Below are 121,896 nucleotides of genomic sequence, written 5' to 3'. Positions count from 1 at the left end.
ACAACCTTGGTCCTGGCATACAGCCACTACAGATGATACAAAATGCCACTGCCCGACTCATCTACAACCTTCCCTGCGATCACTCCACTGGCTACCAGTCGCTGCCAGGATCCGGTTCAAAGCCCTGACCCTTGCCTACACTGCAGCCAACAGGACAGCCCCTATCTACTTGCAGGACATGATTCAATACTATACGCCTGCTCGACCACTCCGCTCTGCAGCAGCAGGGCGCCTTGTACCCCCTCCCACCCGAACAAAGGGATCACAGAGCTTCTCCACCCTAGCTCCCCAGTGGTGGAATGAACTCCCTGTTGCCCTTCGAACCTCTCCCTCACTACCCATCTTCCACCGTGGTCTAAAGACTCATCTCTTCAGACTATACCTGGACTAACTACCACCACTCTGTATATTTCATTCTAAATCCACCCCCCTCCCCCTTTCATGACACTTGTTACATGTTCCCCCATCCCAGCACTTTTTGGTAATTTGTATTTGTCCTAATACTGTAGCTTGTTCTTCTGCCTAGTTGGCTTTGCAGAGGTTAGGGCAGAATAGTGCTCACTGTGTGAACTAAACTGTGTTCCTGGCTAGAAATAGCTGTACAAAATAAGTATTGTATCTTATTGAACCTGTGTTTTGTAGTTGTCCATGACCATGAAATGCACTTTTTGTACGTTGCTTTCGATAAAAGCGTCTGCCAAATAAATGTAATGTAATGTAAAGATCCAAGTGACTAGATGAAGTGAGTTAGCTGTTATCAACTGCTCTAATGTATTGAGTAACCAAAAAAAAAAACCCCAGCAGATTATGTGGCTCTCAGGACCAGGGTTGCAGACCCCTGCTTTAAACTGAGTGTGCCAGCACTGAAAATAAAGAATGCATTTCTCAGATAATAATATTAGATTTATTTAATGCACGTACAAGTACTGTACTTGACAATGTGCTGTGGACATGACTGCGGTCTTCAATGGAAAGCTGTAGCGTGACTTTACAGCGGCTTGGCGCGTGAACACAGTCCATGAGTGTCATTCATGGAGAGCAGAGGTTTGTCACTTCGCACCCTCTGGCAGGGAGCGGGATGTTAGAAAATGGCTCCCTGCCGCGGTGTTTGTTGCCAGCTGTCACGGTTGCCCATCATGCCTGCCATCTGCCGTGACCTGACACCGGGAGCTGGGGGATATTCTTAGATGATGGATAACACTCAGGCCACCTTTCTATGAGGGCTCACTCACAAGGGGCAGCGGACATCAAAAGCCAAGGTGTGTGTTTACAAACAGGCTTATTCTGCTGTACAAGGTTCATAGCAAACAGCCTGCCAATCAGGATTAAATATTACTGCATAGGCTGTGACATCATGCTCACACCATGCCCTATGTGTGCTAGTGTATCTGTTTTATTGAATTTTGATTTAAAATTGATCCAATTTGGTGGGAAATAAATATTAATGAAAAACTTATGATGCCTAAAGGGCCTGACAGATACAAAGCATCAGACGCTCGCGTCAACAAACGCACCCATTGTTCTCAACGGCTGTAGACAAACTGGAGGCGTCAAGTGGGCGTGTCAAAACCTGTTGACGCGCCTTTCAGAGCTCGGTTCTATTTTGGAGCGTCAACGCGGGGCACAGACCACCAAAATACAATGTGTATATAACAGCCCGGCATTGATGAGTGCTAAACTTGTAATTTACTAGTTTACTAGAATACGACGTTTGCCCAAACTAACCACTAATCTGATATCTTTGCTGTAACTCGTTTTTTTTTTCTTTTACGATAGCTAGTCAGTGAATGTTAGCTGATAGCTAGCTATAACGAACAACCGGGACTTCGGCTATGGCACCATGGTTAAACAACTGTATTTTATAGCTTGTAGCACACAGCAGGATTCTGCAGACCAAAAAAATATTAGAAAAAAGTGTAGGACAAAAGAATTCTGCATACATATCCATTGTGATCTTCTCTGTTGACACTTTGATGCTTCAAATTCTCCCGCCTTCGATGTGAACAAGTGGCCTCACTCGACGCGTGTCATTGACGTGAGCGTCATTGATGCTTTCTATCTGTCAGGCGCTTAAAATAAATTTTATAATTAGTTCAGTAAGGACAACTCACATATTTAGATTAGATATTTTAATGAGCATGTAAGTACATTTTTTGGTTTGACGCGGAATGTATCTGCTTCAGGTACTACTGTGCACGCACAAGTGTGCAGTACCCTATCTAACGAAGCATGATGCATCACCCCTACTAAACAGGAGGAATACCAGAACCCTCCCCAGTACCTAGAAACAGATCCAAACAACAGGTGGTAGCTGGTATGGTGGAGGGTGAGCACAATTCTGAGCAGTCGCAAGCAAAGCATGCAAAAGCAGTGCAGGCAATCCGCAGTGCTGGAGACTTGGTTTAAAAAATGTGCTCCATTTGTGGTGTGTGGATTGGATGGGTATGAGAAAATGTGTTGTGTGTGATTGGTTGATTGATTGAGGCCAACCAATGGCCGGCTGCAACGAGAGTTTCCTGACTGAGCTTGCTCTGCGCATTCCATGCGCATCGCTCATTTGAGTAATTAAAATCTTTGCAAAACATTCTATAGTCAGACATGAACTGTAGCAGCAGCTTACAACCTCTGTAAGCTGAGCAAACTGGTTAACAGTTCAGGTGGTTAAAGCTGCTTTGATGAACAATGAACCTAATTCGTTGAACACCAATATGAAATAGCCAATCATATTCATCAGCCACACTCATTGCTGCAGTTTCTGCTGTCAGTACAGGAGGGCACAGACCGGATCAGCAAGCAAACTGCGGGTGTTCAATTGACCAGCAAGGGTAGCTGGACAGCGATGAGACACGGTTATACCTCCCTCCCTCTCTCCCTCCTTCCCTGGGTGCTGCTATGGCCTGTTGTGCATCTGCTTAAGGAGCTGCTGGCCACAGTCAGCATGGCTCAGTTTGGAGTCAATACCAGTCACACTCTGACAGTTTCCCTCAGTACTGTTATTTTGTAGCTCAAGAAAAAAAAAAAAAAACGTATGAATTCTTTTAAGGTTCATAAATAAAATAACAATATTAAAGGGACTTGCACTTGTGTTCGACACATACTGTAAAAAAAAAAAAAAACATTTTTAAATCACAAGCTCTGGTCCTTTGCCTAACACAACAAAAAAAAGCATCTGATATATTTTCTCTCATACTTTTTTGTATTTAACACAATGTACTGTTTCTGTAGGTTCTAGAATGACAATTTCAAATACATAGAGCAAGTGCCTCAAGAATGTATCAGTAAATACCTCTAGGGGGCAGCATTGAGCTAGGGACTTTCATAAAAATTCAATACAAATATATCAGCTATACAGTAGGGTGTACATAACAGATTTTACAACCTTAAGGGTCTAAATTTCTGACTGAAGCCATGACATATATGTGTGGAAGTGTTAGTATAAATATGGGCAGGCAAGAGGTGTGTGTTGGCAGTGCTGTTGAAGACAGTCAGAGGGAACTTTTCATCAGCCATTTGTTTTAGCAGTCTTCTGGGAAATTAAATTACCACACAACTTTAGGGGAAACGGGCCTCACTATATCAAAGTTGTGATCACAAAGGAAACATCTTTCCACATGTAACCAATGGCTGTATCCCGCTAATGTTACAGCTGTATTTAGAGTAGTGGTGAGGGGCCCAAACCAATGGGCACATTTAGTGGCTTCAGTGACTTTGGTAAAAGGGTTGCTCCAGCATCGGTGTTCCTCCTCAGACTTTAGACAAATACAGGAAGTCCCAGCAAGGGCCAGTCTGCTTCAAGATTTCATGTAAACTTCTGCTTTTAACACAGCCAAGCTGGCCACTGGCTTAAACAGTATGGGGTCATTTGGGGCCATAGCCATGCATCATGGGCCAGCTCTGGCTCTTAATGATTAGCCCAATTAAGGACATGAGTAGCTATTTAACTGTGGTCCAATATACTAGTGAAACAGCACTGATCTATACAAATGTCTAAAAAATTCAGAAATGCTGGATTGAACAAAATCAGCAAACATACTGGCCTTCCAGTGGTTGTGTACCCCTGGACAAATGCATCTACATGAATCTGACAGTTGCTGCAGATAGCAGCTCCACACTCTTTGGTCCAATCTTTTATGGAAGAAGAAGGGGAACATGCACTTCGCCAATCTACCTTGAGCACTCAAGCACTCACTCAAGTAAATTAACAAACTGCTGAGAGAAGTTGTGGTATCAATGTGGGAGTTTGATTTTATGGCAATTTTCTAGCGACTAAGTGCCAATGTCAAACATGGTTGATTTATCCAGTATCTGAGCCACCTTAATTATAGTTGGAATAATAAAAATATGATTCAAAATGACCATTTCAAACTTTTGAAAATGAAAAGTTACTGTCTTTCTGTATTTTCTTTTCTTTCTTTTCTTTTTTCCTCTATTATTAGGGGTCCAAGCAGCGAAGCTGGTGGAACCCTATTGTATCTGTTAGGATTATTCTTATTATTAGGGGTCCAAGCAGCGAAGCTGGTGGAACCCTATTGTATCTGTTAGGATTATTCTTATTATTATTAGGGGTCCAAGCAGCGAAGCTGGTGGAACCCTATTGTATCTGTTAGGATTATTATTATTATTCTTATTTTTTTCCGCTAAAAGTGTCTGAGGCTCAGCAACCATAAGTCCTGGAGCAACCAAATTTGGCAGGTGGGTTCCTATGGCCCCCCACTACTCAGGCACTAAAAATCACGTATGTCAGCCAGATGGTGGCGCTATAACAAAGGGTAACGCGTACAAGGCCATAACTCCCACACCATAAGTTAGATCAACACAAAACTTCATCGACATATGTATCTGAACGTGCTCTACAACTTTGCCATTGGCCCCACCTATGTCCGCCATATTGTTTGCCCGCCATTTAGACTTTTTAGTTGGGGCGTGGCAGCTTTCTCCGCTAAAATGTCTGAGGCTCAGCAACCATAAGTTGTAGACCAACCAAATTTGGCAGGTGGGTTCCTATGGCCCCCCACTACTCAGGCACTAAAATTCACCTATGTTGGCCAGATGGTGGCGCTATAACACGAAGGTCATACTTTACAAGGCCATAACTCCCACACCGTAAGTCAGATCAACACAAAATTTCATCGACTGATGCATCTGAATGTGCTCTACAACTTTCCTATTGGGAGCACCTATGTCCGCCATATGGTTTGCACACCATTTGGACTTTTTCATTAGGTGGGGTGCGGAAAAGCTGGAGCTCCAAATCCAAACGATTACGACGTCGAGTAAACTTCTTTACGGCAAGCGACAACCATGGCGACGCAAGTAATCCGACACCGTAGGGTCTAGTTTTTATCAGTGAAAGGGCGGTCTTACACTGCCACCTAGCGTGCATGCTAGGATAGGCTACCAAAAGTAAAAGCTTTCTGAGAGGATGAATAATTACTTTTCTTTGGCATGGATCCATTTGAAGACAGTATCGGGTGAGTTCGTTAAGTCTTTGAGTCTGTCATTACGCTGAGAAACAGCTAAACCATTTTATTTATAGGTTCTGAGTTTCTGTGCAAACGCGCGAAAACACGCTGGTCTAATGAAACAATGACGGTAGCCTAATACATATATGGTCCGCTTCGTTCCGTTGCTACCATAACATAATGACCTACAGCTGCAGTTTCTCGCTGGATTTACTAATATTGAATATAAACAAAAGACGCAATTTATGCTGTAAATCGTGCTCTCAATTTAATCTCTAAATCGACTGTAAGCTTAGGGTTGTAACTACGTAGTTGTTTCGTAGATGACTTAACTTGTCTTAAATATTGCCGTAGGGTCTAGTTTTTATCAGTGAGGTGACGGTCTGACCGTCGGGAAGCATTGGAAGACAGGGTCGGGAGAGTTCGTTTAATTTTTAAATCTGTCATTATGCTGAGAAATAGCTAAACCATTTTATTGATAGGTTCTGAGTTTCTGTGCAAACGCGCGAAAACACGCTGGTATAATGCAACAATGACGGTAACCTCATAGTCCGCTTCGTTCCGTTGCTACCATAACATAACGACCCACAGCTGCAGTTTCTCGCTGCATTTACTAATATTGAATATAAACAAAAGACGCAATTCATGCTGTAAATCGTATCCTCAATTTAATCTCTAAATCGACTGTAAGCTTAGGGTTGTGGTATAATAAAACAATGACGGTAATACATATATAGTCCGCTTCGTTCCGTTGCTAACATAACGACATACAGCTGCAGTTTCTCGCTGCATTTACTAATATTGAATATAAACAAAAGACGCAATTCATGCTGTAAATCGTATCCTCAATTTAATCTCTAAATCGACTGTAAGCTTAGGGTTGTGGTATAATAAAACAATGACGGTAATACATATATAGTCCGCTTCGTTCCGTTGCTACCATAACATAACGACCTACAGCTGCAGTTTCTCGCTGCAATTACTAATATTGAATATAAACAAAAGACGCAATTTATGCTGTAGTCTGCCAGTGTCTAAATAAATAATACGGTCCATTTGAAGACAATATCGGGTGAGTTCGTTTAGTCTTTAAATCCGTCATTGTGCTGAGAGAAATCGTATTCTCAATTTAATCTCTACATTGACTGTAAGCTTAGGGTTGTAACTAGGTAGTTGTTCCGTAGGTGACTTAGTCTTAACTCGTCTTAACTATTGCCTGAATGTTTTCATAGACTGCGTTGTTGCTGTTCTTGTTTGTGTTAGCGTTAATCAGTTTTACCTACTGGGTCCAAGTTGAACTATGCGGTTGTTCCCTGCACTTGGAGCGGTATTTCTCTCTAGGGTTTTCGGCACACTTATTCCTGGTTATGGTTATACACTTTGTTGTACGTCGCTCTGGATAAGAGCGTCTGCCAAATGCCTGTAATGTAATGTAATGCAATATTCCGTAGCAACAAGATAAACCCGACATTAGCCCTAAAATATGCCAACACAGCAGTGAAAACGCTGCTCACTGAATAACGAAATAAACGAGACAATTTTGTTTTTTTCCCTTATACTATGTCATTCTAAAGTCAATATATGGGACTAAACATTTAATAAATATACAGTTTTACCATCGGTTTTACGCGTAGAGATGTCCTCTTTTTTGCTAATGAGAGGTCATATATTGTCTTGAACAATCCGTTCGCGAAATATACGCGCATTTTTGATCACTGGGTAGGCTACCTTCAAAAATAGCTGTGCGTAATACCACACCTGTTGCTTTGGCTTGATTGACAATTCATTTATTCAGTAGGTGAGATTATAAGCTTTCTAACGATGTATAACATGTCTGATTTAGCTTTTGAAATAGCGTTTTATAGTTCAGCGTAACCGAAAATTTTCTCATCTGCCAATGTCTACATAAATAAAACGGTAGGCTTCTTTGCCCGCAGCACGCAATTCGCGAGTTGATATTCAGTCTTTCTTCCGTTTTTTCTCAATGTCGTATTTATTATTTGAAATGTGCATTCATGTGTTATTATTCTATCTGTCTCTGTGGCGCTCTGAAATGTGCATTCTCTGCTAAGCTGAGCAATGGATTGGAATATGTGTCTGACGTAGTATTGCACGGTATACCAAAACTTCAGCACTTTCTCGGTACTTAAAAACATTTCAAAAAAATTAAAAATAAACGGTTCGGTATTAGAATATTCCGACGTTCGGTAGTTTTGAGTTAAATGTAAAAGCCACAGAAAATTGTCTCCCGCATTACTGATTGAGAGGATGAAAAGTGTAATTTGTCAGAATCTTCGCTAGATGGCAGTAGCAACTAAGGTTGCCAAGTGAGGTGACTTGTGCTTGTGCACTCAGCTCTTTGATTCAGCGCAAGCTTTGACTCAGTTCACTTCAGTAGCAATAGGTGTTCCAATTTGGAAATATTTTATTATAGATAGATGCTGTATTGTTATTAAAATATGCTGTTTTTAAATCTATTTAAAGGTGAAAGACCTGTTTTAAAGATTATTTAGTTTACAACTGTTCAATTTTTGAAATATATTTAACATGTTTTTCTATTGTTCAGTGTTGTAACACTATAGGCCTATGCATATTAATATGTTGAAGAGGCTTCAACTTAAAGGTTGTTAATAAACCATGAATTAGAAAATGAGGTCAACCCTTGTGGACATTACGTTTCTGATCTATTAAGGTAATTACAGTATCGTTAGGTACTGTATCGAATTAGCACCGTTTAAGTTTCAAGTATCATTTCAGTATTGAGTATCGTAATACTAAACCTGGTATCAGTATCAAAGTCAAAATTTCGGTATCGTGACAACACTAGTGTGACGCCTTTTTTAGTTGTGGCGCAGAAACACTGCAGCTGTGCATGCACACCGGACCATCTAAGTGTTATGACATGCCATCTAAGTGTTACGACATATTAAAGCCCTTGACGGGAAGCGGCCAGGACACATCCATGGCGACGTAACTAAGTCATCCGACAGCGTCTCTTAGCTCAAAATTGGCCGTGAGTCATCAATATATCATACGATCATCGTGACATTCAGTAGATATGTTGGGTGAAGGCGTATGATCATGAGGACAAAGCCATTTTAAAATCGCTCCATAGGGGGCGCGATGCTGCCACTGCTTGGACCCCTTCCAACGCCGCTTGCGGCTTTAATTATTATTATTATTTTTCTCCGCTAAAAGTGTCTGAGGCTCAGCACCCATAAGTCCTGGAGCAACCAAATTTGGCAGGTGGGTTTCTATGTGCCCCCACTACTCAGGCACTAAAAATCACGTGCGTCGGCCAGATGGTGGCGCTATAACAAATGGTTTTGCGTAAAATGCCATAACTCCCACACCATAAGTCAGATCAACACAAAACTTCATCAACATATGCATGTGAACGTGCTCTATACCTTTGCCATTGGGACCACCTGTGTCCACAATATTGTTTGGCCGCCATTTTGACTTTTTTGTTGGGGTGTGGCAGTTTTCTCCGCTAAAATGTCTGAGGCTCAGCAACCATAAGTTGTAGACCAACCAAATTTGGTAGGTGCGTTCCTGTGGCCCCCCACTACGCAGGCACTAAAAATCACCCATGTCGGCCAGATGGTGGCGCTATAACAAAGGATCATACTTTAAAAGGTCATAACTCCCACACCGTAAGTCAGATCAACACAAAACTTCATCGACTGATGCATCTGAATGTGCTCTACAACTTTCCTATTGGGAGCACCTATGTCCGCCTAATGGTTTGCACACCATTTGGCCTTTTTCATTAGGTGGGGTGCGGAAAAGCTGGATCTCCAAATCCAAACGATTACGACATCGAGTAAACTTCTTTACGGCAAGCGACAACCATGGCGACGCTAGTTTTTATCAGTGAAAGCACGGTCTGACACTGCCACCTAGCGTGCATGCTAGGAAAGGCGACCAAAAGTTTTTCAGTAAAAGCTTTCTGAGAGGATGAATAATTATTTTCTTTGGCATGGATCCATTTGAAGACAGTATCGGGTGAGTTCGTTTAGTCTTTGAATCTGTCATTATGCTGAGAAATAGTTAAACCATTTTATTGATAGGTTCTGAGTTTCTGTGCACACGCGCGAAAACACGCTGGTATAATAAAACAATGACGGTAATACATATATAGTCCGCTTCGTTCCGTTGCTACCACAACATAACAGACTATCTTATGTCTACAGCTGCAGTTCTCGCTGCAATTTCAAACATTGAATATTCACAAAAGACGCAATTTATGCTGTACTTTGCCAATGTCTAAATAAATAATACGCTCCGGTAAAGCTTTGAGAGGATGAATAATTACTTTTCTTTGGCATGGATCCATTTGAAGACAGTATCGGGTGAGTTCGTTAAGTCTTTAAATCTGTCATTATGCTGAGAAATAGCTAAACCATTTCATTGATAGGTTCCGAGTTTCTGTGCAAACGCGCGAAAACACGCTGGTATAATGAAACAATGACGGTAGCCTAATACATATATGGTCCGCTTCGTTCCGTTGCTACCATAACATAACGACCTACAGCTGCAGTTTCTCGCTGCAATTACTAATATTGAATATAAACAAAAGACGCATTTTACGCTGTAGTCTGCCAATGTATAAAATAATACGGTCCATTTGAAGACAACATCGGGTGAGTTCGTTTAGTCTTTAAATCCGTCATTGTGCTGAGAAATCGTATTCTCAATTTAATTTCTAAATTGACTGTAAGTTTAGGGTTGTAACTAGGTAGTTGTTCCGTAGGTGACTTAGTCTTAACTCGTCTTAACTATTGCTTGAATGTTCTCATAGACTGCGTTGTTGCTGTTCTTGTTTGTGTTAGCGTTAATTAGTTTAACCAACTGGATCCAAGTTGAACTATGCGGATGTTTCCTGCACTTGGAACGGTATTTCTTTCTAGGGTTTTCGGCACACTAATTCCTGGTTATGGTTATACATTTTGTTGTACGTCGCTCTGGATAAGAGCGTCTGCCAAATGCCTGTAATGATGTAATGTATTGTAATGCAATATTCCGTAGCAACAAGATAAACCCGACATTAGCCCTAAAATATGCCAATACAGCAGTGAAAAGGCTGCTCACTGAATAACGAAATAAACGAAAAAATTATACCATGTCATTCTACAGTCAATATCTGGGACTAAACATTTAATAAATATACAATCTTACCATCGGTTTTACGCGTAGAGATGTCCCTTTTGCGAATGAGTGGTTATATATTGTCTTGGATAATCCGTTTGTGAAATGTCGGATATTTTCAAAAATAGCTGTGCGTAATACCACACCTGTTGCTTACGGCGTTGTCGTTCTTCTTAGTTCAATTTGGCTTGATTGACAATTCATTTATTCAGTAGGTGAGAGTATAAGCTTTCTAACGATGTATAACATGTCTGATTTGGCTTTTGGAATAGCGTTTTATAGGTCAGCTTAACCGAAAATTTTCTGATCTGCCAATGTCTACATAAATAAACCGGTAGGCTGCTCTGCGGTCAGCACGCGGGTCGCGAGTTGATATTAAGTCCTTTTTTTAGTTTTTTCTCAATGTCGTCTTTATTATTTGAAATGTGCATTTAGTGTCATTATTCTATCTGTCTCTGTGGCGCTCTGAAATGTGCATTCTCTGCTAAACTGAGCAATGGATTGGAATATGTGTCTGACGTAGTGTTGCACGGTATGCCAAAACTTCAGCACTTTCTGGGTACTTAAAAAAAAAAAAAAAAAAACAGAAAAAAAAAACGGTTTCGTATTTGAATTTCCCGATGTTCGGTAGTTCTGTGTTAATGTAAAAGCCAGGGAAATGTGTCTCCCGCATTACTGATTTAGAGGATGAAAAGTGTAGTTTGTCAGAATCTTCGCTAGATGGCAGTAGCAACTAAGGTTGCCAAGTGAGGTGACCTGCGCTTGTGCATTCACTTCCCTGATACAGCGCAAGCTTTGACTCAGTTCACTTCAGTAGCAATAGGTGTTCCAATTTGGAAATATTTTATTATAGATAGATGCTTTATTGTTATTAAAATATGCTGTTTTACATCTATTTAAAGGTGAAAGACCTGTTTTAAAGATTATTTACTTTACAACTGTTTAATTTTTGAAATATATTTAACATATTTTTCTATTGTTCAGTGTTGTAACACTATAGGCCTATGCATATTAATATGTTGAAGAGACTTCAACTTACAGGTTGTTAATGAACCAGGTTGTTAATAAACCATGAATTAGAAAATGAGGTCAACCCTTGTGGACATTACGTTTCTGATCTATTAAGGTAATTTCAGTATCGTTAGGTACTGAGTATCGAATTAGCACCGTTTACGTTTCAAGTATCATTTCAGTATTGAGTATCGTAATACTAAACCTGGTATCAGTATCAAAGTCAAAATTTCGGTATCGTGACAACACTAGTGTGACACCTTTTTTAGTTGCGGCGCAGAAACACTGCAGCTGTGCATGCACACCGGACCATCTAAGTGTTATGACATGCCATCTAAGTGTTACGACATAGTAAACCCCTTGATGGGAAGCGGCCAGGACACATCCATGGCGACGTAACTAAGTCATCCGACAGCGTTTCTTAGCTCAAAATTGGCCATAAGTCATCAATATATCGTATGATCATCATGATATTCAGTAGATATGTTGGGTGAAGGCGTATGATCATGAGGACAAAGCCATTTTAAAATCGCTCCATAGGGGGCGCGATGCTGCCACTGCTTGGACCCCTTCCAACGCCGCTTGCGGCTTTAATTATTATTATTATTATTATTATTTTTCTCCGGTAAAAGTGTCTGAGGCTCAGCAACCATAAGTCCTGGAGCGACCAAATTTGACAGGTGGGTTCCTATGGGCCCCCACTACTCAGGCACTAAAAACCACGTACGTCGGCCAGATGGTGGCGCTATAACAAAGGGTTTTGCGTAAAAGGCCATAACTCCCACACCATAAGTCCGATCAACACAAAACTTCATCAACATATGTATGTGAACGTGCTCTATACCTTTGCCATTGGGACCACCTATGTCCGCCATATTGTTTGCCCGCCATTTTGACTTTTTAGTTGGGGCGTGGCAGTTTTCTCCGCTAAAATGTCTGAGGCTCAGCAACCATAAGTTGTAGACCAACCAAATTTGGTAGGTGCGTTCCTGTGGCCCCCCACTACTCAGGCACTAAAAATCACCTATGTCGGCCAGATGGTGGCGCTATAACAAAGGATCATACTTTAAAAGGTCATAACTCCCACACCGTAAGTCAGATCAACACAAAACTTCATCGACTGATGCATCTGAATGTGCTCTACAACTTTCCTTTTGGGAGCACCTATGTCCGCCATATGGTTTGCACACCATTTGGACTTTTTCATTAGGTGGGGTGCGGAAAAGCTGGAGCTCCAAATCCAAACGATTACGACATCGAGTAAACTTCTTTACGGCAAGCGACAACCATGGCGACGCTAGTTTTTATCAGTGAAAGCACGGTCTGACACTGCCACCTAGCGTGCATGCTAGGATAGGCGACCAAAAGTTTTTCAGTAAAAGCTTTCTGAGAGGATGAATAATTACTTTTCTTTGGCATGGATCCATTTGAAGACAGTATCGGGTGAGTTCGTTTAGTCTTTGAATCTGTCATTATGCTGAGAAAGAGTTAAACCATTTTATTGATAGGTTCTGAGTTTCTGTGCACACGCGCGAAAACACGCTGGTATAATAAAACAATGACGGTAATACATATATAGTCCGCTTCGTTCCGTTGCTACCATAACATAACAGACTATCCTATGTCTACAGCTGCAGTTCTCGCTGCAATTTCAAACATTGAATATTCACAAAAGACGCAATTTATGCTGTACTTTGCCAATGTCTAAATAAATAATACGCTACGGTAAAGCTTTGAGAGGATGAATCATTACTTTTCTTTGGCATGGATCCATTTGAAGACAATATCGGATGAGTTCGTTCAGTCTTTAAATCTGTCATTATGCTGAGAAATAGCTAAACCATTGTATTGATAGGTTCTGAGTTTCTGTGCACAAGCGCGAAAACACGCTGGTATAATGAAACAATGACGGTAGCCTAATACATATATGGCCCGCTTCGTTCCGTTGCTACCATAACATAACGACCTACAGCTGCAGTTTCTCGCTGCAATTACTAATATTGAATATTCACAAAAGACGCATTTTACGCTGTAGTCTGCCAATGTCTAAAATAATACGGTCCATTTGAAGACAACATCGGGTGAGTTCGTTTAGTCTTTAAATCCGTCATTGTGCTGAGAAATTTTATTCTCAATTTAATTTCTAAATTGACTGTAAGCTTAGGGTTGTAACTAGGTAGTTGTTCCGTAGGTGACTTAGTCTTAACTCGTCTTAACTATTGCTTGAATGTTCTCATAGACTGCGTTGTTGCTGTTCTTGTTTGTGTTAGCGTTAATCAGTTTAACCAACTGGGTCCAAGTTGAACTATGCGGATGTTTCCTGCACTTGGAACGGTATTTCTCTCTAGGGTTTTCGGCACACTAATTCCTGGTTATGGTTATACATTTTGTTGTACGTCGCTCTGGATAAGAGCGTCTGCCAAATGCCTGTAATGTAATGTAATGTAATGTAATGCAATATTCCGCAGCAACAAGATAAACCCGACATTAGCCCTAAAATATGCCAATACAGCAGTGAAAAGGCTGCTCACTGAATAACGAAATCAACGAGACAATTAAAAACAAAAATTATACCATGTCATTCTACAGTCAATATCTGGGACTAAACATTTAATAAATATACAATCTTACCATCGGTTTTACGCGTAGAGATGTCCCTTTTGCGAATGAGTGGTTATATATTGTCTTGGATAATCCGTTTGTGAAATGTCGGATATTTTCAAAAATAGCTGTGCGTAATACCACACCTGTTGCTTACGGCGTTGTCGTTCTTCTTAGTCCAATTTGGCTTGATTGACAATTCATTTATTCAGTAGGTGAGAGTATAAGCTTTCTAACGATGTATAACATGTCTGATTTGGCTTTTGGAATAGCGTTTTATAGGTCAGCTTAACCGAAAATTTTCTGATCTGCCAATGTCTACATAAATAAACCGGTAGGCTGCTCTGCGGTCAGCACGCGGGTCGCGAGTTGATATTAAGTCCTTTTTTTTAGTTTTTTCTCAATGTCGTCTTTATTATTTGAAATGTGCATTTAGTGTCATTATTCTATCTGTCTCTGTGGCGCTCTGAAATGTGCATTCTCTGCTAAACTGAGCAATGGATTGGAATATGTGTCTGACGTAGTGTTGCACGGTATGCCAAAACTTCAGCACTTTCTGGGTACTTAAAAAAAAAAAAAAAAACGGTTTCGTATTTGAATTTCCCGATGTTCGGTAGTTCTGTGTCAAATGTAAAAGCCAGGGAAATGTGTCTCCGGCATTACTGATTTAGAGGATGAAAAGTGTAGTTTGTCAGAATTTTCGCTAGATGGCAGTAGCAACTAAGGTTGCCAAGTGAGGTGACCTGCGCTTGTGCATTCACTTCCCTGATACTGCGCAAGCTTTGACTCAGTTCACTTCAGTAGCAATAGGTGTTCCAATTTGGAAATATTTTATTATAGATAGATGCTGTATTGTTATTAAAATATGCTGTTTTAAAATCTATTTAAAGGTGAAAGACCTGTTTTAAAGATTATTTACTTTACAACTGTTTAATTTTTGAAATATATTTAACATATTTTTCTATTGTTCAGTGTGTAACACTATAGGCCTATGCATATTAATATGTTGAAGAGACTTCAACTTACAGGTTGTTAATGAACCAGGTTGTAAATAAACCATGAATTAGAAAATGAGGTCAACCCTTGTGGACATTATGTTTCTGATCTATTAAGGTAATTTCAGTATCGTTAGGTACCGAGTATCGAATTAGCACCGTTTACGTTTCAAGTATCATTTCAGTATTGAGTATCGTAATACTAAACCTGGTATCAGTATCAAAGTCAAAATTTCGGTATCGTGACAACACTACTGTGACACCTTTTTTAGTTGCGGCGCAGAAACACTGCAGCTGTGCATGCACACCGGACCATCCAAGTGTTACGACATGCCATCTAAGCGTTACGACATAGTAAAGGCCTTGACGGGAAGCGGCCAGGACACATCCATGGCGACGTAACTAAGTCATCCGACAGCGTCTCTTAGCTCAAAATTGGCCATAAGTCATCAATATTTCATACGATCATCATGACATTCAGTAGATATGCTGGGTGAAGGCATATGATCATGAGGACAAAGCCATTTTAAAATCGCTCCATAGGGGGCGCGATGCTGCCAATGCTTGGACCCCTTCCAACGCCGCTTGCGGCTTTAATTGGATAATTATTTTTATAAATGTTCCTTTGATTTGGTTTACTATTCTATTTCTATTGTTCATTTGATTTGTTGTTCTATTCTTTCTGAAGCCAGTCATATAGTTATCTGGTGAAGGACCTGTATTATAACAATAGTTCAAAATTTGACTACTTTCCTATGAATAGCTTGTTCCTCGACTGTTGCTATAGTTACAGTGGTGAAAAAAGTTGCCATTGTATCAGGACTGAATATGATTTTAATATCCTTTCAAAGCTTTATGATTCCACTGATTAGTCCCAGCAAAATTCTTTGGATTAAGGCAGACATGATTTGTTGAATATTCCCCTGTCATTGCATGAGATAACAGGGTACCCAGTATTAGTAGCCTCAGGTGTTCGCCTTTTTGTCATTAAGGTGAGGCTTTGTGTGTTTCAATGCTGAGGTGATCTATTTAATAATCTGCCTATTTTAACTAAGTGATCTCATTTGTGCAGCATGCTTTCTGTCTTGATCATGTTTTTCAAGTCATGCACCATGCCTTGGTATTATGTCTATTTGAGTGTTATTACCTTATAGGATTCAGTCCATAATCGATCCATGACGATATAAATTCAAGTATGTATGTCAAAATGACTGACTTGCAGCAGCACGTTCCTAGAATGTGAAGCAGTTAGGAGCTTCAGCAGTAATAGGGCAAACTGAATCTCTTATTAATACTGCATTAGAGAAGTTAAGATTTGGTCTTAGATTTTAATTGAGGGCATAAAAGCATACTGTGATTCCAGTATTAAGAGTGATTAATATTTTTACAGCCTGAAGCCTGGGAACACTTTGTCTTGTTAACCATTGGGAGAAATGCTAGAGGACGAGAGAACTATCCTGCTGCTGAAGAAATTCTATATCTTGCAACAGCAAAATGTTCTAACTTTGTTAAAAAAATATGGTCAGACAAGCTCAGTTAACACAGAAAGCCCCTTGCTGGCATTGGGAGGATTTATTCAGGAGGATATGTGGTTAACTTTCCATGGAATATCACTTACAACAGACATTCTAGGAGCCAAGTGCATCAACGGAAACTGAAACCAAATGTTGATGTTACTTGTTAAATGCAGCAAATAGTGTGTGACCTACAGTTCCATTTTTTGTCAAAGGAAGTATTTCTTTTGCCTCAACTGTTGTGTCAAATGTTTGTGAGCTTTTTAATTGAATGCTTCTAAGAATGTTTGTAGCTCTGTTTGGAGTTCTGTTGTTTGGCTTTTTTTTTTTTTACTGTATTGCCATTCTGTTTGGGCTAGAAGTTGGTCTTGGTTTCCTTATCTGCCAAGCACAGAACCACGCCCCTCGCCCACATACACACAAACACGCTTTCATTTCTTGTCACCTATTAAAGCCATGATATGACAGTGTCGTATTTTCAGGGCTGTCAGAGGCCTTCATTTACTGTGCGCGTCAGATATCACCTCACCGACCGCTGGGCCACTTAACAGGGCAGGCTACCCGCATCAAACCCCACGCCTGCTTCAGTCCTGAAGCTTGGCCTATATATGGTCTTCTTCCTTGAGGCCTGCACGAGGAGCAGCGCGTAATGGAATTCCTCTCCCAGCTCACAGGATTAGGTGCTGTGGCAGATTTAATGATGAAAAATAGCTTTGCAGATAGTGTGAAGGATAGATCAGTCAAGGATAGTCATGGAGTGTTTCTCAATACCAAGAATGCAAAAAACGGACTTGTGTTCTTGGGGATAACGTTCTTGCTAGTCGTTCTTGGAAGAATGAACTCGGCAAGCTCACAAGGACAGAGAACGCTGTTATATGTATTTGAGATACTATGCGTGCTTGTGACGTGTGGTTACACTATCTGACAGTGTCCTCTGTGTATTCTAGTTTCTTTCAAAGGCTGCTTTACATTGTTTTGGGGTATAGTTTTATTTAAATTGTAAACTAGCGTTAATTGTAGGCTACTTAAAATATCAAAGTGAACAAAACGTCTCTTTTATCCTCTGTTCTCTAGCTAGTTAATACATGTCGGTTGCTTAATTCACAATTGCTTTCTATACCGACAAAAATCTACCTAGCACTTTCAGCAACAAGGGCAGGCTTGGATAAACCGAAGCAGCCAACTAAGCATCAACAAGTTAGCCGAGTCATTCCGATCATTTAAAATTGCTCTGTGTCAACAACTTCAAGTCAGCGTTTGCTACAGCACACAACTCCGCTTGCCTCTGTTGATACACCCCCTACAACAGAGGCTAGTACTGGCTACGAGCCGATACTTATTCACAGAAGCTGTATTTAAAATGAGTTAAAATGCAGCTATTTTAACAGCTATTTCTCGCCTCATTTTTGTTTGTGGAAAATTTTAGTCAGATTTATTAGTGAAATGAAAACTAAAAAAGTTTAATTAGGCTCGGTTAACACGTAATAGGCTACTATCCTCTGGCTATGAGTTAGTCTCTAAGGTAACAGATTAAACTGAATTAGAGCCGAATTAAATGTTTTTAGTTATATGTTGTATGGTTAAAATTAGCTGAAATTCAGTTATTATAACATATTTCTCGCATCATTTTCATTCTTAGAAGGATTTTCATAACATTTATTAGTGAGATGTGAGATATATTAGTGAGACAAAAAAGTGTGACCGTTCAGTGGTCTCATCTGCCATTGCGCAATGAATGCTGGGATATTTTTGTTGTCAAGTTAATACAAGTTACCAACCGATGCATCCTCGGTAAAATGGGTGTGTCAAGAACACTTCTGGTAATTTTAATCGTTCTTGGCGAAATGTGAACTTGAGTATTTGGACAGTACTTGGGCCGCAAAAGATGACATTTCACAAGGACACAAGAACACAAGTACAGACAAGAATGCGTATTGAGAAACAGCCATGATATCACCCATGTGCCTGAGTGTACCTCATGTGGTTAGCTCACATGCTAGCAGGGTCCTGTGGTGGCCTTCTTGGGTCACGCATGACACTGACTAAATCATTGTTTTAGGTTTCTCTCATCCAGGTAGTTAAATCTGTCATTTGATTCACTGTACTAGAAGTGATGAGAATACTCTTCTTATCCATATTTATTTCCTGTCCAGGAAAGTAAATGCTTGCAGACAACTTCTAGAAATGTTTAACTTGATGAATTCAATAGGTAATTAAAATATGTTAGAACAGTAAAGAATCTGATTAGGCATAGATGGAACATTGTACAAATGCAGTTGATATTTCTTGTATATGGTAGTTAACTTATGCAACGTAACTTGTATTCATTAATCATTGACTTCTTTAGTTTTTAATCATATGTTGAAGGAATAAACTGGAAGTGTTATTTAATAGAGCATGTGCAATGTTTATTCCCAGCAGCACATGTGTCTTATGCTGATGTTGGGATGAATAATACCATATGCATTGCAACTGTTACATTGTCTTGTTAATCTTCAGGTCAATGATGGAACAGCATTCCTGAAAATATATTTCTCTCAAGGATCAGGTGCTCAAATGAAAAATCTTAGCTACAGAGGAGAGAAGTATTCTGACTGATGCCACCAAAACCACCTGTGTGTAATGTCAATGCCCTTTCAAAATCTACAAGTGGGCAAATTCAAAGGATTTATTTTACTGTGGTAACATGGGGGGGGGGGGGGGCGTTAGTTCCAATCATGTCATGCTACAGTTGTATGTTTGAACGTATCCTACAGTAAAACTCAATCTGTACAAAATTTCATAAATGGGAGTTTCTGTTTTTAAAAACGTATGATTCTGAAGTCCCAACAGAATGGCCTGAGCAGAGAACATTTTATATGGTCAGAAAGAAAACATTAAATATTATATTTTGGTTGTATATACCAAATTATGAACAAATCTGGTTACAATTATGGAAAGTAAAAAATACTGCGAAATGTTATGCAGAGAATTGGCTGTTTCAGGAAATAGACATGACATTTTGCCATGATATGTTGAGGTTGGTCACTCCTGCCCAAGAATTCCAGCTGTATGAGAATGTGAGAGCATGGTGCTTCCTAGTTAGTCTCATCTGGAATCTCTGCAGCCAGGGACGCTCGGTGTGGAATAATTTTAACTTATTTCCGTGCTGCAGTGGAAAAATGGGACGTGCCAAAGCCACGAGACGGCTTCACATTCCGATGTGTTCCATGCAGCCAGGCCTCTTGTGTCACCCCGCACCCATCCCAGACTGACAATTTCAGGCCAGTGATTATTCCTGACTGGTTCTTGCCCTGGTTTGGCCCTTTTGACATCACACTTACTGCAGCTGAGTAAGGCAGACCTTTCTAGCTGAAAGCAAGGCAAATACAGTGCAAGCACAAAAGGATGTGTTCTAGTGTTTTCGGTGCATCTGATCATAGAAAAACCAAACAGCCTGTTTGATTACAGTTCAGCAAATGAAAAAAAAACCAGTACACTTGCAGTCAATGAGCGCCAGGTTTATTTCATAAATTAAGCAGGAATACATATATCCTAAGGTGCTCAGAAACATTAACATAAAACGAAATGCTGTGGTTGCTCCACTTTCTCAGAAAGATGGATCAGTGGTTGAACAACTGCAAGTTATGTCACCATTTTAGCTTCATGTGCTACATTACTCAAAGAACTAATTCTCTCAACGAGATCATGCCATCTCACTACTGGGGGTCCTATGACACACAAGAACACAAACTGCAATACGGCGTAGTGTGAATGAATGAACATGAATTAATTCCGATAAAATACTCTTCTGAAAGATCACGGTCGTCCTGCGTGAGCTTGCCCGGGATTCCCCAGTGACTTTGGCAGCCACTGTTGCCTAGGAAACTGCATCCTCGCTCATTTCTTCATATCTTCTTTGGTGACTTGAGCTACAATACAAAGTCCTGTTGTGTCATTTTATTCACTAACAAACCATCAGTGCATGCTAGAACAGAGATAAATAATGAAATCACATTATTTAATTACGTTACTTTCACAAATCAATAAACATTAAATGTTTGGGTCTTGCTGTTTTTCGGTACTCTTGTGTTGTCCGTCTTTTGAGTCTGTAAATTCTTGTTAGCAATTCCATCAGATTCCATTCCTTTTACCTTTAACTAATTAATTGTCCTTGTAAGTGAAGTAGCCAGTTGGATTGGCCATGAAATTCCTTGTTTACATGGTCACCAACCTCATTACTGTTTCTGGTAAGATACTATATTGAACTGTTTCTTTCAATGATGCTTAAAATAAAGCCATGGAGACCCAAGTATATTATACAAATGACTGTCCATTTGTTAGAAGGGAAATTTTTAAAATATACTTATGTTTTGGTGTAGTGCAAGAAGTAACCTCAAAGTTCACAAGTTACAGCATAAAGGCTAGTTTATAGTCCAACAACAGTGACATCCTCAGCATCCGTCGCAGCGACCCCAGGGTGACAGTTGCCGGGACTGCAACCAAATGTTGCTGCGACCTGCAACAGCCATTGAACATCTTCGGTTGCAGCGACACCCTGTCACTGGACTATAAATCAGCCATAAAACATATGACTGCAGGCATGATGGAGGAGTGAAGCAATAGCATGTGATTCCTGAAGCTCAACATTGTCTCTGTCCCTGCCTTGGCTGGGATGTGCTCTCCTACTGAATGTTGGTGATATGGGATGTTAAACAGTGGTGGGAATTACTGTAGTGCATCAGTATTGGATAAGTAATGAAAATGTTACCGGTAGCACATGAATGTCCATCTACAAAGGGTTACAGAAAATGCATTCTGTAAGAATACATAATTTCACAGGTATAAAACTTGTAAGCTCACACAGGAAGTTATATATTGTACCCAATGCTGATTTTAGCCATTTCAAAGCTAGGGACACCCAATAAAATAATACTGTATTACGCTTTGGGTAAAAGGAAGAGGGAATGTTTTTATTAAGTAATTTATAAAGTAAGGGGTGGAATAAAGGTATGCCTGTAAGGTTAATGAAGGTGAATGGGGGAGCTTACCTTTTGGTTATTCACACTTAAGGTCTGATTACAGAGGAGCTGGGAAAGAAGAGTAAAAAACGGCGGCACGTGGAACAGACAGCAGTGTTACACAGACACAACCACATTAGGAGTTACGGACCATTGACGAATTAGCATAGACTGTCTATATATTGGCCAGATGGACATCCCCGTTATTATTAACAATAAATGTTCTGTCTCTGCTTTGTAAAAGTGTTCTAATTTTCTGGCTTATAGAGTACGTTAATGACGATACAGCTGACAGCACCAAAAGCTTCTGCTGTCAAATAGAACCTTTTAGAATTAGACCATCTGGCTTGAAAATAGAATATCTATGGCATGATCCAGTCACCCTATTAACCGTAGAACAGAAACCCTGTGGAATATTAATATACACACAGGACTTAAACTGCTTCAAATATGCAGCATATGGCACGCATGCACATGATACCGTTTTGCATAGTAACAGTACATGGTGCAGTATGCAGCATTGCATGCAGGGGGAGGAGGGGGGGAGGGAAGATAATTTAATAGACAAATCACTTCATAACTACAGTTGTGTTCAGAGTTTGCTTTGAGTATTAAAAATATCATTATGGAAACATAGTCATCCATACAATAGCTCAGGATATACTCATCTGCTGCTGCAATCTGCCTACTATCCCTATCCACCAGGACTGGCATTAGCCAAGGTAGGACATTCCTATCAGTTATCCCAGAGAAATTACCCCAGGCTCCTTGTCCTGGCACCAGGTAGCGAGACACACTTACATCGGACTTCTAGTTTACACTCTACGATGTCTTCCCCAGAGTCGTTGATGGCTTTGCACGTGTACACGCCTCCGTCAAAGGGGCAGGGCTTCCGAATTTCCAGAGTCAGGACCCCCTGCTTGCTGAACATCCTATACTTGGCTTCATTGGAAATGTCCACTTTGTTCTTGTACCAGATCACTTTGGGCTGAGATTTTCGTAAAGGGGAAATCCTCAAATTTGTGAATCATTTATGACGTCATACTTTTTAATTTCATAATATAGGAGCACCTTACATGTATTATTACATTTATTGCATTCCATTTGCGTGCAAATAGCTATTTCCCTTAATTATGACCCCTCTGTAAACTAATGCTCATCTGCTTACATTTAATGCAAACTGAATTACAATGCTTGCAAAACTATTGCAAAATTAATTTAGACATGTCATTCAGGACTATTGTTCCACTGCGCAGTGCCTACAATACAGAACATATATAGTACACAGTTTGCAAATAGCACCCATGCGCTACTTATTATGGCCTGGTGCAGAAGCAGAGAGATTGCATTTACCTTTGGAATTCCCCTCACTGAGCAGCTCAAGGTGGCGTTGTACCCTGCTATCACTGAACGGTTCACCAATGGGTGAGTGAATTTTGGGGCCTCTGAGAAGTTGTGCTCTTTGTAGACCGGTGGCTTGTAAACTATTCCTGAGACACAAACAGCACTTACACTCAACAAGAGTGGACATGTATTTCTTTCATAAACACCAGAGAAAAACCGCATATGCAGAATAGATCCTAGGACAGATTATTTATATTTAACAGGAAATGGGCTGATGAATTGGATCGATTTACTGTTGTTTGGATTGATGGAATTCTGATATACTAGACTTTAAATTCATGTGCATTCATGACATTTTTAAGGAAACATGTTACTAACCAAAACATTCAGAAATTAAATACTGAATATTTCTGGATATATGTGAACAGATGATTCATTTAAATGAGCTTGTAATCTGCAGTATTTTAACCAGTGTATAGAGAGTTAAAGTATTTTAAATGAGCTATCTGACCTAGGTCTAACTTGGCCATGCCCCTGAAGGGAATATACCTGTCTTCTGGATGTAAGCGCTATCCTTGGAGAAGCAGGGCTCCGGACTCAGGCCCACCATGTTGGCGGCGTAGACACGGAAGACGTAGTCATTGCCCATAATGAGGTCAGACACCACGCAGTTAGTGCGTCGGTAATGCTCATACACATTGAACCACTCCTATGGATAGACATTTCAAATCAGCCGCACAACCAATACAAATATACCTGTGCTTAGTGAGTTACAGTCATTTTAATAAATAATTGCAATATGACAGTAAGGCTGTTGAATTATATCATTTCAGTGGTCTTTCATTTACAGCACATGAAAGTAGTGTTTTAACAATGTACATCTAAAATCCTCATAGTGGATTTGGCACCCACACCTCAGATCTCATGAACATCCTTGTAATTTCAATACTAAAACATTAAGACCAAAATTCCACATTCAAGCATGAACATCAGTGGACTCCATAGGACTTGAAATCTTAAAAACCATTTTAGAGAATATAAATTCTCACAATACCTGGTCTTAATGCAGAGTGATAATTCCCAGAATGCCATACAACAGCTAATCATAGCAGCAGCAACAGGAACTATATTTATCTGCAGGGTATCTGAAGTCTCTAATCGGCTCATTGTAATTTTAATTGTGATAGGCGCATAGCTATTTGGCATTCTTTGGACGGAAATGGGAATTAGAGCTAGTAGCGTGTTGCACTGCAACCAAATCAAAACGCCCCATGCCGTTCTCATAAAATGGGCAGAGATTATTAGCCGTTAACCTTGCTGCTTTAAAGTGGAATGAGAGTGCTCGGTGTGCTGAAGGCTCGTAAATCAGCCCAAGGCCGGGAGCTGAGATCGCAGGCTGCTCGCCTGTTGAAGGTCTTGGAGCCATGCCACAAAGGCCCAGCTGGAATGGCATCCACTCCCTCTACAAAGCGCATTGTTCAACAGGACGGGCCGAGAGCCCATGCAGTCACGAGGGAGATAAAGATATCCCTGGCTAACACATGGTGCATCCCATAGCATAGTGTACATAGTCCATTCAATTATAGATGCACGTTTTAGGGCTTTGCTGCTTTGCTTCAGTGTGGATGCCTTGCAGTAACGTGACGTTCCAACATCTCAGGTGCGAGCCAGGGAATTATTAACATGTTCCCTTGTGAGAATTAATGGAGGAAAGCGTGCTGTGAAATGGACATTGTTATGTTGGTGTTCTGTTCAAATGGAGATAGTTCTCTTGTTAACTGGTCTGCTATGTCAAAAAGTAATAGGCCTGCACTTAATTTACTTAATTTGGAAAATGGTAAATATGTTACGAGACTGAATTCAGACCACTGAGCTACACTAAAATACTGGAGAGTGCTTCATTGTGCGAGAAGCAATGCAACCACAGTGAGACTTCTTGCGAATACATAGTACAGTATACTTTGCTAGTAATGATTTAATGCAGATTTCTCTGTTTGCTGCTTAGTGCACATAATGCTCATAATGCTGCACTTTCACTTATGCCAGCATTTTCTATCAGTCTGTACTGAACTCACTGCAAACCTACTATGAATGAATCAATCTTTTGGGAGGGGGTTCGTATGAATTCTGTGATCCATATCTGGATCCACCAATGGGTAAGTGCTATATTGTCTTTCATTGAAGGAATGGAATGAATATTGCACTGCTATGAAAGAAAACACTCTGCAATGCCTGAAATAAAATTTGGCTTTACTAAAAGTTATCGTTGTGGTATTGTTATACTCAGTCAGCTAGCTAGCTATAGACAGCATGGTCAGCAAGCCAGCCGGCTGGCTAGATAGCCTAGCTAACTAACAAGCTAACTAAACAGGCTCGGATAGCTAGCTAGCTTGATCGGCCTGGCCGAACAGAAATATATTTCCACATCCAAAAAACCCAAACACAACTGTCTCCTACCCACTTTATTCTTTGTGACTAGATTTTGTTGTTGAAATGTTCATTAGCTTAATATTCATGCACCAGTGTGTCATGCTAGTAAAAGACATAGCTTACTTCTTGTACAGATGTTGTATAAAGTATTGATAGTGGATTTTCATGAAACATTATGCAAAACTCTGCCTATTTCTTTTAAAAACATCACCATTGATGAGCAGTATTGTACCATTCTCTCAGACAGAACTAACCACTGAAATCAGGCAAGGAAAGGGGTACTGGTGCATCTATATTAGTCATTACTTTGTTGTTAAATGAGAAAAAAAATTACATCCCGGGTATAAAGATAATTGTGAGTAATCAAAATTAATTCTAATATATAATATATATTTTTTGAAGGAAAAGGTCTGTGGTCAAATGACCACTGCCAGCCTTGAAAATTAGTTGAGATCAAGCATCCATACTTACCATGGTCTTTTTGTCAGCTTTCTGGATGGTGTAGCCAGTGATATCACAGTTCCCATTGTTTTTTGGTGGTTTCCACTCCAGAGCAACGTTGAAGCCCCACACATCCTGAATTTTTAGGTTCTGAGGTGGGCCTGGCAAGTCTGAGAAGTGCAGAGAAAATGAAGTTTATACCATGTTATTTTAGTATCTTTTTTAGTACATCATGATACTCTTCCAAAGGAAATAAAAGATTCATTTGTTGTTCATGGTTCATATTCAATAGCTTGCTTCTATACAGTTGTAAAAAAGGATTTGATTGTTGGAATACAATTTGCCAATTGAATGATTTTGTGTGGCCTATTAAGGTATTATGGACAGGCCTACTGGTTGTCTCGGCTTGCTTTCTCGTATTGTACTTCAATTCTCCTTCAGTTCCAGCTACAGGTCACGATAGCCTATTTGTCAAGCCCCTTGTTAAACAATGATCCCATTTGCATCACCTCAAAAATCTAAGTGGATAAAGTAAATGCCAATAATTAAGCACAGATGATGATTGACAGCGATGTTTACCAGCGACACACATTAAATTCAGTTCAATTACTTACTACCATAGACATGCTGCAGTTTAAAATGTTGTACAGGTAGCCTTTTTGTAAGATTTGGTGTGTGTTTATTATAAATGTCTGTGACTGACTTTCTTTTCCATGAATCACTTAGAGAATCTAGAAAAAGGCTATGTTAACACAGCAAGCAACTTAGCTGAAAACATTAAAAAGTGAACTAACTTGTCAAACATGTTGAAGAGTTCAATTAATTTATTTAATAAATATTAAACACTATTTAAAATACCTAAAGTCTCCACAAAAGGACACTACATGTAGATGGTTTTCAGCACCATCTAGCGTCCCTAATCTCCAAATCTGAAGCTTTTTCAATGACCTCCCTGGGTAACAACCCTCTCATTTTCTCTTCAGATGGCATTCTGTAAACTATAACAACAAAAAATCATGTTGTTTGTTATAGCCATAACATAACTGTAACAGCTGTTACATTTATATAGACAAGGACATGTTTTATTTGTTACTTAGCATCCAGCTTAACTAACTTTTCAAGAACAAATAACTTTTTAAATGATGCATGATTTGATTTATTGCAGATAAAAAGGCTTATATCTGAAAATGATTTCCGGAACAGTTTTTTACTTAGCTTGCTAAAAACCTGTTCTTTGGAAATATTTCTCGGAAAGGTTATCACATTGCCCGATCCTTTGGGAGGTGGTAGAGGACTGAATTGTGCATACAAACCTGAAATGGCTATGGTAGCCACATTATACATTAAGTTGTTGACTGTGTAACATGTATCAAGTGTTACATGTATGGCGACTCTTCCCTATGTTTGCAAAAGGAGAGAATCTTTTGAAATCTTAAGGAACTGTTGCATGTTAGAGAAGTAGAGAGACAGTGACTCTGGAGATGGTTGGCTATTGGGTATGGAATTGGAATTAAACAATTAAAATATTAAAACTGTTCTGATTTTCTTTACTAATGAGACAATAGAAGGTGTTAACATTAAAAGGTGACAGTGCCTATCCATTGCATCCATGGGTCCTGACATCTGTCCAAAACCTGACTTCACCAGAGATGGAGCAGTTCAACAATGTTGCTTTCCTGCCATGCGCAAGACACATCTTAAATACTGGCAGTGCATTTAAATTAACTCACTGCGGCTGTGCTCATTTGCATGAGCAGTCTTAGTAAATACCCTGCTGAATTGTAAACATGCAGCGATGCAGGGTTTTGCGGCAATAACAGTAATTTCAGGCATGCTTAGTACATATGTCCATTAGTGCTGGGCTAAAATGTAAAACCTGCAGCTTCACCAGCCGTTTTGGGATAAGATTGGACACCCCTGCTACATATGGATGAATTTTTCTTTTTAATGCAGTAATACTCAATCCTGGTCCTGGAGAGCCACAGATTCTGCTGTTTTTTTTAAAATTTATTTTTCTTTAAGATCAGCGACTGATTCAGACCCAAGAAACCAGGTGACCTCAATTAACTGTGTAATCATCGGCTTTAACTGATCAATTGCTGTACTATTCAAGTTCTGAGTAACAATGAAGGCCACCAGCCCATGCCCATGTTCACTTTCCTTCCTGATTCTCCCCATATTAGACTAACTAATTGTTTTTCTAATTGTTTGTCTCAATTAGAATTTAGACTTTGTGTCTTCGAAGTGCCTTTGAGGACACCTGGTGGATAACAAGAAATACAAGTTCAAATTCCTGCAGGTCACATAGCGGTGATAAACTGGTGGCCCTAATTATGAATTATGAATCTAGGAGCAGGTTAAAACAGAAAACATTGGTATGAAAAAATGGGCTAGCATGTCTTGGGCTATGTCATTAGATACCAGAACAAAATGCTTTTTCCAGCGTTGACTATGTGTATTTATTCAATTTAGAAATCCCAAGGCACCCTCTCCTATGAGCGATTAGAAATTTGCACAAATAAAATACCTTTTGTTTTACATTGACATCAACATTAAAAGGTATACTGTAAAACCTGGCAAATACGTGACCATTATCCTGAATGAAAATAAAAGCCAATGAAGGAAAATAAATAAAATTGTCTCACCCACGATCTGAATGGTGACATTGGCCTTGTCCTCCACATTTTCAATCTGCACATTCACTTCATACCCCCCTGTGTCTTTGTGGTCGGACGTGCGAATAAACAGGATGGAGTCTGTGTCGCTGTTCCGGATGCTGACCTTCTTAGGGTCCAGAGGCTCCCCATCTTTAGTCCAGGTAACCTTAGGCCGAGGTTTTCCCTGAGCAAGGGGACAAACAGGAAGTTTACTGTACTGACCTGGGTCCTGAGATCATATTGACAATGTCCAAATGAGGCAAGCCAATGGGGCCGATTAACCAATACAACTGTTTGCATGGCAGGCATGTAATTTTGCAACATGTTAAAATGGCAGTTTCAACTTTATTCAGATGGAAAGAAAGTCTAGGGGTAAATTGTATCACAAGAGGAGCCATTCAGACCGAACCTGATTTGAGTGTGTGAAAGAAAAGTTGTGGTTACTTTTACTTGTTTCCTCTTCAGAATTTTCTATGCTTATATGCAGCAGTTTAAAATAAAAGGTACTGAAACCCTTTAATAGTTGGCAACTGAGCTGAAACAATAATCAAAGAGGGAAGTGGGAATTGACAGATTTTGAAACATGAATAGAACCTGGATCTCTCCAACAAAGAAATATGTAAAATGTTTGTGCATGAATGCAAAATTATGATAACCTGTATTCACACTGAACTCCAACCAAAATGTTTGTCAAGGCATCAGTTTCAGTGGCTTGGAATTACATTACACAGACAGATTCTTACAGAGGTGGATCATGAGACCCTTTCCAATGATGCATTGCATGAAATGTGTCTTTGTTTCCCTACTTTCATCAATGAAGTGTTCCCATCTGACATCACATAGTCTGGGTAATGATGACATAACTACATAATGCCTGATTCAAGGCTGTGCCTACCTGGAAGGGGATCACTATATTTATTGTTTCTCCGACCTTCTTCACCAAAGTCTGACGCAGATTTCGAGGCACCCAGATTTTGGGGCGCTCTGAAAAAAAAAACAGTGGAACACCATAAGTGATCTGAAGTTGTTCAACACATAAAGCTCTCTGTAAAGACACATGCCTTTCAGAGCTTGATTTATGCAAACTCACGATTGTTCAATTTGTTTAGACTGGTAAAGGAAATTGGAGAGCTTTTCTATGGCTGCCATATGGGCTCTTAAAATTATATCAACTTGTCAACAGAAAAAAATATATGGGCTTGATTGTATTTTGAAGCCCTCGATATACCACTTCAAACTAATCTATGCTGAGAGTGCTGAAAATAGAAATATCCAGGACCTTGTTACGGTGAAAGCTACATTATGCAAACCCAAAGTAATCAAATGTATAAAAGTCACAGTTTTAATAATTAGTCCCTCTTATAATTTTGTACCATGTGCAAAATAATAAATTTAAGAATTAACAAATATGAACTACAGAAATCGTCTAGTCAATTTGGAATGTTCTCACTCACAGGCATCATATCTCATGTTCTTGTCTCATGTCATATGTATATTTGTTTTCCTGCCTATTTAACTGCTTTCAATACCAGCCAGCAACCTCTGTATTGGCCAATATATGCTTATTTAAAGAGAAAGCCCCACACAGTATGCATTAGAATGTCAAAGTCAATTATATTATTAGAAAAAATATATTCCAATATGCCACATCAAAAAAACCTTTCGCTTGATTATGTGCTTTGATGAGTATTAAGACTGGTGGAGCTTGTGTAAACATATTGGCTGTGAATGGCAGTACCTGCCCCATGCACCAGAGGAAAGCTCCTGCATGCCACTCAGCCATTGGCTGGGCAGGTCCTCCATGTTAGCGTGTGGGAGACAGTTTACCCTAATGAACTGAATGGCCCTCACCTTCTGTGCCAGCTGTCTGTGCCTCTGACGTTTTATGGAGCCGAATGGAATAGGTTCCATAGATGCCACTCTGTGACAGGTGGGCTGCCAGATGATGAACTGACACCGCCGCCACTGTAAGCTACCCTAGTCCTTGACTTTTGGTTCAGATATTGTCCTCCTTTGCTCTCCCCATTGAGAGAAAGGTATTTGCAATGAAGGCTGATAACAGAAGCCACAAGATCTAATTTTACCTTCCAACGGGGCATGTTGCCAGTCCTCCCCCAGCAAGGAATTACTTTACTATAATTGAATTAAAAAATTTTTACGTTCACAAAATTAATCTTATTATATTGCCTGGTTTACCCCCGTGTATGCATTACAAAATTATATGTTTACCCCAACCTGTCCAACACAAGCTGAAGGAATGCTAAATGTGTAAACTATAGGGTGATGTATTTACATTTCATTTGCCCAGAGTGATCTGATGGAACATTGTTTAATAAGCTGGTCTGAAGTCTTGTGTTATTAGTCAGTTATTGTAAGTTGTCAACATCAGAGATGTATTTCCCAGTGAGGTTTGCCAATGCTTGTCATGATATCTGTTGACAATGTATTATACTGTATCTCACAATGCCTGGGTGAGTGATAAATAGAAAATCTGAACATTTAATGTCTATGAGATGCCTTGATGAATGTATTGAGATTACTGAATGTTGAGGCTTTTGTTCTGAGGCTATTCCTAACAGTACATTCTGGTTCTTCAATTTGCATCTTGAAGAAAAGTTTTATGGAAGTGGACAGAAAATACTCTAGCCGAGTAATTGTACTCTACAGCAGAAGTTTACACCTTGTCCACATTAAAATCAAGTCTCTCAATCTCCATTTTATCAAGTAAATGAATGAGAACAGCAAACAAGAACTTACTTGTCTCATGAGTCAATAATTAACTCACTATATGTCACAAGTTAATAGATATTTCCTGTTCAACTGTGCACAAAACACAGAGATATTCATATGCCTTTGTTATCTGACCCTTACTCGGCAACCACATGGTACAAGTGTACATGGACACTCACGCATGATTTCCTGGATGGTGACAGCCTGAGCAAGAGTGGCAGGTTCACTGGGGCCAGCCAGGTTGTAGGCCCGCACGCGGAACTGCATCTTCTCACCCGTTGGGAGGTCGCGGATGATGACCGAGTTGCGATCTATCAAACCTTCGAAGGCCGGGACCCACTCATCCGCTGCAACCCAAGAGAATGTGAAATCATGTCAAAAGATCCTCAAGCCTGTTCTCTTGACTCTAATCCACCCCACTCCTTCAGTCCATCTCTGTGGACACCATTCCTTTCATCTCCTCTCTTATCACCACCTCTCAATCAACAAACACAGTCTTGAGAGGGCCCGTGTCACTACTCTCCTCATGAAACCCTCATTGAACCTAGCAGATGTGCATAACTACTGACCTGTATGACTCCGCTCATTTTTATTCAGAACGATTGAGCATGCAGTCTGTCTGCTTCACTGAGGCAGCTCTACTTGCAGTCACAGAGGCTCTTACCTTGGCAAGAGCTAACTCAATCAGCCCCATTCTCATTCTCCTTGACTTATCAGCTGAATTTGACACCGTCCTCCACCAGATCCCTCACTCATCCCTTGTAAAGATGGGTATCTCAGGCTCCATCCAACCTCCATACTTTGCTGATCAATCCTACCAGGTGGCCTGGAGCAGATTAAGCCCACAGGGCTTAATACCTGTCCTTTTCTCTTCTCTCTTTACACAAAATCATTTGGCCCAGTTCTTTGCACACAGCATGTAATATCATTTGCTATTCTGGTGACAGTCAACTCTTTCTCAATTTCTCTCTCTGACACACAAATTCAGGCTTGTATCTCCTGCCTAGCATTGCAACCTGGTTGTCCACCAGGCCTGTATATGATAGAGCTCTTGTTCCTCCAGGCAAAATATTACCACTGATTGATCTTTTAATCACTGTAAACATCTCATCAGTGTCTCTCACCTGCTCTAGGAACCTTAGTGTGACTCAAGATGGCCCAGCTGAGCTTCTTGGGATACATTGAGACAACCACCAGGTAATGCAAGCTGTTTCCTCACAACATCAGGAGATTCCACTTCCTCACCCAGGAGGCTAGACAGTTACTTCACAGATGCACTATTGCAAAGCCTTTCTGGCTGACTAACTTGCCTACGCCATCAGAATGCCACTGCCTGGCAGGTCTTCAATCTCCCTAAAATCACTCATGCCACACCTTTCACTAGCTTCTGGTAGCTGCCCACGTTCAAATCAAGTCACTCACACTGGCATCCCAAGCTGTGAATGTTACTGCCACGTCTTATCTTCAGATTACACCATGCATTCCAACCAAGCCTCTCTCTGTTCTGTCTCCTCTCGTCAGATTAGAGCATGCATTCCAACCAAGCCTCTCTGTGTAGACTCCTCTCGCCCGTTGACTGTCCCATTTCGACTGCTACTCCTCACAACCTCAGCTCTTCTCTGCTCTTGGTCCGCAATCGTGGAACAATCAGTCAAGAAGGCAGGCTCACTGACTGTTTCAGCTAACCGTTGAAACAAATGCCTTTTCAAGCTGCACCCTTTTAAATATTTCTAAAAGCCCTTCTCTCTCTTTATTACACAGATCTTGAAGCATGCACATTGAAGTACTTATTTCATAACCTTTACCTATCTCTAGCTCAAGTTGGATTAATTTACCATGTTAAATGCACTTTTGTATGATGCTTTCGCTAACTGATCAACCTATAAATTGTAAATTGATTCTCAAATCATTCTATATCTATTTAAGCAGTTTACTTACCAAAGCCATCTACTCAGTTGCCTTGGATCAATGTGTGTAGCTGCAGCTTTTGGTCTTGATGCTTGTTTCAGTGTGAAAGGTAATATATACTCATGTCCATTAGCTATGTAATATTAACTTAGTAGCAATAGATCACTGGCACAGGGAATGACATTCTGTAGGGTAATCTTGGACCTGAATTTTATTTTTGTTGATTAAGGTCCAGGTATTGCTAGCCCAGTCAATTTTACAAGACAAGAATTTGGCATGTTGCCACTTCTTACACATTTTTTATTTTCTATCAATTTGGAATATTCAGCTGCATTTGTAGTTCCATTCCATTGCTTCAACAGAACTGCAGACGTGCACATGTCTGCAACTGCTGCATCTTTTCACTCTTCAGCCCACCAGCTGAGTTGCACAGTCATTCTGCAGAAGGTCAGCACTACTTATGTCACTGGTGCAGGCAGACCACAGGTACTGGAAGAGTCATTCTTGCACAGTGAGGTGGTTTTTTTTAAAAGGGACTCTTTAAGAGCTTTTAAAAGAATTAAACAGCTGTTACATTAAAGGGATGCAACAACTGAGCTGCTGTAACAGACTGAAACTGCACCATGGAATTGTGCCAGTTTGTAATGCTGCATGGTGCTTCCTGTCAAGGTCATTCTACACACTGCTGAACTCCTGGGACATGGTGTTGGTGGTTCGGTAGGACTCAGTCCTGTTGTCTTCTCAAAAAAACACATGGCATTATAATAGTGAGATGGACACTGTGATGTAGGAGGGCATGCCATCTATGTTATTATGATAGTGAGAGGGACACTGTGTGTCTATTGAATGAATTCAATAGATATTAAATATTTTTAATCAACATGGAGACTCACTGCCTTCTTTGCAGTACTCAACCCCATAGCCATCGAAGGGAGCGGACCCCATACGCTCTGGGGCTCTCCACTTTAGGGAAATGGTGGTGTCACTGATGTCATCCACACTCAGGCCAGTGGGTTCGCTGGTAGGAGCTGGAAGCAGGGGGGACAAACAGAATGTTAGCCAGCAAGATTACAAGACAAAATGCAGGCAAATATGCAACATTCTCATCCCACCACAAACAACAAATATAATACTATATAAGCAGACAATTTTCCAGCAAAATTATTGTAAGATACTATACAGTAGCTTCGAAAGTCTAAGACACAAAAAACACAATTTAAGATTGGCAATCATCAATTAAATTTAATATCAGTACTCTCTAAGTACATTTCACACATTATTACAAATCCTGATGAGCTGAAAGAAATACTCAAAATATATACGCACTAAATCCGTTGTTCCATTTTGTGCCAGAACACTCACCACACATAAGCTGTAGTGGAGGCGGAGAGAGCAATAGTTTTCTAATTATACTCTGAAAACACTCATTTTCACTTGCATAATTGGCAAAAAATAGTTCTCTCCTCCTCCACTACAGCTTGTGTACTAAGTGTTCTGGCTCAAAATGGCTGCCGTGCATCCCCCAAGTGGGTGTTACACATTGGTGTCTGAGGTGAGTTTTCCCTTCGTGACTGTGAAAAGCGTTTTGAGTTTCACAAAAAGCGTCATATAAATGTAAGGAATTCTTCTTCTTCTTCTTCTTCTTATTATTATTATTATTATTACCCCTTGTAACTTACATTTGTAAAACTGAAATACAAAACAAACATGGGAAAAAGACAAGCAGGTGTATAAAAGCAATTTTGAGTTTTCGGTGCTTGCTATCTCCCATCGTCTCCCATTTTCAAGGAATGGTAGCTAATGTTAGTAAGCATTTGTGATGAACATATCAAAAGAAAGCTATGGAATGCCCATGGTAGAGTCTGTAATTTTCACCCAGGCCTGATAAAACCAGGTCAGTTCGGGTCCTAATTCTGTCATTTTATATTGGGCTCAGATCAGGTCGGGTTTACATTTTAAGCACAAAAAACCACACAGGATGGATGGAAATTATAGACAGGCTAGTCTAAACTAAATTATGCAAGTGACAGAAAAGTAAAATCCAAGGTCTGAACAAACTTTTACATGCTTTTGCAAATGTAAATTGGCTCCTGTGATACCCAGTTTTGCCAACTTTTGGGAGACAAATGCAACCTCACTGCCATATACAAGCTTGAATAAGTGTATAGAAATAGTAACAATAGTAGTACAATAGCAACCATGAATGTGAAAAAACTGGTCGCTCGTTACATTTCCAAATAAACAAAAAAGCCAATAAAAAACGTAGCCCAGGGCTTCCCATTTTGTCAAGCGAATTAGAAAAAAAAACAAGCCCATTATAAGCGGAATTCTGGAGATACCGTGCTTAAGTAGGGAAATGGGTTTGGACTATGTCTAAAAAGTGCTGTCAGTTCTACATGGTGAAACCAAAATGTATATACTGTAAATACCCTTTAATATAAACTGTGAAGTATAGAAGATTGTGGAGTATAGAGCTAGAAACCTTGCATAAATAATGGTCTTCCAAAGAAAGCACCTGTACAAGGACTGCTCCTTGTTTTCCTCAGACAAAATGCTGCCATGGATACTTTTAAACAGAGATTGAAGCTGTCAGCTTGTAAAACCATGACCTACTAAATGGAATGTCATACATGAATCTCAAAGAATGACTTGCATTTGACATGGAATGAGGTCTGACTGATGATGAGACTCTTATTCAAAGACTGCTGAGAGGCCCACTTTAAATGCCCTTCTGTCAAACGTTCTGTGTGCGACTGAGCTGGACATAACAAGATGCCTGAGAACATCTCTCAACAAGCAGCTTGTGGGTCTCACTGATCGACTGATCCACTCTATCAATCATAGAGACGAAACTAAAAGATAACCCATAGAAACAAGACCCACACTTACACTGGATTTGAACCACACTCATCCCTGTCACTGACAGCCCAAGGGATCTTACAGTATTTAAGGTATGGAATTTTGATGTGTGTGATGCCCTTCCTGAGCAAAGTCTATCAAAGACAGGAGGAGGGCATTGTCATCCCAGGGGTAGATTAAAAAAATGATACCCGCTAGGATTTACTGCCCCCAGGCGCTGCTATCCTGAAATCAAGTCTGCAATTCAGCCAACTACTGCAATGAAAGTTAAATGGAAACTACGTACCACCATATAAAGTCTCCTTGTATCCTTAAACTACTTACTTTTAGCCTTAATAACCCTGAGCAAGAATTTGCACAAAATTATATTTGAAATTTCATTTTGCAGGCTAGTACCTTCATTTACAAAGCCATAGCTTGTTATTGTTGTTGATATAGAAGGATATCAATAATGTTTTGCAATAGAGGGCTAGACCACTCTATTGAACAGTAAAACATACAATTGATCACTGTGCACAAAATCGCGTTTACTCCTAACTTATTTAAATGTTTAAAGTGACAATCTCGAAGATTTCAGTTTCGTTCTCTATGGCGGTGCCAATGGCGAGAAGCGGTAATTGCAGGTGTGTTTTTGGACCTCACTTCCCATAGATCCAACCGGATCCAACCAGTGTCGCCTGTGTGACGTCAGTCAGTTGGCACGCCACCTATAACACTTACTATTTACTGAATAAAAAACGGTTGTTATAAAAGTAACGTTATGTACATACTCATTCCTTGTCTAACATTAGGCTAACTCAAGATGTCTTTACACTGCCGAGCCAGGTTAAAATGCCGTAGCAAACCTGGGGTAGAATTAGTGATGATCAATTACTGCAAATGTTTTTTATCCACCTTTTGCCCGGCATGAACATCTTTACACTGCAGAGAAGAATTTGCGGGATTCGCTGTGGATCGTGGAATTATGTATCTCGTGCACAATAAGCAGTCTTTTTCGTGAATGATTGTTGTGTGGTATTTTTTAAATAACTGCCTTGCAAAATGTTACCCCTGGTGTTTCTGGTTTTGCTAGCTAGTTCAAGAATAAAGCTGAGCTGGGTGTTAAATAAGCAATCAGAACAAGAAGAATAAAACAAAAACATCAAAATTTCATCAAAGAGGGCATAAAGGCTGAAGGAACATATGAGGAAGCGTAATAAAATAATAACAATGCTAATCCATACTGCCGTATTCTTTTATTTAGTTTTCTCCTGCATGACGTCTTCAGAAATCAGATCCGGCTCTGCTCCACATACCCCGGCTTTATTCCGATCATTATAATATATTGATGAACTCGATGGCAATGTAGGCTAAATAACGGTAACGTTAAGGCCAGTTCAGATCAACGATTCGCAACGAGGCGAAACGGTTTTAGAATGTTGCAGAGAAAATTGCAGCGGTGTGAACTGGCTAGTAGCAGAGCCGTTGCCTGCCCTGAGGTTTTAAAAGACCATCCTTGTCAAATCGCCAAGTGCAGTTTTAGAACGTTTACAATCAGACGTCTTGGAATTTTGCAAGTTGCACCCAGTCTCGTTGCGAATCATTGATCTGAACTGGCCTTAAGTTAGCTACACTGCAACATTGCAACAAGGTAGCATTGCATTCGAGAGACGGTTTGCGAGGTCGGTACCGGTCGGTAGCGTTAGCTAGCGTTTTTTTTCTAATTGTTAGCCGACATTAGATTGTGTTAATTACATTAGCTAGCTAGCTAACACAACGTTACAAGATATGAGAGATGGATACTGTGCACAACGTTGTCTAAACTAATGTTGTCTTTCTTGACATGGTCCGGGAGCTAGCGTTAGCTGTGCAAATAGCTATGTAATTTAGTAAAGTTACATTGTCATTAAATGTAATACGAAATCTACATCAACAAATAATATGATCTCTCATGTTACACAAAAACTTTTTAGGGTTCCATAACTCCCCCAACCCCCCCTTTCTCTGTTATTATAACGCATACAGACACCGGAAAAAACAGTACGCCGCTCACACACAAGTGAGTTGAAGAGCGAGCCTGTTGCGTTAGTTCCGTCTACCCTCTCTGGCGGACCAACCACTGATGGGTGAAGAAAAACGCGTCACTAACTGTGCGCCGCTTGTGATTTTTTTTTCCCGGGAATGTCGTCACAGACTCCAAGTTTTTTAATCATGAATTATGATAATAATAATAGTATAAATTAATATAAAATAGGCTCAATCACCATTGTGTTACCCAATGCAGCGATAGATAGTGACTTAAAAGACATTTATTTTAATGAAAATCTTCGAGATTATTACTTTAACATCTTAGAATCAAGGAGGCTAAATGAGCCTAATGTTGCTTTTAAGTGACAAGAACAACATAACTAAAATTATTCAGATTTGCATTATACTATTGACAGAAAGTTACAAACATGGTTGGTGAAAGATTCCAGTCAAGGAGAAAATGTACCTTTGTCTAAGGAGATAAATAATTAAAAATAGAAAGAATGTAAGTGCTTTGGAATAAGATAATAAATTAGAGGAGAAAAAACAGTTTTCATTAAATTTAAATTAATCTAAATGGATACATATTTAATAGCCTAATTTACTTAAAAGATACAGAAATATGTAATCCATTGTATGATTTAATTTTCAAAGTGATTTTGTCATCATCCTTATGAATTTGACGATAACCATATAGCTACTTAATATATCCACAATCTAGCGGCACAAGAGAAAAAGCATTATACAGGTTTGTAGCACTGACAGCACTGATATAAAGACAGATGACAAACAAACATCGGGTAGATCCGAATATATTGTACAAAAACCTTTGTCTGTGTTAATATACCCACATATGTGAATATCATCATGAGCAAAGATATTTCTCTGATGACAACACAGGAATTTACCCTGGGACAAACAAACACTTAAAATGGAAGCCTACTGCCTATTGGCTCTGGTTCTGAGACGACCTCTGCCGGAGCAGGGGCCTCCGGAGCGAGGGCCTCCTCCCCAGGGACGGTGAGCTGTGAGATGGGGGCAGCCCCCTCTTCAGCTGGGGGTGCTGCATCCACAGCAAGGGGTGCAGCTTCAGCGACAGGGAGTGCGGCTTCCGTGGCAGGGCCTGCAATTTCAGCAACAGGGGGTGCGGAGTCCTTCAGAGGAGGGGTATCTTCTTGGATGGCCATTTTCTCTGCAGGAGGTAATGACACTTCCCCGTCGGGCCCCTTGGGACTCTTTCCCTGGGCCGCCTCGGGCTGCTCATGCTGGTCTTCTGGCTTCTCAGCTGCCGCCGGTTTTTTCTCGGCGGTTTTCGGAAGCTTGGGCTTCGTCATCTGCAAGCTGTTGTCGGACTTCACTGTATTTCACTGTCTCTTCTCCTGCCTTTGCTCCACGTCCCTCAATCTATCAGTTCCCCAGGGGCTTTCTGTCAACAGCAGTGGTGTCAGTGTCCTCCCGTAGCTCCAACAGTAGCCGCTATCCTCTCCCTCGCTGCAGCTGGTCCAAGCCTCTCTGCACACTAATATGCGATTATATATAGAGAGAAATGCTGGGGATAGTTTCCTAATCAGCTGCCAGTGTGACACCAGCGTCTTCCATATTAGAGACCAGCTAGTTTGGATGCTTCAGTATCCGCACCCATTGGGCCAGGAATCAGGGAGGGAGGGAGAGAGGGCGAGAGAGAGGAACCCCGACCACAAGACCACCCAGCTTGGTTTCTACTGAAGTCATCTCTCAGCTTACTGCTGTAAAGACAGCACACTGAAAAGAATCTTGAAAAGCTAAAAGGCTGATGTTTTGAACAGCATTTTCAGGCGAAAAGAGTTATGTTACAAATCTTCTGCGCTTACTGGCAGTAAAAATATTAAAAAAACATTATTACTGCCTGATTGTAAGAAATATGCAAACTGACAGGGGTTACTACAGGGCTGGAGAATACAACAAAACACATGTCAGGTTCTTCAAAATAAAAAACTAGCCAAGGCCCTATTTAACATCGACTATTGAACTGTGACCATTGAGTAGTTCTGTCTCAAATAAATCTGATACTGTTTTTAAAATGTTCATCTGAGCTACTAAGTAAGCTACTGTAAGCATACAGCCTTGCAAATTCCGAATACAGAATATTTTTACATTATTATACTGAATTTAATGACAATTATTACAAAATAGAAATAAAATTCATTTTATTAATAAAGTTGCTGTCCCAATAAATAGCAAAAATCAACAAATAATGTATAACTTGTTTCATAATTGTGTCAGTTTGTGCTGTGCTTAATGTCATTTTATTATTTTTTAATTATATGTACATTTTTGCTTTATTTTACATTATTGTTTCCTTTTTAAAAAACATTTAGCTTATAAGAGACCACAAGCTTGTGATCTCTTATAACTACATAACTGCATAATGCATAATGCACAATGCCATAGCAAGTTGAAACTCTGGATGTGTGATCCAGGTCTACCAGGTTTTTTGCTATCGCTGAGCTCACCATTGTTTTCTTGCTTCCTAACAATGTATCAGAAATATGATTTTTAACACACCCAATGTTTTGGCTTTGCCCTTGATCAATTTATTTTGATCTTCATGGCCTCAGGATGTTGTGCTTTACTAGTATTTATCTGACACTTCTTTGGTCCTCGTGAGATAACAGCAACAGATTCCAAAAGCAACTTCCACACCTATAATGAAATCTAGAACTTAGCTTTATTGTGCATGAACTAACAATATAAAGGCACACAGCTGGCCAAGAAACATCTGAGCTGCAAATTGCCCAATTACTTTCCCCCTAAAACAGGGGGAATATATATAAAAAGAGCTGTAATACTGTATCTACATGGATCACCCAATATGGATATACAAAATAACCTAAAATACCCTGGCAGTCTGCACTTTAACCTCAAATTCATTGTTGTTGTTTTAGCCTATAATGCTAAACTATAAGGTTAAAATATCATAAAATATTATAACTGGACAGTTTTCTAATCTTTCATGACTTCTCAATGACTGGAAAACTCTAAGGATTGGTATAATTTAGATTTTGCCAATACAATGCTACAGCAATACTTTTAAAATGGTGCTGATGTCTACTGGTCATCCTCCAGAAATTCACCTTTAACGTTACTGGTACCAACATTCAGTTCACCCCAATGTTGAGTGGGCTATGCTTTTAGGTCTTTGTTGCGACACTTTTGTGAAGATGAAGGGAGATCAGTGAAAAAGAAACTCACCAATTGGCACAAATGGCTGGGAGGCAGGACTGTGTCCAGACATGCCAATAGTATTCACTGCATAGACCCTCATCTCGTATTCCACGCCCTCAATCATCCTCTTGGCCTCATAGGTCAGCTCCTTGAATAAATCATAGTTCAGCCTCATCCAGCGATAGCTCTTCTTCTTCTTCCTCTCCAGAACATAGCCTAATTGAAAGAATGGTGTAAAATATACAAAAAAAAAAACATTTGTATGCTACCCCCTCCCCATTCATTTTCTCAGCAAATGGACAAAATAATGCATAAATTACATAAATGCTGTCAGATTATATTTTTCAATGTCAGGTATACTAACCCAGGACTGGTTGGCCACCATCAAACAGTGGGGGCTCCCATGTCACTACACAAGAATCCTCACCAACACTGAGGATTTTAGGCGCCTGGGGAGGATCAGGTACATCTGAAGAAACACAATAAAACAAGCAGTACACAATTAAAAGGGCTTGGTCAATATTGCAGAAATTAAGCTATGTTCCATTTGCTACTTTGTAGTCTATATTCTGTGAACCTTCAGTTTTGTTCTATAAATTAGATTATTTCATCACTTGAAGCATCAGACATCACACGTGGCTTGAAATTTAACATATCAGTTGAATAATTAATAATTTTGTGAAAATATGGATGACAATATGGACCAGTTTGAAGGTCATGAGGTGATTTTTTTTCCCAAAGGAACCTCTGAATCCATTAACAGACCAACAGGTGCTTTTGATCAGACATCTCAGTCAGGGCAGGTGTTGAAAGAATTACTATCAGCTGGCTTGTGGCAAAGGCAATGTGTACTTCGTAACTTGACATGTGGTGATCTATAAAAGACCAAGGCATGCCATAGATGCAGAGTAAAGGTGGTCGTAAAACGTAACAATATGCAGCACTGGGTCAAGGTGTCCTTTGGCATGACTGTTTGGAGTCTGCACTGTATACTGATATGTAGTGGTAATGTCCCTCTGGGACATTTCAGACACAGCCTTTCCTGCCTTTGAAATTGAGTGTCAGCTCCTTTAAGAAATTGGTAAGCAAACAATGGTATGAATTCAATCGAAATCTGTCCTTACCCTTGACTCACAATTAAATTCAGGCATTTCATTTTTGGCAAGAACAGCAATCACTAAATTAAAACCCCAAAAAAGGTTGTGAAGGCAAAATGTTTCTGCTAGTATTTAATTTAAAGTAAAAACTATAGAATTAATGGATTTGATATTTTGATTTAATTCAAACCAGTGTTTTTTCAAAATTGCCTCATTAAAACTTGTTTAAAACAAGAACCAGCAGGGCACTTGTATATTTATTTTCTCATCTATTCAACGCAGGCACATCACATCCAATGACCTTGATATGTACTTTTGTACGTCGCTTTGGATAAAAGCGTCTGATAAATAAATGTAATGTAATGTAATTATTGTAACTGCTCTAGAGTAGTGTACATTCTGCATATAGTAGGGTAACCTGTACTTGTTTTCTATTATTAAACCTGGAGGATGTCTACTTTGGGCTCTGTTTTCTGGCTGGCGCAAGGCGTGTTGCAAGCCGTTGCACTGGCGAAATGGTATTTTTGCTGTAAATTTTGATGTGCCTGAGCGGTTTGGTAATTTCATGACTCGCCGTGCGCATTAGTGGAAGGGAAGCCGCTGTTGGGGGTGTCAATATTGCATGGCGCAGTGCAATTTTGGCAGCTCATTGGAATTTTCGGATCATACCAGTCTGTCATTTGATCCATTTGCCACCCAGACAACACCCTGTCCAGAACACGTCTGTGGTGTATGGCGCAGGGCATTGTCAGGCAGATTAGTGATTTCGGGGCTTACCATGCGATACCCACGTTTCATATTCTATGCAAAAGGCAAGAAATGGTTTTGTGGATCATATGCTGTCCAATTTGACTTTGATATAAATCCCAGAAATAAGAAAAATCTATTTATTGTTCATTGTCTTCATTCCTTTTTGATAATTTTAATTCCTTTATTTATTTCTATTTTTAATTGTTTATAGCTGTTTTTATAAATAATTGTGGTCCCGTATTTCGCTCTTTTTCTTACAACCTCTAACAAAACTTCAAAATACTGTTGTCATTATTTCTTAGTAATATGAAGCATTTAAGCTATTTAGCAACAGGTTTAATGGGAAATTAAAATTGGCCTATAGGCTAATATTTATTTAAGCAATTTTCTCATTCTGACAGAAGAAAATTTGAACAAATTCAAATAAATTTCTCTTATCTATGAGATTCCTTCAACCTAAATTCCCCCCAAAAAAGGAAAAAAAAAGTCACAGCCCAACTCTGCACCTCCCGCAAAAGAACATCTTGTGAAAAACATCTGATTAGATCATTGCTAGATCATTATCCTTGAAACATTATCCATGCAGTGGTCAACTATAGAAATTGGCAGCACACACAGCTCTTAAAGGGAATGAAAAGAGGTAATTTGATTGACTATTAATAAATGCAGCTATTGAACAGTCCACATAGAACTTCAGGCCCATCCTCTTTGATAACATCCAGGAGGGTAAGCATTAGCATGCAAATCATCCAAAGCACACGCAGCCAAACTATGTTTCTTTTAAAGGAGTCTCTGAAGTCCACCAGCTGAGTAGTAAAGGAATAGGGGCCCAGTTGAAAAGAGAAGGCCTTAATGAGTAATAAAATGGGGATGCTGACTGAAACCATTCCACACGGTATGACTCAACAGCAGCGCTGCTCAAATGAAGGTCCTGCAGGCCACAGTGTTTGCTCCAAACATGCACTACACCACCTTATTTCGGCTTACTTCCTGAGAGTGGGAGTTGCTGAGCTGAAAATAGATGCAGCAGAAACCTTCCTTTAAACTGATCATTGGTCTCAAACTGTTTTAATTCATTTTCACTGATTAACAAAAAAACAAAAACAAAAAAAAGTGTGGCAAAAATATGAATAATCCATTGGCAGGTAAACACACAGCATCTTTCTTCACATCATGCTAGAGAGATTAAATTTAGGAATATGACTTGTAATCACTAAGTATATGTAAGGAAAAAAGATACCGACTCTGTTAAGTACCACGTTTGCTTTCAGCACAACCTTCAACAAGGACTATGAAACTTGATCTTTGTTATGAATATTCTCTGCGTGTGCGGAGAACAAAGAGTACATGTATCCACAATTTAAAATAATATTGATAAAATGTGCACAATTTTGTGACAAATAAAAATAATGTATTACTCTCCTAATAGCCTAATTCAGGATAACTGGCTGTATCTAATGGTATTTAGTATTTAATCGTTGTATTGTTAATCAAGGGAAATGACTGAAAAAAGATCGAGACCAATAATCAGTTTAAGAGGATGTTGTCCACCCCATCAGATTTCAGCTCAGTAGCTGCTGCTGAACCAAGGTGGTAAAATAATTAATGAAATCAGATGGTGTACTGCATAGTTGGAGCAAATACTACAGACACTGCAGCCCGCAGCATATGGAGTTCAGTAGCACTGCTCTACAAAACCATCCCAGTGAACAATTGTAAGGATGTTTTATCGCTTAACTTAACTTAAATTAAATTAGATGAAAATTACAGTTGTGGGTGGAATTGTGTTCCGTCTTGTCTCTCACATTCTCTTGTATTGTGGTTTAGACCGTGGAACGTGTGACCTCACCAACTACTTTCACGGTGATGTCAGCAGTGTCTTCTCCCGCTGGATTCCGGACAATGACAGAGTAGGTGCCCTCATCCTGCCGCTCCGCCCCCTCAATGGTGAAAATGCAGTGGCCCTTTGTGCTCTCCACGTGGATCCGTCCGTCAGCGTTTGTGATTACCTGACCCATGAGATGCAGGTTAGAACAGAATCACGATCATCTGACCCATGAGACATTCATTAGAAGGTTACAGGGCACGGCTGGCTCCACTGGGCCATTTTGGTGGCTCCTTTGAAACCTATACAAACACACAACACTTAACTTGATGTGGATCTTCATAATAGCTTCACCAACTCCAAACAGTGGGTGTAATCCTCAATATTAGAGCCAGTAAAAATTATGACCAGTTTATCACACCTTCCATAAGGTTCTGAAGCATTTTGCTTAAGGAATAGTGAGATAATATATATATATTACTCTTACCTCTCATAGGAAAAAACATAACATGATAGATGGGTTTCCCATAAATTAAAATGAATAAATAAATAAATAAATAAATAAATAAATAAATAAATAAATAAATACTTTGTCCAAGCTAAATACACTTAAAGTATCCTCCTGGATTAAAGCCATACTATGCAGGATTTTTACCTTGTAAAGATTACAAAATAATCATGTTAGGCACAACCATGTTGCACTGACAATCTCTGTCTTTATGCACATTTACCTGTATTTGTTTTTCTAAATTGTGTTCAGAATATTTCTGGGTGTGGTGCTTTTTAACCTTAGAATTGAATTTCCTCAGAGGTGTCAGCTGAATTTCACCAAGGGGATTAAAAGCTACGCAGAGTTGGGTTGTTTTCTGTTGGACAAGTAAGTAACGTTACCGGCAGTGTGAAGCTGGCAACTTTCACGAGGGTCTGAAATTTGAAAAGTGCCAAAGATAAAACCACTATTACGTTCAACATACTGGAATTTATTTAGCTACAATCAAGTCTGTCTTCTCACTGTGACTCATGGTCGCTCATTTCATGGTACTAACGTTACTACTAGCTATCCAGCTAGCTACATTAGGTGAGGTAACTTACTCTGTGTGAATGGATGGGGTTGAAGATGGAGGAGGAGACTTCTTTCATTGTAAACACAGGCTAACAAATCCTGCATAGTATGCCTTTAAAAATAAAGTTATGTACAGTAATAGTATGTATAGTAATAGTATAGTAGTTTGTCAGGAGTGAAACAAATTCATAAATTTACATACATGTAATGATATTGTGTTGTATTTATGACTGCTGTTTTTTTTTTTTAATCTCAGAAACATAAATGTACACTTCAGTTACTGTCCCATCTTTCTGGATTGAACCAACAATCATTTTAATCAGCTTAATGAGGCCTTTGAAAACAGCCATGCCTCTCGCCTCATGATACAGAATAGGATTTTCCTCTTTATAATAGAGTAAATAATTTTATTGTCTTGGACAAGATATTTATTCTGATTTCTTATTTTTATAACAGATATATATATTACTTTCTATGGGAACATAAAAAGTAAAAGGAAACAATACTACCTTTCAGCCATCCATGACCATAATGGTGAGATAAAAATTAGACCATTTGATGTGGAAACACATGCACACCCAAGAAATGCAATAGAAGAACATTTTTAAACTATGAAATTTTGACAGCCATGAGCTGTATTGTCAAAATTTGTATCAATACTTGTATATACAACTGCAAATCGGGAGTATGTCAATGTTCGCTGCTAGAACAAAAATGGTATTTTCCAATATTGCAACGTCAAACCTTTGGTCTAACTGATACATGTGCGACATGCACAGCAGATTTGCATATTTGACAGATAATTACCTCATTCCCATGAAATGCTGTGCAACTCCTGCTGCAGGCTACAGAAGCATATCATGCATATATCATGCAGAACCTACGTTGTTTTCATGAAAAAACTTACTTCCCCGTCTTTCATCAGTTTGGCAATGAACTCCACGTCTGCGGACTGGTCGCTCCTCGGCTTACTAGATATGCCCTACATGAGCAAAGCAGATCTGTGAAGCAGGAGAGCTGTGGCCCCTCTGAGAGGAGATGAGGGGCCACTCCCTCATTCCCATACAAACCCTTATTCCACCCAGATCCTCCACTGCATGGCTTCTTCTGTTCTTAACCAAGGGAACCAAGGGTGTCTATGCCACACTGGCATTTGTGCCTAACTTTGAATGTTGCATTTTAATTCATTATTACATTAATACATTAATTTCATATACACTTCTGTGACTTTGTCAGCTCTAAGAAAGGACAAGAGATTAAATTAGGAGAGTACTGCATGTAGCTGCACAACATAAAAAGCCTAGGTGTATCCATTCGTCCAAGCCAAATGACAAGCCATTACAATGCTTTCCATTTTTGTTGTTATGGCTTACAAAGATTATTAGATTTTCATTAAAAGTGTTACAAATTTAAACTATTAAGATTTCCCATTACTGTTGTTCCGCTTGTCTGGCATTTGTATGTGGAATTCCTTCTTTTATTCTAAGATTAATATGTTTACTAACATCATAATACATAAGCATACTGTAACACAGAGAGGTCCAGTCACCTGTAACACTACAAATAAAAAATAAGGCCCTGCTGGTAAGGCATTATTATGCCTTCAGAATTGAATGCACAAGTTTAACATTTTTAGCATGTGCTACAGTGCTACAAAAAAGTTTTTGTCCCCTTCCTGATTTCCTCTAATATTGCACATTTTTACACTGAATGGTTTCAGATCTTTAAACAAATGTAATATCAGACAAAGGGAAACTGGGTAACCAAAAAAACATTAAAACAATTATTATTCCATTTATTTGATGAAAAAAAACACCCACATGACCCATATGGAAAAAGTTATTGCCCCTTTAAACTTAAAAATTGGCTGCACCACCTTTAACCGCAGTAAATGCAACCAAATGCTTCTTATAACTTGATATCAGTCTTTCACATCACTGTGGAGGACTTTAAGCCCACTCTTCTTTGGACAACTGATTTAATTCAGACAAATTGGTCGGTTATTGAGCATGAACTGCTTGTTTCAGGTTCTGCCACGGAATCTTGACTGGCTTCAAGTCAGGACTATGACTAGGCCTCTCCAAAACTTGAATGTTGTTTCTTTTCAGCCATTCAGATGTGGATTTTATGTTTCTGATAATTGTCTTGCTGCATTCTCCAATTATGCGTTAGCTTCAGTTAACAGACAGATGACCGCTTCCTTCAATAATGGGAAGTCGTCCAGCTCCTGAGGCAGCAAAGCATCTCCGCACCATCACCCTACCACCATGTTCTCACTGTAAAATGCTGTATTTGCCAGAGATAATGGGATCCATGTCTTCCAAAAGGTTTCACTTCTGACTCATCTGTACACAGAACATTATCCAAAAAGGCTTGGGATCCTCCAGGTGCTTTCATCCAAATATCAGACAAGCCTTGATGTTTCTCTAGCCGAGGCAAGAGCAGCGTGCAGTTGTTTGTATGTTCTTCTGGTATTTTTTGTGGCTTCTTGGATGAGTTGTCATTGTGGCCTTGTAGAAATGTTGGCAAGCTGGCCAAACCTGGGAAGATTCATCACTGTACCATGTGTTCTCCATTTGGAGAATGGTTTGGTGGAGTCCCAGAGTCTTGGAAATGGCTTTGTATCACTTTATAGACCACACTCTCATCTCTTCTGGAATGTCCTTAGACTGTGGCATAGTGTGCTTGTAGAAACTTTGTGATGACTTCACTCTGATGGTAAGGTTCAATATGAAGTTTAGATTCAACAGGGCTGGCTGCAATCAAGACTGGCTGTGTTCAATCAATTAACCGTTAATTTGATATGATGTTGATTTGATAACTTTTTCCATTAAATAAATTAAATCCATTTTTAAATGTGTTTTGTTTTTACTCCGTTTCCCTTTGTCTAATATGACATAATATTTTGTCTAAAGATCTTAAACCCTTCAATGTGACGAATATGCAATAATAGAGAAAATCAGGAAAGTGGCAAATACCATTTCATGGTAATGTATCTGAGAAACAATAACGGCTCTATTTTCTGGCTGGCGCATGGTGTAATGTGAGCCGTCATACTGGTGAAATGGTGTTTTCATCATGGATTTTGACGTGCCTGAGTCATTTGGTAATTTCGCCATGTGCTGAAGTGGGAGGATAGCTGATGCTTGGGGGTATGTCAGTCAAGACTGAGCAGATCATTACAATTTTGATGTCAGTCAAGTCTGCAATTTGCGCCCTGGCTGCCTATCTGATCAGACCATGTCTATGGTGCAAGTCACAGCCCAGCATTGGGTGGATTTCTAATTTGTGGGCTTTCCCATGCAATGCTCACATGATCAGAGCCTATTGAAAACCGAGCCATCGTTATCATGGATCATATGCTGTCCTATTTGACATTGATATACATCCCACAATTAGGAAAAATGCATCCTTTGCACATATTGTTAATTGTCTTTTTATGTCATTTAAATTCCTGTATTTATTCCTGTTTTAATTGTTAATGGCTGTTCTTATACTGCACTATAGTCCCTGGGGTACTGTATTTGTTTTTCTTTTACCTGTCTTCAATGAGAAGAATGACAATAAAAATAACTTGAACAATCCTTTCATTTTAATTAAGTGATTGTAGTTAAAATGATAGCTGCAGTACAGGCACAATTTATGGATAGACTGCATTTATAAATGTTTGATGATTAATGCAATATTTTGTAATAATTTCTCTTTTTGGCATAATAAATCTTACTTGTTTTATCATAATGAGTCAGAAGTTGCTAGGGCCAATTTAACATAAATTGATGTTTATGTCAAAAATGTTAATTTCATCTTTTTTTGTAGGCTTTCATAATCTGTATGTCTTAATGCGAAATTCAGAGCAAAAATATAGTTTCAAAGCTTTTAAATCTGGTGACAAGCTAGCACCCAAGTTTCTTGTAAGCTAGCCTGCTTGTCACCTGTCACACAATCACATCAGCCGCTTTTGTGACTACAGGCTACTGGGTTTCATCTGATTTTACTTGAGAAATGTTATGGCTTTCATAATTTGTATGTCTTAATGTGAAATTCTGAGTAAAAATATGGTTTTTAAACGTAAGATGACAAGCCAGCACCGGAGTTTGTTTGTATCGTTTGGAGCCTAGCCAACTTGTCGTATAGTAGTGTATAAAACTCAAAATATGTTTTGCTGTCATTTTGAACAAGCCACATATGTAATATGCAATAAATGTAATAAACAAAACAAAAATTAAGAAATAATTAGCATTTGTGTTAAACAAGTAAAAACCATTACACTTTCCTATAAGTATTAGGTCATACCAACATAATTGTGCAGCCGAATGTACATTACACTTCTACACTATACACATATACACTACACTACAAATGGTACAAAAAGTATGTGGACACCTGACATCCAACATCTTATCCAAAATTATGGGCATTAATATGTAGTTGGTCCACCCTTTGCTATAAGAAACTACACTCGTCTTGGAAGGCTTTATACTAGTTGTTGGAGGGATTTGCTTCCATTCAGCCAGAAGAGCATTAGTGAGGTCGGGCACTGATTTGTAAATTAGGCCTGGCTCACAGTTGGCTTTCCAATTGATCCCAAAGGTGTTGGATGGACTTGAGTTCAGGGCTCTGTGCAGGCCAGTCAAGTTCTTCCACACTGTTCAAACAATACTGTTTTTATATGGACCTCACCGTGTGACCGAGGGCATTGACATTCTGAAACAGGAAAGGGCCTTCCCAAAACCATTGGGGAAGCACATAATTGTCTAGAATGTGATTGGAGATTTGCCTTCACTGGAACTAAGGGGCCTAGCCCAAACCAAGAAAAACAGCCCCAGACAAGGGGTGTCCAGATACTTTTCGTCATAGTGTTTTTCTTTGTCGTTTTTTGGCTTGTATACTTTACTTCAAATTACTTATGATTCCAGAATGTTATCACCACTTGTGGTCAAGAAGATAACTGTTACTGATAATTTTACAGACTAAAATGGCTCTGCGAAACAACAACAGAAGGAAGGGCACTGATAAAAGTGCTAAGAGAACTAAACTTCTTTAAGCAGTTTTTCCATTATTTGTGCCATTACTGTATAGACAAGCTACATGCATTAACTGCATTAGGTTTCGACTCCCAAGCTACTGTACTTTAACATCACCTCATAGCATCAAGGAGACGGAAAAATAACAAGGCATTTTATTGTTTTGACTGGAGGGTATATTGTTTGGTAGCCTTAAAATAAAGTTCATATGTGGGTCATGCTATCCGTGAAGACAAAATAATAACCAAGGAGAACGTTACATCGCACAGTTCAGTTTAGTTTAAGTAAACCATGCCATTGTTGTGACTTAATGATGGAATTGTGCATATTTTTTTCTTTAGTTTGAGCAAACTAAGTCATTTTACTGCAGTGAATGGGATCACTGCCATGTTATGCTCTTCCGTGGTTTTATTTTGTTTATTAAAACTTCAAGATGCTGTTGTCATTATTTCTTAGTTATGGAATAGCATGTTTAAGCTATTTAGCTTCAGGTTTAATGGGAAATAAAATCTGGTCCATAATAAACAGTTTTATTGGAATTCTTAACACATTTGCTCTGTGCAACATTCATTCTGAATAATAGACCCCTGAGGCTCAATTTGAGTAATGTTACTCTTCAAAATCTTTTTGTGAATGTTCGAAAGAGGTTGGGGAGGAAAACACCCTCAGGCTCCTTATCCTGCCTAAGTAAACTATATGTTTTTATGTACTTTATTACTCCTACTTCCATTGCAAACAACCTTTTAAGATCTGAAAACCAGAAGAAATATCTACAAAACTACAATAAATGATTTAGTATTATTAAGGAATGTACATATTATATTTTAGATATTTTGGTAGTTACACAGCAGACTAAACAATTCTAATCAATTAGCACGGTACCATTAATTCTGAACATAACACCAGTCAGGAATAAGAAGAGAAAATGGAAAATCCTTACCTGCATGGAAGTGATAGACTTGATTCTCTTACCATATGGTCTTTGTCCAGACCTTTGTAGTGATATATTTTATTGGTAATGGGATTTTTTTAGGTTGGATTATTGTTTTCAAAGAAAAGCTACAAGGTCCTCAAAGCTAGTCTTAGTGGCCTTGAATTGTTTGCTGATTTTGCTTCAGCGAAGAGCCTCACTGATATCAATAATTGTGCTCCTCTGGAAAAAGTTCCTTTCCATTTATTTACAATGCATTACAGGATAGAAATAATATACATGCTGATGTTAATGCTTTACATCATATGTGCTCAATGGCCTCTCCAATGTTGATATCTTGAAACTTAATCCTAGGGAAGAATACACCACCCAACAGTTTGGGAAATGTTGGCCCCTATTGGACTCATGTAAGCAGTTTTAGATTTTAACACGAGACTTAGTTATTGACCCAGAAACGGCCACTACTGCATCTATTGTACATTTTATAACTGCTGTCCTTACTGTAGGTTTGAGTATGTCCATTTATTGTATGACAGAGAATCAAGTCTTCTTGTTGTCCAGACTTTGAACAATGATAAAGACATAGAGCCTGGAAATATTTCTCACCAGACACCTGTGCTCCTCTGATTGGCCTAGGCGTTCCATTATAACCGATCCACTGCGTTGATGAGTTCATTAAGTGCCCTACCTTCTCAGACTTAGTCCAGACCACAGTGGGGGCCGGGTCTCCGGTTATGGGCACATCTAGCCGTAGCTTGTTTCCTGCCACCACCACTATGGTAGACTCGGCTATGTGGCCGACACAGTCCATGTGGATTTTTGGCGGATCTTCCAAGATATACAAAATGGTTACATTATTATTTGTTTGGCCTGGCTTAATTTTAAATGGAAACTGGTGTATAGTTGCACAAAAATGGTTGTAATTATAGTATGATTCTTAAAAATAATAGGAATGTAATTGCATTTTAGAGATAAAATAGATCATATATTTGTTTGTTTATATTTATTTGGATCATTAGCTGTTGCTGCCGTTGATCTTCCTATAGTCTGTACAAAACATTCAAACTAGACTATTACCGAACAGCAACCAACACGAAAACACTGGTGTAAAACTATATTAAATGAAAGACATTGATACTTATATAGATACAGAGGTACAGCTTACCTTGTCGAGGAACAAAGTCAATCTTGACCTCTGCAAAAATGTATTAAATAGTTACCACTGAAGCCAATATACACTAGAACATATAAAATGTGTACTTTATCTGTCTACTTTTGGTTATGGTCATTGCTATCCAATGCCCCCATAAAAGTTTGCCATTGTCACTTTGAAAGCTTAAATTTTTGAAATAAGAGTTTAACAATACCCAGAAAGTTGAGTTTAGCTGAGAGGTTAAATGCATATCCCTCAGGAACAAACGTGTAGTCTCCCTCATCCTCAGGTTTGACATCATCAATGGCCAACTTATGGATCCTGCAAAGAAATTATTACACTCTTTCAGTGCTGTGTGGGTATATGAGTGACTATATGAGTACTGTCACCATGCAAACAAAAGTCAAACAACTGTAAGGTGCACAGAACAAAAATAACCAAGCAGGGGCCAAGAGAGAAGACAATAAGAAAAAAATATTAATCTACAAAGATCACACAAATGTTTATGAAGTTTAATGGTTTCATTTCAAAGCTGTACAAAAGTTGAACCACAAAGAAGTCCTACTATAGGTGGCCTGCATTTTGAGGCTGACCTGAGTAAAACATAAGGGTCAACAAATAACATTTGATATTTTTCTGTAATTTACAGAAAGCTTAATTGTTTTACACCAAGTATGGATACATTTTGAGGCTGCCCTGAGTAGCTTACTTTAGCAGTTTTTTTTTTAATTATTTTTTTTTTTTTTAGGTATCAAGCTTCTTGTGACAACCTTTCAAGTCCAAAGGACAAATGCATTAAAGCTGCATGTCAATTCATTAAAAAGGTAACGAGGAATTAGGTGTTAATTTAACATTTGTAATACTGTATGTACTGTATACTGGGATATACAGTACATACATGTTTCTTTTTGTTTGATTCACTGATTTAAGGTATTTTCGTGATTAAATTTTAAAGTTTGAAAGCATTATAACTGTTGTAATTCCAGTATTTGGTTAAGAATCTATTTGCCTTTATTGACATTTTCTCAATTGGCAGAAGAATACAACTGAAATATACATATTTTGCTGCCTTGTGATTATCATATTGTAATATGGCATCTTTTAATAACTTTAAAATAGGATATTCTTAAAAAGAAACGTTACATGTCCTTATGGTAAGCTAGACATTCAATTACCACATATAAAAGAGCCAAAATAGGCTAGCTGTATTGACTCAAAGCAGTCATGTTTCTTACCAAAAGATAAAAACCAACCAACTCTAATAAAAAAAGTTTTCTTATCACAAAATAATTGTCTTAAAGTTAAGACTGGATCCTGTATTGAACCTTATTTACTTTCCACAGGTCTTGTTGACCTATCCTGCTTACCTGCCGATATGCGTGATGTGAGTCCTTGCATCAGGTTTCACCTCCACGCCATTTTTGTACCAGATGCCCTTCACGTTTTCATCCGAAACCTCACACTTGAATACTGCCTCTTCTTTGGCCTTCACCGTCAGATCTGCAATGCTCTGATAAACCTCCAGCTGTTTCTCTGTCAGTCAGATGACACAGTAGCTGTAAGAAGCTATATTGCACATGCAGGTATCTCTACTCCAAGAGATGAAATGCAATATGTTTATCAGGGTCACGATGCTAGACTGTATTCCATTCAGGCACTTAAACTAATATATACAGCCCTTGAGGTATATCAAATGTTAATTTCCTTCAGAGCAGTGATCATTAAACTTCACATTTATATACACTCACCGGCCACTTCATTAGGTACAACTGTTCAAATGATCGTTAATGCAAATATCTAATCAGCCAATCACGTGGCAGCAACTCAATGCATTTAGGCATGTATACATGGTCAAGACGATCTGCTGAAGTTTAAACCAAGCATCAGAATGGGGAAGAAAGGTGATTTAAGTGACTTTGAACGTGGCATGGTTGTTGGTGTCAGACGGGCTGGTTTGAGTATTTCAGAAACTGCTGATCTACTGGGATCTTCACGCACAGCCATCTCTAGGGTTTACAGAGAATGGTCTGAAAAAGAAAAAATATCCAGTGAGCGGCAGTTCTCTGGGCAAAAATGCCTTGTTGATGGCAGAGGTCAGAGGAGAATGGCCAGACTGGTTCGAGCTGACAGAAAGGCAACTGTAACTCAAATAACCACTCGTTACAACTGAGGTATGCAGAAGAGCATGTCTGCACACAACACGTCGAACCTTGAGCAGATGGGCTATAGCAGCAGAAGACCATACCTGGTACTAGCAAGTACCTAATGAAGTGGCCGGTGAGTGTATGTAGTAAACTCACATGAAGAACAAACAACTGTTTTCTTTAAAAAAGAAAAACGTATTTATCAAATAACACAACTGGTATATTGAATGGCATATCGCTGTATATAAAAAAAACAGAATTCCTGAATAAGAACTGCATGCAAAGAAAACACTGACATGTACTTGGCACAATGACCTGATCAGCTGTAAATATATTCAAATGAGAAAATGTCTTTGTATACAAAATAGGCAAAGTAATCCCCAGCTATCATAGGGGTGTACAACGAAGCGAGACTACAGGGTTAGCTAGCTAATTTAAAATTTGACTTTGGGTTTTCCATATCACAAAGCTGACTCACTTTAAATCAGGTTATATCACTATGGTAATTTTTTTCTGCACGGCTAATCTGGTCTGGGGCAGGTTATGTCCATACTATTGGATTGGAGATTATTCAGAGACCAAATTAATCCACTGGCTTTTCCCATGAATACACTACACAAAGACATAAACTACATTCTCAACAGAGGGAATACAATACATTTGCAAGCTTCCTGATCAGTACGCATTCATAGCTGTTTTCCTTAATTATGGGACAGTCACCTGAGGCCCATAATTCTTGAGTTTATGAAGTGTGATTGCTTCAGGCAATATTATAAATAAGCTGCATCAAGTGTAAGGTTTAGGAGCTCGAGAATGAGCAGTTGTCACATTAGAAATAAACTGTAGGACAATTATTGAGCGTGTAGGTTTATTCTTTAGTAAGCAGTAAGGTAAAGGTATTTTTTGCCCCTTGCTTAATTGTTGTGGAAATACGCTGCTCGAATATGGTCCATGTTGTACTGCTATAGGCTCATTTTTGCCAACACGGCCACTCTTATGGGAACGTGCACTGAGCTTGATAAAAAAAACCCATGTTCACTAAATAAATTAGTAACCACCTTTGTGATACCAGTTAATCCCGAGTGCGGTTGTTATGTTTTGTGAAGCCAGCTAAGCAAAGAAACAATGTGTGTGTTAAGCTTCCTTCATAGTATACCCCCTAGGTCTAGGTCTCACCACAGTGCCAACAATGCTAAGAGAATATGTGATGGCTGTTGTTACCTTATGAACAACATTAATGTGTATTGCCAACAACACAATGTACACTACAGCAACAAAATCCTGTAATTTAATTACAATACAGGGATTAATTTATTTATAGCAGTGTAAAAATGTAAATTTGCCATTGATAAAGGATATAAAACCCTGTGGAGAAACAGGAGCAGGTGGTAATATAATATAGGTGCATCTGCCAAGTTCACTGTCAAAGAAAAAATATCACAGCCATATCTTCTAACTACATCTGGCCCCGAAGTTTTATTTGCTTAGTAACCTTGACACAATAACAATAGCCTATAAGTGATCATGTTTCCTGTGGAGCAGCCGGCCACATTCGGCACTGGCATGGGTCAGATTCAATCCGAGGATGTTCTGTAATTGTACAGTATTTATTACCTATTACTCTTGAGATTTTAATCCCATACGAGTCATACACGTCTGTAATTTTTATAGATCAGGATAGTAAAAATTCCAGCCCAAATTGCCTACTGTTTTCATGTCAAACTCAGGTCCTTAGATCATACTAATTTAGTACAAATAGAGATCTCTGTGCAAGCAATTTTTCATTTAAGTTTTAGTGCTCATTTCTCCTTGCCAGAAATATGGAGCCTGTTGTGGAGACACTGCACAATAAATTTCATAGTTTTTAAAATTCCAGGTGCTCAACCACCTCAGCATGAACACCAATTTAAAGGACAACAAATCTAAGCTCTCAGAGGAAAATACATGAAATGGATTTCATGTGTTGCCAAATTTTCTGTAGTAAGACTGCTTGCTACATAATGTACAGGAATTTCTATTAGAAATAAATGGGAATGCTGTGTCCAAAAGGCAGGAATTTATGGTAAAGCTGGAAAAATCATGTACCAAGGTAGGAAACCATGTACAAGCCAGTTTTTCAGGAGGTGCTGGGGTTATGGGAGAATTCATATGTAAAAAGAAGGAAAACGCTGCACAATGTTCTTCGTTGCTCCCGTTCATTGAACTAAGTTACAAACAACGTTTCAACCCTCGGGTCTTCATCAGGTCAGGTGAAGTCCAGAGGGTCGAAATTATGTTTGTAACATATAGTTCAACAAATAGGAGCACTGAGGTGCAGTGATCAGGGTTTTCCTTCTTTTTATATTTAAAGCAGGAAAAATCACATTCTGGCTATCTGTATGCTATTACATCCCATTCATATCTGTGACACAGTGAGTAGCTATGGTGAAAAAGCAGGGAATATTTCATCCAGTTCAAATGCTCCCCTGCAATTCCCCACATGATGAGTAAAAATTGCATTACAGACATCCTGTGCGAATAGGGCTTAAATAGATTTTTTTTTAATTAAGACTACAAAGTTCCAATGTAATACTACTGTTTCTTCCCTGCTTTGAGAATCATTTTACAGCTTTTGGATCTTCAACAATCCTTTTGCAGTCCTTCGGTGAAAATGTTCCCCTAGTCTTCACTGTCCACCGTATGCACTTACCTTGCACCAGCAGTTCTGCTGTGGACTCTCCCCCATTGGTCTTCACCTTGTAGTGGCCACAGTCCTCTTTGGTGGCCTCATTGATGATCAGCACGTGCTTCCTTCCGTCCTTTTTGAAACGATACTTGAATGCCTCATCCCTTGTCAGTTCGACACCATCCTTTTCCCTGATTTCACAAATAACATTTTTTATCATTTTTTTTAAAGTCATCTTTGGACAATTTTTTCTGGACAGCTATCTATTCATAAACAAAGCATGAGCATGCGACTTAGGGTAAACTGGAGCAAATGTGGATTTTTCTTGTTTTACTTTTACCCAAATACATGAAGGATAGAAAAGATGGAATGTGTCATGTAACTCACACTGTGATTACATCCCTTTAATTCAGTTCCTTGCATACACTTTGCACATAATGAGAAAATGTCAAAATTAATTGTGTTTATATATATATATATATATATATAGGGCTAGACTTTACATCATGATGACAATAAGATATGCATAGTGAAAATCAGCTAAACATTTTATCTCAGAGGTGAAGCTATTCAAAATTTAATCTTGAACATATGACAGCTATGCGTGCCTTATGTCCTGTTGGTCCTTTTATACAAGCCTGGCCTGGTTTACATCTGTACTGTCATAATTCATTTTGACATTCTTGCTTGAATAAAGGACAGCAACTCAGAAATGTTAAATGGCTTGTGTGGCAGCTCCTCACAGAATTATGAGAGGCTAGAAATAAGACCATGGCCACTGGCAAGTAGATCTGTCAGTGAGAATATCTTGGAGCTGATAAAAGGCTGTATAAAAAGACAGAGATAATGTTGTTCATGGGAATTTTGATAATGTTGTTCATGGGAATTTTGAAAGGTGTTCACTGTATAGCATGCATACAACAATAAATCATTAATGACACATACATATAAATGTTTATTTTCTGATAAAACCTCAGACAAGGTTTCCCCAAGATCAGGTAATCTCATCATGCTGTAATGTATTTTTCATAAGACCCACAAAACACACCCCCACAACATGCCAGAAGTGTTTTTTTTTTTATTAAATAGTATTGTAATACATGCAGTGCAGTTTATGCAATAATTTAATAACTGAGGGCCATGGTTATTGTAAATTTAATGCAGTTTTATTACATGAATCATAATTGCTGCGTTTTATGTATGTTGGAGTTTTTCCCATTATGTTGCTAGTTTATTTGAATCTGCTTGTTATAACATCCCTGCTGTCAAATGGGGCATCATACCACAGATTTGCTGTCCAATTGATATGTAACTGTATCTTAAACCTACGCATTGAGACCTGGGTTCAGGGGAAGGATATGTCAGTCCTTTAAACTGACTTATTGAGACCTGGGATGATTTCTTACCACTTGACAGGGCTTCCCTCCTCAGACACCTCGCACTCAAACTCCACACGTTCTCCCTTCATCACCATCTGATCCTCCAGGTTATGCAAGATGAGGACAGGGGGCTCTATAAACACAGGGGAAAGGGAGGGGGGGGGGGCGGACAGAGGAACACAGTAATTCTGTAATGCAGGGCTCTGTACACGGGGCTCCTCACTGAATGTGAGGCCTGAATTTGATCAACATCTGTTCTTAGCTTTCACTTGAGAATAAATGTTTTCCTCACAAACAGCTTGGGAAGATAGTTTTGCCAGTTGCTGAATTAGCCTAACTGTATTGGCAAAACAACACACATTATGGAAAAGCAAATCCAGTTTAAAAAAAGGTACATGGTAGTATGCTTGAAATGAGGAAGTCTTAGAATTTAATTTCACAATTACTTTGGATTTACTTCGGAACACCACAGATTTAGGCTAAGTTCATTCCATCCCAGCCTGCAACTCTTCACTCTACCTTATATTCTGCTTATTAAACTCAGCCAGGCAATAGTCATTACTTTAACAAACAGTTGTTAAGAACTCCAACTAAAATCAGCAAATTTAGCAATGATAGAGGATACTATGTGTGCAAACCAGGAAGATTCCAGGAGATATTTGTATTTTCTCTGAACTTTTTTTCACTGCTGTACTAACAGGCACTTGTAATTCCTCACTTTTGTGGTCTCAGGGTTTGAAAGGCTACCTTTGACAAATAGCTCTGTGAAACACTTCTCATCTCCGATCACACAGGTGTAAGCAGCATCATCAGCCAATGAACAGTGATTAATAGTGAGTAGCCGCTTGTTGCCAATGCTTTCAAATATGTACCTTGAGAAACAAAGAGAAAATATGGTAAGACATATAAACTTACACAGAACACTCAAACTTTTCAGAGTATAGCCTATGAACGAAGAATTGTCCTGTAGCTACAGGGGAGTAAGAGGAAAAAGGAAAAAATCCCTGTTTTATCAGAATAAATTTTTCTAGTAGAATATACACTAAAGCTGTACATTAACTTTTGTGGCTGTAATGACCTTTAAAGTTGAGATAACCTGTCCAACATATGGGGCAGGGGTGTAGCATGAAACTGTGTGCCCTGTCCATATGCAGCCTCTGTGGGCCCACTTAAAACTGTAGGCCAAAACAAACTTCTTAGTCCTGCCTTGGAGGCCTGGGTAGTCGGTTCCACTATTCTCCCCCACTGTGATACCCCTGTATGGGGAATATGTCCTTTTGAGAAAATGGCTGTTAAAGATTATTTTGTGCTTTATGTAGATAGTGGAGGTGATAAATAACCACCTAACATAACTATTTATGATAATTATTTATGTACAGTTTATGAAACCATGGCAGTAATAGAAGTAAAATATTAGAATCTCAAAATTGCCATATGGAACTCAAAACCTTTTTAAGTCTTTTTAAGGTACCTGGATTTAAGGTCTGATTATTTTATCATTTTAGTTAAGAAATGCAGAAAAATACCCATTCACCTAATGGGATACTGCATGTAACCACTGCTTGAACAAATAGCATCATTATCTTCACTCACAACTCTTTAGAAGGGCAGATAAGGCAGGTGCGTTTTTTTGGGGGGAAATAATTAATTGCAAGGTGCTCTCTACCCCTAAACCCACTTATCATTAGAGGGTAGTACAGCATTGTTGACCATAACAATCTTTTGTGTACTTGTATGCTTTGTATTAAATGCCAATATAAGGTCAGGGTAACAGCTGCCATCTCAATATAACTCTCTCTGACACTACAAAATGACAGCTTCAAAGCAGGAACTACAACACATACAAAACTAGCTTATAATTAGCCCTTGGCAGTAAAAACATACCCTTCATCTCTTTCTTATGATAGCTACAGGGACATTCATAATTATTGTCTGCATTATAGCTACTTACTTGCTGTGGATGAAAGCCAATGAGTTCAGTGCAGTCAATCAATCATTTATTGGGTGGAAGGGGGAAATAAAAAAGGAAACAAATTAAACTGCTGTTTGTAAAACAGTACAATTGAATAAGAGGCTTGTGTCTTCCTGTGGTAATTGTTCTTTCGATTCATCTTTTTGCTCATTCAGCCTGTCATACAAGTGATCAGGAAAAATGAAGTACAGAACCAGTTGCCAGTGTTTTTTAATTTAAAGTCCAGTCCTGGATTTGCAAAGTGTCTTCTCGTTTTTGCTCTGTGTTTAAGTACCAAAGATTTAAGTCTTTGGCTAAAGAGTCCAATGTCCCGTTTTCAAGGTCTAAATTGGACGCTGAATCAAAGAAAATTACAAAATAAAGTTTTCAGCTTGTACAGGCAGAAATTAGAAAAATGATGAATACACTCATATGTACCTCCCACTTGGATGGATTTCCTGACCATTCTTCAACCATTTCACCTCTGCATCCGGGTTGGCCACTTCAATGGCAAGTTTGATTTTGTGACCCTTCTCTACTTGGTAGGCTGGCTCCAGCTTCTTCAGAAATGCTGACATTTTAAAAGCACAAGTAATATATTGATGTAATATATTGATGCTCAGTGGAATATACCAAGGAAATAACCTGTCGTATTTTTATGTGCTTTTGGCCGACACATGTAGTTAGGACCATTTACATACAAATCAATTTGATCAAACATGCTAATTATAATATATGTGGGATAGGAATATACCATAGGTAGATTTCTTCAGTCAGGAAACACTCACCTGCACTCTTCTTCTCCTCCTTCTTCATCTTCTTCAATCTTTTCAGCATACCACGTAGGTCAGTGATGCCATACTGGAAGGCAATCTTCTCATACTCTGAGGCTGGCGCATTCTGAAGGATCTCCCAGACATCCACTTCAGGCCCTGTGTTGACCTGGACAGATCTGGACCAGCACAGAGAAAGGGCGTGTCTTCCAGTAGACAAGCTTAAACAGGGAACTGAGTTCACAGAGACCTGATATACAATAGCAGATCTACCTCTGCTCTTTACAGAAAGGCCAAAACATTCCTTATCTCTTTTCTGTCTGAATATCTGAATAAATGGCTTCATTGACAATGAGAAAATTTCATTGAGAATGAGATCTACAAATACAATGTACATGCTCATTTCCAGTCTGCACATGAAAAATATACTTTAACAGACAGTATGCAAACAAAAAAAAACAACAACAAATGGTTAATTCAAAGACACAAAATCAATTTAAAATGACCATTTCATAGTAGAAGGAAAAACTGTTTACAATGAAACAGTATATTTATAATTAAACAATAAAGATATGTTAAACAATAATCTAGTGACAATGCAGGGGAGAATTGCTACGTTCACAAAACATACTAAAGCATAATTAGCCATGGGAGAGTTCCTTACCTCGGTGATGCTTTTAAAAAACTGCTGTACTCATTCAGAGGCAGCACCCAAGGCAGGCATGACAAGACAAACCAGAACTTGTTAATATGCACACAACTCAATCAAACACGGTCAGCAGCTGTAGATGTACCCTGAGGGACAGACTAATTTAGTATTTACAGCACATAACATGCACCCAGTTAAGAATAAGCACCCACTAACTTCTTGAAAGATCATTTAAAACAAAACGAGAAAAACTTCTGTGGCACTCAAAATATAATTTCTTTCATTGACTGCGGTCAAAGATCCATTATGGACTTCACAATTCAATGCAGGATACTGAACAATTTTAAGGCATATCCTTACATTAGGAAATCATAAACAACACTATAAAACAGTACATGTTTGCAATATAACTGGTGTTCTGACAAATGAGGTGAGGTGTACAGTAAGATTGCAGATGGGGTGAGGATATGCTACAGTGTATTAGAATCCAGGGTGGGTGTGGAGCATTCCATGGGTGACAGCAACATCACAAACCAAGCTTTAGGGTCTGTGACTGACTTTTGAACTAAAGTATATAATGATCTCTAATATTATTTTTTATTTTTTTTAACATGACTAAAATTTAGAGCTGGGATCCCCAGTCTTATCCAGAAAAGGCCAGTGTGGGTGCACACATCTGATTCTACTAATCAACCACTAAAGTCTTTGCTAAGCACCTTGATTAGTATAATCCAATACTGGCCCTTTCTGGATAAGACTGGGGACCCCAGCTCTAACACATGAGAAGCACCAAATTAAGAAAAACAGCTTTAAAATTCTGGGATTTCAGATGAGGTTGGAATGAAAACCAGTATACACAGTGGTCCCCCAGGACTGAGTTTGAGAACCATTGCTCTATGGAGACAGAGGAGCTTTTTGGAACCCATCCTTCTGAAAGTGTATATGGATAAGGTGTCAGAGAAAAACTGCGAGTGTACACAGAACTGGAGTTGGATCAGTCAATGTGAACAGCTGTGGCTGGATTGCGCACATTTATAGATTTTTTTCAGTGCTTTTTTCATCATTGTGGTTACCAGGAACCAGTGATATGCAGTGGATATAGGCCTTTTTTAGAATCCCTCTTAACAAATCCTGGTGACTCCTGAGAACAGTTAATCACAAAGCATTTAAATAATTTAAATAAGAAAATCTAAATTATAAATAGCCAATTGTTTGTATGGTGTATAGATTTCTACAGTGTGTCACAAAACATTTGACACCAAAAAAAAAAAAAAAACAGGCTAAGGATAGTGGGTCTGTGAAAATGAGATCAATGAGATCTTGACTACTTCTGGTTTGATGAGAACAAATACAGTCTATTTTAAAATAGACCTACATCAATGTATATCACATCAATGAATACTATTTACATGTAAATGAAAAATGTTCAGATTCTTACAAGTTGTGTATTGTTGCTTTTAAATTATAAACATTTCGAAGGAGTCCATAAGCATTCACTGGCATTCCTGGCATTTACTGGCATTACATCTGCAGTTAGCATTTAGCAAACTAGATCATTTGTAAATGGAATGATATGCTTTGAAAGTAGCCATTAAAATTTTTTGTTTGTGTAAAATGTTTGTGTAAATGTCTGTACACGGTTGTTCATGATAAATTATTGTTTTGCAAATTGCTGCTATTTTCTGGGCAAATCCATTCAGTTAACATGATTATTTGTTGAATTGCACCAAATTTGTTCATTCAAGTGTATATCTCATTATCATGAATCATAATTTAATCACAGCCATTTACTTTGTTTTATGTACAACAATATAAGTTTTAAAAAAAAAATAGAAATGGATTGTCGACCCAGCTGTGAGACAAAGAAACACTGGTGACAGCTGAAAGACTAACATGGGGAATGATGAGTCAATCACAACCTCATTACACAGACAAATGCAATGAGTTCCACACACATGCAGCACTGCAGATTAGAACCAGGTATTGTGCAGAGGAACCTCTAGCAGGGATACTGAGGGACATGAGGTTGATGAGACTGGGTCAGTAAATGGACCATGCAGCCAGGCATCTGGATACCCTGTTAGTTGGGTACTTACTCTCTGCCGAGGGAAATAAGAACACCAGCAGAGTCAATGTGGTTCAGCAAAATGAGGCCAGCCAATGAAAAGGAAAGGAGCTATCAGCCATTGAATGTATTTGTGAAAACAATTAGCACCCCTTACTTTATCCCTTACTTTTTATAAACAATGTCTAGCTATTTGCACTACAATTTACAGCTCAGGGTAAAGGGAAAGTAACAATCATAATAATAATAATTTGCTAAAACTGTGTGTAATCCTACAATGATATGAAATACTACAAATGTTTACAGCAAAATGAATCACTGTGGCCATTGCTGTTGTATTCACTGATATTTATTATTAACCGATATTTATTATTACAACTGCCTGAAATTCTATCATCAATTTATTATTGAACACATTTAAAAATACAAGTCATATATATATTCCTGCAAAGAATGTCTTTCATATACAGCTTTACCTTTTCTTCAGTAGAGCACTGAAGTCCAGCTCTCCAGCCTCCTCACCACCATCAATGCTACTGCAGTGAGAAATTGCAGCACACAGACAATCAGGCCACCCATGATGTAGTGCATGATCAAACTGCTTATGCCAAAGATAACACTATGGGATGCTAATGCTCTGTACTGTTATTGTAAATTATCAATAATGCAGTGTATATTAAATGTACGGTGTTCATTTTAGATGTGCAAGTTGTATCACTCAGACAAAGTTGAGTCAGATGAAAATTTCACATTTGAGCATCAGTGTTAGTAAAACTGCCTTTATTCAGACTTTGTATCATCATACATGAGTCTGACAAACATAAGTCAACTGGAGTTAGGAGTAATTTTTTAATAAATAAAGCAATATCATTTTCATACAGTTCAGTCCTTAGCATTGGTGTATAGCAAATGAATGAAAGCTAGTCTCCTTATAGTAGTACATCAAAATATTGTGATGTTAGTTATTTGATTTACTTTCTGGGAGCCTCCTAGGCTAGCTAGCTAGCCTACTGCAGATGAATGTAAACAGCAGTTAACTGGCATCTACCGCTGTCAAGGACGTTGTCATGGAGAGGTCACAGTTTAGGAAAGATAAGCTGCGATGTAGCTGCTAGAGGCAATGCATGGTAGTTTTTAGGGAGATCTTTTAAAAAATCATATAATTAACATTTTTCAAAAATTCTTGTGGTCTTTGTGGCTCGTCTAGTCCTCAACAGTTTCATTTGTAACTACTGAAACTGTCACAGCACGCCTCTGCAAGGACTTCAAACTATCTCAATAATACCAAACAGGGTTAGCCAAGAGCACCTGTAAATTGCTGGCTAATCAACTAATTAGCCAATTTGCTGAAGACATCATTCCTTGTTCAGGTGGATGCAAACACACTTTGCAATGCTAGACTGGGTGTATAATGTGAGCTAGTTCATATCAGCTGGTTAAACATGTGGTTTGAATTTGGGTACTTGTATTTTTAACTTTTAACTTGTTAATGTAACCTAATGTTTGCCATAATTATTTATTATTTGCTTTTAAAAGGGTTCTGCCAACAAAACTGAAGCCTAATGCTTTGCAAACAAATATAAACATGGTTTTCTAACAATCGCATTTTATTTTTTATCTGTAAGCAGGCATAGCTCTGATCCAAACCCTTTGTATTCTAGCTAACTATTCTTGTTTGCAATCAAGCTCTATCAAAGTAGGTAATTTCAGGAAAATCTGTAAAAATGCTATTCTGTTGAGTTCCTCTCTGCTAAAAAATTAATCTTACACCAGCCTGAGATGGTCAAGCTGGTTAAGATGTGTTTCGACACTTTTAGTGGGTCAACTAACTGTTCACCAGCTGACTAGCCTGTATAGTCAGCTAGTCCACCAGTTCGACCACCAGCTTACTCAACCAGCTAAAACAGCTTTGACCAGTTCAGTCCAGCTAGATACCAGCATTGACCACCCACAGACCAGCTATAAGTATCGAAAACACAGCTTAAAACATATTGTTCGGACCCCAGGAAGATTAGCTGCACACTATGTATTGCTAATGGGGATCCTAAATAAATAAATAAATTAATTAATTAAACCGGCTTAGAATCCCAGCTGGTCTTAGCTGCAATTTTCAACAGTGCTGTTGAAAACTGCAACTGACCCATGCTGCCAGACTCACGTATGTTCGATACCATGTTTGTATGACTATGATATGCTAAATTATGGAAATTCATCTGACTCAACTTCTGCCTCTGGTGTCTTAAAATGAACAGAATATAAATGTTCAATATGAACAACAATTCATGAAGCTTATTTTTTTTCACAAAGCGATAACTCAACAATGAATTGTGACTAGTACTCAACGGTCACCCACAAACCTAAAGGTTTAAATAAACCTTAATGTATTAAAATAGCTTTGGTAGTAAGTGGAAATTCTGAAACATGCTATCCTTCAAACATGCCATAGAAAAAGAAAGGTATGGAACTAACAGCATGAAAAAAAGTACATTTTTGTGAAAGCTGTGACATCATAGTGTATAAACACTGAATAATGACTGCTGTAATATGGCATGTAAAAAGTGTAAAGGACATTGGAGCAGTCAATAATCTGCAATAATGGATGGAGATATGTCAAGGTAGACACAAAGACAACTAATCAAGGGAGACAGAAAACTTTCCCATTAATCTCACACTGAGCTCTGGCACCTATTCTCCATGACACGATTGGGATTAAATGAGTGCCCTGTATCTGTGAAAGTTCTTAAAGGGGATTAGGTCGAAGGGCTACTTCTGAAAGATCACTCACAACCCTCCCAGAATGGGGTGGCACTGAAAGCTCACGTCTTTGCACATCCGGTGATTTACAACCAACCAGAAGCAAAAGCCACTCTGAGAGGGGCCTGTTTGTGCAGCTGGCTCCAGTGTTTTGAAAAGCTACAGTGGTGATTTAGAGAAGGGAAGTATATCGTTGCCCTTTCAGTCCTTGAAGGCTAGGAGGACTTACATTTTCATTCTCTCATTCCGCTCCAGATTGTACTGCATTTGTCTTTGAAAAACAAATTTCATCATGGTTTAATGTTTTTCCCAGTTCTTACATGACATCTTTGTTAAATTCAGCATTTGCTCGGCTGATCAAGTTCAAGAATACAGAAGATTCCATAAGACTGAATCTGAGTTCTCAGATGAATGGGATTTTTTGGATCTGCAGCTATAGTAAAATTCCTGCTATTTTTGGCAAATATTGATTCCCAGGTCCTTTTCTTGGAGGGCTGAATTCACCTACCCTTGTTAAATGTTGTAATATATTTCCCTTCAATATTATTACCACTGTATTTCCAAAACATTTTTAAGGCAGTGTCATATTCACGCAAGGAAACAGAGAGTTTCTGTTATCCTTTAGAGCAAAGCTGAAACTGGGCGTATAGTGCTTGATTCATTCCTCAGGAAGAGTCAAAGCACTTTTTGCAGCCACTGTGCTGTTGATTTTGCCTCCGTGAATATTGCCCTGACACTGCAGCAAACACATGACTACCTTCCACCTGCTCCACTCTTCTTTTTTCCTCCCGCACAAATGCTCCTAGCAGATTGGCATGTCAGGACAGGATTCAGGATTAATCATCATAATACCCCCTACACACACACACATACACGCACGCACGCACACACACACACACTATGCCCCATACATGCACACACACGTACACATACACACACACACACATACACACATAGTGGCAGCATAAAACTCTAAAACATGTTATGTCGTAAGTCATATGTTCATCTCGCACACATTACTACCTGATTATTGCAGATACCTGCTGGTTAAAAATGGTACATAATTGAGAAAATAAATAATAGCACCATTATTTATAAAGCATTGTACATTCAACACACTCATTGCACAAATATATAAATGAATAATACCATAAAAATGTAATAGAAAATAATGAATAACTGATAACAACACCCTAGATAGCAAGTGACTCTGGGCCGGATCGGTGTTTCTTGCTGTTTGGGGCATAGGGGATGCAATAAAAGGGACTCAAACTCTTTAAGGGCATATGCAATTCAAACATAGCAGAACAAACTGTCCTGATGCATTTCCTGTAAATCAAATTAGAGTGGAAAGCTATTTTCTTCAAATCTAATTAACATAATGCCATTTTAGTGCACAGCTCAACTGTCAATCGTCTGACATTAACCATATTTTCATGCAATATAGCTCATAATAGCATATAATAAGATAATATAATCATTATTGTTCAAATATGGATCTAGTCATGTGAAAGTCAACAGTCAATGTCAGTAGATGTCTGTATGACTCATGTACTAAAATGGTAACTTCATTAGAATCAACAAAATAGTAGTGGTCATCTACTGGTTTATCTAAACCTGCTGCTTTTACAATTTAACTGGGTAGATTATTGTATATGGAGAGGTTGCTGCTTGACAGTGCTGTACAATAGCCCATAACTGAAACATGTTTGGCAAGATAACTTCTTTTCTTTAATGCAAAATGCAAACAAATCATTCAACTGATATTAGGGCGTGCTGTATGTCTTCTTTTTCACAGAACTAGGCTGGCAAATGAGAAGCATGCAAAACTGATATCCAATGAAGGAATGACAGAAAGCACCGTTCAACAGAAAACACAAAAAAACAGATTTTAAGATGTTGCAATGCAAGCCATTTTAACCATGAGACTGCTAGAGTCTATGGATGACTGTATTATGTGCATTATGAACACCTTAGGGATCAATAAATGCATGATAATATAGATTTCCACCATATACTTGAAATATTAATATTTCATTGAGTGAAATACTTCAGTGTTAAATCTGATTGAGTAGATTTTAGTCAGAGTGTATTAAATCCCTTTGGACCCACATAAATAATATTAAAGTAGAATACTTTCCATTATACTGTGTGGAAGGAATGCCATTACACACAGTACTAAATACTTTTATAACACATAAATAGCTCAACATATTTATTTATTTATTTATTCATTTATTAGCAATAAACTGTCGAGAAACAGTTTTAAACCTTTTCTAAAGTTTATCTCTATCATAATTTTTTTTATCATTACATAGAATTAATGACAACGTGGCAAATAACTACATTAGTTTGACTTTAAAGTTAAGTCTTGTTTGGTTTAATCATGTATGTGTTTAGTTAAATTGAGGTGACAGTCTCTGCTGATGTCTTCCAGCAAAACATACATAGTTAGGGGTCTACAAACCTTGTCTATAAACAACTTTTGGGGACACAAATAAAACTGTTATCTGATAGCCACAGATCAGGATGGTTCTCTATGGAAAGTGGAAGAGGACACATATTCACTGGTTGTTGCGGATAAGAACTGAAACTACATTTTCAGCAAGACCCACCCAGTTTCATAGATGAATGCCAAAACATGACCACTAACATAAACTAAAATAAAAAACTAAATGCTAACTAAAGTGAAAAAGAGACCAAACAAGCCTTTACAAGTGTCAATAATATTTAGCTGGTAATATCGTTTTTCAATGTGATTTTGATTGGAATAGATGGGTGAACATTTCCAATTTAATCAAGGGATTAATTCAGGTACTAAGTAAAAAATGGAAACACACCGGTTCTGATGGTTCCGTGATAGTGTGGGCTCTATTTATACCCAATCATGGATTTACAGGATATTCTGGAATGACCCAGATCAATCAACTAAGCATGATCTTTACCACACTTCCTCAAGGAAGAATGGTATCATAGTCCTTCTGTTGATACTGAAAGACACTATGCAACAGTGTGTATGGACTGTAGGCCTACTGGTCACCTGTGGTGGACCGGTGCTTTATTATCTGAAATTATATTTAGGGGTCCAAGCAGCGAAGCTGGTGGATTATTATTATTATTATTATTATTATTATTATTATTATTATTACTATTTTTCTCCGCTAAAAGTGTCTGAGGCTCAGCAACCATAAGTCCTAGAGCAACCAAATTTGGTAGGTGGGTTCCTATGGCCCCCCACTACTCAGGCACTACAAATCACCTATGTCGGCCAGATGGTGGCGCTATAACAAAGGGTCATGCGTAAAAGGCCATAACTCCCACACACCGTAAGTCAGATCAACACAAAACTTCATCGATGCACCTTTATGTGCTCTAAAACTTTGCTATTAGGACCACCTATGTCCGCCATATTGTTTACCCGCCATTTGGACTTTTTTATTAGTTGGGGTGCGGAAGAGCTGTAGCTCCAAATCTAAAGTGTTAGGACATCTAGTAAACTTCTTTACGGCAGGCGACTAGAAGACATCCATGGCGACGCAAGTAATCCGACACCGTAGGATCTAGTTTTTATCAGTGAGGGGAGGGTCTGAACGTCGGGGAAGCAATGGAAGATAGTGCCTGCCAGAGTGCATGCTAGGCTACTAAAAGTTTGTTAGTAAAAGCTTTTTGAGAGGATGAATCATTACTTTTCTTTGGCATGGATCCATTTGAAGACAATATCGGGTGAGTTCGTTTAGTCTTTGAATCCGTCATTATGCTGAGAGAAATCGTATTCTCAATTTAATCTCTAAATTGACTGTAAGCTTAGGGTTGTAACTAGGTAGCTGTTTCGTAGGTGACTTGATGCACTCGCCTTAACTATTGCTTGAATTTTTGCATAGACTGCGTTGTTGCTGTTCTTGTTTGTGCTAGTGTTAATCAGTTTAACCTACAGGGTCCAAGTTGAACTAGCGGTTGTTCCCTGCACTTGGAATGGTATTTCTCTCGAGGGTTTTCGACACACTTGTTCCTGGTTATGGTTATACAATTTGTTGTACGTCGCTCTGGATAAGAGCGTCTGCCAAATGCCTGTAATGTAATGTAATGTAATATTCCTTAGGAACAAGATAAACCCGACATTAGCCATAAAATATGCCAATACAGCAGTGAAAACGCTGCTCACTGAATAACGAAATAAACGAGACAAAGTTTTTAAAAATTATACCATGTCATTCTACAGTCAATATCTGGGACTGCTTTTGGAATAGCGTTTTATAGGTCAGCGTAACCGAAAATTTGCTTATCTGCCAATGTCTAAATAAATAATATGGTAGGCTACTCTGCGCGCAGCACGCGCGTCGCGAGTTGATATTTCGTCTTTTGTTTAGTTTTTTTCTCAATGTCGTATTTATTATTTGAAATGTGTATTTATGTGTTATTATTCTATCTGTCTCTGAGGCGGTCTGAAATGTGCATTCTCTGCTAAGTTGAGCAATGGATTGGAATATGTGTCTGACGCCTATTTTAGTTGCGGCACGGAAGCGCTGCAGCTCTACATACACGCCGGACCATCTAAATGCTGTTTTATAATTTTGCGTAGTCTGCATAGTTTCCGTTGTGTGCGGCACTCGCGAAGGGCCAAATCATTTGTGCGGCATATTGCACAGGTTGCGCAGGCCACGTAATTAGATTTTGTTACTGACCGTTATAGTTCAAAAGACAACACCTTCATTCATATTTCCAAACCTGCAATATACTGCACCAGTGACAACAAAAATGCTCAGCTAGATGTAACTTGTTGCAACGAAGACATTCACCTGACAAAAGCGCTTTTGGTCGCATATTTAACGTTGCCTATCGGTTTTGTGAATCAACTGTTATAACCTGTTAGTCAAAATCGTATGCCAGTGACCTCATGTCAGCAGTCAACCAATCATCTTCTTTACGGCGTATGCGGGCACTGGTTACTAACTATGTGCTTTTAATTTCTTGAGGAGGTCTGCGTCTTCAACGTGGCCGTGGTTTGCAACCGTCGCACATGTCGCACATTGCACACAACCCCTACACAGACCCATTTTTACGTGTACTATGCAGAAGTATAAAACAGCCTTTAGTGTTACGACATAGTAAAGGCCTTTGCGCCTAGCGGCTAGGAGACATCCATGGCGATGCAGTAGATATGTTGGGTGAAGGTATATGATCATGAGGACAAAACCATTTAAAAACCGCTCCATAGGGGGCGCAATTGTGCCAATGCTTGGACCCCTCCCAACGTCGCTTGCGGCTTTAATACTATTATTCAATCTGTTTTTGGTTCACTACCTATAGATATAGGTCTGTAGCCAATACAAACCAGGTTAGGTTAGGTTTCTTGATAGGGACTGATCAATACAAAATGTAAAATGAGCATTTTACATAGTAAAATGTTCAGTGTTAAATCTGATTGAGTAGATTTTAGTCAGAGTGTATTAAATCCCTTTGGACCCACATAAATAATATTAAAGTAGAATACTTTCCATTATACTGTGTGGAAGGAATGCCATTACACACAGTACTAAATACTTTTATAAGCAGTCTAGTAACTTCAAGTGTTTACTTGAAGTGAACAAAGCTGGTCAGCTCACCAGCTGTTCAATGAATGAATTATTTATCCAGTTTTGGGATGCTTTCAACAATGGATCATTGGGATCCAGAGTCAAGTCCAATTCCCTGTGTTATCAATTCTATTGATGAAAAATGTATTTTTCTGATATGAGCTGAGGGGTCACTTGCTCTTACACTTTTTAAAATGTCATTGTATTGAAACAATAAATGCCCTGTCAATATATCTCAAATACTGCACTGCACATGAAACATGCGGCTGAAGAACTTACGTGCGTCTGAATGCTGCACGGATATCAACCTCTCCAACAGATGGGGCATCTGTTAAATGAAAAGAAAAAAGCAGGACATAATTGCAGTTTCATTTGAAAATAGACAAACTGACAATTTTATAACGAGTTTAGTATATTCATACAATATTTAAAATATAATGTTTGAATGTGTATTTAAAGGTATTTAGATTACTTAAATGACAAAGGTTTAGCTCATGATGTTTTTGGCATGAATTAAATGTCTCAAATAGATTTTTGTATAGCTGCAGTACTCTGTGAAGCATAGATAAAAACATATCCAACTGCAGCACTTTAGGTATTGGGCAGTGCATTGGGCATTGAGACTACACACCATGCACAGTGAGTTCAAAGTTGCAGCTATCGAATTTATCTCTGGAGGACACTTCGCATCGATATCCACCAGCATAGTTGGGCTTGGCACCGATGATCTGCATCTCAAAGGTGTACACCTGTAAGACAACAGCAGATCTCACACAGTACTCATGAGTCTTATAAGGTGGCAGGTTCTAACTACAGTGTCTCTGAACATTGGAATCTGCATGAAATGCCTGTGGTTATACGGGCCTACAATTTTAAGCCTGAAAAAAATTTTATTGGGAAGTCAAGTTGGACACTGTGTTTGTGTGTGTGCGTGTGCGTGTGCGTGTGCGTGTGCGTGTGCGTGTGCGTGCATGTGTGTGTGTGTGCGTGCATGTGTGTGTGAATCCCAGGATTTACTTTGGTGTTTCGGTCATACAGTTCCTTCAGCTGCAGGTGTTTCCCTGCCTTGCTGGCCAGATCCATCCACTTCCCCTTGAACCACCTGATAGTGGGCTTCTTCAGGAGGGTGGAGGAACACACCTTGGCTGTGAATGTGATGTTTCCACCTAGGTATGGTGAGAACAGAAATTAATCTCGGCATCAGGTCTGTCAATCACACCAACTGTGTGAAGAAGCTCGCAACTTGTTCTACCATCCTGCTCAGGCTACTATACATGTTATTTGGGATCAATCAATCATTCAGTCATTCCATTTACAAACAGACTGTCACAAAATTCTTCACAGTGTACATTTTCCAGAAGATTTTAAGAATCAGAAAAAATATCAACGAGTGACTAGTAGCCAACTAGTAATAACATGGAAAACCATTTTCTGACCGCTTGCCGGGCAATCAAACTGAACTGCTTGAAGGAGATGAGCAGCTGGGTAGTTTATTTATATGAATTTACCAAAGTGTTAATTCACAGACCTTGTACAGTCTCACCTGACAGCCAGTAAGCATTTGTAGCAATCACATTCTCTCCATAGTGCAAACAGCCATCTGGTTGATGTTTATCTGTTTATCTGTTCATCTGACCTTTCTTCCTTTTCCAACTGTTTCAAATATGACTGAACTGTTGATGATGTGTATGAACCCCTGCTTTTCTGTTTCTTTGCAGGTTATTATACTTGAATTGGTCGAATAGGCATTTTAACTGTAAGTATGGAAGGGTAAAATATATGAGCAAAGTTTTGATAGGTAAGCAGATTGAAGGGTCAGCTCACTATCACATGAAACACAACCTAGAATCAATGCTATGTTTTGCTAATTTAGAAAATCTGGGGTGGCTGTGTGTAAGAGGATCTGCTAAATGCTGAAGTGTAAAATGTTCCTTTTTAGTTGGACACCAGACATCATTCCAACATTCAGTTAGACAGAGGCCATATCATTGTTGGGGACTCCAAAAAAGCCTGCTGGTAATAGTCACTTCAGGTTCCCTCTCAGTGAAGTCAAAGGGTGGCAGGGTGTTACACTGGTACTTTGGCATATCCTGAAATTTCAAAACTTTCTTTCAAAATGGATGTTTATTTAGCACTCAGGCTAAAAAATATTACATTTTGCAAATATGAACTTTTCCAGGGAATACTGTATATTATATTCTTCTTCATGAAATTTAATATGCAATATGCATTGTGATGAATCTTTAATATATTGTTGTGTGACATACTGTATACAAAATAATAAAAATATAATATATTATAATTACCATTCAATCAGCAAGTATTTCCCATATATTAAAGAAACCCTTTTGATATCAAACTGTTATGCCTATATACCTTCTCATATTTTGCATTCTCTATATATTTTATATATACAATATGTTTGATTTGTTTTTCTTTTTGGCATAGGCATTTCAATGCATAGCTAAACATGCTTCTCCTTTAAGGGGTCAAATAGTTACTGCATTTCTTGGTTATTTTCTACTTCCACAATAGTGTGGAATAGCATGCAGAACACAGTCTTTATGTTTGTAAATACTGAAGGGTACTCTCGGATTGCTCTGGGCTGGTCATCTCCTCCAGAAGCAAAAGGACTTTCAGAGCCTTTTAAATGGATGATACAATACTGTGAATGTGTGCTCTTTACACAGAACCCTGTGATCAAAATGCATTAGCTTCCATAAAGGAGCACTTCAATCAATTCAGATTATGAAATAGCAACTAATTTTGGATTAATAAATGGGCTAGATTAAATCATCATCTGTCTGACAGTTAAATGAAAGTGTTCATTTTTTCCACCGCTAACAGTTTTGTTGAGGTAAATCTGTCTCATGCAGTGTCTCAATTTTAAATTCCCTGCAATGCCTTGCTTTCTGACCTACATTCACCACCCGACTCTACACGTCCTCCTTACCAACAGTCACCTCCCAACTCTGCAGGTCCTCCTTTCTTACAGTGACCTGCCCACTCTCCAGGTCCTCCTTTCTTACGGTCACCTCTGCACTCTACAGGTCCTCCTTACCTACAGTCACCTCCCCACTATACAAGTACCCTTACCTACAGTCACCTCCACACCCTACAGGTCCTCCTTATCTATCATCACCTCTCCACTCTGTAGGTCCTCCTTACCTACATTCACCTCCCCACTTTGTGGTTTCTCCATGAAGAGTCCAGTAAGGTCCTGCCTTGTGTCTGGCAGCTGGTTCTCTGACAAATCTGGGGAAGGTGGAAGAAACTGGATGAGCAATGCAACACCATCACATAAAATAGACTGCCAGTGGAACAAAAATGGTTAACCAAAAATGGTTTAACCACCAATCACACCTACTTCTCTTACTTTATTTCTTTGTTTTGGTCATTTTGCAAAAAATGTCCAAACATTAAGTCCAATGAGATTCTCACCAGATGTAAATGTCTATTTGAAATTCTGGAAAAATTTGCAAACCACATGCAGATACCTGATAATTTTCAGTGAAAAATGACAATTGATGTTTCCTTTAAAACTGTAATCTGTCGCATCAAACAAGCTATCAGCTCTCAGTGACTTATTTGAAACAACGCTGAGCATGGAAGACAGAAGAATGTGTGCCTATTGTTGAGAGAGTAATGATGTGAGCATAGAATGTACCAGAATGTAATATGTTTACTCACGTTCAGGTGCTGCACTCTCCTGCTGCCCCTCAGCTGGAACTGTGGGTGCTGGAGCAGCAGATTCTTCAGCAGGAGCTGGTGTTGCTGGAGCATCAGGTTCTTCAGCAGAAGCTGGTGTTGATGGAGCAGCAGGTTTTTCAGCAGGAGCAGGAGATGGAGCAGCAGGTTCTTCAGCAGGAGCTGGTGTTGCTGGAGCAGCAGATTTTTCAGCAGGAGCAGGAGATGGAGCAGCATGTTCTTCAGCAGGAGCTGGTGTTGCTGGAGCAGCAGGTTCTTCAGCAGGAGCAGGAGATGGAGCAGCAGGTTCTTCAGCAGGAGCTGGTGTTGCTGAAGCAGCAGGTTCTTCAGCAGGAGCAGGAGATGGAGCTTGCTCTTCTGCAGAAGCAGGTGGTGGATCTTGAGTGCCACTGGAGCCATTCTCAATTTGCTCTGTAAACAGTGTGAACAGTGACATTTTACAGCTAATTAAAATGATAATTTTGTAGTTCCATAATTTTACCTTGAACCTCTGAAGAACAGAATCTGATATACTTCTTGTAATTCCTGAAGGTGTACACATCTTACACCTAAACTCAATCCTACATTTACTAGAAAACTTGTATATGATGTCAATTAAGACTGCTCCATCGTAACACAAATATAAATTAAATACATTAATGTATTAAATGTTCTGAAAATATTTCCTAGTAAGTTACATGAACCTTCATTCCAGATACTTATAAGTCTTAATGACCATATACTGTATTGCAGAGGAGGCTGGTCCATAGAGGCAGAGGAGGTTGCTCCTCCTCTATTTTTGAGAGGCAAGAGGGAGATCAAAATATAAAAAAGAGTAATTGGTTTAAATAAACCATTACCAAATCTCAGTATCATTTCTAAAATATTTTTTATCTCGTCTTTGGTAAAAATCCATTATTGAAATTCTGATTAAAGTGCTTCAACAGCAACACCTGCAGGGCAGCAGGCAAGAGGGGAAAGGGCAGTCTGTGTGAAGTGGTGGTGGGGGGCAGAGAAGGACAGGCAACTGCTGTCCTCCTTAGGGCGGGATCTCATATCAATTTAATGTGGGCCTACTTAATTTTTTTTTCATTTTTCATTTCATTTTTTCATCTGTTGTTGGCCAAAACACATAAAATGATGCTCCAAGAGAGGACGTCCTCCCTAACCAATCAACAACTAGAATACAATATTGACATTGTGTTGGTCCAATGATAATTTCCAAATTTTATCTTCAATTCTCTACCACTGTATTGTATTACAACGTGCAAATTGCGAACTACTTTTAAAACACATCACTAAAAAATTACATTTTATTTAAGCCTTTTCAACCAGAGGAGGCTGGTCCATAGAGTCAGAGGAGGTTTTCCAAATTTCCTTTTTTCAGATTTACGTTTCCCTTTTTTATCGAGCAGTAGCTAGCTACTTGCGTTAGCCAACGCAACAGCTTGTTGTAGCAACCCTGAAGGACTGAGCTAACGCGGCGAGAATGGATTTTGAGGAGAGTGGTGCGGCTATTTGCTAACGTGGCAATTAACGGCAGCGTGAGTGTGGGGGTCACAGAGGGGCATGGACGCAAATGCAGAGAGTGGGATGGGGAAGAACATCTTGTGGATTATTTGTTGTCAGAGCCATTCCACAGTTTGGATTACGCAGCAGGTGAGGATCAAGTTTTTACAGTCTCTGGGATCAAGACTGCTGGACGACCAGCTCCACAGATAACCATGATTGAAAATGCTAATTCTAGTGACACATTATGCACACAAGAAGTTCATTCCCATCCAGAGCCCGCAGTGATTAGATGTGTCTTTCTCTCTCGTTCACCTGGCCCCTTTTTTATATTCATCCTTTGTGTTGTAATATGATATGTAAGGAATAAACCATGACAGGTCCCGCTATTAGAAAATAATGTAGGGTCGCTTAACCAGCCCCGAAGTAGGCTACACTATTTTCCAATAACGGGACAGCCCGGAGGGGTTTATTCCACTTATACAATGAGTTACCAACAATACGGTTACTTTATATTAATTGATTTTATCGATTTAATCAGCTGAAAGTGAAATATTCTTCCGCGGGCGTTTGGGCATATTATTTTTACCGTTGTCAAACAAAACTCTGGTTGGTAGTTTCATTTGCACCGTTATTAAGCAAAAAACTCTGGTCGTTAATTCTATGAAAACAATAATTCTATCAAGAAAAAATAGTTCCTTCTCGTTTTACCATACAGTTAGCACCAATTTAGCTAATTTTTGTCATTACATTATTTAATAAAACTGCATGAAACCATAAGTCAATCAAATTCATCTCCCTAGCACTGTCTTACTTTTTTAAATGGTGTGGTCACGCTGGACATAAGGTTTTTCTAAGACCCTCTGAAACGGGTTTTGAATGCCAGCTAGTTTTATGACAGGTTCGCCGTCACTTGTCACCTAGCCAATATTAAAATTCTTGGTTTTAGGTCACGGCATGCTTGTTATCCGGGCTAGCTAGCTAGCTAACTATTGAATTGTAATCAAAACAGCGGTTACTATAAACACAATCGTTCACAAACATACGGATGAAAATGCGTCCCCTAGCATGAGTTAAATGCGGAACGCCTATCCAAATAAGGGACGATTCCGATTTGCGCGATGGCTGGCAACCGTAAATAAAGCTAGCAACAGTAACTAGAAATGTGTGCAATTGGACATTGGAAAGGGGAGGGGATGTAACAACAATTCAAAAGCGAAAGAATAATGTTGCTGTTTAAACTGCTTTAGAATGCTGGATATGGTAGCGCATTGATTTTAGAACTGTTAAAAGGCCGAGGTGTCCCTTTACTGAGAAATAATGCCCACCCTTGGACCAATCAGAATCGAGTATTCAGCCAAGCCGTTGTATAAATGATAATATGATATTTGTTCCTTGGAAGATGGGGATAAACTTTGAGTGCATTACTTACCTTAGTTGTATAGTAAGTTTGCATTAGGTTGCTAGTTGGATTATTGCTACATTTGAACATAATAACATAACATAACTTGAACATAAAAAGTAGAGATAAGTAGCCAACTAGTGTAAAATAACATGACGCCGTGGGTTGGTTTTCTTCCTGTCCTCCCCAATTTTTGGAGTCACCAGCTGCCACTGCTGAATTGCCTTCAAAGCCAAAATGGTGCTTTTTACATTTTATAATTTTATGTGTGGACAGCAGTTTCTCAACACTTAAATACATTTAGGACTGTCAATGCATCTGACAGCCCCAAATGCACTGTCAGATGCATTGTTACACGTACTGATACATCCCCGGTGTGCATCATACTGCTTAATTTGGTGGGTTGAAACATAGCATGAAGCCATTCAAATGTATGTATAATTACAGAATTTAAAAAAAATATTTATTTGTGTTGTATTTTGTATTTTTTATAATGCTCACTAGGACAGTATTTAAGGCTTGGTCCCAGTTAGTTGATACCTTAATCAATAGTCCCAGGAAATCAGTTACTCTTGATATAACAGCTAACCCTGAATCATGACCACAAATACTAGGATAAGCACTTCACAACATCACATTAACTCAGCTAACCTTAATTATGTGTCGATGTTAACAGAATGATGCAATGTACAAGAACACTCACTCAAGGTCATGCTGCCAGGTTTATATTAGCCTATTTTCCCCACTCCAGTCCATTCTGGAGCACAATAAGCTGTTATCAGGCTTTTTCAACAGTCTGAATGCCTGTGATAGTCTTAAGTGCATACTTTAGTGTTGGTGACATTTGTCTGCTGTCAAAGAAAATATAGCCAATCACTGACTTAAACACTTACCTCCTTGTTCCTTCACCTTGAGCTCAAATTTGACCTTTGAACTCCCGGCAATCACAGCGTAGACTGCACCGTCTTCTTTAGTGATATTTTTGATGGTGAGTGAGTGCTTATTCCCGTCTGTGGTGATGACATATTTATCACTATCTGTGATTTCTGTGGAGTCCCGTTGCCATTTCACCTTGGCAGCTGGCTTCTCTGTCTCTGCCTTGAACACTGCATCTCCTCCGATTACAGCTTCTGTAGTCTTAGGTTTCTTTTTGAAGGCAGAGACTGTGGACATAGGCAGGCAAGCTACTTAACCACAGCTCACTCAGTCATACTTACATACATTTGTTTGGTCTGTTTATACAGTATTGAAACAGTAACACATCTGGAAATGTATGGTTCCATTTCCTTTCCTTAAAAGCTTAATGCAGTGCTAATACAAGTGTTTATGTAATGTCTGCAAGTTTCCAGTCTGTAAGAGTCAGTGAATGCTATGACTATATATATGTAAGGAATAAATCATGAAGGGCTGTCCCGTTATTGGAAAATAATGTACGACGGGGTGGTGATGCAGCCAAGGCGAAGCTGAGGCCCGCTTAACCACTCCCGAAGTAGCCTACATTATTTTCCAATAACGGGACAGCCCGGAGGGGTTTATTCCACTTATACAATGGGTTAACAACAATGACTATATATGGTTACTTTTATATTTATTGATTTTTATCGACTTAATCAGCTGAAAGTGAAATATCCTTCTGCAGGCATTTGGGCATATTATTTTACCACTGTCAAGCAAAACTAGTAGTAGTTCTATTTTGACCGTTGTTATTCAAAAACTCTGGTTAGCAGTCCTATTTGCACCGCTGTTAAGCAAAAACCTCTGGTCGTTAATTCTATGAAAACAATGATTATATCAAGAAAAAATAGTTCCTTCTTATTTTACACCATACAATTAGCACCAATTTTGGTCATTTTTGTCATTACATTATTTAAGAAATCTGCATGAAACCATAACTCAGTCAAATTAATCTCTCTAGCACTGTCTTGCTTTTTAAAATGGTGTGGTCGCACAGTGAAACTGGGTTTGAATGCCAGCTAGCACTTGTCACCTGGCCAATATTAAAATTCTGTGTTTTAGGTCAGAATGGTCTCACGGCATGCTTGTTATCCCGACTAGCTAGCTAGCTAGCTAACTAACTATTGAATTGTATTCAAAAGAGTGGTTACTACAAACGCAATCGTTCACAAAGATACGGATGAAAATGTGTCCTGTAGCCATGAGTTAAATATGGAACACCTATTCTACTGTCCAAATAAGGGACAATTCCGTATTTTGTGGGATGGTTGACAACCCTAAATAAAGCTTGCAACAGTAACCAGAAGTGTGATTCAATGTTGCCATCAGCTGTGAAATTGGACATTGAAAAGGGGAGGGGATGTAACAACAATTCAAAATCATAAGAATAATGTTGCTGTTTTAACTGCTTTAGAATGCTGGATTTTGTAGCGCAATCAGAAACAATGCAACATTATTCTTTCGATTTTGAATTGTTGTTACATCCCCTCCCCTTTTCAATGTCCAAGTTCACAACTGATGGCAACATTGAATCACATTTCTAGTTACTGTTGCAAGCTTTATTTAGGGTTGTCACAAATCCCACAAAATACGGAATTGTCCCTTATTTGGACAGTAGAATAGGTGTTCCATATTTAACTCATGGCTACAGGACACATTTTCATCCGTTTTTCATTTTCATGGCGAGCATTGTTGGGCTGAATGGCTTGTTCTCGTTATTGTGTTATGTTATGTACTGACAGGAAATACTAAAATAAATATTTCCTAACATGAACAAATAGTTCACTACTGTAACACTTGCATGAATGCTACATCATTTACACCCAAGAAACCTACTTGCTCAACCTGTAGTTCCTATTCCACATTTGATACAGTCAGCATCTACCAGTTTTACATATTCTCTGTAATGCTGTATACAACTCCTGACTACCAGTCCATAAAAGAGCTTTAGATCATGGCTGGTGTTGTGACTAGCAAGTGACATGCTGCATCCTCACATTTTGTTGAACACTTGTGTTTTAATACTGGTCACATTTCTCTTGGCTATTATTACAACAGCAACATCTCTTAACAGTTCCTCAGCGTTGCCTAACCTTGGGGGCGAGATGTCAAATGGAGTACCCCAGTTGAAAAATGTGTCTGTAAACAATCAATCTGGGGAGTACACTGAGCCAGCTCTAGGATTGTGGTGGCCCTAAACAAGAATGATGTCAGGACCAATAGCGGATGGGGGCGGGGGATCATGTGCTATAGAATTGACAGCTGCAGACATGTAAATTATTGTACAACTGAATTGAACTTGAATTGTGTGGCCCAGGGATGGTTGTGGCTCTAAATGACTGCATAGAGGGTTTATGCCAGCAGCCAGCTCTGGGTGTGACGTCATTTTAATTTGGATAAATTATAAATTAACCATGTGAATGGGAAATTATAGTGTTAGTATGAATCAAAATGAAAATACACTGATATTTTAGATACGTATTTCATCCTTGTCTGCCAATGAACAGCTTCTTACAAACAGGTGTATAGGTCCAGTACATCCATTGGGCCTCATTCATGAAACTTGTACCAGTGTTTCCCACAGGATTTTGTGAGACTATGGTGGGTGGACCTTGGACCCTCTAGGGGGGTCTGGAGTATGCTCCCCTGGAAGAAAATTTTGTACATTTTAAAGTTAAATGCATCAATCTGGTGCACTTTGAGAGTAAAATTAAGAACTTTGTGCTCTTGTAAACAATTTTGTGCTCTAGTAAGCAATTTAACCATAAACACATTGTTCAACACATAAACACAGAAGTCCATATTTCATGCGTGGGGGCCTTTAATACAGATTTATGATTTATCTTATAGGTATAGGACATGGTATTCATCAACTCTCATTGCCTTTTGTAGCTGACGTTTGTATTGTACCTCTCCAAAAATGAATGAAATGCTTTTTGTCCATTATAAGGGATATAAATGAGCCCCTTATGAAGGTTGAAACATTGCTATCAGATTAAGAAATAATGCAAAAATGTTGTCAGACAAAGCGGTACAGTACCTAAATGTGTAATAATTAACTATTGTATGTATATCTATACTCTGCGCTCTCGTATGTTTTCTTGTGTGGGGATGGGATTCAATTTTCAACCGTCCGGCACGTTTTGGCAATGTTCCAACTCTCACATCATCACTGCTTCACAAAAACTATTACACTACTGACTAACGCTTACATTACAGTGTGAAATATCCACAATATATAATACCACTAACCTATTTAAAGACACTCAATTTCAACGTTATAACGTATATAACCGAAATATTTTCAGCAGTAATTCTTACATAGCAATGGCGGGCTGCCACAGTCTAGGTAATTAATGGGAAACACTGGTGTACAATCACATTTGATTGGAAACTGCATATAGTGTAAGAACGTTTCTAAGAACATTCATAATTTTTTTCTTATCTGTATTTGTTAATGACTGTTTCCTTATAAAAATCACATGAACAGGATTACACATAAAATTTACAAACAGCCAGCATTCATCATCTCATACACGTGAGATATGTACAAAAACAAAGATCTGTACATGTGTCGGTGTCATGCATTCAATATCGTTTTTTGTAGGGACATTTTTAAGAACAAAAGTAAGAATAATTTGAGGCCCATTGAGAGGTGGAGGGATTAATACAACATTATGGTGTGAATTGCAAGTCATGCACATATGATCATACAGTCCTCCAAATATTTTCTTTTTTATATTAAAACATACACACACATGAAGGCTATCCCTCATCAGTGGACCCCTACAGTATGCACCACTATAATATGTTAACTGTGCTCAGACTGCTGCATGAGATCATAGGTCTGCAGATATTCAACTCTCATAAACATTGCATATGTATGTCTTTTAAGGCAAATATGCTATGATATCCTGTTGTATGCATATTCATATTGTGTTGACCGTCTGTTTAATTTAAATATGATCTTGCAATAACTATGAGACTCATTGGATTATCTGTAGATGTATGTTCAAATTACCCTTGATTCTCTTCAAACCTTTTTTAAAACATTTATTTGACAGAGCAGAGACTAACATAGAAAATGCATTTTGCAAGCTGCCACCAGCTGAGCTATGCAGTCATTGTGACAGTTAATCTTGTGTAGTTAGCAGAGGCAAGAGCCTAACTAAACAGAATAGTTGCTTTGGTGTAAGGAAAGGAAATTGTGTGGACAGAAAACGTCCTTCCCTGAATGAACAATGTTTGTGTTTTTATTAGACTACATATTGCCTAACATTAATTACTTGAAATGAGATGGGACATGTAAGGATGTTCTATTGCTAGAAGTCATGTTGCGCAAAACACCACAGATCTGGTATTTCACACGTTTCACAAATTTAGAAACCAACTATACATTTTTTTTTTTTTTTTAGATGCCTAAAATAATCAGCTGTTTAAGCTGTATAATTAATATCCATTCAAAATGCAAGGAACCAGACACAAGCAAAAAAGGACAGATTCAAGAGGAGGTATTTATTGATATTGTGCAAGAGCTATAAAGATTATTTAATCTTTCAGCAACACATCTATCTCTACAATCAATGCATCCACCATGGAAATGAAAATACATGGCTGAACAATGTGACAACAGTAACTGGCATTGTGAATCTCTCGGTCGTGGTGCAGTGCTTTGTGACCTTAGAGGGTAGCACTGCTGGGAAGCATTGGTAACTCATGGAAGGAGAGTACTGCTCTGAAAGTGTTGCCAAGTCCCGTGATGGTGCCACAGGATGGTTTCTCAATTTCAAACGCTATGCGGTTTGGTTGCTTTATTCTACAGAACTCCACCCATAATGTGTGTCAGATTATTTCAGAGTGCACTTAAAGTTCATAGCAGTTGTACTAGGATTTAGGGGGTGGTTACTTGGAAAGTGAGTTATAATTTCCATGGTTTAAATTTGAAACAGTATTTGCAACCTGTATATTCACTTTACATGTGTTACTATAAAATAATACTGTATTCATTGCTTAGTATTCTGAAAAAGATAAATAATGATAAAGGTCTTACATTCTACAGAAATAAAATCTAATTACAAAGATAAGATATATGAGACTTTATGTTCACTTGCTTTGTTGACTTTTTATGTCAGCAACATCTTGCATACATGACCTCCACATAAATATCCCCCAAGGTAAAATGTTGCTATGTGCCTCATGAATGAGGGTAAATATAGAATATGTACATACCCTTCAATAAACACCTACGGTGCCCAGATTAATATGGAAGTGACTGCAACACAGGTAATGGCAAGGGATCATCTGATCTCTCTTTCCATTGCATGGCACATAGGAAGAATGGTTCACTTCTGCAGACTTTCCTAAAGTTTTACTGGTAGAAATGCTAGATTACTACATATGGTTGTCTAAATAAAATGTGTTAATCATGAACATTAAAAGAATCATTTTATTAAATGACCCCCTCATGTCCAAATGGCACAATAACTTAATAAATACATAGGGAGGCATTAGATAAAGAAAAATTTGAGACTATTGAGAGTAAAAAAATAGCGACTTTGTATTTGGACCATTGGTACCATTAACAAACATTGAAACGGGTGGCTGAAAGACCTACTATATACTGAAGCCAACCTCACTGGCGCTAGTCCATATATTTTGATATTTTGGTATATGGACTAGAGCCAATGCACTGGTGCTTGGTCCGTATATTTTGATTAAGAAGTATAAATCCACTTGGTACAACTGACAATGTGTCTGAATTTTAGGTGCTCGGAAAATCAATAAAAAACAGCTGGTTAACTTACCACCATACTATTTAAAGCTTGTGACACAGAGTCCACCAAAGGTATTTTCACTGCCTACGTGAAAATAACTCTTTGTATTCACGCAGAACACCTTCCAAACAAAGATTATTTTGGGTCCGTTTTAAAAAGATGCGGGTCATCTCTTCAGGTGATCTTGTTTTGTTCATTTCTGTTCATTTCACAAATGAACCATTGGGTACATGTGTTCTGAGTATGTTTGATTTAGCTGTAAGTGAAAAAATATCCTAAGAGTGCCACAAATTTTAGTGTAGAAATACAGTTGTTAGTTTAGCTGGGCATTTACAAAACGTGATTATGTAAACGGACACATCAGTATTGCAGACACTAATAAAAGCTCCCCTTCAGTACACGATGATAAGACCAACTGGGATCAGAATGTCAACCAGGAGAGTGGAAAATATGGACTGTGTCACCTCCAATATAAACTTTGAGCAAAAGCAAGGGCACATAACATGGGTACGCTACCATTCTGTCGGCAGGTTTGTGCAGACCATTAAAAAAATCCAATATTTAGCATCTGTAACTATAGATTTTTCCTTGTGATTTTTTCCACTGCACATCTCTAGGAGTGAAGTTTAAATATAAAATAGCTGTTCCATTCAAATTCATAATGTTTAGTGGTAACAGGGCCTCTTTCTAGCAATAATTACGGGAGAGCAGGGTAAAGCCTAACATGGGGTAAAATGTAACACAGACCTTTTAGGTAGATGCATTGAGCTTGAACGACATATTTCAGGTCAAACAAGCAGAATTACCATCACTTTGTAAGACACCCCTCCTGCGGGGTTAAACCAAACAGGGTTGTTAGCTTATTGTCAGTAGACCATTAATTAACCGATTTATAGGATTTGTTCAACTCAGACTGAAGTTGAACAAATCTTCATACATTTATTTCACTGAACTTTAACTTCAGGCACGTGGTGACATGTGACATTGACTGATACAGTTGTTTGGATTGAATAGGCATTAGACAAGAACTGGAAAATTATGTACAGTCTTGTGATAGATTTTCACTGATATACAGTAGGTAGGCCATGAAAAACATATGAATATAATTTTTAAAAATTAATTAAAGACTGTTTGCATCATGCAACGTGGAATTGTATTGAATTGCCTTACTTTGTGTTAACTTTTAAAACTATTAAGACTGTTAGGTGTACCCCCTGCTGCGTTAGTTTTTACCCCAGCATCGGGGTTAAATGTAACATTTTACTCTGTACTTTTGGTCAGATTGCTAGTGAAAGGAATGTCTCAGAAATGTAATTTTGGTGTGTAATCATAGCCAAGGGATGTAGATTGTTTGTATTAAAAATGATTAATCTATCTGTAGTGATATTTTCAGAATTGAGCCAAATACAAAAACCGTTATTTCCTTTCTAAAACAGTTATTTCCTCTCCCCTACAACTGCTATGTCGAAGCTCCCAAGTCTGCCTAATAAACTAACTTCCTCCAGGCAGAAAAAAACAATCAAATGTAATTCCTTCTACAGAGCTCAAAGTTATGGACTTACTGCTCAAACAGACAGGGCATTAAACTGGAATAGCATATGAAATTACACTTTATCCAAGCTCCTTTTCATTACTGGTGCAAAGGCCCACGTTGTACAGAAATGAGTCACACTTTGCACACCCTCCTGCACTGCCAATGTGACAAAGTGTTAAGGCTGGATTACAATGCAGCTGATGAAAATGTTTGCTTTAGCACTGAACAGAATGTGAATATTTAAAAGAGCTGTTTATTTTCCAGTTCAACATTCAAACAAGTATAGGTCAATAACATCTGATCCTTTTAGGAAAGCATGGACCATCCAGGGCACCCTGTTACTCTAGTTTATTAAATACACTCTCAGACCTGACAAACAATATTCTACATATGTCTCATTGATGACAGCTCTCATGAGAAACCCCTCAACTGAAAAATTAATCTACTTGAATGCTGAAACATTTAGGCATACCACAGATAGTGCTACAGCAACATGCTAGCAAGGATATTGGGCTTTAAATGTGCAGCTGACAAAGTACATTGAGTAACCTGAGCTGCGGTTTACTCTTTAGTCCTGGACAGACTGCACTTTCCTTTGAAAATAAAAAGTGGACAGCAACCAATGAGAGAGAGAGAGAGAGAGAGAGAGAGAGAGACTTAACTAATTATTATTACATATTTGGGTTGCGGTGTTGTGTCATACTTTAAATGAATGTAATCTCATAAAGCCTACATAGTGCTGACAGAGCAATAACTAGCATAATATAGCTTATGGTAATTTTCAAACACTAGATAAATTATTAATTATATTATTATTAATTATTCATAAATATTAATTAGCCAATTTTAAAGAAAATATTCTAAATATTAGATTCAAACTGATCACTGCATACATAAAGGCAGGGTAATGACATTTCTGACATTACCGTTGAAGCATTTTTGTAAAATAAAAGTGTTACAAATAAAGCATTCGACCCCTTAAAAGACACATGAAGTTGATGTCTTTTTCATTTAGTTTCCAAGGTAAGGTTATGCGCTCTACAGTTCTGGAAAATGTCACAAACCTTAAATAAAAACTTATTTTTTGAAAAATTCAAGAACATTTCCAGAGGATACTAGCACAATATCTGTGATGGTTATCACTTTTTGCTTCTGTCAGTATCAAGTCAAAGCACTGATAAAATGGTTCAAAGTAGATAATTGGAAAAAGTCCACATGATTCATAGGCTTCATAGAGTTCCTAGCAAAGTTCTTCCCTCAGATTAAGGAGGTACTGAGTACACAGTATAATGTCTAGTGTCAATTCAACTATTAACAAATAACATTTGTTCCCACTCTGGAATGTGGGACCAAATGTTATCTGGTAAGAGTTGAATTAACGCCGTTAGAGTTGTATTAGCACTGGACATTTTACTGTGTAGAGCCCAGACATTGGAGGACAGCATAGGAGTAATACGGAAGATTTCCAGGTCAAGAGTTGTTTCCGGTATCTAAATCCTTGGAAGTTCAGGTAAATGAAAAAGCAATTCCATCATCTAAAAAAATGCATATCCTTTTATGCCACTCGGTTTGCAGAACCAAAGGTGACACACCCTCATAAATTAAAGCTAATCCAATGAGATATGCTTACCTGGTTTTTTGACTGGCTCTGGCATGTTGATTGAGTGTCCTTCTGTGTCTTGAAAGACAGACTTTACAACCCACGCTCTGTGGCGTTAATAAACCTCTCGACCCCTCTCCCAGAGTGAGGCTGGAGTATCCTCCCACTCCTTTTTATTTTCAACAATGTGATACTGCACATCCACCCTGGCTGGCTGCACACAACCATATTTCAGCAATATCCTTTCCCAGGCACTTCACCCACATGACAGATCCCAGGATGAGGGAAGTTATATTTAGCAAATGACAATGACAAAGTCGCTCACACTCTTCAGATTTGACCCCTACCCCCATCCTGACTATCCACCTCCACCCACCCTCCACCCATCAAGCTTGACAAGAAAGTGGTGAAGAGAATGAATACTTCCCTACCACTGGCCAAACATTCCCTTTATCAGCTGGGCACTAAAACCAAATTCCCGCCACTGCTTGAGTACTTCCAGGAATACTTTTATGGTGTGGGTAAAAGGGGGCACCCTAACATTTTCTTCTGGGCTCACAGCCTCAAAAAATAACTTTCCAACTGCTGTGATTGTGCATGTGCTGCTGAATTACTGACTATCCTTTGGCAATAAGGTAATAAAGAAGCCAAAATAACAACAATGCTGGCCTTTCACTGCAAAAACAATGGTGACAACTAGTGACAGCTCTTATTTTGTGTTCACAGTGGGTTTAATCAACCCTAGCTCAGTGGTTCCCAAACTTTCTGATTCCTAATCCATTGAATAAGCCAGTACATTTACTGTGACTTACCTTTTCTTATAAAAAGGAAAGATACGCTCATATATAGTACATAATTATATGTTTTAAACATACAAATGTTTAAAACACATGGCGAAACAACTGCACATACTCTGCAACTAGCATGATCTATATAGTACAGTATTACATTTGACTCTGAATGTGTATTTGTGTGAATGTGTATAGATAATATCTAACAAAACAAATGTATAACAAGTCATTTTTCACACGTATCCTGTGACAATACCAGTCCTGACCCATTGTCTGGGAATCAGTGCCCTAGCCAGCATTGTATATCAGCAACTTTAGTCCCCTGGCTGGCTAGCCCACTGCAGTGAGAATATGACAGAAAAGTTGGAGTAAAAGTTAAAGAGAATTTTTACTGTAGTTACTGTGAGTGTAGCCCTCCCAAAACTCCTGAAGGTATCTCTCCAGGTTGAGAGGGGGACTTATCAGCTGCTCTTCAGCAAGCTGACCGTGTCACTGAGTTTACACAGCTGGGCCTCTCTCCATCCCGCATTCTTCCCAGGTCCACAGAGCATTGTGTCCTGTTCTACCTTGCTCACGTGTGTCCCCCCTGTCCCCAAGCTCATCCCTGGCCAAAGACATTTGCTGTTTTTTTCTCTGTGCTAATTCGCTAGTGCTGAGCAAGGTTTCAATTCCTGTGTCTGCCATAGCAGACATCTCACCCACATAACCCTGTCACAGGGAACTATCACCATCCAGTGTTTATGGAGGCTTTGTGTTGTGGATTTCACAGCAGCATACCAGCCATTGCAAAACAGTAATAGAGCTTTTTGGGAGGCTGTGGGGGTCCTATAAACAACAAAGCCATCTTAATGTCTATATTTTGTCATTTAGGGCCTGTGTTGGCACACATGAATTGTTGGAAATTTTCCTAAATCATAATGCAGGGCCATGGTGTGATGAGTCAGACTGATCCAAGTGGCACATTAACACCACAAAGTGACAAATACAGTCATCTACAGTAAGATGGATTCATGGGGTGGTACCTCAACTCATGCAGTGAACAAACTTTTGCACTATGTTGGGAAGCAAGCATGTTTGAGCTTTCTTGAGGCGCTCTGTCACTGAAAATAACTGCTGTCTATAAATGTAACCTGCTGTACAAGGTACTGTGCATTGCAACTGTTATGCCTGTTAACACTAGCAAGGTTCTAATTTCATAAAGATTATGAAAACATACATTGCAAAACTATTTCCTTGAAATAAAAGGCAGAAATGAATCAAGTTCATCAAACATTTTATTTCTAAAATATTGCGGTTTTGTTATATTGGCTAAGAGACCAATGTATCACTATGTAAAGGCACACTGATAAAAGTGTTAAAATTAGCAAAACATGACAAAATACAAAATGGAAAACGTGCTTAAAGAAATATGTGTAATATTTAAAAAATATTAATTCTTAATGATTTGAGTATGCCTCTCCCTTCCCCACACATAGTGTCTCTTCTTTTACACATCAAATCCACAGAGAATGCACCACTTTTGTGGTTTCTGTGAGCAGGGAGGGTTCCTTCTTACATTACATTGTTATGAAATGTTCTGTTGCCATTCCATTTAAAATTTAAACCGCTAGTTCTGCGATAGGGGATGAATAACGTAATTACGAAAATAACGGTATTTACCTTAGATAAACATTGGATCATGTGCCCCCCCCTAGCAGTTGTGGCCCTAAACAACCGCATAGAGCGTTTCTGCCACGTGCCGGCCCTGTCCAGGAAAATGTGAATTTTGAATCCTAATTACCTAGGAAGTTGTGATCCCAGACTTAATATCTTTTTCACCCATTTTATCCCTTTATTTGTACATTTTCAATCATAAGTGTGGGTTGGTACCATCATAGAAATGCGATAATTTGGGAGGTTTGTTACAGTCCATCATGTGGATCCTTCAAATCCAACACCATGCACCATTATTGCAGCTAACCTACATAGTCCACAGGTGTCCAATCAACCAGAGGTGCTCTATTTAGCTGATGAGGTAAGGAATGCCCCATCTCATATCCAGCAACATATCCAAACATCAAGGACTTGTATTACTTACCTGGACACTGCATCTGGGACGACCAAATAGGTCCAAATTTTTGGTTATTTTATCAGCTAAAAAAAGTGATGTCAGGACATCATGACACTCTTGATGATAAGACATTTTACCTTCTCTGTGAAGTATATTTTGTAAATACAGTGTTTTTCTAATTAGGCCAAAATGTGATTGCAAAGCAATTTAATGCACTGTCAGAAAAGAGGAAAACATGCTAAATGTTGGAATATGCCCTAGTCATGTGACCAATGAGCTGCTGTTTAACTTGTGTCATACAGGTATAGGTAGGGCCACCATTTTGTTTTCCCTTGTTTTCTCGCATAGTGCTTCAGTCCATCGCCAGCTAAAGGTCACAGTAGCCTCTTTGCCAAGCCCCTTCTCAGTAATTTGACAAAGTAATTGCCTCTAACTAAGCACAGACGGCGATTGACCACAAAAAAGAATTAATGATTCAACAAATTAACTAATCACAGTCTTCAATCAAGACTTTAAAGGTTCAGGAAACTGAAATCTGTGAATTGTTTGCTTATGTGTTGTTTTAATGTCTTTTTGCATTTTTTGCAAGAGGCTCAAAAATATTTTTAAATGATTCTGGCAAAAAAACAAACAAACAAACAAACAAACAAAAAAATGTGTAAAAGCCTAGGCCATAATTGGCTTGCTTTCTCTCTTGGCTAAATGGCAGGTTTTCAGTGGGCAAGGTTAACAATAATGCTAAGCCGGGTGAAATCCTTCCTACATGTACTGTACTACATAAATAAAGCTCTTGCCACTGTTTTGTGTGGGCTAGGCAAGCTAAGTTTAAAATGCCTAAGCATTGCACCTTCTCTGGATGCAGAGAAAGCAATATACTATATTATTTTCCCAAAAATGAAATGACCTGCAAGACATGGTTTTTATTTCAGGAGCCCACAGGCACTGCAACATTGTAGCAACCCTTATCGTTAATATTTGCAATGGCCATTTTCGCCCTGAATTTTCAGTGGCTATTTTCTTCGTGAACCAACACATGGTGGATCAGCAAGTAGGCCTAGCATTAGCTACCAATATTAAATAGTTTTCAAACCTAGGCATATGGTATCAAAGCCTTTCTATGTTTTGGTTTAATGTCCAGAGTTTCAGACCACTGTAGAGTCCAGAGTTGATGTTTGTGGGATGCGTTTTCTGCTCAACTTGAGCCAATCAGCACTTAAGGATATTTGGACAAAGCTCACAGGAAACACTCATCTCTGAGCTCTGCTTCTCACTTCTTCCTTTGTTCATGATCAAAACAGACTCTGAGGCCAAGATAGGCCCTGGCCCTGGCCCTGGCCCTTGTTATAAGACTTGGAACATAAGAGTCACATCGAGTCACAATTGTCACTCTCTAATGGTAACTCATGGTTGTGGCAGATTAAGGCATTTCCAACTCAATTTTGGTCATTTTGTACCTAGAGACTATAGCGCAGCTGTAGTGCAGTTGTGAAAGAAGCTGGTTTAAGAGGAATAAATGACCTGTGGGTGTAGTGGGGGTTTGGTTTCATAATGTCTAATCAGATCAGCTGATTTCTTTCCAGTGAGCCTGTTGTAAGTGAAACATAAAGGAAGCAAATGAACCATAAAATAAAAAATGTACAGTACTATAGTTAGGTGTGTGCTAGCTAACAAATATAAATGATAAGGTTAACAACATTATCTAGCAAGAAAATGTTTTCTAATTGCTTATTGAATCAGATAACAAGTAAAAAGCCTTCACGGTCCTGTTATCCCTTATAAAAATTAAAGAAAATATGGATTAAAATATATGCACATTTTGGTTAATAAATATCCAAACCTCAACATGATGGATCACTTGTGGTCTGAACTCAAGAAGGCAGTTCACAAGCAAAGATCAAGAAATCTGAAAGAGTTAGAGACATTCTGCTGGGAGGAGTGATTAAAATTATCTTCTGAGAATTGCATTAGCCCCATTAAAGACTATTGCAAATGTCACAAAAAGTATCAGACACATCACACATGTAATCACTCTCTGACTCAGCAGGAGGAAAGCAGTGACACAAAGCACTGCAGGAAGCATATACTTCAAATGAGAGGCTGCTCTCGAAACAGACAGAGAATGTTGCATCAGTAAGATGGACCTTCCAAACAATACATTTGACCTTCAAAATCTAAAGAAAATGTATGAAACCAGGGACAGAAATGTGCTGATAAAGCCATGTTATAATTAAAGAAAGCTCTTTGACATATTCTTTTTCTACGTTATATTTTGGTTCACAGGAAAGAATTCCAAGGCACACATCTTCCCATCATATCAGAAATAGCTTGGGTGTACAGTATATGTGTGGCTTTTTAAATTCACTCTGGAAACACTAACCGGATGAATCATTTTGTGACAGCTTTGCAAAAACCACAGTTCATCTTCAAAGGAAAATGACACTTTTTTGTGCCTGATATTTTTTAAATTTATTTTATTTATTTTTTTAAATGAGAGAGGAATAAGGGACAATATTGACTCTGTAGACCTCTAGTGGTATTTATACAGAATCCTCCTACTGTGCTGGTAGGAGCTAGATTTGCGTGCTACACTGTCAGAAAAAGCGGGAAGGAGTCCATTTTTGTTCTCTCAAGGCACAATGTTGCCTCACCGGGTCAGATTTGTACCTTAGAATACTAATAGAAAAGGGTAAAGGGGAAAAAGGCATACCGTTGAGGTACTGCCCGGTTGACAAGCCATTATACCTCTATTGGTACAGTGTTTGCATTGACTGTGTTGGCTGGCTAAACTAGTACAGTTCCAAATGATAACCCAGTATTAGAGATGTAACAGGTGTGTTCTAATTAATGAAATTAACTCAGTGAAGATTAATGAAAGTTGAAAGCAATATTTAAAACCAAAAACATTCCCACAAAGCACCCTCTGAGAATCTAACCAGTGTCTATGCTAGAATGTCTCTGGCATTATGTTAACTACCATGGTTTTTGCTGTTCTCAAATAGTAAGTGTCTTGTTATCTTTTGAAATGTGACTATCTGGTTTCTAAGACAAAGAGGAGCATGGAGATGTTTTCTGAACAATGGTAAAAATTGACACTGAGCCTTGAATTAATGATGGCAGAATAAGCCTTCATGAAATATAAAATGGGTGGAGCTGTGAAATTGGTGACTGGTTGATTATTACTGATAGAACAAATCAGTTGACAGCTCATTGTAGCTCCACTCATCAGCAGATTTGTGAAATGGAGCGGATGGAACTCATTGTAGCTCCACCCATTAAGGTAGGGGTAGGTAAATCCAGTCCTGGTGGGCTGGTGTGTATGCAGGTTTTTTGTTTTCACCAATTACCCTGGCTAAATGAACTAACTGGCTGTATACATGAACAGTGTTTCACTTTAGATTAGATCACAGTAAAATTGTTCATATATGGGGACAAGAACAGTCTTTTGCTTTCATTCATGTGCTTGTAAAGAAATGCAGCTAAAATTTCAGATGGCAAAAATGTCATGGCTAATTAAATCATTGAGATCAGAAGTTGGCATGAAATGCAGAAATAGTTAAGGCCCTTCTTGCCCACCTCTGCATTAATGGGTTTGTGAAACTTCACTCATCCCAACACTAAAGCCTACCTCTTAGAGAAATTGAATTTTGTGCATCTGGTAATAAAAATAAAAAAAACACTTTCTAATAAAATGGTTGTACATTCTCGCATATTTTGATAGTTTAAAACCTGGGTAGTTTGAAGACACTTTATTAACTTTGCAGCATGTAGGCATATTGTATGATTCAAAAAAAGAGTTCCATTATGGTGTATCCTTTTTTCAATTATAATGTTTATGGCCCTTTAATATTGCTAATTGGAACTGCTTTTTCTTCTTGCAGTTCCAATTAGTTTTAGTTGGAAATTGTTATGTTGCTGTTCTGTCTTACTTCAGCCTCCAGGTCTATCCTTTTCTGTAAAGAGGCAGAGGCAATAAGGTAGCCACACAATGTAGCCTTAGCAACCTCCCACTTAGTGGCAGATGAAACAGGTGAGTTTTGGATATCTTGCCAATATTTACATATATTCTCTCTAAAAGAGGAGCAGAATGCATAATTACAATAATTTGATTTTGGAATTACTATATTGAAATCGATGTCTAAATACACTGAACCGTGTACAGTACAACAGGGCCAATTTAGCATGTTTTCGCCAGTATACAGCCAGTGGGGATGAAAAATAATCCAATCTAGAATAGGAGTAGTGTGGGTTGGAGTAAAATGTAAATAGTATATAGTATAGTAAAATATCCCAAGTTGTGGGGTGTAACTGTCTCTATACATCCACCAAAACTGTATCTTTACACAATACTCTCAAGAATGTGAGATAATTTATAGTTTTATCTAGGGCTACAACAACTAATCGATGATGTTGACAAAACCGACAATAAAAATTTGTTGGCACCAAATTTATTTATCGATTAGTTGGATCTAATTTTGTAAAGTTTAGTAGGGCTGTGTTCCAATGTGTTCCAAATTGTATAGCTGTGTCCTATTTAGAGCGTAATAGACCAAATTGCGCTGGTCTGGATAGAACACAGGTTACACTTTCACACTGACTGCATAGTCACTACGTTACTTCCTTGAGAGAATGGAAATGCATTTGAAAGATGATGGAGATGGAGGTGGCAGCTCTGCTGGTGGAAAGTTGTATGCAACTCAAGTATTCCAAAGTAAGGAAGCACTTTGCATTGAAGAAGTCAAAAAGCTGAACTTGCGTGGCACAGGAGCTCAACAGTGATGCACAAGAATCTGCCTTTTTTGTAATTATTTTCAATGAGTTTGAAGCACCTGGCTGTTTGTAGGTGGCCATGATGCCGAAAATGATCCTATTTTGAAGCACTCTGTGAAAAAAGTGCTGTACATCACTGTCGTTCTTTTCTCCTCTGTCCAATTGCATGAAAATAAAGGCAGGCCTTGATTCTGCTGTTTGCTTCTGATGTAAATAGAGAAGATGAAAGAGAAGTTGATTGTTTCAGTTTCTGTCCACTCAAAGTTGTATGATTTCACAAATCATAACTACTATAACCAAAATAAGTGGCCCAAGGTGCAGCAACAAATAGTGCCGTGGAAAAATGTGGACGTGGCAAGTTATTTGATAGATTCTGTTTTGAAGAATTACTCTAAATATTACTGAAACAAAGCAACAGAATCTCAAACATAGTGGAAGTTTTTCCTCAAACAATACTAATGTTTACTCCATTTTTTAGGGAAAAATGATGATTGTTTATTTCATTTTATTAGCCTTGAGTGAAAAAACTGATTCAGTTAGCACACATTGCTTAGGTATAGAGAATGTTATCTGTCAAAGGACTGCTGCCACTGATTTTAGCCAGCATGGAGGAACGCCAAGACTGGTGATAAGTAAAGAGAGGCTGACGTTTGTTTGGTTAAAATGGTCATAAGGAAAATAAACATGGTAGTTTGTCTGATTGCAGTAGGCAGCTTGCATTATTTTTTAAAAACAGGACAATTGTTTGCAGTCACACCATCCATCCATCCATTATCTATACCCACTTATCCTGAGCAGGGTCGCTGGAGCCTATCCCAGCATGCATTAGGCAAGAGGCAGGAATACACCCTGGACAGGCCGCCAATCTATCACAGGGAACACACACCATTCACACCTATGGGCAATTTAGGGTCTCCAATCGGCCTACCTGCATGTCTTTGGACTGTGGGAGGAAACCGGAGTACCCGGTGGAAACCCATGCAGACAACATGCTAACTCCACACAAAAAGGACCCAAGCCAAGATTCAAACTCATGACCTTCTTGCTGTGAGGGGACAGTGCTATCCAGTGCACCACCGTGCCGCTCTGCAGTCACACCGGTACTCCCAATTTAAGTTTGAAGTCGCACAGTTTAAATTTAGGTCACATGACCAAAAGTCCTGCAATTTTCAAGTGTGGAAGCATATGCAGGTTTACATTTAAAACTGCCACTCTCTACAACTGAGTATGGTTGCAGATTACTCGCTCCAGTAAAAGGCACTTTTGGGTGATGGCATACCAAACTAATTAGCATGTTTGACGTATTGCCAGTAACATTCCTGATTTTAGTTGAACAATGCTGAATGATAAGGCAGTGTCCTGAAGCTCTGGCTTCACATTTGAAAATGCCATATTGATTAAGCTTGGCCGAAGTAACAACATTCAGCCCTTTGCAAATGTTAAGTCATCGGTGGGAACTCAGAGTTTAGATTTTAAGATCAGTACAAAAAAAGTTCTGCACATGCATCAAAGCAAAACTGTAATTGTTCTGATTTCAGCACGTACAAAACTGAAAGTCCCCAAACAAACTGAAAATCCCATGCTGAACAGTGTTGTACAAATTAATGTACAGTTATACCCCAAACTAGACACACTCCAAGGTTATAAGTCACATTTTAATGTAAAGATTTTTTATTTAATAAATAATTCATGAATTACAGTCCAAGGAACATTATTACATAGGATTTATTTCATCCACAGTTTGCCTTAATACGAGCAATCATCTTAAGTAAACTGGTGCATCATTAGATAAAATAATTAGTATAGAGAGATATTATACCAAGAACATTATTCAGTTAAAACTTTAACTTATATTTTTGTCAAAATGTTCTTAAATACCTTCATTGCTACGAAAATGCACTGTCATCAACACCTTAGTGTAAAGTTGTCTATATGGCAGTGGATATAATAGGGATACAGAGCCCTACAAAATGATTCCTTCCCTTAATTCAGATGAACAAAAAAGACTGTTTAAAATAATACAAGTATTGAGGTGTATTTTAATTCTAAAATATGGAAAATATAATAATTCAATAACAATTCAATAAAATGAACCAAAAGAACACTTCTCAAATGATAAATTTATTTCCCAGGACTATATGTGTTGCAAACATTCACACCCCTGTTTTCAGTACTTTTTTCACCCTGCCTTGGCAAAAATAAGACTATTGGGTCATCTATTATAGTTCTTTATGAATTGTATCCTTGACCATTCGTCTATACAGTCAACAACTCTCTGGGTCTTATTTTGGTGGCAATGGAAGAGCCATACCATCTGGGCATAAGTGGAATTGGTAGTTGCATCTCACGCAAATGGAAGTGTCACCTACGTCAGGTTTGGTAGTTTCGTGGTCTGCTGTAAACCCATTTGTGTCAACATGGGTTGGGTGCCATAACAGGAGACATGTCCTTACATAATGCAAGTGCATGTCAGAAATTAACAATTATTTTTATTTTTTTATTTGAAATAGTGATGCTATAGAGAAATAATATATAACAAAGAAACAAGCACTGGCATTTAAATTGAAAATTAATTTTGTTTGAGGGGGAAATAACTATGAAAATGAAAACTATGCAATCTCACCTTAGTTTTGATATCACGAGAAATAGTTCATATAGAGAAGCTTGTAAAGCCCTTGCCTTTTGGCCATGATGAAATTAACAGTTGACTGTGGTGTTTTTAAATGGAAAAAAATTGGGCTGATTGGCAATAATGAAACCAAATCCCCATCACACCAATTCAAGTTTTGCCTTTTGAAACTTTTGCAGCTGTGCATTAATAACACTACAGCCTGGTGTCACAAGATTACAGAAATTGAATTGGACACGCCTTCATTTGCATCTCATATTAGGGCTAGGACTTGACAATTGTGCATTGACTGTTAAAATATGGCCCTTTCCCTGTTTTCTATGTCTTTTCCCATAGCGATGAATGACGCATTTTAAGTATATATTATCTCATTTCTTATACTTCAGTGAAGTCTTGGTTCCTTTTGACTTGAAAACTGTAGTATGTTAATGTGTACTTATTTTAGTTGGATTATTTAAAATAATTATTCAGGGTGTGAATATTTGTGACACAAATATCTAAAAAAAATAAAATAAATAATAATAATAATAATTATGATGATGATGATGATGATGATGATGATTATTATTATTATTATTATTATACTGCCTTCATTGCTCATCATTGTCAAGGGTTCAAATAATTTTGGAGGGCACTGAAAATATATGAACTCCTTAATATGTCTGTTTTCGCCAGTGCTACAGTGTGCATAAAAGAAAATTTTGTACTGATATTTTGGATAATGTATCAATAAACAAGTCCATTTCAAAACTATGAAGAAGTTGAGACAGTAGTCTTGACTCCTGTCTGTTTCATTTTCATTGAGTAATGTTTGGGGAAATTCTCTGAATCCTTCCTTTTCATTTTCACATATAACCACACTCCAAAATGCTTTTGGCAAAAAATAATACCAAATGTAGCTTAGTAAAAATTCAGTGCTGAAATTCATAGGACTACACAATTGTACCATGGACCATAATTTTTTTAACCATGTGGGGGCAGTATAAGGATGAATATCTATCTGGCTGTGGCATGCTGAACCATGCGTTTTGTGTGAGGCTGTGTCATTTATTTTCACTTCTCTTTTCAGTTTCAGCCATTTTCCATGATATATTGCTAAATCTAATTCTGAGACTATCCATGGCTCTTTAATTATTTTTCGTTTACTATAAGCTACACACACAAGGAGTACCAGACATCACAAAATTAATGCTATTTACAATATTTTAACATAAGAAAAGAAAATATTGCTTAACAAATGGTAGCACAAAAATATTTGATCAGTAACACTTTGAAATAATGCCTGCCAATTCTGCTAATGATCACTGGGGTGGTTCAATGACTAGGAATTTGCAGCCAAGGATTTAAAAGTGCTGCTATCATTTCCTCGAAAAAAATACTTTTTCTGATGTTTCTGTCCTCTCCACAGACAGTAATGAGCCTGTGTGGACACTCCTCCTGCCCTATAAGTGAGGGTAAATCTTCCTCTCAGTGGCCACTTTCCCCAGCACTTCTCCGCTGAACTGATAGGTCAGCTTCTTCTTCACCTTCTTCACCTCACCTGTCTTGCCGTAGTTCCGCAGGGCCCGGGCCATTTTCTGGTAGGTCATCTTCTTGCGGTTGCCTTTCTGCACGCCCCAGCGGTTGGCCAGGGCTTCCTTGTGCTTGGAGGAGAACTGGAAGGTTCCCTTGTCTTTGTCCACCCACCAGATGCTGTCCTTCATGTCTCCGTTCCTCAGCAGGTCCAGCAGGAACTGGTACAGACGGATTTTCTTCTTGTTGCCTAGGCAGATAGGGGTGCTGCCTGTTATCATCACTGGAAAAACCGGAAAAAGCACATGGATGCCTAATCTCCGTAGATCTCTATAAATATAATTGATATTTGTAACACTCTAAGTTATGAATTTTGTGTGTGCTTCGTGAAGAAAATGATGCTCTAATGCCTCCCATGTAACAAATGAGTGGCCCAGTTTTTTTACACATTATGGTATCATAAATTCACTCTACTTTATCTTATTTTTGCTTTCAATATAGGCCTATTTCCCAGAATATTTCTGCCAGCTACTGATTTATATAACAAAATTAAATGAATGATGTTCAAAATGTAGGAGAAAATAGATATATGGAAATAAATTAATAGTCTTTCAGTGGTTCTCACACTTGTAGTAAGCTGTGATATATGGGGGCAGTCAGGGTTTGCCTACCTGACTCTATACCAGAGGTACAGGGGATATGGTCCACATGCTCTTCTCCATCTGAAACCTCGAAGGGGGGGCTACGGCCCCCTGGGTCCTCCTCGTCTGAGCTCCGTTGAGCTGGGGAGGGGTGTGGGTAACACAGGTTCCGAGGGAAATATGACATCTGGAAAATGTGCACATCAAAATCTAATATTTATATTCCATCCAGCCCCAATTTCCTACTGTTCTCCTTTAGCTCTCCTGTCTGCCCTCATCATGAAACACTGACATAACATCTTGTTTTTGTGATGGACTCACATACACGCATATTCTCTTAATCATTCAAGCATACCTTGGCTTTGCATGAAACAGCACCATCTGTGAATTTATAAGATTTGGTACATGTTTCTCTCAAGTAGATTTGCTCATTTGCTTGTCTTCTGGTGACTTTTTCAGATTTGCCAAACAGTAGGACAAAATAACGCTTTGTGAACATATCTTAAAATACTGAAATGTGTGACTTTGGAGACCACAAGCATGCTATGTGCTGAAAGAGGAAGTCCATTGCTATGCATGGACATGCTGTGAAAAATGAATACAAAAAACATTGTGGGTAACACTAAATTAGCAAAACCCTAACTATATATGCGAGAAATGAGAAGCAGAAATAAACTACAACTAATGCAATTCAGTTAAACAACTAGATCATGAATTCCTTCAATAAACACTCCATTGGCCATAAACATCACTCATAATAAAAAATTCTAAGCAAATAATTAATGTAATGTAATGCATGTGTAAATACTGTACATGATAACTTTTCACTTGCAAACACTTGTTATTGTGTACAGTATTTATATATGCATGCCATCATGTACTTCTTCATTTTTCAAATTACTTTTTGAGTTTCAAATACTAGCATATATGCTCTAAATCATGCAGTGCAGGAATTTCAAATAAAATATTCAAACAATAAATATAATGTTCCAAAACACTACCCATTGCTGGGCTTACATCATAACATGGACCAGTAATTTGTTCCACGTTTTTGCAATGTGAAATGAATTCTGTGTGAACCACAGACAATGTGCAAACTGTTTAGAGAAAACCTCGAGTTTTGCAATACTGGTTAGAAATGGTTGCAGTCTTTGGTGTCAAACCCAAGATGGCATGGTCAGAGCTATCACTGTGTTAGAGACTTCATCGTCTTTCAGCCTGGTATTTGTATAAAATAAGTATTCGCACTTTCAGAACAGAGACAGGTTTCTGCTTATTTTAATTTATTGTTGCATATGTACATATCTCATATCTCATAGAGAGTTCATAGTAATATTAAAATAGATTTCCTAAATTTTGTATTTAAATCCAGACGATTTTGGCATAGCTACGAACACCAAACAATTAATTAATCAATGAAGGCAGCTTGAATAGTTTGAATAGTCTTCAATATTTTTGTGCAACAAACAATGAAAAAGCCTTCACAAATAGAGATTACATTTAGAGATTATATTTTTCCACAGGCTCATTATGACTGTAGTTCCCTTGAAGTTATGTGAGGTTATAAATTATATCTTCAGCACTGGCTGCTTTCATTTTCCAGAATTAATGATCCAAGTGCACATGAAGGAAAAGAGCAACTCTCAACAACGTGAATTGTCGTTTGAGAGTTTTTCTCTGTAGATTTAGTTAGCCTTATGTCTCTTTCTTTCTGGTCGCCACCTGCAACCAACCTCTACTCTCTGTCTCGTGGCGATTATGTCCCAATAAGGAGCAGTTAAATTGGGTAAATGAGGTGAGTCCACAGGCCAGCGGTTGGTGATTCTGCACAATTTTGCCGTGTCCCCATATGATGCGTAGCAGCCTCTGTCCACAGTCAGGAAAAGTCTGCATTGAGCAATCCGCCTTGCACAGACACGGCCCCCTAGCCCACACACAAGCGCAGCTCTTTTGACACTTTCTGAGACCCTCCCACTGTACTTCCTGCAGTATCTGCTTTTTGATCGTCTGTTAGTAAAGGTTTTATTTTTATTGCCGCACTCTCTCTTTATATTTGTAAATGTATGACCCTCTGTGTTAGATTGTCTGGCAGGCCTTTCCATAATTTCAGACAGTAAATGGGACCAAGACAGCAGCTGATATGAATGCTAGTTTCTCTTGGAACAAGGCAAAGAAAAGGCTCTTCCAACCTCCTCTCTTTCACTTTGATAAATTTATATTTATCAATGTGCAAAGACAAAACTCACACGAGAGTGTCAGTACTGAAAACTCCCTGTTTTCAAAGAAAGTGAAATTCTCAAAGTGAAGCTTTTTTGTTTGTATGAAAGTCAAGACGTTAATATATTTTTATGGTGTTTCTTTACGGAATGTTAATTTTTTTAGGTAGCTTAAATTGTTGCTTTAAATGTATGCTTCATGATTTAAAAAACTGGCCACATCAACAGATTCGACTGAAAATCTTTAGAAGTACCATCATTTGGAGTTTTGCAACTACAGAAGCTGCACTCTTTATTCAATAACAGTCACATGGATATGAGTGTTGAAGTGAGAAACGAGATATGTATATGTCAGCTATAAAAGAGGTCTGACAATTAGTATCATGCTATGTGAGTTTACAAAGCAACAAGAGGAAACTAATGGAGTTCCAAAGAGGCCAAATAGTCAGTGCCCAAATTGCAGGTGCATCAGTCACAAAGCTGCAAAAATATTTAATGTGGCAAGGGGAACGCTGTTGAAAATGATGACATATGCCAAACATAAACAAACTGCACTGGTAAAGAGGAACAGTGGTTGCACGTTGAAGCTTACTGACAAGGACAGACAGGCATTTAACTGGACAGTTGCAAAACACCCCAAAACTACGGCCTCGGAAAGGCTTCAATCCGCAATGTATGTTTGTTGCCAACTAAACCATGGTGTTGGATCTGTGATGGTATAGCCAGCCACCTCTTGGCAGTCATTGGTCATTGTTCTGCATGGCATGGTCATATAACAGCAAAAAAATAAGAAGCCATTTGTGCTGCATACCCTGTTCCCTCATGATGTCCACATATAAAGATGACAGCACACCCATACATAATTCTAAACAAATTCAAGAGTGGAAGAAATTACATGCCTTCCATGGCCTCCACAATCACCAGATCTGGAACACAGTGTGTGAAATAGATTTTCCACCTCCTTCATCCCTCAAAGAACTGGAAGTTGCCCTTCCTTCCTTTCCTATCCCAATATACATAATTCAGAACTCATGAGAGCTTTCCAAGAAGAATTGAAACTGTTATGAAGGCAAAGAGTGGTCCTTTTCCATGTTAGGTAATTGGTATTGATATATATTATATATGTGAAGTGGATGGGCTACAGCAGCAGAAGACTATATCAGGTCCACTCCTGTCAGCTAAGACTAAGAAGATGAGTCTCCATTGGTCATGTGATCACTAAAACTGAATTTTTTGAGATTAGAAAAACGCTGCCTTGTATGACAAATCTTGATTTCTGCTGTGACATGCATATCGTAGGGTCAGAATTTGGTGTAGCCAAATCCATGGATCCATCCTAGTTTGTGTCAACAGTGCAGGCATATGGTGATGGTGTAATGGTGTGGTGAATGTTTTATTGGCATACATTAGGCCTGTTAATACCAATTTAGCATCATTTGAATGCCGCAGCATAGCTAAGCATTGTTGCTGACCATGTTTTCCCTTTTTGGCCATAGCATTTTCAAATGGATACTTCAAGCAGGATAATGCGCTATGTCACAAAGTATGCATCATCTGGTTCCACAAACATGACAGTGACTTTGGTATACAAAGATCTCAATTCAAGAGAGCACCATTGGAATGAGGTGGAAGAGGAGGTTCTCAACATGAATGCATGGTCAAAAAAGTCTACAGGAAGCTATCGAGTCAATACTGACTAAAACGCCTAAGAAATGTTTTCAGCACTTGGAAATTATTAAATCCATTCTGCGAAGAATTCAGGCAGATCTGGAGGCAAAATGGGTCCTACCCAGTACAAGTACAAGATAGGCGTACCAAATAAAGTGACCATTGTATATATATTTAGACACAAATGGGTAAATACATGGGAGGAACATTTTTTTAAGTTCCATTTCACAGTGGTCTCCTGTATACTTTTATGCTGTCTGGAATAGACTGATGAGGGCCTATATTGTATCCATAGCTTTACTTTTGTATGAAGTAATCATATGAAATAAAGGTGTTCAATACAAAATAAATACACGCAACATGATACATGAAAGTTAAACTTTCAAAAATTAAACTTGCTTTTGAATAAACTGAGTTACACAATGCAGCCTGGCCTTATTTTCCCAATGCTGTCTGACTCAGTCATGAATCACAACCTACATGCTATGAATACCACAAATTATTATTATTGCGCTTCCAATATTATGCCATATGAAACTGATTTTCCATGGTCAGTGTTAGTTACAGCAATTCATATGTGCGAGGATATATCAGGTAACCAAGAGTTACCTGATATATTTAAAGTTGACGAATAGCTGTGAACAAATAACTGAAATAGATTAATTGAACTGCTTGGGCCCTACCGGTGTGCCACGGTACTCATTTGAAATTTAAAGGTTCAAATGAAATAAAAAACTTAAATGAACAAATCTCATTCACAAAAGCCAAAATATATGTAATTAAAATGCATAGTGCTTAATCAAACCCCCCCCCAAAAAACATTTAGGCCTACTGTTGACACGTCACATCAACGTCAGTACATTGCTTGCTTTTGAGAGTGGTGTGCCTTGAGATTCCATACATTTGGAAAAAAAAAGGTTGGGAAATGCTGCTGGACATGGTCTTTACACTGTGTAGAATAAGATCCACGTTCTCAGTGTTGTATTGAGATAAAAACACACATTCACATATTTTATATTGGGGATTGATGGCATGGTTTGCTACCCAAAAACTTGTCCAATTTAATAAATAATAATGCTGCAGCTTTCGAGTAATGTTGTTCTAATTGATTGGTAACCTAATTAATGTTTCAAAATCTTAAATCAATCAATCTTTATTTATTTATTTATTTTAATCACATTTTGTAATTATTTTCATATCAATCAAATTCCAAATTTGATATGAACATTGAGATAAATGACATTGTTCTCATAAAAATAAATATTATGAGTTTGTCTGAGGTCGTGCAATGCTGCTGTGTATAACCTACAGGAAACTGTTTAGATTAATAACTAACACCAAATAATATTCATCATTAATGTGAAATATTAAAATGTGAAATTATTATTTTGATATCCTAGGATCACATTCTAAATGCAAAATTAATTGCAAAATTAACCTGGGAAAGCCATTATTCAGATACAGACAAGTCCATTATACAAAGTATATAATACTTGTCTTTATGATACTTTTTATAATAATAAAAAATAATATTTAAATAATAACAAATTTTGCTAATACTTAAATAGTATTTACATGTGTGAAAAAAGATGTGACTCAAGTGCAAGGAGTATTAAATTCACTTAAAACAAACAAACAAATTCACTTAAAACAAAAAAAGATTTAGGTAATAAGCAACTTTCGTATTCTGTGGGTGGTGTGAAGCCATCCGTGACCAGTGCTAGGCCTACTAGCCTGAACGTACACAGCAAACTGAGGCAGTTTGGTCTTAATCTAATTCCACATCTGAGAAATTCTGAAATTCCTGAATAAAACCTGTTTCATTAGCTGAGCAATGACAACTATATTCACGATATTTTCATTTTTGTTTGAAATTTCTGCAAATGCACCTGTTGAAATATATATGTATTATAGACTGGTGGTGTTTCAGAGAAAAATAAAAATAGGTGAAGCAACTCCAAATAATTCTGCATAAAGAATATAGTTTCAAACTGTTGCCATACATACAAGCTTAACTATGCTAATTGTAAATTAGCATAAACCTTTGAGATAAATACAAGTAAAATGTGAATTTAAATAGAATAAATATGATTTTTTTTTTCATGAAAGGGCAAGATACAAAATCTATGCAAAAAGCAAACATCTAATTTAAATACATATTTATTTTTAATTAAGATTCTTATATTTAAAGGCCTAGCTAAACATAAAATACATTAGAATAAAACAAAGGAAGATGGCATGTTGTGTTTAAAACTCCATCATGCCATAGCTTTGATTTTTAATTACGAAATGTTTTTCGAATTAAACATGAAAGCCTTTGACTGCAAAACAACTTTTGAATATGATTATATCTCTTGCAATGAGGAGACTTATAGTCTAGATAAGCCATATTGAGATGTTGACCAGGTTGGGATAGATTGGAATAATTGTTAAGAAGGAAACCTTTGGAAATTATGTTAGAAATAATTCTGTAGGGGTGGGCCATCATAAATTGCAATGTAAGGTACATAGCCCAGGCATGGTCATAAGCTAAACGCGGAAAGCAAAACAAACAAAAATATCCAAGCACACCAAGAGCATAGTTTTGTTGCAAGATTAAATCCCCCTGAAGTCATGCTACTCCACATCATATCCACAGCTGTACAAATTGAACGCATGTCTGCTGCTGGGCAGGTTTGTGTGGGGAGCGCGGAGGGGGCAAAAAGAGGAATTGCAGAATTACCTGTTGGGGGATTGCCAGGTGATGTGGTCCAAGGCCAGGATCTAGAGTGGAGTGCATGGGCTCCATTTCTGTATATCGGTGCAAGTTGGTAATGTGTAGGGGTTGTACACTTTGCAACTCTGTGAAGTGGGTTGGCTGGGGGTTCTCAAATTCACCATGGTGGATGTGATGGGGGTCCCAGCCATAATCTACAGTGGAGCAGAGTAATTGCAAATCTCAAAACATGTTTCATGTTGACCACTAGTATTTCTTGTTATAAAATTTGGCAGCAGTGTGACTTTAACCTGACTGATATGAACGAGTTAAAACAACCTTGCCACACTGTATAGTTATTACATTGTACCACATACAGGCTAGACAGAGGTGCCAGAAGTGTTCCTATTTTTATGACAATTTTTAAAGAAGCTGCAAAGTGCTCCATCATTCACTTTCAGTAACACACCTAAGTGTTACCTTTTTCATTTGATTTAGTTGATGGATTTTTTAAAAACTTTTTTTTTAGCTTTTTAAAATGAGCTTTAAGCTAATTTTAGCATTGCTTGAGATGTAAAATACTATTTCCCAGAAGAAGAACATATTTCTTAGTTAATTTCCTATTGACAAATTATTAAAGCAGTGAAAGATAAAACAATTAGCCAATCAATCCATAAGCACGGGCATGTGGTTCACTTATATTCCACACACCACTGTCCTTACAACATAGGTTTGAAGGGTTCTCAAGGCTTACAATTAAAAACAAGTTCAGAAACAACACATATATTATTTTTAAAACATATTCCTATATCCTCCAATTTATTCACATGGATATAGTGCCATAGAGTTCAAATTAACTTTTGCATACCAATAGGGTCTAGGAACAGTTTACACATTCAAGTTAAAAAGTCAGTTAAAAACTAAAATTAAAAAATGTTCTTAAAATAGGGCCTTGGATGCCACCTGTAATTGCACATTCAGTGAATACAGAAATAAATAAAAAAAGTTATATATTATTATTATTATTACACCTACACAGTAAAATCTGCAGTGTTAATTACACTATAATATACTTAATTTGAGTCAAATAGAGATCACTTTTATTGTAGTACTGTATATTTAACACTGAACATGTACTGTAACCCTGTACTCAAAGAATCTGTAGAACAATGCCAGCAATTAATTCATTTTTTTTATTTGATTTCTTCTGGGTCTCTGTTTCTTCTTAAATTATACTTCAGAGCTTATCCACTTACTATTATGTTATTGGCAATCAAAATAAATCAAAATAAAATTACTTTATCTTACCAGGGCAAAATACGACTGTAATAAATGTGAAGACATCGGTCAGGATTCCATATTTTCCTGAGCATTATGACAACTATATTCGTAGTAATCCTGCCACTCTACAATTCTTCTCTACAATTACAAAAACAACTCTGAAAACAGGAATTGTACATACAGTAATACTAATAATAATAATAATAATAATAATAATAATAATAATAATAATAATGTTTTTGTCATTTTGTCAAATCTTGAACTTACCTCCATGACTTTCTCCATCACTATTAGAGTATGGGTAATATTCTAAGGGTGGTCTATAGATGTCTGGATCATAGGCAATCATTTCTTCTAATGGCTTTAAAACAACAGAAGGGGATATTAGAGAGAAAATGACAATATGTGGCAATATACATGTTTACATTACATAATTATGAATTTATAATAACAGATTCAGCTTTTGTACTGAATACTATATCGTCATTTTCATTTTGGAAGTGACCAGTATATTCTTTGGAATTCAGAAATAGTATAGTTATACAAATACATAACTGTTTATGTTAAAAAAACACACATTTTCATCAGAAAATCTAAATAAAAAGTTTAATAGAAACATTTTTAAGTAACTGTAATTGCAAATTCAACTGAAGTATGAATTCAGGTACAGTACACAGGCAAAGAGTGCATACTATTTTGTAAAACAATTTGAATGTAGGTTCTAGGACGCAAATCTAGAGGAAATAGTTTTCCCCTTTCATTTTGTTCACCTTTAGATTTAACTCTCCTTATACAGCACTCAAATTTCACTTTCAATGCTAAATTCGTAAAAGAAAAACATTTGGTAAACAATATCCACCACATAATGAGTTGAATATTTGTTTTACATAATCCATAGCTGTCAGTAAGGCCTACTGAAATGCATTTAAAATACAGAGCTGTGTAGGAATACATTTATTATATACTCACAGGTGGAATGAGGTACCCCTCCATCCTGTATGCATGGAGCATTAAGTCCTCTCTGCCAAATATACTGTGCTTGCAGGGCTTCTCAGTCTTTCAAAACTTTGCCAAGGCCATTGCATAACTAAGAAAATTTCCTCTACAAATGAACCTTGAGGGGTCTCCTTTGCCACGTTATCCTATTGCAGACTGCTCACCACTGGACTACCAAAACACAGAGCTCCAACATACCTTCAACAGACTACATGTGTATTAGGAACACAGTGGCAGTGGTGAAAGACGGCCTTTTAAATTTACTTCTTTTTTTTGTGCTGAAAGTTCCTGATTGTGTGTGATTTGTCAGGTGGAGATACAGTACAGCATGACTCCTCAGATCTAACAGCGACCAATCACATCAAAGCTCATTGTTCTACTTAGCCAGTCTTTTCTTGTACGTTTCCATATATTCATTGTTACTTATTCAATATATTCATTGGTACTTATTTAATAAAAATGGATTATGTCTGTCTGCGCCCTCTTACACACATTTTGAATGCCTTCGCCAAGCACCGTTTTTTATACTAAATATGGTCTATTTGGTTATGCATGACTAGCTGGTATACAAATGCATGGCTGAACCTTCCAGCTGTCTTAAAATAGTCATACTGTAGATTAATAGGTACACAGAGCAGTGGAAAAAAGTTTTTTTTTTCTTCAGTTTTCATTTGTAATGTTAAGTTCCCATTCTTTAATTCATGTTTCAAGCATTCTTAATTGAAGTGAGTAGGAAACTTTTTGGCCCCAGTTTGCAATATATGTGAAGATTTATTATCATTCATACATAAATGCAATTTAACACTTCATTACGCACACAATAGTTCAAATAATAGACATTATAGATGGGCAGTAGGACGATAATTCTGTATTACAGAGAACTTTGTAACAAGCAATTATTTTCAGTGTGAAAATGTACTGTGATAGCTGCAGAACAAGATTATCATATTTAAAACCTAAAGTGAAGTTATGAGAAAGGTTTGTTCCCTTTTCAATCAAAGCCTGGCTTTGTGACATTAGTTTTGAGGAAGTCATTTCTGAATGGTTCAGGTGGGAAACAATCCATGCTCAGTAAATGCGTGGATAAATAGCATCAGTCTTTTCTTTATTCAGTTTAAAAGGGTTAGGTTACGGTCTGCTAAACTGGTTTAATAATGATATCAAGATATGAAAGTGTATCTATACTACATTCTTTTTCAGATATGGTAAGCAAAATGGTATTTTAAAATATTGGAAATTATATGATATAATCAAAAAGAATATATGATATGATATTATCTTAGGACAAAAACTCACACAAAAGTGACTTTGTAAATATAGGTATTTGGGGCAGGGGGTGGAGGATAAGATGTTCATTATTGTAAACAAAAAGGAGTGATGCAGGATAGTAACATATCTATACGCAAGACATCTCTTCGTTGAATTTAGTACACCCATGTCCACTAACAAATGCTGGAGAGAGAGAGAGAGAGAGAGAGAGAGAGAGGAGGAGGACTTTTTTGAATGATGGTTAGGTGCTCAACTGGACTCCTGTTTTAGTCCTCTGTTGACAGAAGGCCACGGAGATAAGATGGTTAGCAAGATTGCAGTACTTCCTTTGAGCAATCTCTCAGCTGGCCTCCAGAGAGTAAAAATACTGAAACAGGAGGTCAGTGATGTTTAAAATAAAACACTTCAAAAGAAACATACATTACAAAGCTTCTAGTAAATAGACAACAATGAAAAATGGATACCACATTTCAATTAACACAAGAAAAAATGTAAAATAAAATTCTTCAAGTTGAAAATGGCACCACTTAAAGGCTGACAAAGTGCAAAGTGTGTTACTGCTGATAAAGGCACAGTGATCCTTTCACAATGATTCCCAATGTTTGTGTGTGTTGAACTGATAACTATGAATTCTTTCAGATGTCTCAGGTGCTTACAGGCCACCCGTTTTTGTTAGTGGGACACTATGAATAGGAGTGCTTGCTTCCTGCTGAAGTACTGTACTGTGTGGACTGTATCTGTGTGTAGAGTCCATGCAGCTCAACTGCTCAGAGAATTTGTCACGGGCAAATCCAAACTGGGAAGAAAAAGAAAAATGAACAAATTGTTAATTGTTCAGTCAAGCTCTGAATTAATTTTATTTAAACGCATGTAAGTATTTGTAGAGAACATACTTTTTTTCAGGTATTCACAGGCTTTTCCCATGCGACTAATTCCAACCCCCAAGCAAGTGGATGCAAAATTAGATGATATATAGCAAGTCCTCACTACCTCACCTGTTGACAAACACAGGTGACATCATTTGAAATCAACAGTTAGACCAATTATGATGTTACATTACAATCACATAGCAGACACTCTTATCCACAGTGACTTAAAGAAGTGGAGAACATCAGTGATAGTCTCTGGAATACAAAAGGAGTACAATAGTGCAAGAGGTTTTAGAGAGCCCATTCTTAACAAATCAGTGTAATGCTAAGCTAACAAACTAAAAGTTTGTATTGTAGGCCTAGTATATACGTCTAGTAAGTAAATATGTCTAGACAGGTAGCCCATATTTACACAGTTATAACATTATCTTTATCTATACCTTTAACATTATCCATAAAGGGCGTCCAAATAAAGAAAGGATAGTTGGAGGAGGTCAGGGGAGCCATAGAGCAATCTGAAGATGTGGGTCTTCAGTCTCCATCAAAATATGGGCAGGGTTTCTGCTGTCCTAACCTTAGTGGGAAGCACATTTCACCACTGGGGGCCAGAACAGACAGAAGGGACCTAGAAGTGCAGGCATGTGACAGGGAGGGGCCAGATACTCAGAGGTTGCAGAATGGAGGAATCTGGTTGGTGTGTGGGGTCTGATGATCTTTAAGATGCAAGGGAGCTGCCCCTTTTTGTTGCCCAATTGAATCTGATTCAAGCTGATCTAGCGAGCCAGTTTAGGGAGATGAGTAGGGGCATGACATGACTTAGCCTGGGGAGGTTATAGAACAGACAAGATATTAAAACATTGTTTATTTTGTCATTTTAAAAAGGAAACATTTCAGTTTGCTTCGTTTTGATTGCAGGTTGTGTTATGGGGCCAGCAATGTTGTATAATGGTTAGGGAACTGGGATTATAACGGAGATGCTGAAGGTTGAATTCTCAGGTGGGGCACAGCTCTGTTGAATAGCTGAGTACAGTCGTTGACCCTCAGGGGGTGGGGGGGGTGGGGGTGGGGGGGGGGGGGTAGCGGTGGGGGATGTGCTTTGGTTGAGCAGTTTCTTTCTTTCTTTTTCTCTCTTTCCATCACTTTGGTACAGGTTAATGCTCATCTCATCTGCCCATTAAGCTTTGTTTGCAGACTCCAACCTGGTGGCCATTTTGTTCTTCAGGCTTACCAGTGAATTGTATCTTGTGGTGGTTATCTGTGAGGTTATGCAGTTGTAGTCTTCTCTTTATGGTAGTCTTTGACCCATCTATGCCTACATCTTGGAGATTGTTCTTGATCTTGCGCTGAGCTCACCAGTATGTTCTTGCACTATATATATATGTATACACACACACACACACACAATAAAAAATCACAAAAAGAAATATAAAACGTCATTGAAGTTTTGACTGAATATGTTCTTTGCACTGCCCTGTTTGACTAAAGACACACCCTGGTCCCCAGAGCAGCTTGTGTTGCCATTTTTAACATGTGCTTTGCTCATTCAGCCTCCTGTGACAGTACCAGCGAGGTACCACAAACAGGTGTCAATGCAAGTTAATGAAACCACAAACCCGCACAGTAAAATAGTTCTCTGCTTACAGTGGTGAGACCCTTTTATTGTCGGCCAGTTTACCATGTTAGCTGAATTAAATTGTCATTTTTTTCTCGACAGTAGAATTCTTGTACTGAAATATTTCTCAAATTATTTTAAATTAAGCATTCGCTTCAGAAGAAAAAAGAATTTTAAAAAATGGTGCAATTTAAAAAATAAATTTTTTACCCCTAATTAGAATAACATTGCAAAAAAGTAAATGTAGTTGGGCACCATTAGTGTGACTTTGTGGAGGTAAAGAAGTGCTAAGCTATTAGGAGATAGACAAAAGCCAAACTTGCCACAAATAAAACTTCTGCGCAAGCTACCAGCGGAAGAAGATCCATTTTCTCCCTTGTAACGAGTGCAGGAGACTCTGACAGAGACGCAGGTGACAGGTGTGGATGGGATGGTTACCTTTGACACCTGTGAAGGTGCAATATAAACAGATGAGAAACCACACACACCTCACACCCACACCATTGTCCTGACAATTAGGCACAAACTTGTTCAATGGTGCTGAGACATGCATAAGTATCAGCAAACTGAGAAGGGCGTGAAACTTTTGTTTTTTGTTTGAGTAGTACATGAGTGGAGCTGGTGCAGGCATCTCCAGAACCTACCGCTTGACCAGCACCGCTATAGCCAGACACTTCAGCAGCCGCCTGTCCTAGACAGCCTCCCCAGCCCTGCCATTCAGAGATAGAGCAGCAGCCACCACAGGAGATGCATACTCAAAATGAACTGCTGAAAATGCAGAATGAAATTTTTAGAACAAGTTTTTTTTTGGCAGTTGTTAATGAACTGTCAAACATGGCAACAACAGTAGCAGTCTTCATGACAGCGAGATCCTCACAATGCTTATCCACCCTGTCAGAAAGTCACAAGACAGAAATGCGTCCCTACATGGTGAAGCAAAGGTCGCATAGTATCACTGAATCATTTTATTTACAATTGTAATGGGGCTGATGACTGTATTAGCATAATTGTTTTGGATTTTTTCCTCATTAGCCTAAATTGTGTTCATGCCTGTATGCAAAATGAACCGTCAATGTACAGTCAAGTTTGTCATACATTTTAAATTCCAGGTACCTTGTATTCAATGATGTATCCTGCATTCTCCTCTAGCAAAGCTGCAGTAGCCTATAGAAGACATGAGATTTTAATCCAAGCAGGCCAAAGACAGTGTTGTACTAATTGGAAATAAATAGAAACCTGAGCCATGATGCATGGGAATAAGGAAAGGCCCAACTGGATTAACAACTGAAAAACCTAAAGCATTAACAAATATTCATAAATGCTCTTGTATTTGTATTGAACACCAAACTTACTGGTTATAATGATACCAATTCTTGCCAGTCTACCATCCGTGTACTGCTGTAGGTTTGCTGCTTGTCTTCATCGGGTCCATGTGGTCCTCCATGCCCATCACCACTCTCTCAAACTCTCACTCTCACAAATCTACTGTGTATTGCACTGTTGTGCAGAATGCACAATTGCAGTGTGCAGAACCAGGGTATTTGGCCACAACATTATTGATAAGGCACTTTGCATTACATAGTCCAAAATATTCAGAGTACTGAAACAAACGTGAGCTCAAGAAGTGAAGGGTGGCAAGGAGTTTGGGAGGGGCCGGAATGGCATGGCTTTGATCTCCTCCATCAAATGAAGTATGGCATGACTCTATAGCAGGTATCTTATTTTCTCTTCCAAGATTTGAAAAAGACTAACTCTTAAGAACATTCTCTCTCTCCATATGCACCTTTACCGGTGCATCCAGCGAGCCACCACAGCAGCCATCAGGAATGGCTACCCATGGTGCCGTCAGTCCAGCTGTCACATGAAGATACAAGCTCCTGGCACTAATTTGACTGTAAATTTCCTTGTCTCTTTTACTCTATCTTTATAGTTTTCAGGACATGTTAAATGCACCCTCTGTAAGTTGCCTGCCAAATACAATGATTGTCAGCTAATGACAATGCTGAGACTCAAATGTGTGACTGTAGGGTTCAGGTCATGGCACATGCTTTTATCGATGGCCTTTCTGGAGCTGTGACTTAAGGCATTGTGTAATTTGGGTAATTTGTTCATGAGATTACAGAGAGCCAGAGAGAAGATTTTACAAACTGCTGTTCACCTCTGAAATGTACATATTCATTAGGGCAAGCTACCCAGACAATGTTCATTTTTGTAAAGGAGGAAGAGACTGCGTCTGTGTCTGATAGAGTGAAGGTGTCTTGAAATACAGTGAGATTTTCAAATCTGTATACAGCCTGCCCAAATCTTGTATTAGCCAGGCTCATACAAAAGCATGTATGACGTGTACCATCAATTGCTGAAATGAGTTGCATACCATAGAATACAATATAAACAGGAAAAAGACCACAGTCACTAATTCTGAAGTTGATCCACTGTTAATAGCAAAAACTGACTGTGATCCTACAACAGTATCCCCTTAAACAATAGGTTACAGATAAAAACCAACATAATTTTTGAAATCCTCATACACACATTAGCATATACAAAATAAGTATAATGATATATTGAAAAATGGGAGTACATTAGACCAAAATTCCCAGATATAATTGGTCAGATGAACTGACAATGAGAAAGGTTCAATATAGTTTGATCAATATTCATGATGTCTGGACTCTCATGATGTCTGCAAATCCATGTTTAAATTGACTGATGGAAGGGATTAATAAAGATTTAATATTGTTCATGAGGCTTTCAACATAGCTTGGAGTGTCGTGACAGGGCAGTAGCTAAGAAGATAAGCATCAGGCCTTTGACTCGCATGGCTGTCAGTTCAAATCCCAAGCTGCCATCACCTGGATATAACAGTTTGCTACCAAGAAGCTGTCTGATTTTTACGACCCCACACATGTAAATTCAATTGTTATGATTCCACTGGTGGAAAAAAAGCAGGTTTTTGATGTTCTTCATTTAGATACATGTCAAGAGGTTATGACCTAACACAAAATTAACCATAACTTGCAAACTCCCTTTCCAGTCTTGACAAAAGTTTGCTAATTAGTCCATCTATCTTCTCAGTGTTCCATACGGTTTTCTCTGTCTATTTTTGCTTGGAAACCTGTGATTGCTGCCTGAGGCTATATTTTATCTTATTTTTTTCCACAGAACTGCCAGTACCAGCTGTTTGAGCTCAGCCTCTAAATTAAGACCAGTTTCATGCCGCAAAACAGGGTAATCTTCAGCTGCAGAAATAAAGAGAAAGCCAGAGACATTTAGAAGTTAGAGAACAGGATTTTTACATCTGATCTTGAGGAAGTACTCTTCTAGCTTCCATTTATTAATCAACACAATGTTGGGGACAAAAGGTTTTATTAAAATACCACCTACACAAAAATACTTTTAGAATACAAGTTTATGCATGGCTTGCCAAACGATATCAAGAGTACAAATAACTTGAATTATTTTAAATGTAAAGTTAAGAAATGTTGTGTGATGCATTGTTAATGTTTGTTTTTGATACCAAATAAAATCAATCAATCAATCATGAAAAGAGGTACTTTTGTTTTCTCCCTCACTAGGCTTGTAAAATGGAATAGTCCATTTTGAGGTTCATGGGGGAAAGGGGTTCATGTTGATTAGTGAGCAGCATTTTCCAATTCATTCATTCAGTAGGTGAGAGTATAAGCTTTCTAATGATGTATATCATGTCTAATTTTTCTTTTGGAATAGCGTTTTATAAGTCAGCGTAACTGAAATTCTTCTTATCATTGCATTCACTTGCGCATCCACTCCGTGGTAGCAGAAAAAGACACTGCACCTAACGCAATGTGGTCAAAGATTTTTTTTTTTTGTAATTTCTTGGAAAATACTATTATTATTGAGGACTTCTGGGCATAGATAAGCCATGTGTTTGCTGATAAACCTAGCTGACATTGTTTTCTGGAGCAAAACAGAAGCGAATAGAACAGATCATTGATTTACTGTCTCTGTCTCCATCTATTGGACATAGACACGATTTCATCATTGCTATGTAAGTATTACTGCTCAAAATATTTCGGTTATATACGTTATTTTTTAAATTGAGTGTCTTTAAATAGGTTAGTGGTATTATATAATGTGGATATTTCACACTATAATGTAAGCATTAGTGTAACTCTTGTGAAGCATGCAACAGTGATGACTTGAGAGTTGGAACATTGCCAAAACGTGGTGGACGGTTGAAAATTGTTTTCATGTCGTCCCATCCCCATACAAGAAAACATACAAGAGTACAGAATATAGAAATACATACAATAGTTAATTATTACACATTTAGATACTGTACTGCATTATGTGACAATATTTCTGCATTACTTTTTTAATCTGATAGCTATGTATCAGCTTAAACCTTCATAAGGGACTCATTTATATGCTTTATGGACAAAAAGTATTTAATTTATTTTTGGAGAGGTTTTGGATGTGGTTACTGGACCCCTACATATTTTAGACCACTGTACTTATGGAAAGCTTGTAATTCCCACTTGAAAATGATGCAACAGTGAGTTTCTTGAGTCAAAACAGTTGATTTGTAGTGAAATATGTGAATATGTCGTGATTTACAGCAATGCATAATTTAGACATGTTGGATAGATTTGGAGACGCTGGGTACAGTGCTTAGTTTTTGCTTCATACATCTATAGTAGTTCTACATATCCACCCTTAGATTTTATGAACTTGTGGTCAAGAGGTCAAGAAGTTTTTGATCCAGCACATGTATAGTTTAACCTGCTGTATATTTGCAGTATTTCATTGCAAACTAAAACAGTGCAAATTCATTTTTGATTTTTTGTCTAGACAATTGCATTTGTGGCACTTTATTTCTTCAAAAATGATGAATATAAACTAATCTGTGTTAGTATTATAAATTGTACAAATGTCTTGCTTCATTTAAGCCATTTTTCACGTCGCTGTGGTGTTCACATCTGGAGTTATAAAGCTTTAAATAGGGTACCCCCTAAATGCGCAAGGATTGGCAAGATTTGGCTTGTGCGCTAAGGGGTTAAAGTGTACCTCAAGTTCAGTGCATGCCTTTGATTGTCAGAGTTTGGTGCCAGGGGCTATGATAAATTACTGTTATTTGCTCTACTGGGGGTGTGGTGTGATCTATGAGGTATTTGTGGAGAATTCCAATTGCGTGAGAATTATGTAATTGTGTAAGTGTGTGTAATTAAGTTAAAACTATTTTGTCTATATTCAATTATTTTTTTGCTGTTATTGTTTAATTTGGTTTACATTTAGAGAGGTTACATGTAAGGTATAAACCACGACGGGCTGTCCCGTTATTGGAAAATAATGTACGACGGGGGTGGTGTTGCTTAACCAGCCCCGAAGTACATTATTATATCCCAATAACGGGACACCCCGGAGGCATTTATTCCACTTATACAATGGGTTACCAACAATGACTATATATGGTTACTTTTAAATTTATTGATTTTTATCGACTTAAAGGTGCAGTGTATAGAATTTAGTTATAATGGTGTGGGGGTGTTGGAGAACCAGAAGCGACGAATATAGGGGAACGAAAAGCTAACGCTACCGGAAGCGTTAGCCACAAAGTCCCGAAGGACAAAGGAAGGGGAACACCCGAAAGTAAAACACAAAACAAATAAGATCCTTGGGAGAGCAACTCCCGCACACAAAGGATCCTAAACAACAACAAAAAAACACGGAGTAAAAAACCACTCCGAAGGACCCCCTTGTCCAGCCGTAAAACTGGCTCGCGAAACCAAAAGCGACCTGTGAAAACCATGGCGAAAAAAGAAAAAGTGGTACAGAGGCGAAGCTCTGGTACCAAACCCAAAACTGGTCTCAAAAGAAAAGACAACTGAGTAGCAAAACTTACTCAGCGAAAAGAAAACCCTGAGACGCAGCTCAGAAAAACGCAAACAAAATACATTACCCGGGACAACGTCCCGATACCCACCGGCTCACACAAGCTCAAAATAAAAGTATTAATGCTCTTAAGGCGTCAGAATGCGCACACTGCGCTAAGAGACTGACTCGCCTTAAGAGGACACAGAACCAACCACGAACACAGTTCAGTAAACCGTCCACTGAGCACCTATACCTCTACCGTACTGGCTTTGTGTTAACAGGATTTTACACAGAAGCGCAGATGCTTATAAAGGCACCTCCCCAGGTGAAAATAATTGGGAAATCAGACACCTGGAACACTACACCCCAGAACCATGACAGGACCCCCCCTCTAAGGGGCGGCTCCAGACGAACCCTCAGCCCCGCGTCTGTGGAAGTCCCTTATCAGTTCTGGATCCATAATGTCCCTAGTAGGGACCCAAGACCGCTCCTCCGGGCCATAGCCCTCCCAGTCAATAAGGTACTGTTTCCCCCTGCCTACCCGTCTCTCAGCCAAAATGCGCCGCACCGTATAAACCGAGCCCCCCTCCAGGAACCGCGGGGGAGGTGGAGGATCTTCCACCGGAGCCAACGCACTAATAAGAACAGGCTTGAGACGGGAGACATGAAAGGTCGGATGCACTCTCATCGCCCGCGGGAGCTGCAACCGCACTGTGACGGGGTTGATTTTGTGGATGATCTTAAATGGCCCTACATAGCGAGGAGCGAGCTTCCGGGACTCCACCCGCAGCGGCAGGTCCCGGGTGGATAACCACACCCGCTGACCCACGTGATAAGATGGTGCCGGACGACGACGCCTATCAGCCAGCCTCTTTTGATTGGCGCTGGCGCGTAACAGCGATGCCCGAACCCTCTTCCAGGTGGCTCGACAACGCCGGATAAAAGCTCCCGCAGCCGGCACGCCCACGTTATCCTCCAACTCCGGAAATAGCGGCGGTTGGTACCCCATCTGAGCCTCAAACGGAGAATATCCTGTGGAAGCGTTACGCAGGGTGTTGTGTGCGTATTCAGCCCACCCCAGGAACCGGCTCCATGTTGTTGGGTTCGCTTCCGCCAAACACCGGAGAGTGTTCTCAAGAGTTTGATTTGTGCGTTCGGTTTGCCCGTTAGTCTCTGGGTGGAACCCAGACGAAAGGCTCACCGACGCACCCAGGAGAGCGCAGAATGCCCTCCAAAACCGCGCCACAAACTGCGGCCCCCGGTCCGACACGATGTCCAGTGGCAGACCATGTATCCTAAAAACATGATTAATTATAAGCCGCGCCGTCTCCGGTGCTGATGGCAGTTTTGGTAAGGCAATAAAATGGGCAGCCTTGGAAAAACGGTCTACCACAACTAAAATTACTGTGTGACCCTCGGATGGTGGCAGTCCCGTAATAAAATCCAGAGCTATGTGACTCCATGGCCGTCTAGGAAC

At 38.5% G+C, this 121,896-nt stretch overlaps 2 protein-coding genes and 1 long non-coding RNA gene across 8 annotated transcripts; all 3 read right to left on the bottom strand.

Moving 5' to 3' along the window:
• Nucleotides 1-20,218: 20,218 nt before the first annotated feature.
• mybpc3 (myosin binding protein C3) lies at nucleotides 20,219-89,764 on the bottom strand. 5 transcript variants are annotated; one of them, XM_035417796.1, is made up of 35 exons: nucleotides 89,601-89,764; nucleotides 80,602-80,871; nucleotides 76,801-77,229; nucleotides 76,279-76,365; nucleotides 74,128-74,276; nucleotides 73,742-73,859; nucleotides 73,390-73,438; nucleotides 65,260-65,319; nucleotides 64,815-64,817; nucleotides 62,734-62,757; nucleotides 62,085-62,248; nucleotides 61,735-61,867; nucleotides 61,297-61,299; nucleotides 60,093-60,217; nucleotides 59,373-59,478; nucleotides 57,991-58,157; nucleotides 54,525-54,690; nucleotides 53,372-53,478; nucleotides 53,170-53,199; nucleotides 52,693-52,832; nucleotides 46,957-47,031; nucleotides 45,011-45,170; nucleotides 41,679-41,783; nucleotides 41,342-41,530; nucleotides 34,138-34,272; nucleotides 31,516-31,683; nucleotides 29,502-29,590; nucleotides 28,595-28,790; nucleotides 25,980-26,119; nucleotides 23,628-23,787; nucleotides 23,088-23,224; nucleotides 22,536-22,722; nucleotides 21,765-21,803; nucleotides 21,485-21,505; nucleotides 20,568-20,645 (listed from the first exon to the last, which is right to left on the bottom strand). In XM_035417796.1, exons 1-33 carry the CDS (start codon nucleotides 89,623-89,625, stop codon nucleotides 21,793-21,795), a joined length of 4,107 nt encoding a protein of 1,368 aa, XP_035273687.1. In that variant the 5' UTR covers nucleotides 89,626-89,764; the 3' UTR covers nucleotides 20,568-20,645; nucleotides 21,485-21,505; nucleotides 21,765-21,792. The 5 variants fall into 5 exon arrangements, with proteins under 5 accessions (XP_035273685.1, XP_035273688.1, XP_035273689.1 ...); XM_035417795.1 differs by lacking the exon at nucleotides 21,485-21,505 and having other exon boundaries at nucleotides 20,523-20,645; XM_035417794.1 differs by lacking the exons at nucleotides 21,485-21,505; nucleotides 21,765-21,803 and having other exon boundaries at nucleotides 20,219-20,645.
• A 9,051-nt stretch (nucleotides 89,765-98,815) lies between these two features.
• On the bottom strand, nucleotides 98,816-111,285 carry spi1b (Spi-1 proto-oncogene b). Of its 2 annotated transcripts, none has more exons than XM_035418599.1 (5): nucleotides 110,790-111,285; nucleotides 110,088-110,181; nucleotides 108,567-108,754; nucleotides 101,991-102,147; nucleotides 98,816-101,602 (listed from the first exon to the last, which is right to left on the bottom strand). In XM_035418599.1, exons 1-5 carry the CDS (start codon nucleotides 110,829-110,831, stop codon nucleotides 101,250-101,252), a joined length of 834 nt encoding a protein of 277 aa, XP_035274490.1. In that variant the 5' UTR covers nucleotides 110,832-111,285; the 3' UTR covers nucleotides 98,816-101,249. The 2 variants fall into 2 exon arrangements, with proteins under 2 accessions (XP_035274490.1, XP_035274491.1); XM_035418600.1 differs by having other exon boundaries at nucleotides 98,816-101,569; nucleotides 110,790-111,282.
• Nucleotides 111,286-114,902: 3,617 nt separating this feature from the next.
• LOC118227288 lies at nucleotides 114,903-115,730 on the bottom strand. The gene is made up of 3 exons (XR_004765231.1): nucleotides 115,680-115,730; nucleotides 115,211-115,334; nucleotides 114,903-115,013 (listed from the first exon to the last, which is right to left on the bottom strand). It is a non-coding gene; the product is annotated as an uncharacterized LOC118227288 (long non-coding RNA).
• Nucleotides 115,731-121,896: the final 6,166 nt, after the last annotated feature.

This window comes from Anguilla anguilla, chromosome 5 (genome assembly GCF_013347855.1).
Source record: "Anguilla anguilla isolate fAngAng1 chromosome 5, fAngAng1.pri, whole genome shotgun sequence".
NCBI lineage: Eukaryota > Metazoa > Chordata > Actinopteri > Anguilliformes > Anguillidae > Anguilla > Anguilla anguilla.
The sequence above is the reverse complement of the archived record's forward strand: the minus strand, read 5'-3'. Positions and strand labels throughout refer to the sequence as shown.

Excerpts from the sequence above, each read along its gene's own strand:
- mybpc3 (XM_035417794.1), bottom strand. The coding sequence starts at position 89,625 with ATGCCAGAGCCAGTCAAAAAACCAG. Across the intron at positions 58,158-59,372 it reads GAGGGAAGCCCTGTCAAGTG|GGAAAAGGATGGTGTCGAAC; the intron begins GTAAGAAATCAT and ends TTGTGAAATCAG. Across the intron at positions 34,273-41,341 it reads CCAGCCATTTGTGCCAATTG|CTCCTACCAGCGAACCCACT; the intron begins GTGAGTTTCTTT and ends CCCTGCTTCCAG.
- spi1b (XM_035418599.1), bottom strand. The coding sequence starts at position 110,831 with ATGCTCCATGCATACAGGATGGAGGGGTACCTCATTCCACCT. Across the intron at positions 110,182-110,789 it reads AGGGGTACCTCATTCCACCT|CCATTAGAAGAAATGATTGC; the intron begins GTGAGTATATAA and ends GTTGTTTTAAAG. Across the intron at positions 102,148-108,566 it reads ACCTGGCAATCCCCCAACAG|ATGTCATATTTCCCTCGGAA; the intron begins GTAATTCTGCAA and ends CACATTTTCCAG.